This window comes from Drosophila navojoa, chromosome X, assembly GCF_054131105.1.
Source record: "Drosophila navojoa isolate 15081-1374.11 chromosome X, UAZ_NAV_1.0, whole genome shotgun sequence".
In the NCBI taxonomy this organism is placed as follows: domain Eukaryota; kingdom Metazoa; phylum Arthropoda; class Insecta; order Diptera; family Drosophilidae; genus Drosophila; species Drosophila navojoa.
Genome location: NC_142895.1, coordinates 20,211,227 through 20,355,405, shown reverse-complemented (window position 1 = coordinate 20,355,405; position 144,179 = coordinate 20,211,227). Strand labels below are relative to the sequence as shown.

General features: G+C 38.8%; 9 protein-coding genes across 12 annotated transcripts; 4 read left to right on the top strand and 5 right to left on the bottom strand.

Moving 5' to 3' along the window:
* Positions 1-22,868: 22,868 nt before the first annotated feature.
* On the top strand, positions 22,869-25,730 carry Tango2 (transport and golgi organization 2). Of its 2 annotated transcripts, none has more exons than XM_089263755.1 (4): positions 22,869-23,590; positions 23,664-23,786; positions 23,935-24,157; positions 24,746-25,730. In XM_089263755.1, exons 1-4 carry the CDS (start codon positions 23,449-23,451, stop codon positions 25,197-25,199), a joined length of 942 nt encoding a protein of 313 aa, XP_089119881.1. In that variant the 5' UTR covers positions 22,869-23,448; the 3' UTR covers positions 25,200-25,730. The 2 variants fall into 2 exon arrangements, with proteins under 2 accessions (XP_089119881.1, XP_030245632.1); XM_030389772.2 differs by having other exon boundaries at positions 23,029-23,590; positions 24,028-24,157.
* Positions 25,731-26,043: 313 nt separating this feature from the next.
* Positions 26,044-32,313, bottom strand: LOC115564924 (RRP12-like protein). Its single transcript, XM_030389773.2, has 10 exons — positions 32,049-32,313; positions 31,440-31,981; positions 30,456-31,378; positions 29,152-30,036; positions 28,952-29,086; positions 27,751-28,183; positions 27,420-27,682; positions 27,162-27,355; positions 26,570-27,095; positions 26,044-26,487 (listed from the first exon to the last, which is right to left on the bottom strand). Exons 1-10 carry the CDS (start codon positions 32,188-32,190, stop codon positions 26,343-26,345), a joined length of 4,188 nt encoding a protein of 1,395 aa, XP_030245633.1. The 5' UTR covers positions 32,191-32,313; the 3' UTR covers positions 26,044-26,342.
* Positions 32,314-32,430: 117 nt separating this feature from the next.
* LOC115564925 (DGAT1/2-independent enzyme synthesizing storage lipids) lies at positions 32,431-39,767 on the top strand. Of its 2 annotated transcripts, XM_089263753.1 has the most exons (5): positions 32,431-33,246; positions 34,490-34,628; positions 38,575-39,241; positions 39,322-39,461; positions 39,507-39,766. In XM_089263753.1, exons 1-5 carry the CDS (start codon positions 33,201-33,203, stop codon positions 39,514-39,516), a joined length of 1,002 nt encoding a protein of 333 aa, XP_089119879.1. In that variant the 5' UTR covers positions 32,431-33,200; the 3' UTR covers positions 39,517-39,766. The 2 variants fall into 2 exon arrangements, with proteins under 2 accessions (XP_089119879.1, XP_089119880.1); XM_089263754.1 differs by having other exon boundaries at positions 39,322-39,767.
* Positions 39,768-41,413: 1,646 nt separating this feature from the next.
* Positions 41,414-44,656, bottom strand: GCS1 (mannosyl-oligosaccharide glucosidase). Its single transcript, XM_030390300.2, has 2 exons — positions 42,842-44,656; positions 41,414-42,755 (listed from the first exon to the last, which is right to left on the bottom strand). Exons 1-2 carry the CDS (start codon positions 44,529-44,531, stop codon positions 41,857-41,859), a joined length of 2,589 nt encoding a protein of 862 aa, XP_030246160.1. The 5' UTR covers positions 44,532-44,656; the 3' UTR covers positions 41,414-41,856.
* A 406-nt stretch (positions 44,657-45,062) lies between these two features.
* Positions 45,063-45,687, top strand: LOC115565243 (INO80 complex subunit C). Its single transcript, XM_030390299.2, has 2 exons — positions 45,063-45,289; positions 45,356-45,687. Exons 1-2 carry the CDS (start codon positions 45,151-45,153, stop codon positions 45,553-45,555), a joined length of 339 nt encoding a protein of 112 aa, XP_030246159.1. The 5' UTR covers positions 45,063-45,150; the 3' UTR covers positions 45,556-45,687.
* Positions 45,688-46,250: 563 nt separating this feature from the next.
* On the bottom strand, positions 46,251-50,276 carry LOC115565245 (kelch domain-containing protein 3). Of its 2 annotated transcripts, none has more exons than XM_030390301.2 (2): positions 49,989-50,276; positions 46,251-48,128 (listed from the first exon to the last, which is right to left on the bottom strand). In XM_030390301.2, the coding sequence occupies exon 2, from the start codon at positions 48,105-48,107 to the stop codon at positions 46,803-46,805; it is 1,305 nt and encodes a 434-aa protein (XP_030246161.1). In that variant the 5' UTR covers positions 48,108-48,128; positions 49,989-50,276; the 3' UTR covers positions 46,251-46,802. The 2 variants fall into 2 exon arrangements, with proteins under 2 accessions (XP_030246161.1, XP_089119080.1); XM_089262954.1 differs by having other exon boundaries at positions 50,133-50,270.
* Positions 50,277-58,011: 7,735 nt separating this feature from the next.
* On the top strand, positions 58,012-59,959 carry Ypel (Yippee-like). The gene has a single exon (XM_089262955.1). It carries the CDS (start codon positions 58,257-58,259, stop codon positions 58,599-58,601), a length of 345 nt encoding a protein of 114 aa, XP_089119081.1. The 5' UTR covers positions 58,012-58,256; the 3' UTR covers positions 58,602-59,959.
* Positions 59,960-63,344: 3,385 nt separating this feature from the next.
* Positions 63,345-64,204, bottom strand: COX4L (Cytochrome c oxidase subunit 4-like). The gene is made up of 2 exons (XM_018110398.3): positions 64,062-64,204; positions 63,345-63,993 (listed from the first exon to the last, which is right to left on the bottom strand). The coding sequence occupies exon 2, from the start codon at positions 63,984-63,986 to the stop codon at positions 63,387-63,389; it is 600 nt and encodes a 199-aa protein (XP_017965887.1). The 5' UTR covers positions 63,987-63,993; positions 64,062-64,204; the 3' UTR covers positions 63,345-63,386.
* Positions 64,205-88,533: 24,329 nt separating this feature from the next.
* Positions 88,534-143,553, bottom strand: LOC108658780 (uncharacterized). The gene is made up of 4 exons (XM_089263628.1): positions 142,813-143,553; positions 98,436-98,578; positions 95,278-96,616; positions 88,534-91,490 (listed from the first exon to the last, which is right to left on the bottom strand). The coding sequence occupies exons 1-4, from the start codon at positions 143,150-143,152 to the stop codon at positions 89,743-89,745; spliced, it is 3,570 nt and encodes a 1,189-aa protein (XP_089119754.1). The 5' UTR covers positions 143,153-143,553; the 3' UTR covers positions 88,534-89,742.
* Between the last annotated feature and the right edge of the window lie 626 nt (positions 143,554-144,179).

Below are 144,179 nucleotides of genomic sequence, written 5' to 3'. Positions count from 1 at the left end.
TAATTGAAAATAATTTCAAGCAGCGCGCACAATAACACCAAGAAAAAAAAATAAATAAAATAAAGCTTTTGCCGTTTAAACGCAGACGGGAGCGCCGCAGCGTCGAGCGTCGAGCGTCGTGTTGCGAGCACTTACGCTGAGATCGATGAACTAAAATCCTAAAGAACGACAAGCCGTAATGATGCCTGGCCCATTGCTTGGTGTCGAATGCCGACGCTGCCGTCGTCACAGTCGCCGCTGCCGCCGCCGCCGCCACCGCTGCTGCTGCTGCTGCGTCGCAGAGATCGCCGTGAGAGCGCGAGCAACAAGTGCGAGAGCAGCAGCAGCAGCAGCAGCAGCAACAACAGCAAGTGTATGCGTGGCCGCGCGCCGCTCGTGCTTGAGACGAGAACGATGACGACAACGGGTTTAATTGATTTCAATGTATTTGTGAGCGGAACGCGCGCGCGCATCGGCGCTCACACTGATTCGCATTCGGATTCGGACTCCGACTGTGATTTGGATTCGGATTGCAAGCACAAATTAATAAAATAATAATAATAATCATAAGTAAATAGTAAAAAGGCAAGCGATATATATGTATATACATACATTTACATATATCGATATTGATTTTACGCAATTTCAAAAAATATTCAACAGGCTTAAATTCAACTGTGAGATCCTTTGACATGCCCCATATTCGATATACAAAAGTACACACATATACAAACACACTTATGTACACACATACATACATACACACACGTAGGCACACATGTTTGCTTCCCGTGTAAACTGTGCGTAGAGCTTTAAATTTGACTGTTCACAGTGTGAGCACGCTTCACGCCTCTGAGCAGCACGACAAAAGCCCAAAAGCCAACACCAAGCACAAAGAAAGAAAGAAAGAGAAAAAGACTTCGAGCGGCGCATCTGTTAACAGTAACACAACTACAGTTATGGCGTTGACTTCTTATTGGTCCGTCTCGTTGGGCGCGCAAGAAATGCACGAGAAACGAAAGAAACACAATGAAAGCTTTAACTCTTGGCTAGCCGACAGCTAAATACCCTGTAGAGACTTGGAATATGTTAATTGGTTTTATATAATAAATATTTATTTGTATTATATTGTACATACATATGTATGTATATATACCATATACATACGGATCAATTAGTGCTGAGCTATCCAACAGCATCATCATACCCACAACAGCTAGGGTATCCGAATTCGTTAAAAGAACTTTCGCTTGGGCTCCAATTGATCGAGGGCTCTTTGGGGCTCGACAATGCACGCCGAAATATGTATCATTTCGTTCGGCACAAATAATAAGAGCAAACAGAAACAGGAAAATAGCGCGTAACTAAATAAATACAACACATGTAAATTATAATCAGCTAACAGTAGCTGTCGCCGCAGTCACCGCCGCAGCAGCAGCAGCAGCCGCAGCCGCGCATCTCAATCATTATCACAATCAACGTTCACTGTCCCTGTCGTCATTATTATCGTGATAATGAGACCGTTTTTGGGGGGCACCATTCAAAATGAGTGTAGAGTGTTAAAAAATGAAAAAATGTAAAAAAAAAAGAAAGAAAGAAAATAAATGCGCGCGTCACAAGCATCAACGGACAGCGCCACCGACGGACGTTAGACGAAGTTTTTTTATTTATTATTATTTGAAATTGTAACGCATACGCCACGTTAGCCGACAATGAATTAGCTTATTTGAACAATTAATTGTTGACACTAAAAACGACTAGCTGAGCTAGTAGTATACTCGTTTACCAAGTGTTAAGGGAGTATATTGGTATTTTATATCAGCTTTAATGGGACGTATTTCGACATTTTCAATAGAGCTAGACGTCGACTATGCCAAGGGAATAAAGCCAACATTTCGTGCGAATAGTGAAAAAATATTATAGGATTATACATGTTACATAAAAACTTCAAGCTAAGATCAATTTTTACACAATATTGAATATACATATATTGCATGAATTATCATATTTAGAAACTTTTTGGAATACCATTTATTTCGAACTGAGTAAATTAGCATTATCATTATCATTACACCTATTTTTTTTAAAGATTAATATAAAATATACTTATATATAACATGATTTCCCTTTTATTATTTTTGAATAATTTTCCTTAAATTCCTTTTTCAAATTTAATGGAAAAAATTGTAATTCTTATCTCAATTCCCAACTTTCCAAACTCAGTTGGAATACATACTTTAATATTTTCAACTTTATTGCAATAAAATTGTGTTTATTCACTAGCAGAGTATTATATATAACTGATTATATGTAGCATTCAAATCAATGGGTTCAGAGTATTAAACCTAATTTTGGTTATTAGGGCTGCTTAACTTCATTATTGTAACGATATTAAACCAAAAACAGCAACTAAATTGAAAAATGGAAAAATTCCAAAACAAATGAAACATCGTATAAATAATTATAGACGCCAATGTTCTTGGGGGGTTAATTCAGTGTTTTATTGTTTTTGTAGTTGTTGTTATATATTTTTTTTTATATTATTATTTGCGCTCTTTTTTTTTTTTTTTTTTTTTTGCTTGCAGTTTACAAAAGTACAATAAACCGTGTTAATAAGTACAGGTTTTAACCTTGAACCCATCTCAGATTTTCGCTGTTTAATCCTCAGTCGTTGTACTAGTTAGATTGGATCGCCGCGTATTTGCCAAGTAGGGTATAATATAATACATTCATGGGTAAGTACAATGACAACAACAGCAACAGCAAGCATACAATCAAAAGTACACGAAAATCCGACAACTGTAATCATCAGCGCTGATCATCTGTCATAAAAAATGTTATAAATTATACATACATATGAGATCGGTAATAGCCCATAGGAAGTGGACATGGGCAAGGGACATGGACATAGCCATAGGCTAGAGCAGGAGATCGCTTTTGATATGCAAAAAGAACTTGAAGTTAGCCGATCCTCAAATGCATCAATCATTAAACAGCACTGAATAGTGTTGGAAACCGTCCTTAGAAAATATCAAAAAATTAAAAAAAAAAGCTACAAATATCTAAAGAGTTATCCAAGTTGACAATATTTGAAGATCAAGTACATATATTTATATATCTTTCTAAAATTTTCGGAGGTAGTCGCTTTCTGATCTGATCTGACAGCAATAGAACTGGGAACAGAAATCTAAGAGACATTAAATATGAAGTGGAATGGACTGGAATGGAATGTACAACTTATCAAAGAGAATTTCATATATTTAGTGAACAGCGACAGTTGTCGGAAAACTAATATACTCTCTACATTTTCTGCATGAGTATAAAAACGTAAGATAAAATAGATTTATATATAGCACATACATATGTATAATATAGCGATATATCAACTTTGGCATATCATTGAACTGTGTATGCACTCTACATACCCTAAGTTGTTTTCATGTTGTTTCTCTCTGATTTCTTTTGCGTTTTAAACCCGTTCGATCTAAGCCACACACACACTTAATGTTCATTTTGGCCCTATTTTCATTCAGCCTTAATGCCACAAAGTATTTCACAGCCAAAATGTGTGTGCTGAACAGTTGTGCTGTATATAAGTTGGATACATATACATACATATATACATACATACATACATTTGTCTGTGCATACAACGAGTTTAAAATCTTAATAATGTTAAATGCCCCATCACGATTTCGTACGATTCATTTTAAATTTCGATTAACGTACGCATCGTGGACTTTATACGGTATGACATCTGCATATGTACAGCTTCGCTTCGGGCTCCCAAAACGATGCGATGCGATGCGATACGACAGACGCTAATACTAAATACAAATATGAACCCAAAACCAATATCATAACCCAAAATAAATCAAACAGTAGAAGATACGAACCGCAAGTCATAAGAATGTGGAAAACATTTTGTCCACTGTTTTTTCTCTCATTCTTCTTCTTCTTCTTTTTGTCGGAAATCAAAATTAAAATTGAAATAAAGAATTTACAACAAGGAGTGGGTCCCGTTCACAGTTATAATATAGTCAATATGTGGTTTATATGATGTGTATATATTCGTACGTAAAAAAAAATCATTATTTAATAATTAAATATTTTACGGCAAAACGTAACAATTAAAATATATGAATAAAAAAATATATATATTTCATTTATAAATTTTATATTTTTATGAATATGAAAATGAACTAATTTTGTTTCATGAATTTTATTTAATCATAAGAAAATTATTATTTGTAAATAATAAAATTTAAATTAATGTTGACTAGCTTTAGTAAATTCTCCAAAGATATTCACAAATTCGATTTAACATTTAATCAACCCATTTGTATAGGCCAAAGGGTATATTTGCAAAAAATGATAAATATTGTGCCATAAAATGTATTCAAAGAGAACGGAGAAAAAAATCAATGCATTTGATGTAAATATTTTTGTTTGAACAACAACAACAATAAAAGCAACAATAAATTCAAAGCTAACAAAGGAAAAATTAAAGAATTTTAATTATATATATATACAATACATATATATGTAGATCTGTCTATTTGAACAATATGTGTATAGGTATTTGATTTTTTGTTATTGAATCGGTTTTATGGATCTACATTTTGGATTCTATTTTTTTTTTTTTTTTTTTTTACATTTTTGCGCAATTATTGATCATAAAATGTCTGATAGATATCTATATAGCTAACTTTCTTTTTTGTGCTGTTTTGCTTCAACTTTGACTACCAAAAGATTATATTAATTTGCTTTAATTTGTTGTAATTTCTGCTCCGCTCGGCGATACAATTATAGCCGCACTATAGCACTAGGGCGTGCAATTAAAGGCAGCATGACTTCAAGATACTCAGCACTCAGCTGAGATAGACATTTGTGATTACAAATATTATATGTTTAGGCTATGACCAAAATTAAATTAAAAAAAAAAAAAAAAAGATCTCATAGATGAGTATAAAATCTTCAATACTAGGACCTTGAAACTTGAAGTATGGAAGTATACAGAGAACATAGAGCAAAAGAAGTATGGAAGTATGGAGCTGTGGAACTAAAAACTAGACGACTAAAACATTATAACTATCATATAGAACATAGGGACTGTGGAACCTTAAAACTGCAAAGCTGAGGAACATTAGACGTACGGAACTTCACAAATCTTGCGCTGAGGTACAATGGAACACTAAAACTATGGAGCCTTGAACCTGTAGAGCTATAGATCTGCAGAACTATAGAGCTATAGAGTCTAGAACTAAGAAACTATTGAACTGTAAAACTGTGGAACTATGGAGCTATGAAACTATACAACTAGAGATCTATGGAGAGCTATGGAGCACTGAAACACTTGCCCGACCAGTTCTATTGCTGTTTGTATAATCAATGATGGATACCCCCCAATTATTATAGAGTGCAGGGTATGCTTACGTACGTAAGCGAGACAAAGAAAACGGCCGCCAATGCCGTCGCCGTCGTCTCCGCCCCCGCCCCCGCCTCCGCCGGCGCTGCCACTGTCGGCTCAGTCATCTGTCAAACGCATGAACAGACACAGACGACGACTATTAAGACAAGAGCAATAACAGAGCGCAGATAACAGGGACGTTTGCGCGTCGACGCAAGCAGAACTGTTGCGTTGCGGTTACATATATGTGTGTCGCGCACGCGCACCCTGGCTGTCTGTTAACTGGCGGCTAGACATTGCAAATTAAATTTGGTAATTGATGGCTATTCCGTTTATCTATTTTACTCTCGTCAATTTGCAAGCCAGCCGCCTGCCTAATCGACAAATTTCACTGACCACCATTGCCATTGGCTTCATTATCGTCTACATGAGAATTTAAGATCGACTGTTCAAATATTGCCATCGTTTTGATGCGACTATATACCGACTTGTTTAACACCTGTGGATATGACCTTTAATGTTGACCAAAGTACAATTGCACTTCGTTTCTTTGCCAATGTATATACATATGTACGACTCGGTAGAGCTGAAATACTTAAGGTTCATCAACTTATCTCATAGTTTAGTGCATGTATGGGACTGACAAAAAGGGGGCGTGACGGTGTCAATAAAGCACAGTGTCTTAATCAGCACAACGAGCTGAGTTGATCCGCATGCTTATCTGATTTCTTAAACAAAACAAAAAGGGACAGACTTTAAAGTTCAAATATACATACATATATTTTTGTGTACTATACGCCGGACGAGCTTATCATGTTTTCCTTTTTATCGATAAGAATCGATTAGTTGATTTGAGACGTATTTTGGTTATTTCGGATTTTGTTTACCTCCCTTACTCGACAAATTTACATTTGAAATACAGAGCCAATAGACAATTCTGTCAGTCATTATCACGAGCTGTAAATTTGATTAGCTATTTAACAATTAATTTGCTATAGTAAAACTCAAGCTGCGTAAAGTGCGCAGTAGGCGTACGCGCTTATATGCATGTGTCTGTGTGTGTGTCTGAAACGTAGAATGATTGAGCAAGTCGTAGGGTATCCTCTAGTCGGCGCACTGCTACTTGTTTTCTTTTCGAGGTTATGCATCTGATAAACCATCGCCAGCTACCACAAACGTCAGCACAGACGGTGCCTTACCCCCAACAGCCAAGCAATCTAATAATCTTATTTTAACACACTAGTCAGGATGGGCCGGTAAATGCGATTATAAACTATGATAAGCTGGCCAGAAAAAAATATATATAATATAATATATATATTGTATTTAATGTCAGACTTAAGTATACCCTGCATTTACCTACTGTTAAGCATAAATTAAAAAATATGCAATCAATACTATAGATTCGCCTAGGCATAATCAGAAAAGGTTTATAATTCTTAATATATGACTAAGGAAAACATATTTCTAGCACTTGAAAATCAGTTCAACATAATTTTAATCAGTCTATGCTATACTCGCCCACGGTATACAACAAAGGAATGCCGTACTTATTCTAATTTCGAGTATTTCATACATATGCATGTAGTACAATCTCAACGACCATGCGGTTATACATACAATGAAACGTGTGTGTGCTTAGGGCGATTATGCTATGATTCTGGTTGGGTCTACTTCCGGGCTAGCATATGACAGGCGTTCACGTTGCCGTCACTTGCATCACGTGTTTCTGATGTGGATTCTAAAAAGACTTGAACTAAGTAAGTTCGCATGCTGGAGCTGATAAGCCAGAACTTGATCGAAATTACCTTCAAGTCGAGAGAAAAAGATTTTGCACAATCCACAAAAAAAAAACTTGTCCATATGCTTTATTTTAATATGTATAGGAAAATGTCAAAGTTCAAGTGATGGGAATGGAAATGGGAATACTCTAAATCAAGGAATTACCCTGGGTTTATAAACTATTAATAGATTGACTTTAAGCCTCCAAGCTTCATAGACAAAAGTTTTGTCTAGCGCGCATCTAGAGTCGTACTGCTCTGATTACATATACCTACTATGTATGTATTTGCTAATGTTAATCAAAAGTCAATAACCAACAAGAAAAACACACACACACACATTCCAGGGTATGCCCAATCGCTAAACCAAACGAAATCGAACCGGTTTTAACTACAAAGATCGACTTGTCGAATTCTTGTTGTAGTTTTTCTAAATAATTTGCCTTTATCAATTCATGTAGTCGGAGCGAGAGATTATTATTATTATGCTGTCCGCCTTGAGGCACAAATTTCATGTTTGTATAAGTGTGTCTAGCGCTGCCCAGGCACGCGTGTGTGTGATGTAAGTGTGACTGCGTGTAAATAGTTGTATTTCTCTATGGCATTGATATCAGGCGTGTAACGTTTGGCGTACGCCGAACTTGTAAAAGCTGTGACGAAAACGAAAATAGTTCGTAACAAGTGAGTAGCATACTGACTGCATAATACCCGATCATGACACAAAAGCTAAGGCTAACTGATGAAAGAAACGTTATATTTAGAAATTAAAATATGCTATATGCTCTCTGGAGCATATTGTTTTAATAGGCTTCGATTTACCAAGCGAGTACATCAACTTCCAGAGAGTGTGTAGAGAATATAGTATTTATAGAAAGACTATTTCAACACTTTTATGCGAAGGCAATATAATAATCATAGCCTTCAGGCATTACAGGTAAAATCTAGTAATTATTTTTATATTCTATTCTATTCTCTTTGAAACACAATTAGAGACAAAGAGATGCCCAGTTAAATGTATATACTCTTTTTACTCCATGAACGAGTATAACAAATGTCGACAAATGTGTTAGAGCAAAAAATAATCAAGAAATCTGATAAGATTTTATACAGAAACCGTCGCCACATTCCGCGTGGCTCACTAATGGAGGCACAGTCAACAAGCTAACAAAGTATAAACGTATCTCAATCCCAATGATATCCAATGAATTAAATTGAAAAGAATAAAGCTGAAAAGCATTTGAAATATTTCAATATTTTCAAAGTTATATACATATAGTTTAATTAACATATTATATGATGAACATTAATATCTATACTAAGTTCATAAGTTCAGATGTTGTTGACATTTTGAGATTTTGTTTACTTTTAAGGGGTGTACGGAGTTGTGGCGGTAGAGTTGAAATTTGGAATGCATATGGTGGATATATGTATGTATCTATGCCTACAAACTGTATCCTCTACAGATTTACAGCCCAATCGCGAATTGGTAAATAGATCTAGCACTACTTAGGCTGTGAATGAGTATTTTGAAGCCGATAACAACCGATTGCAAGGTTCTTTTACTTGTTTTCAGCTCATACTTTGTATGCAGACGCGCACTACCAACTAGATCTTATTTGTTTGTCTTGGTAAAATTAATATATTTGAGAATAATTTTGTATTGTTATTATTTTTTTTTATATAGAGGAAGCTCAGGAGAGTTGAATGACATTTTGCGCTGCAATGTAATTAGTAAGTACATACATACATACATATAAAACATAATTTAGCCAGCTATAAATAATGTTATCTTCATTTGGCTAGCAGCATTTGTACTATATGACTAACACAAGTCTCAATTAAATTGTGATTAAACGAATTTCTAGACGGGCTGTTGTATAAAAGTATTTACAAGACATTAAACGTATTTATTTGGATTTTTTTTTTTTCAATTATTTTTTTTTTATATACATATTTATTAATAGCCTAAAACCTAGACTGATTAGAAAAACTAAATATTCAAATCGAGTAGGCTTCGACGCATAGAAACAAATTGAATTCTTTATACGCTTTTACTATATACTATATGTATGTTTCTGTGTCTGTATAAGTTCGTATATATGTATGTATGTATGTATTCGAACATTGTTTAAATTTCGCGATATATTGTGAAATTCACTAGACGGTAAATGGCAAATGACAATTGTGTATAAGTACTTATGTATGTGTTTATGTACACATGTGTGTGTGTGTGTGTGTGTGTACATCTACGTGTGCATGTATGCAAATATATGTATCCCGTATCTTTATGAGTTGGGCGTGAGCTGTGTGAGCCAGTTGGACTCGAGCGAACGTCGACGTCGTCGACGACGACGACGACGACCAACAGCGACTGAAATTGATAAGATTTTGTTTACATTTCAGTAATGAGGAGTGAGTAAAGTACTTTTTGTGCTCTCCACGTTCGATCGCAGATCTCATCACGAAATAGAAGTGTGATGGGATTGGGATGCAATGGGATAGAATGAGATGGGATGGGAATGGGATGGGATGGGAGATAACTATAACAATGACGTACATAGCGAATCGGAATCAAACTGTCAAACGATGCGCGCGCCACTGAGACAAATGTGCCAAAAGACAATAACAAATATGTTTAACTACTACTACAGACTTTGCTAACATTTTAATTGTTGTTGTTGTTGTTGTTGTTGTCTTGTTGCTGCTGATTGCCATTGTTGTTGTTCTTAATTTATTATTACATTTGTTTCTGTTTTCTTCTCTTTTGCTTTTTTGTTTTTTGTTTTCTTTCGTCACGTGACGGTCGCATGCGCTGCCATTCGTCGGTATCGCTCTTTATGCTACTATCTACATACATACATACATATGTATGTATGTATATTGTAAAAGGCAAAGGGGTATATTGGCTTGAGCTCTCGAGCTCATATAAAAGTTCATGCTCTCAACTGGCATGGTGAGGCCTAACAGAAAGCATCTTGAATACATCAACATATGAATATTAATATAATATTTATGTTTTATCAAAGAGAATTTAAAGAATTAAAGCCTGCTTTATACCCTGGGTATTTACGAGTCGTTTATCGCACAACAGCAAGTGCACTTTGGGCCAGACTTGAATTGGCATCAATCAATCAATCAATCAAGCCAAATAAATATGAACAAGTTCGATTCAATTGCATACTGCAAGACAATCAATAATACTGAATACAAACATATTTGATTTCATTCGATATACACACACATACAAATATTCCTGAATTGTAGATCTTTTTTATTTGCCATAAAAATAGAAGTTTGACTGAGAAAATAAGATTTATGGTAAATTCTATACGTTTCAAATATTTTATGATTTCTTTTTTTACTGTCTATCATTACTATTATTTTCACTTAATTTTTATTTGTCTTTAATTTATTTATTATTTATTGTTTATTTATTTTATTTTATTTTTTCTTTTATTCTATTTTTTAAATTATTTTTAGTAGTATTATTAGTGTTATTATTTTTTATAAATGATAAATTATTAAATTATTTATTATTTTTTATTTATTATTTATTATTTCTTTTTTTACTGTCTATCATTACTATTATTTTCACTTAATTTTTATTTATCTTTAATTTATTTATTATTTATTGTTTATTTATTTTATTTTATTTTTTCTTTTATTCTATTTTTAAAATTATTTTTAGTAGTTTTATTAGTGTTATTATTTTTTATAAATGATAAATTATTAAATTATTTATTATTTTTACATAGAATATTAAGCACATAACAGTTCTTATAGAATCCCATAAAATTCGATTATATAATTTTTATTATTTCTTTTACTATTAATTTTGTACTATTTATTTTTTATTTTTATTTATTTTTTACTCAACTTTTTTTTATTTATTTCCATTTTTTTATAATGAGTAGTAATTTGATTAATTTTTTACATTATTTATTTATTTTTTATTTATGTATTTTATGGATCAACTAATAAAGAAGCAATTTTTGAACATGTTTTTAAGAGACACAGAGAAATAAAATAGGGTATTTATAGGGATGCTCGTTAATCATTTAAAATTCCAATGTTACAACAACAACAAAAAAAAAAACAAATTTGAATTAGTAGAAGATTTGCAGCCAATTAAACTACAGCTCGGGTTCTTTGCAGAGAGTTTAAGGGCATTATTGTTATTTTAAGATCTCTCTATATATTTATATATATGTATTTATATATATTTAAGTTGAACTACTTGCACAAATATAACATATTTATACGTGCGCTTTTATAGTTCCCAATTCTATATGATTTGAAAGAATTTGATTTAAGGCGTCCATTCGACTGCTGTTTGAGTGAATGAAAAATTAGCAACAATGTTTTGCAACCTTGAGAGCGCGTTTCATTATTATTGCCATTTGCTTTTGTTATTGTTAATTTTTTGTGGCGCTTGCGCATAAAAAAATAGCAACAACAACAACTGTTTGTGTGTGTTTGAATTGTAAACAAATATAAGAAAAGCATATAGAACGCAAAAAAAAAAAAAAAAAAAAAAAAAAACGACGCAAAAAATTATTGTAAAGGCGAGAGCAACAGAGACAATGAGAGCAGAGAGAGAGAGGACGACAGAGAGTGAGAGTAAACGAACGATAGAGATAGCGAGAGCAGAGAGAATGCGTGTATAAGGAATGAGACAGAGAGAGAGAGAGACGGGTGGGATCGAGAAGAGAGAGAGAGAGAGAGTACGAGAGATCGGCAATGAGATTTACCTTTTGGCTGCTGTAGCTTTGACTTATTTTTCTTGTTTTTTTTTTTTATTTTGTATTTGCCAACAAATTAGATGGCCATTAAAATTTAATTTGCACCTCTTTCTGTGACATTTCTGCGGGTTGAGTCATCAAAATAAAATACGAACAGGTGCCAAATGCTAGCACTAAACTGATAATGCCATGTGCCGATTATAATAGGGTAATCATGGGGTAATCATAGCTCATAATGTTGCTCATTATGAATACGATTGGCCCGAAGAGAAGTGAAAAACAAAAAGCAGCAAATAGAATACGTGCCATCTATTAAAATTATATAAAATCTCAAGTTTATTAATTTAATCAAATGTTTTTAATTTACATGTTTTTCATTTTCATATTTATTTTTTTTTAGAGCGCGCTCTCTTTCTATCTCTCTTTCGATGCCAGCAAAAAAAAAAAAATATATAGAAATACTTTAAATGGAAATGCTCGACTTGGAGTTACCCTAAACTAGACTTAAATTAGCGCAATTTAATATCGATTTTAATAAATAAAAAAATAGTAAATCAAACATTTGTTACACACGCTGCAATGTGCTAAAATCTATATACAAAGCGAATCAGATTAACATCTAAACTCGGATACACTTCGAGCGCCCCGCCCAGCATATACCTTATTGTCTCGGCCACGCCCACTTCTGTCAGTTACACACATTTTGACAACAAAAAAAAAGAAGAAGAAAAAAAAAAACACATTATACCCACAATTGCTATTTGCCAGCGATTGAGGGTATCTAAAAATTTAGCTAAGGGGGCGTGCTTTGATTATTTGCTAGATGAATGGAATACAACAACAACAACACCAACAACAATAGCAACAACGACAGAAATTGGTTCGTTTAGCACGTCAATATTAAAGAAAGGAACAAACATGCATGCGCGTGTTTATCAATATGATCCCATACATAGGTAATATTGGTATACACGTATGTACATATACATACATATATGCACTTGTATGTGGGCATAATAAATGTCCATTAATCACTTTTACCGATTTTCGGCTAGATGATACACACCCACATTAAACGTCACGTGATCTCTTTTTTTTTTTTTTTTTTTTTTTTTTGCTGCTCGACATTCAAAATCTGACAACCAAACAATCAAAGGTGCTCTACGTGGTGAAGTGACCGACTAGGCGATACCCTTAACAATAATATGATATGCATATATTACAATTTTCTATTCATTGTATGCATATATATATTCGTTGTATACTTTATTTTTGATGACTAAAGCAGTTCAGAAATATGGAGTGATAGGGAATGAGTCAAATGCGATAAAAGCTATCGATTATTATAATGCTCTAACTTTGGGTTTACCTAAAAATTGTAAAATTTCAGCTCTTTGTGTACTTTAATAAAAGCTGAAAAATCAATTCGATAACTAAAACAGTTAAGAAATATAAAAATAATTAGATAATTCAAATGCGATCAAAGATATCGATTATTATAATTTTCCAAATTTGGGATTACCTAAGTATAACCTTTAGTAAAAGCTAAGAAAATCATTTGATGACTAAAGTAGTTCAGAGATATAATATGGCAAAGTACGGAATGATTAAATGATTTAAAACCGATAAAACTTATCGATTACCTGCAACAAATCTAATTGGCAATCGTTATCTAGAGATGTAAGCAGCAAAAATCAATTTAAATTTATGGAGTATACTGAAATCAATCCACCTCTAAAAAGCAAACGAGTGTACCGCTCTAGATATAACTCGATTACCACGATCGAGAATATATTAAATGATTTACTTTATGGCATCAGACATTTCGCTACATGACTTGCACATTTCATGATAACAAATTATGATCAATGATATAGCAAACTCTTTGGGGCGCAAACAGTTGTATATTTCATTGGATATAACCAATTCATGAAGCCGTTACCTAATCGAAAGCATAGAATGAAATAGTTATTAACCTGTTTTCAGAGAACCATCACGAAGACCAAAGGAAAAGAAAACTTTACCAATATCTAAATAGCTGGCAGATATCCAAATATCTATTTCCAGATAGCCTAAATAACGGTTAGTGAGAGCGCGTCTCAGTTTGTCATTTGTCGTTTGTCATCTATTTGCACAACTTGAGTCTACCATGTGGATGGATGCGTAACTTTTGGGGCAGGGCTCGATTTACTATTTATTGAAGGCTGGGCTGAATGCCGAGTCTCAGCTCGATTTGTTGCCTTCTATTTTTTTGTTTTTTTGTTTCGTTTCACTTGTCAATTTGTAGCTAGGCGTTAAAATTTCTCTACAATTGTCTAAAACTAAGTGGGGAATACTTGAAAGGCTGAAACCTTTGCTGCAGTTAAATGGTAATCATTTTCAAAAGGTTTCATGACAAAAAAAAAAAATATATATATATGTATATAAATAAATATATATAAATATGAAAAAATATCTATAATTAAAATATTACCATATATTACAAACTACATAGAATCTAAATTCCAGTTTAGTTCTAGATGGCATTTTCGGGAATCCCAAAAAAGTCAATCCATCAAATAACTTATGTAACCTAAGCTTATTTAATTCCGTCAAAAAATCACAAACAAATCAAATGTTTATTAATTCCAATCATTAATTATAATTTGAATTTGAATTTTTAAAATAATAATATTGTAATTTTTTCATGACACAAATTCATAAGACTATCTAGAATACCTTTAATACGCATTGGTGAAAGTAAAATGAGTATATTAGCTTCATACATTCTCCGTCCGTCTATCTTGCTCTATGGCTTACCTGTTCTAGTTTTCGTTGCAGGGTGTTTAATATTGTGTATTAACAAGTCTTTAACTCTGGATGGTATCTTATGTTATTTGCCCTCACTCAGCAGCCAAATATTTTGTACATATGTGTTTTTTATTTATTCATTCTTTTTGTGCACAATAATTTAATATAGAGACTTCGCGCCTAAATTCAAATCGTTTTTGTTTGATTAATAAAATAATAAATGAATTTTAAAAAATTAACACCACCGTGTCGATTGCTCACAATTGACGTCAAACTGCTTACAACTTCCGTTGCGAGGTCTATAGCCTTAGACGATGCAAGAGACGTACGTGTGTATATAGAAACGGTTCTAGGCTGCGCTAGCAATAACAAAAGATGCAAACTGTTATGTCTTAAAATGAAATATAGAAAAACTATATCTATAAATGATATTGAGAATTCGAAATTCCTTTCTTAAATTGGGCATAGAAAAATTCTCAGAGCCATCATCGAAAGGCAGAAAAACTCTTACGATTTAGTTCAAGCTGTATATTGGCAGATCAAAATTAGATATTAAACCGGCTGTATGGGGAGTCACAAACCGGCATCGATCGCTCGTTTAGCTGCCTGTTTACGTTTTACACTGACGGCATTTCCGGGGCATCCAATCCGTACACCACTCCGACAATAACAGCCATTTGGCTTTTGTAATAGACACGGATAAAAAGTGGTGCAGCGAGAGGGACAGACGGACGGACGGAGAGAGAGAGAGAGAGAGAGAGAGAGAGAGAGAGAGAGAGAGAGAGAGAAAGACAGAGAGGGGGGCAGATAGAGAGACAAACGGGTGCACTCGCCGTTGTCTGACGCCGATTAATTTCCAAGAAACATTTTGCAGTGTTGCGTTTTGACCTTAGACAGTTGCCTGTCGTATTGCTGTTGTTGTTGTTGCCTATGGCATATAATAATCGGGCAATGTAATGGAATATAATAATCGGGCAATGTAATGGAATTTATCGCTCATGTGAAATGACGACAACAAATAGTATTATTTTCGAACGATCACGCAACAATTTAGCCACTAACTCCAAAGTAAGACAATTAAGAGTGATCAACTCGCCCTACCCCCTCTTCCACCCTACCAACTAACCGAAGCTCCACAACGAGCTGAACGGAGGCAACCTTTAGACCTTTTTAGTTTAAAATGAGAATAGCCAAAGGAACGAAATGCTTATCCAAAACAATAATAGATTATTCTATGAAAATTATGTTAAATAATATTAAAAAAAATTCAGATTAAAACAAAAATCAAAAATTAATTTGCTTAGAATCTTGTTATTTATGCAACTAAATTTTTGCATATTCTAATATTATTTCCAACTGTCATTAGGTTTACGTTAAACATAGTTTAAATTTAGAAAGTATGAGGAAGAAGAAATTGTTAATAAAAAGGCTTTCATTCCTTTAGGTGAACGTAGCGTAAAAGCTAATGCTATAAAGTTAAAATTCCGCTTCAACTTATTGTTAAAGCCAACGTTAATGTTAAAGTTAGAGTTAACATTGAAGTTAACATTAAAGACAATGTTAAAAAATTATGTAAACGCTAAATGTAAAGTTAAAATTTATGATTTATAAAGTCAAATGGCATCAACTAAATAATGATACATACATATTATTTTCTATTATATAAAATATTATATATATTTATAAAAATTTTATTAAATATTGCTTAATTCACCCTAGCTCACTATTGTACTTTAAGAATATGATGATTTTTGTACAGAATTAAAGTAAAACAGTGCAAAGAAATCCTGAACCTATTCCTGCAACATTGAAAGCTTAGAGTGGCAATTCCCATATCAAATCTAATGGTATACCAAAGAAATTTCGAATAGCTGAAAACATTTAATATCATTCCTTTTTTTTTTTTTTTTTTTTTCTTGCAAAACTATCTAGACTGTCAGAGCTCTGACCAGCCATAGTTCTAATTCATAACGAATGATATGCAAATAAAATTGCAATTTATTAAATCTTATTCAGCTTTACATTTGCCGAGTCATTCCACTCGGATTCTGTGAATACCCAAGTTAACACTAATATCTGTCTTGGACCGCTACTTAATTGGCTTGTTTTGTTTTCTGTTTCATTCATATTTTATTTCCCCTCTTGAGTCACTCCATCGCTGGCAATACATATGTACATATATACGAATACGAACACACTAAATTCGCATCACTACATACATACATACATTACATTTTATTGTCTATATTGTATTTACTTGCCTTCCTCAGAGCTGTATATATTTTAGCCCAGTTTATTGAGATTAAAAACAAGTTAAATACTCTACATAGAGTGTCAAATATACATACATACATATATGTTTTATACATATATTTCCACTTGCATTTCATCTGTCTGAAATCTCTGATATTGACTCATAAAACCCAGACGTAGACGCTCACAAAACGAGACACAAAGCTAATGAATACATATAAAAACGCGAAAAAAAGAGACGTAGAGTATTTAATTAATTTAAGGCGAGCACTAGGTAAAACCCAATAGAAAAAAAAGATCAAAAACAACCACAATAAGCACTAATCATTTTGTTTTGACGCTGATTTTACTCTTAGAAGAGTACAGAAATACAACAACAACAACAATAGCAACAATGGCAACAATAACACTTGCATGTGGAAAGACGAAACGAATATCTAATAATGAATGCACTGTCGTCTGAACTATTCGCGCGCCACAACAACGATTTGATTGAGGTGGGCTCGCCAAAAAAAATAAAAAATAAAAAACAAAAAAAAAAAAAGATGCTTTTATACATATACACACATATGATAATACATACATCCTATATACTATATACAAGTGCCATATAATCATATGTGGAAGCTAAAGAACAACAGGTGACAAAGCGACACTTGAGCATCGCCGACTGCATAATACTCTGCTGAGAGCTAATTAATCTATTGATGTACAAATATAATGCATGATTGGAATATCAGCTCTTCGAAGGGGTCAGGGCTTCTCAATGTCATAGTCTAGAGTAGAGTACTCTTTCGTACCTCTGTTATTTTAGTCTGTAAAAATGATCATTAGCTCTTTTGATGAGTATACTTATATAGGGATTTCTCTAGTTATGTGAAAAAAGTTTCATTTACAGAAAAAGGGCCAAAATTTCTATACCCTCTTATAATATAAATAAACTGAATATTAAAATAAAAATATTAATAGAAATTTATATAAATTATAATACATGAGTACATACAGCACAAGTATTAAGTATTAATTAAACAATAATAATAATCATAAGCAACAATAATCATATTTCCAAGTCAAACTTTTTCACAAATAAACAAATTTACAGAGTATAGCCTAGTCGATTTGATTTTTTTCTGGATTTTCTTTACTTCAAGCTGTTGCTGCGACTTTAGAGCTTGCAGCTTTGCATACCAATATAACCTGAAAAGCACAGTCGCGACAACGCCCCTCGATCATTAACTAATCTAGCGAGCAGAAAATTGCATTAATATAGCCAGAAATGGGGGTGGGGCGTGGAGCATGGAACGTGGGGCTATTGGCGGCAAGCAGATGACAGACTATGAAGGCGAACTTGTCGTCGTCAATTGCTGACTAGCTCAAATCACGAGACTTGTCAGAGACAAAGACAGAGGCAGACAAACACAGAGAGAGAAAGAGAGAGAGCGAGGGAGAAGGAGCGTGAGTTACAGACAGTGTAAACGTCATGCAGAAATAAAGAGAAAATATCGAGTATGTCTTAAGTGATATATACTTAAATGCTTAACCAGTTGTAATAGGGTTTTTCTATGAATAACAGCTCCGCAAATCTCACGCTATAATCGTGAACATGTCCAGAAAATTCCCCCGCAGGGCGGAAACAAGAAAGCATTCCTGTTAAGGATTTCAGCATATGCTCAAGAAATGCTTCAGCATTAAAGATATGTATATGTATATATGTACATATGATATACCCAAAAACTCAGATCGAAGCATTTTTGATCTCAATGATCTACGAAACTGGTTAACTGCTAGCTAAGCAAATTTTGTAATTCGACTTTTTTGGTAGTTTGCACAGCTGTAAAATTCTAGAAATTTCTATTTAAAAATTTTGATGACTATGGGCTTAACAACGTGCAAGATAGGCTAAATCAAGCCGCTCCATAAGTGTGTGAAGAAAAAGCAAGACCAATTTTATAAACATATGAAGGACTACTCCAGTATCGATTTTGACTAAAATAATAAACAACAAAAATAAAATGTTTATGTTTAAGTAAGAGGAGAGAAGTGCTTGAAAGTGACAGACAGAAGGGTTCTATAATAATATTTATGTACAGTCGAGTCTTGATGAATAATAAAAATTAAAAGATAAATTGAAAAAAATTCTATCTGTTGAAAAAAATTAGTTATTGAAAATTCTTGAAAGTTTAAATTTCTGATACCCATAGCCATTTTGAATTATCGGAACTCGACACATACATAAACATATATATTAAGTCGTACATCACATCATTTAAGAGCCCGCTCTAGTATTGCTGGGCATTCCAATGTAATCAGAATCACATCCTTCGCATTTTTTTGATTCACTTTAAGAATACATAATTATCTTATATTTCACATCAAAGTGGAATCCTCTCGTAGTAATGAGATTATCTCTGATTCAATTAAAATTGCTTTAGCAGCAGGATTACAGGTAATCGAGGCAATAATTGAAGTGGATTGAACACGTACCGTGGCTCAGGATGAATGTGGATTGAAGTGGGTGGCGGGAGTCCTATTCGATAAGCTGTCTTGTATTAGCTAATGTCGTTGTTGTCAAGGACTGCGACTGGAAGCGCATCAGGTGGTGGCTTCTGAGCCCGCCGGGCGCGACCTTGCAGACACGATTAAGTTCTATTAAATGAACATTGGCAAACATTGTCGAATAACACCTAGGAGCGGAATGTCCACAGACACAGGACACGGGACACTGGACACAGGACACTGACCGCCCGTACTAACATATAACGGTGTTCGAGCACAAAATACACACTCAAATTGACAGTCATCGTTAAGTGCCAGCACCAAAGGATCCTTATGAGCCGTTATTATTATGCTTTCTAATCAATACAGCGACAAGGGCCAACGACCATAATTGTTGCTGTACTATGTACAGAGGCATACCCTGTAATCACATGTAAGTCAAGCATATGCGCATCAAATGGTTGGCAAGCGAATATTGACATTTGAATATAGAGCCAAAATGAGATTTCAATTTTAACTATTAAAATTACAATTGAATGAGATGTGATATTTAAATGTTTGGACATGTTATATAAATGTTAAAATTTTATTAAAAGTTAGTTTTTCATTTATATATATATTTTTTTTATATTTTTTTATTTTTTAAATTTTATTTTGTATATATATATTATTTTTTACTTTCATATTTGTGTTAATTTTTAAATTATTAAATATATTTGCTAAATGTTTTATTTTTTTTTATGTTTAATGCATATTTATAAAATAAAAAAATATAATACTTGTTAATAATTTACTGTTTATTTTATATACTAAATTTATTGGTATTTTATTTATTTATTTATTTCTTATATTTTTCCACTTTCATAAAATTTGGTAATTACTATTTTATAAAATATATTTTTTGCTAAATGTGTGTAATTATAATTTTTGGTAATTACTATTTTATAAAATATATTTTTTGCTAAATGTGGGTAATTGTGCCTTTAACATATTTATTTGTAAGTATTTTATAGTTTTCTCTTAATTTTCTTTTCTATTGTCTCCGATCTATTAACAGACCTAAAATAAGCTAAAGCAATTAAGAATGTAGTATCGGGTGCTACTGACTGCCCAATACTCGTTCATAAACTAAAAATAGTTACTTTCCGATTTACCACGCCCCATGAAGAGTGCATATAATTATCTGGACATACAAAAAACTAATTTGAAATATAAAGAGTTTCCTATCGAGCCACGCCCCCAAGTAGGCGCGCTTGATTACCAAGTTAAGTTGCACAGGAAATCAATTGAAGTTTTAGCTCCAAAGCTTGGTAAGATATATTTTTACCGCGCCCCCAATATTCTTAATATATGTATGTATATTGAAATATGGGTTACTGGAAGAACAAAAATGCCAAGTAAAATGTTGTTATATATTTAATATATAATTTATTTTATTTACCAAATTATTTCATGCATTTGTCGGCCTGAAGAGTATATGTCATTATATTTGTGAACAGATCAATCTCTCACTTGTCTTGCTGCACGTGCAGGGTATTTTATGATCGAGCTCTTGTATGTATGTATAGTTGATTGTTGTTTTTGTGCTTGCCACGTGTGCCGCGTGGCCTACGCAAAAGCTACGCAAACAACCTTACCCAGCCGACAGAATCATAGATACATACATACATACATATGTATAGACATGCATAGACACATGTACATATATATATACATACATATGTATGTACATACATAGAAACCAATACTCTAACACACTCAATTTAGTCAACAACAGCGAACAACGTGCTGTCAACGTCGCCGTCGCCGTCGCACAGTGGGACGAATTTATTGATCAAACATCAGTTCTAAGGGAGTTTTGGTTAGGAAGTGAAACAAACGCATAATGGGACCATGATATTTGATTTGAGCTGAGTCTATCTTTGATTTTCTTGAATAAATATATAAAAAAAATGAAATTTGAATTCAATTGGAAGCTGAAAATTCTAAATTTCAGCTTTGATCTTGCAAAAGATTTTGCTGTAGACTTTTAGCTGTTAAATGCTTATTCACAATTTTTTTTAAATCTATTTATAATATATTCATCTTGAAAAATCGTACTTTTGTACCGACGTAAATTAACTAATTTAACTGATTTTAATTCTATAATTCTATATAAATATTGATGCGAACACATTGCTTTGACCCACTGTGCAACGCTGTCGATTGTATACAATCGTGTGGCCAATGCGATGAGGTTTCTTGGAGGCGCCCCCACATTGACATAATGTGAAAGAAGAAGACAGACAACTTACAGACAAATCAACAAGAAACAATTTTCATACTTAAAGTTGTTCAATTTTTATTTATTGTTTATTATTGTTTGTCCGTGTGTCGTTATCAAAATTCCAGCGCACAATTAAAGCATTCTTAAATGTGTGTATATACACACATGTGTATATCTATATTTATATATATATATAGTTATACTATATATAGGTTTGTATGTGGAATGTAAGTTAAAGGCACAGGTAAAAGTGAGGGCATAAAGAAAACAACAAAATGATGTCCCCAAATGTAGAAATAAGATAATATAACAACAACAAACCTGTTCCAGCGCGCACCGCGTACGTCGTGGTCGCCTGCATCGATGAACTGGTGCCCGAACCCGCGCCGCCGGCTCCACTGGTTTTTGTGAATTTTAAGAGCATTGTGTTGATCCGTGTTTGCTGCTGCTGATGTTGACGTTTTTGCTGTTGTTGTTGTTGTTGTTGTTGTTGTTGCTGGTGGTGCTGCTGCTCTTATTTCGTGTCCAAACAAACGCAGCAAGCACAAAACAGAAAAACAAAAACAAAAACGAAACAAAACAAAAAAAAAACTAGACACCAAAATGTAGCGTAATTTCACTTTATAGTTATTTATTTGTATATTTGTCTTTATGTATGTGTAACTGCGGCTGCTGCTGTTTGATCCAACAGGCTAACGGTAACTGTCAAAACGGAGACAAGGCCCAAAGTCCGAAAGAAGAAAACGTCAGCGACAGCGGGGTTTTGTCTATTTATTGCTATTTTTAGTAACAATTTTTTGTTTCCTCTCTTTCTCTCTATATTGACACAGGGACAACGACGAAGAAAATCGCGCCTGCCGTTTCGGTAGTTCGTTTAGGTGCCTCCTTTCGCTTCACTCTGCATTTATCAATTTTATCAATTATATTATTGTACACTGTTTCACAAACTGCTGCTGCTGCTTCTGTTCACGTTATTGTTATTGTTGTGCTGGGCTTTTTTCTATGCTTTGCTCATATGTTTATGCACGCGTTGCGCGTTTGTGTGTGTGCGTTGGTTTTTTTTAGGTATGTGTGTCGGAAATTTGTTTAAATTACGTTTTAATCTAGCTTGCGGTGCATGCATTTTATGCTTAAACTGTGCTACCTAGCATGCCAGTTTCCAGCGTATAAGTTTGGTAAATTAACACACGTTTTGCACTTGAAAAAAATAACATAAATACTTGAACGAATTCTAGTACGACGCTGGCCCATTTGCATTCAACTGGTTGAGCGGCGTTGCCGGATCTCAAATAGTCAACCATGTGCCAGGGCTGAGCAGTCAGACAAGCTATCGATAAGTTGCCCTGACACCGATAACGAACCGACTGGCTGTCAGATTTCCAGTAGTTGGCAATGCAAATTTAAAAAATAAAAATAAAACTAAAGAAAAACGAACAACATTGTATTGGAGACAACAACAAAATACAGGCGAATGTGATTTAATTACACAATCCAATGCATATTTATTAGCGAAATTGCTCAGTATAAAGCCGGATAAATTGTATGTGGTGCCATCGCTAAGTTTATACGGGGCAATTGCAATCGGGGAGCGTGGCACGGATAAGATAATTCCGAGTCAGCGATAATTTCCTGATAAACAAATAAACAACAAAGAGGGACTGACTTAATTCGCTTTCCAGCGCATTTATTATTAAGAACAAAAGCTAGTCAAATTTCGAGTGAGTGTCAAGCATGTGTGTCATATTCTTCTATGCCAATTCGCAGCCCAATGCCAATGGCTATAAACTCATCTTGGCCTCCAATCGCGACGAGTTCTTTGCCCGTGATACACAAACGGCAGCCAAATGGTCAAATGGCGATCACGTCTATGGCGGTGAGTGCCATCTACAAAGGGCAATCACACCTCATTGTTGTCACATATTATCAAATGTATCTATTTTTTGTAGGCATTGATCTGGAACCAGGACGTGAGGGCGGCACTTGGCTGGCTATTGGCGGCGGGAAGGGCGTCTTCAAAGTGGGGGCTCTGCTCAATTTAACTGGCGAGCCAAAGCCTCGCAATGCAGTCGGTAAACAAAACACACACACACACTCGCACTTATACACTCATACGCACACTCACACACACTCAAAGTTAAGCCAGTAACATTGGCTGCATTAATCCCATCCTTTATTCCTTCATAAATTTATAACCCACAAAATCTTTTTGTTTCGAAGCGCACAAAAACATTTTGCAACCGCATAATAATACCAAGAACAGCTGCCAAGAGCATAAAGAACGCCACACAAATAACGAACATTTCTTATTAGGACGCGGCATGATCGTAGCTGACTATGTGCGTCAAACGGATATTGAACACAATATTGTAAATTATAATCAAAGTCTGCTGGCGGACTGCACCAAGTATAGTGCATTTAATTTTGTCTCCATTGAGATTGGGTAAGTGCAAAGGCTTAATATATACGTACATACATACATACACATATGTATACATGCATACATGTGTTTGACTGGAGCTGCAGCAGGCTTTCAGACTGTCAACTTCGTATTTGATCGAGCGAGAGATCCGAGTTTTCTCATCAACTTCCACATACGCCATATTCTGCTTGCTCTCAGTGTTGTTGCTGGGGCCCTTTGCTCGCCTGCACTCCTAAGACACAGTGTGATCGAGCGAGAGATCCGATTTTTTTCATTAGCACCTACATACGCCACTTTAGCTTACTCTCTGTGCTCCCACTTGTTGGTCTCACTGTGCTGCTTCCGCACGAAGTTAAGGGGAGGCACATGCGCATGCACACACACTTACACGTCCTTCTAGTACTTATGTGACAGTGTGCGTTGGCATTGCAACCTGTTGACAGTCAAGTGCCGTTGTTTAGCGATAGTGCGAGCGAGTGAGGCAGCCGAGCAATTACGAAATTGAGTGGGATTAGTGCCAGCTGACTCTAATTAGACTTTACATACATATACATATATATATATATATATATATATATATATATATATACATATGTATTTTCTTTTTAGCTCTGACGGACAGCCGGCTCAAATCAAGCTGCTGAGCAACGTGCCGCCCACGCTGTTGCCCTTCGAGCAGGGGCAATGCTATGGATTTGGCAACAGTTTGCCCGAGTGCCCATTCGAAAAGGTGCAATACGGCCGCAAGCAATTCGAGCAGATTGTAAAGGAATTCGGCCAATCGGATGTGGAGACTCTGAGCGGCGAGCTGCTGCAGCTGCTTAAGAACAAACACAAATTCTGGCCGGATGCGGAACTGGAGAGACGTGCGCCCAGCTGGGGCGAAGGCCTGAGCGCGCTCAATGTGCACATCGCCGAGCACGGCTATGGGAGCCGTACCCATTCGCTCATCCTGGTCGATGCGAACAACAAGATGCATTTCATTGAGGAGACCATGCGTGGCCTCGATCCCAGCGCCGAGTGGGAGCACACACATATTGAAAAACAATTCGAAAGCTCTTAAGAAACGCGCATCACTCTAATTTTACTAAAAACATTCGAACGGGCAGGCTGTATACTTATAGACAAAATAGAAAACACCAAATAGTAACCTCATATGGAACTACATTACCTTACAAAATAGCGAAGAAATCGTTGACGCCTTAATCTGTCTGACTCCCAAATAAAATCAACTCATTCATGTTTGAAATAAACACGAATTTGCACTACAAATTTGTCTGAATATATCAAATGAAAGACTGTATCCAATATTAGATAAATACTAGTTCCCTAAGGCTCATAACTATAATTTACAACTAGTAAATCTAAACGTGCTCATTTGTGTATGTTTATACAATATAACTATAAAAAAAAAAAAAAAAACACATGCAAATAACTAAGTTATATCTTTACAATACGCTTCAGACAGATTGTATGTAGATAAAAACTATGCAGAATAGTGTTATTAGGTGACTTGCTACTACGTTTAATATACAAATAATTAAATGATTTGTGTCACCTGACATTCGGTTGCGTCACACGACTCAAAGGTCTATATATAGCTAGTCGAAATATGCGCTAAACTGGGATTCGAAGCCGAGTCCTTGCTAATCCGTCTCCTAAAATATATATACAATATATACTCAGTACTAAAACCAAGTAACTAACAAAAATAAGACTAATTTCAAAGTTGCCTTGCGATAGAAAATTACATTTCAAATCATTTTTGTATTAGATTTACTAAAAAAATATATATTTTAATAGTAAGCATACTCTCGTTAAAAAAAATATATATGTATATTGTGAAATCATACGATTCTTTATGAACAAGTTTACCTACATTATACATTAAGCGGATTCTCAAAAAATATAGAAAATAAAATATATATAGATTATAAAATCATATCTAGGAACGAGATTGCCTAAACACCTCACAGTTCTCATTTATAGGCCATGTGTACATAATAACGAAATAGTTGTAAATTATGAAATATTAACATTTGTATCATTCACATGATTAAGTGCTTCAGTATATAAACATTTATATATATATATGTATATGTTTGTATATGTGTTTGTGTTTTTATAAAGTTATATATAGCAAAATAACAGCGAATTATACAAGTTATTCGGTCTATCTTTATGATCCACTTCTATTGCCGTCTCTCTATTTGTAACTCTTGGAAACACGTCCGCGCTTGCCGCCGCCACCCCCAGTGCCGCGCATCGCCTGCCCAGTCGCCGATTCGCCCCCCTCGCCGCCAGCTCCACGCACGGTGCTCTTGAACTTACGCGAGTTCATTGCCCGTTTGCTGCAATCAACAAAATTTATTAGATTATTTACTTATTTATTGATTATGTCAATATTTGGGCCCCTGTTGTTGATGGACTCACCGTTTGTTCAGCGTATTCCGTGACAGCGGTATATAGGCATAGGGATCCAATTTGCCGCGCTGCTTCATATCGCCCTTGGCCTTTTTACTGCTGTACTCGCTGCCAGCCACTTTGCTGCGCCCCCCACCCGACTTGACGGACATGGCATCTGTGGCCGTGGCATTCAGCGTACGGTGTATGCCCTTGCGTGTGCTGGTGCTTGTCTTGCCGGAGCGCATGCTTAGTGCATCGCTGGCCTGTCTCTTGCGCTTGGCATTGGTTGGCTTGTGTAGATCCTCCTCATCACTGGAGTCCTCTTCCATGCCGCGCTTGGCGCCGCCGCCATTGCCCGCCTCATGGCCGCTATCAGCCGAGGAGTCATCGCCATCGCTGTCATCATCAATTCCATCGCTCTTCTGGCCACGCAACGCCTTGTCGCTGATGATCAGACGCCCATCTTCGGCGGTCTTAAAGCCGCCATTGGGCTGCTGCGGCTTCGCCTTGGACTGCTTGCCAGTTGCAGCAGCAGCTGCAGCAGAACCACTGGCTATGGATAAAAAGGGCAGCGCACATTAGAGAATATATCAAGTTAAGCTTAGATAACAAAACCTACTCAGCACATTGCCAATTGACTTGAGATCGGCCAAGTCGACGATTTCATCGGCTTCCTCGCGTATGTAAGTGCTGCGCGGTTGCTTTGACTTGGCCTTTGATTTAGCCGAGCGATTCTTGGCAGCTGCGCCGCCCTCTTCATCCTCCAAGTCCTCTGGCAGATCCGAGTCCGAATCAGCCAAAATGTCATCGATACTGCAAATAGATAACTGTTGCCTTAGCTACTCATGGTGGATTGGCAATCAGCCTCATGTCTTACGTATAGCTCTTTTGCTCAAGGCCGCCCACTAGCTCCTCATCCGAGCTCTCGGCCTGGGCTTCCTCGTTCTGCTTTTTACGTGTATCACGACGCATTTGTTTGCGTATCTTCTTGAGACGGCGATGGGTTATCTCATCGTCGCCAGGCACAAAGCGCGCCAGCTCCTCCGTGGTGAAGCGCTTGCACAGCTTCTTCAGGAAGTAGCCAATTTGTATGCGGCAATAGCGTTTCGTATCCTTGGTCATGGCGGAAAGGGAGCGCATCTGCAAGAGATCAGCAATTAGAGCGACTCTAGTCAAAGCCAAAGAGATATATGAGAGCCGTCACTCACAATCGTCTCCAAGTGATTTGATACGAGTGGTATGGGCATCACCTTAATGAATGTAATGAGAAAGGCGATGGCTGCCTCGGCCTGATTGCGCGACTTTTGCACTATGAACACGGAAACCTGCTGCAGCACAAACTCCAACGTGCTCACAGTTAGATGCTGGCCCTGCTGCTGCAGCACGGCACGGAAGGCCAGAATTGTATTGGTTATCAGGGATTCGTCGCCGGTGAAACCAGCCGTTAGGATGTCCACAAACTCATTGATCTTGCCAGCCTCCTGATACAGATTCGCAATCTGCTTGATGAGCTGCTCAGCCACCTGCTCCTTGCGTGTGGAGAACTCCTTGTAATTGAGCACCGCCTCCGGTATGGCCTTCATCACCAGCTGATCGTTGTATGCCAACTTGCTGCGACAGTCCAGCAGTGATTTCAGGCAACTATGCAGGGATATCAAATAGTTCGAATTATCAGAGTAGTACATTTAATGAGATGAAAAGAGAAGGTTGGTGTGAGGGGTTTGGTTAGCATAGAAACAGACAGACTGAGCGAAATGGGTATAGTTCTTGAATACAAATTAGGTATATAAATCAAATATGTGAATGTGCTCTGATGGACAGTGTACGACTAGAAGATACCTGAAACACAGCGCAGAGCTGCTAATACAGTCAGTCTAGGCATCTCTTATGGATGAAGACGGTCATTTTCTTTAATAACTTCTGTTTGACTAAACCGATTTTAATGAAACTTGCATTGCATATCAACTACATATTCTATTAAATCATTTCCAATTTAAAATTCATTCACATATTGGCCAACATTGCAACTGATCTATAATTCAAAGTATTATAAACTAAATGCAAAAGTTTCGAAATGCTAATTGCAAAGAACTTCGAAATATAATTCAATTGAATTTCGGTGCACTCTTTGTTCGATAACACTAAAGTGGAATTAGTTGTAGAATTTTTGAAATAAACTTGATCTGCGCGTGTAATATAGAGATCTACAGATGAAGTTTCAAATCACCAGCTCTTTTAAGTTCCGAGATCGCCGCATTCTTAGACAGACGGAAGAATATGACTATATTAACTCAGCTTTTCGTTCTAAACCATGCTTCATGAGGGGCTTCTATCAGACTGAATTCAGCGTAAAATCTATTCAGTTTTTCCCCATTGGTTTCATCAAATTACTGATGCATCATAACTTACTATAAACGCGACGCCTGACAAACGCTGCATGTGGTATTGAAAGCTTCGAGCAGAATCTGTTGCAATGAAATGCAATTTTTACGCGTGAATTTTTGGCATGAAGGCAACTCTGAGGTCATCAGTTCGCGCAGCAATCTAGAATGATATCAAAAGAGAATCAATACCCTGTAAATGATTGAATTGGGTATGCCACTACTCACTCGTATGTCTTGCGCTGCTGTTTCTTCATCTTCTGCTCGTCACGTGATACCAGTTTGGACTTGTCGTTGCGCAGCACGGGCGCCATATACTTCTCGAAGTAGGCCTCGATGCCGCGACACTTTTGGACCCGGACAATGGCCGCATTGATGTCAAAGTAGGAGTCGTATTCGAAGCTGGCTACTGCGCTGGCCGCCAGCAGGCTTTGGGCACTCTCGAAGAGCTGCGCTTGCACTTCGGCCGGAGCACGCGCGATATAGGCACGGATGACGGCCAGAGCACGTTTGCGCTGCTCCCCCTCGTAGCTGGTGTTGGGCTTCTGTGTGTAGATGTTGAAGAGACGCGGCAGAAAGTTGCGCGCATATTGGCCCATAATCGCATGGCATTCCGGACTCTGACTGTCATCCAAAAGCTCCAGCAAGGCATCGTAGATGGCCGCACGGAACTCTGTATTGTGCTCCAGGGCATCGCCCAGCGTTGGCGCCAGCTTGCGCAAATATTCCGGATCCCGTGGCTGGCGACAGAAGCCGGGTAGCAGACCCCACAGCTGACAGCATAGCAGCTCATAGATGTGTGCCTTGGTCACCGTCTGCCCCGACTGCAAATGCTTGCGCCAATGCGACTGACTATTCAGAGCCAGTGGCAGAATGTGCTCCATGAAAAATTGCAAGCTCGCCCCAGTGGCGCCCTCGCGCATCAGCGGTAATAGCCACGATCGGTCCAGGCACACGTCGCCGTTGGCATCGCTCAGTGGCAGAGCACGTAGAACCAGCTCCGGGCCCAGCGCCTTGATGGCACTGATCACCGTGTGCTCGATCTGCAGACGCAAGGCGCCGTTGCTATCATAACGTTTGCCAATCGTTGCCAGCGAGGGCATCAATTCGGATCTGGTCAGACAGAAAGAGCAATAGATATGTCAGCATGTGGGGAAACTCTGGTCGGGGCACTTGACTAGAATATACCCTGCCTCTCGAATTATGTAAAAATATAACGAAGAAGGAAATGATATCAAATGAACGTAAAATTATATACGAAATAGAGTATAATAACGGAGTAGCTATTGATTTTCTATTAATCAAACTTGATCTTCGCGGTATCTACAATGAAAAAATTCTCTATCTCTTATAAGTGTTGGGATCGCCGTGTTCATACATAAGGACAACAGGGCAGACGCAGCTAAATCGACTCAGTTCATTTGACATATGAAACCCTATAATCCTCTTCTCAATCTAATCAAATTTAAATGGGTTCATGGAATAAAAAGGAGGAGTTTACACGCTTCTAGGCTTTAGGTAATCTTACTCACCCAAAATGTTTGCCGCACGCCTCGAACACAATGGAGAATATGAGAATAACATATTTGGAGATCTCGCCAAAGGGTGAATTCAGCACCTTGTGCATGGCACCAATTATCTTGATCACAGACGGGCGATATTGATTGGCCAGCTCCTCTGTGGCACAGGCGCGTGCCACACAATCCTGCAGCATCTCCTTAATGCAATTGGAGACGCCTACCACGAGTTCGGTGCGCTCTGACAGCCAAAGATCCGTGGTGCAGATCTCGAAGAGACGCGGAAGCGCTTGCATGCACAAGTCCAGTTGCAGGGTGGCCAGATGCAAATGACCCTCCTTGAGCACTGTGATCCAGGCCAGCGTTTGGCGCACATCGCTGCGATCTGGCCGATATTCGTGTATGGCGGCCAGCAGCTTGGCGCACAATAACGCATTCAGGTTGGCGCTGCGCGACTGGAAGAGTGTGTGCAGAGCCTGAAAACAGTTGGTCCTCACAAGGATGTTGGCCGCTGTCATTATGGAGAGCAGATTCTCGCACACGCTGCGTATATCCTCGGTGCGGAAGCCAGCCAGCGTGTCCTTTAGCAGGGACAGCGTATGCAGTACTGTTGTCTGACTGTTGGCCAACACTTCGGGCTTGAACTGGGCCAAACAGAATTTCGTTACACGATTGCTAGCCGGATGATACTTGATCTTCGATGCCTGTGACTGTTCCTCTTTAGCATCAGCTCCCGGCTCGCCCTCAGCGGCAGTCGGTGGCAGCATGAAGCAGCTACCATGTATGATGGAGACGATGGCATGCTGGGCCGCTTTACGTATTTTCGGTTTCGAGTGGATGGTAAAGGCGAGCAGTGCATCGAAGTACTGAAACGTGGAGCTGTACGTCCATGTGGCAGTGTCCTGGGCACGCAACAGCACAGACATGCAGCCAATCAGCTGGAATGAAAATAATATTTATTAAATCATATTCAACGTTGGGCATTATACAGTGGCTTACATAGCGAATGACGGATTGATTGCTGGACTCAATGAAGCGCTGCAACAGCTGCTGCAGTGTTTCGGCTGTTTCAGAGAAACGTTTCCGCAGCACCGGCGCCGGCACTGATTTAATGCCCATGGATAGCAAAGCAACGCCGGCAATGATGTCGCGCTCCTCGGTGGCCGCCTCGATTTGGCTGATGAGGAGCAGAAAGTATTCAGTGGAAGATTCGTTGCCGCCACGTTCGCGTATTATTTCTGTCAATGCACTCAAAATGGCCAACATCTCCTTGTGCAGATCGGAGGAGGCACGAAAGCCGGTGAGTAGCTTCTTGAAGCTGACATTACTGCAGCTGCTGTAGTTGGAGGCAAAGGTCTGAAAGGTCTTGACGGTGCTTGGCTGTGTGCCGGTGCCCGACATTCCATCATCGTCCTCCAGTGTAAAAGACTTCAGGCTACCGGCAACATCATTTACCGTTGTTGTCTCCGCATTGTAGGCTTGACGCTGTTCGTGCTTGTGCACGGCCTCCATGGTGAGTCCATTAGTTGAGCTCGCTGCAGCTGTATATTATCGTATCGCATATATCATTTATTTAATATCATGTGTGGCGCCTCGCAATTGACTTACCCAGATTTAAATTTGGTTGGAAAAAGCGCGACTTTGCTTTAAGACGGTGTTTCATTTGCTCAGGATTCGATACAGCCGATTGGCCTTTACTCCAGCTTTTGCCTTTACCATGGCGTTTCAATTTCGAACGAAATTTACCCATTTGCAGAGAATGTTAGTGCGACGCACTTCTCACAAAACTTTTATTTAAATTGCCAAACCGAACACGTGCAGCTCAACCAACACAGAGCAACATATTTTGTTAGTATCGTAATTTTGCTATCGATATTTTGTGGGTGGACTATCGTTTATCGCGACAGATCGACCAGATGAGCTAGCCGAACAGCTGGCCAGCTTGGGGGGCCTGAGCGTTGCCAGCTGTTTGTGCGTCAACTGTGCAACATCGATAGTGTCATCGATATGGGCCCAACACAACAATGTAAACAAATAGGTCTCGTGCAATACTTTGGGGCTCACTAGCTTATATTATTAAGTTAAAGAGGAGCTAACCGCAAGATACCCCGCAATACAAACACAATGTGGCAGACGCTGCTCGGCCTCAGTTGTCTATAAAGCAAGCGGACGGGCGAGCAGCAAAGTAAAACAATAATAGCTATAACGAAAGCAACGTAATAAGAACATTAATATCAACAATGAAGCAAGTTAATTTCATTAAGTATACATATGTAAATGTTTAACGGATCCGAACGCCAACGAGCCATCGAGCAGCAGTGATGAGTTACCAACGTTTAAATGAGCCCAACACAAGCAGTAGAAACAACACGAGCAATAATAATAAACCAAGCAACAAAAACAACAACAACAATCAAAACAACACCTGAGTTCGTAAGACAACCACATCAACAGCAAAATCAGAAACAATAACAACAACAACAAAGACAACCCACAACGACGTGAGCCGGTGAGAACGTGAACCCACCACACCGCGCACAGTCCCAATTCCAAAAAAGAAAAAAGAAGTAAGCAAGCCCAAACAAATAAAGAAAGCAAGTGAAAATTTGGGACAACATTTGCAAGTCGTTGGCCAACAAAACCTACAGCAACAACAACAGCAATCAGTAGAACAAAAATAACACAAATAAACAGAACAAAACTCCTCCGCCTTATCCATGAAACCTCAGCCATAAACAGCCGCCAACAAATACCTCAAAAATGGATATTTTTATCAATTTCATAAAGAATCCACAAACAATACTGTGTAAGTACTCAAATTTATCTAAATAACTAAATATGTATGTATGTATATATACTATAGCAAAGATATACATATCATATATACACGTACACACATATGTACATATATTATTCATTATATATGTATATGTGTATATAAATACATACATATTTATTGTCTTTCACTTTTGCATATTTAAAATTTTTTAAAATTTATTTTGCCATGTTTTTAATTATGTAAATTCGTTTCTTTGAGTGAACAAATTAAGCGAAAGTTCAGTTTGAATTTAAACTTTGTTCTTTGCTTAAATAAATGAATTACCAACTTTCCACTGCCAACAGCGGAATATACGTGGAATAAAAAACGTTTGGCAAATTTATAAATGGATATATTTGTAATTATTTTTGTATGTGATATTTATTGCCAAGTTTTAATATTTTTATTCGGTTTTATGCATACGATATTTATACCGAATCTAATATTATAATAATATATCATATCATATTATTTTTGTCATTTTCTGTATAATTAGCATACAAAATTTTAATTAAATAATATATACATAGATACATAAGGTCAAAATTTACATAATTCAATAACTTTATAAATAATTGGATCTATTCTATATATATTTAAATATTAAAAATATGTACACTTATTGCTTACTGAATGTTTAGAATTCGATATTAGGCAATTAAATCAAATCTATTAAAATAATTCAGTAAATGCAGAAAATATGCTTCAAAACTAATAAAAATATACGATTTTTTTTTCGATATTTTTAAATTAACCTTATCATTCAAATTAAATGAATAAAAATAGTTAGGAACTTGAGAAATTTTAGAATATACTATTATTTATGAAATAAAATACATATATAAATATGTAATATATTTTAATTAGGTCTTTACTCAATACAAATTTTTTTTAATGTATATCTATATCTATACATCTGTCTACATAAGATAATATATATTTAAATCGTATCTTTTTTTATATTTTTACTAAATGTTTCAAAAACCAATAGTTGTTCGTAAAATTCGATTGGTTTTTTGTAATTTTACCATCTCCAATACAATTAATTCTCTAAAATTAGCTTAGAAATTGTTTCAAAACCTAAAGCGAAAATCGTTGAATTCAATTGACAATTTTTCTATATTATACACACATATGATTGCTATATACACATATATATTTGCACCTATATATGGTTATACATTTATCTATATATATATTTGATAAATCTATACGCTTTATCAATCCACAGCTGCATACATTGATCTGGACTACTCGCTATGGCTATATCGTTTTCTAACGCCGCTGATGGTAACATTCCTACTGCCGCTCGTCTTCGTGGCGCTTATCTACATATCATTTTTGGTGCTGTTCATCTATAAGCTGCACAGGTAAGTGGACGAATCCCATAAAATGGCTGACGTGCCCATATGTACATATGTAGATACATGTCATGCCATTATATAGGCAATATTGTGTATAGCAATAATGCTGGCATTGCATTTTCTGATATCGAAATCGTGGAACGCTTCGCTTTGATTTTGCTTTGGTTTGCTTTCCTATCGAGTAACCCGTACACTCCAGCGCTTTGGCCCTCGATGCCCCCTAGAATGCTACTTGACGCTGACTATGCGCAATTTAGTATTTACGTAAAGCCCTCTAGAGCTCTCTCGCCGATAGCCATTTAAGCAATGTAAAAATAACAAAACTAAATAACTTCAAACCGGTTCGAATGCTAATTAACTAGAAGTCCAGTCTAGAGCTCGATACTGCTATTGATAGACCAAATAGATTGCAGTGTCATTAGGCTAGGGTTCGTTCCATTGAACCGTTCAATGAAACTCTCGCACACCTCCGTCAGATAATTACGCCGGAATATCTAATACACAGCTAGTATGAGCTCAGTTACCCAAACATAGTCCGACCATGCGTCACGGGCCGTCGTGCGATAAGCGCACAAACCTCAGACGATTGCTGTAGTATTTTCAAATACTCTTTATATCGAATGCATGTATATATTCCCATGGTATTGGATGAATTAGTGTAAAGTTATAGACTAGGGTGATTCTACATAAACGAAGCTATTCCATTTGTTAAGTTGTTCTATTCAAATTTCATATATGGATCATCTGGTATCTTAAAAAATTTTATCTTGTATTATATACATCTATAGCTTACGGTTTTTATCTTTTCTGTTATATATATCCCATATACATTAACAGATAAGAAACGGAACATGTTTTCAAGTTCATATAGCTAGATTTGTATAAGCAGTGTGTGGAACCAGAGTTCCATAGAAATATAAATTTCAAAAATGTTATTTTATTATAATCTATTTGTGTAAAATTGTTAGTTATATTATATTTTACTTATAGTATTATATAGTATATTTTATTCTGTTACCTTTACTTTATTTTTTATTATTTACTTCTCGTTTTTCGACAAGAGTATTTCCACTCCAGCATGCCCAAGATCGCCTCTCTTTCGTCATTTCCCATGATTTGTTTTTACGTTGTTGGTTAAAGATAACGGCGCTCCAGTTTATAGCACGCAACTAGCATGATATCAGTTCAATTGCCGCCCCATATGCCATATAAAACTAATCACATTGAATCACATTGGTGGTCGGGGACATTTTAGATCCATTCTAGTGGGTCTGATTGACTAAATTGACTAATAATTTCAACAAATTTTGTACTCATTCACGATAATAAAATGATTTTTATTGATATATACATTGGTTTTATGCAATAGATTCCTAATGTTTCGTCTCTCAGTGCATATGCAGTAGAAGCTATAGATCTCAAATTTGGAACATAGCCTCGAATTGTTATGTATTAAGTTTTGCAACTTTGGGTATCTCAGAAACCGTCGTAGTTGAAGTTTCAGAGAGCTGAAATGGGGAATGTATATGTACTTGGACAGCCGAAAATCTATAGGATATGGCGTCTATATCTACTCATATTGTGGGCAAAAATAAAAATTAATATATATGAGTGAATGGTTCATATCACTGACTTCAGCCATTTCAGCCTTTTTTCCCGTCATATTAGGCTCTTTAATAAGTCCGAGAGCAAGAGGATTAGCTTTATTATTTCTGAATTTTTTTAATGAATTTTTCATTTTAATTTCAAATTTAAGTGCTTTATAAAATGATATAATTTTCCTAAAAAAATTGCAAAAGTCAATGAAAAGGTCCCCTTTCCAGCTAGATTTAGCTTTTAATGCTAATGAAAAGGTGGCAGCACTGGTTCTAATAGATATGTATGGATTTGGTGTTATTTGGAGAAGATCACAATAGTGCCACGCCCATAAGCGATGCATACACAGAGAGATATCTTATCAGCCAAACTTTTGCTCCAACACTCGCTGGGGGTGGGCTGGAGGTCAACGTAAACAGGTGCAGAGACTCTGTTGCTGCGCCGGCGTTACTGCTGCTGCTGCTGCTGCTGCCTCTGCTGCTCCCGTTGAGATCAGAAGATCGTGCTGTACGCACGTAAATATTTCATTAAAAGAAAAGAAACAATTGTAGTCAGAAAAGACGATTTGTCCATTGATTAATTGAGATTTTGATAGTCGCTGGCAATGTGCGCTAGGCGCTGATAACACCTGAGCCAGCCAGCCTCTAATGACGATGATGTTGCGCTGCAGCTGCCTAAACTAAATTTAAATAATATTATCAATTTCGCCATTAATTAGCGCGTCGTGAAGTGCAAAGCAAACACAAAGCACAGAAAACACAAAATGCCATTGATATTAACTCCGTCGGCGACTAATAATGCTCATGCCCCCACGCTGATAAGCCCCAGCTCACGCACTCACGCACACATCGCTAGCATTTATAAATCCAACGAGCATTACAAGTGGAGACCTTAGCATTGGATCGTAAACCACACAAGCGTTAACCTTTAAAGTTAGCGGTAAAAATATTGAAATAAAATGTAAATAAAAAATGAAATATTTTCGATACGCTTAAAACATTTATTAGGCTGCATTCATGGGAATTTCGAAATATATATATATGTGTATATGATATGTCTATATATGAGGTAATATAGATTTGTACATTTTTATATATATTTATTTATAGCTTATCGAACATATATTGAAATAATTGTGTACAATTTCATTAAGCAATTCAATACATCGAACAACTTGAGAAATACTCAACTATAGATACCGTTTCTATCTAAATAGCCTATATTGTTATAATATTTTACTTATAGTATTTTTAGTATATTTTATTCTGTTACCTTTACTTTATTTTTTATTAATTACTTCTCGTTTTATCGAAAAGGGTATCTCAACTCCAGAATGCCCAAGATCGCCTCTCTTTCGTCATTTCCCATGATTTGTTTTTACGTTGTTGATAAAAGATAATACCGCTCCAGTTTATAGCACGCAACTAGCATGATATCAGTTCAATTGCCGCCCCATATGCCATATAAAACTAATCACATTGAATCACATTGGTGGTCGGGGACATTTTAGATCCATTCTAGTGGGTCTGATTGACTAAATTGACTAATAATTTCAACAAATTTTGTACTCATATGTCTACAAAGCATATATCGGCTGTCTATCATCTATATCTTATCTTAACTCAATAATCCATATCCCTATAGAAATAATGCCGCTAATCTATCTATCTATCATTATAGAACTCATATCTTCACAATATGTTTATCTAACTTATATATATGTATATATGCATATATATTCCTTGCCTATATCTATAGCGTATACCATATGAGTTGTCTACAGATCAGTAGATATATGTATATAGCTTTTTATATGCAAAGTTTCTTATTTAGTAACATCAACTAGATCTATCCATAGTTCTTTATAGACAAAGTTACTTTTTTCGGTTTATGAACTATAGCTCAGTAGAACTTATATCACTTGTGTATAGGTCTTTAATCCGGAGATTCTTCTTGCTGTAGATCAACCATATCTATCCACTACATACATATATCCCATTTGTCTATGTCTCTATATAACCAACTATATATCAGTTGAACTGATATCTGTAGCTCTATTATCCAAAGTTTCTGATTATAACCTATGTCTCTCTAGAACTTATATCGCTTATCCGTAGTTCATTATATCCGTTGTTTCTGATCTACATCAGCTTACAACTGATCTGATCTTATCTAGAGCTCCTACCTTTATTTACACCATTTCACAACTACTAATTATAATCGTACTATCTCCAGATATATTTAGCAATATCAACTCCATCTACATGTATAAGCAAAATTACTCAAGAGAATATATAATTTCCTCTATATTAGCTATCTCATTCACACATGGCTCTCCATCTCACTCCAATTGCAGGCAAGTCATAATGCGATCTGTGCAAACGGATCGAAATTTTTGGCGCGTCGGTCGGAAAATCGTGGCCGCCATCTGGGACGCGCATGCCCGGATCTATCATGGCTATGAGGTGATCGGGCTGGACAATGTGCCGCGGGAGGGCCCAGCACTGATCATCTACTATCATGGGGCGATACCCATCGATATGTACTATCTGAATTCCCGGATGCTGCTGCAGCGCGAGCGACTGATTTATACGGTCGGCGATCGGTTTCTGTTCAAGATACCCGGCTGGGGCACCATTTCGGAGGCATTCCAGATCAGTCCGGGCACGGTGCAGTCCTGCGTCAGCATACTGCGTGACGGCAATCTGCTGGCCATATCGCCCGGCGGCGTCTATGAGGCACAGTTCGGGGATCACTACTACGAGCTGCTGTGGCGCAATCGGCTCGGCTTCGCCAAGGTGGCCCAGGAGGCCAAGGTGCCGGTGATACCCTGCTTTACGCAAAACTTGCGCGAGGGCTTCCGACAGCTGGGCATCTTCCGGACGTTCTTCATGCGGCTGTACAATAAGGTGCGCATACCGGTCTATCCCATCTACGGTGGATTTCCCGTCAAGTTTCGCACATACCTGGGCAAGCCCATCGAGTACGACGAGAACCTAACGCCGCAGGAGCTGCAGATAAAGGTGAGCGGTGAAACTCAATTAGCTAATGAATGAATATATGAATATTATACGATAATACATGATGGTTTACCATATCGCAGGTGGCCACGGCCATTGAGGATCTAATCAATGAGCATCAACGTCTGCCTGGCAGCATACTGTGGGCTCTACTCGACCGACTGCCGGCCTTCAAGCGTTATCAAAAGAGTTCCGCCTGTGCGACCAGTACACACAAGTCCGACTAGGCCCAGCATACCAACTGTGTTAATGACAAAGGTCAAATAACCAATCTCTAGGAGGCATTGGCATCTATGCGCCGCCATAAGACTTTGTTCCATGTACTTCATTATGAAATGTATTTAACTAACGTATACTTCCGTTTAGTTGTTACGACAATTTGTATGTAATATGCTTCATCAGCAGCGGCAACAATTCGCCTTGTATAGATCGTAACATCTTATGCTACATAGAATATAGATATATATATATATATATATTTATATATGTGTATGCTATAATAATATTAATATGAGACACTGTAGGATTTGCTAGCCTTAACTTCATAGTCCCAACAAAAAAATGTCTCATTATTAATTTTTTTTTTTTTAGTTAATTAATCCTTGTAGCGTTTCTATCGGATAATTTTTTAAGTTACTGGTTTTACTTTGATAGCAAATGACAATTTAGGTATAAGCTAATTTAAACGCATGTTGTTGTTCAAATATTGAAGAGAAAACCCAAACTGTAAGCCCCATAGATCGTAAGCAAAATGTGTTACTTCGAATCGAACATTTTGGATATATATATATATATATATATATATATATATATATATATATATATATATATATATATATATATATATATATATATATATGGATTATACTACTATCAGGCAAATTGACATCCAAAATAACAAATATTGTAAATAAGCTAAAAATATATTAGTATAAAAAAAACTAAGCAAAAGTTTTGGTTTTTTAATTCAAATTCAACTTTTTATGGTTTTCAAGCATTTTGTAGTCTATGATAGTATTGGTTACTACTATATAGACAATCCCTTTGTTGATCAGCCAATGAAGACACGAGTTCAAGTCCAGCAACAATAAATACATATACGAAATTAAAGTATATAGAAGACTAAATAAATAAGTTTGCTTTCCGTTGGGTAATAGAGGTACTAGAGTTAGAGAGTTCAAAGAAGAATCGTTATATATGTCATCATGCTGCCATGCATCGGACCCACTTGGAGTTCCCTTATGCAGTAATAAATTTAGATATACATTAATAAATATGCATACATTTTATTGAAAGATTCTCTATGAAACTAAAGAGCTCTATAACATCTGCTCATGCAGAATATCTCTATATATAATCTATTTTATATATAATATAATTTATCAATATTCGCATACAATAATATATATTTGTTTTCACTTGCTTATATATCTACTCACATATCTTATACTCTTACATATCCTTTTTCACATATTTATTCCCACATATCTTCTCATAAATCAAATACCTAATAGATCTCTCAGAACATATTATATACATATATGCTCTCATTTATCATATAATATAACTTCTCACTATATTATAGATTTTCAAATATAATATCTCATTTTTCATGTCTTTCACAAATCCCATTTGCAATTTATATAGCCTCTTATGGGCTATACAAATATACTTTATTTTCTCTTATATCTTGCATCAAGTTCAGCAAAAATCTTGACTATCGAAAGAAATGAAACGAATTACTTGCATAAGTTTAGTTTTCTTTAATTTTTTAATTAAAATCCTGAATAATTTGCATAACTTAATTAATTATTGGCCTAGATTCAAATTTCGTTCCTAAAATAGCAAAACTAATTTGAAGCAGAAGAAATTCAACTTCGTATTTTGAACATACATATGTGAGATCTGACAACAAAGCGTTACTGAGAGAGATACCTCTCTTTCTCTTTCTCTCCGTCCACCCCTTTTTCTCTATCTCTCTCTCTCTCTCTCTCTCTCATCTATCTAAACATACTACTTACTAACTACCTGACTAGAGTTAAGATCAAACAGATCTCTGCATAAGTTGAACCAAAGCCTGGGCTAATTATTCACGAACCATTTTTGTTTCTTTGAATTTCTATGGGGTTTACAGCAACGCTAAATACATTTATTTATATTGGTTTATATTGTATATTGCAGTTTTTACTTGGCTTTATTTTTAGTAAATTCATCTATTAACGCTAATTTACGTAATTTGTCGGATTTGTAATTTGTACAGCTTAAAATAGGCGCAGTCAGCCGTAAGGGAACATTGAGCCTTGCTGACAGACAGAAGAACATTCAAGTTGATATATTAGATAAGTACGTACTACGTGGATATACAGATATACCCATGCATATAGATGTAGTACATACATATATATATGTATGTATGTATATAGTAAATCTTTGGAAAGGAAACAGTTTAGCTAAAAGCTAAAACAAAATTCGTAATGCACACGGAATAAGTTTGAAAATTTTGTTCTCTTCTCTTCTCTCTCTCTCTCTCTCTCTTCTCTCTCTCTCTCTCTCTCGTGTTTTGTTTTCGTGAGTGTATCACAGGAGGAACTCGTAGCAACCGCTAGATAATGGCCTCTTTAGTATTGCTCGGCCATGAGCAGGACGACGAGCGCGCTCCAGCCGGTGAACGGCTTGCAGCCCTTGCCCTCGCCTGTGCCATCGTCGTACTGCTCCCAGATGTAGCCGCTGCGCTGGTACTGCCGGAATATGTTCTTCACCAGATTCTCGCGCAATTCGCCGTAGATCGTGCGTGCCAGGTCGGCGTAGGGCCCGTCGATCTGGCCGTAATGCCGCAACGCCTTGACGGCCAAATAATTGATGTTGATCCAGATGGGACCGCGCCAATATGGCGGATCGTGTTCCGTATTCCGCTTCATATACATGGGCGAGTTCTTGGCCAGCGAACGCAGTCCATAGTTGGTCCAGAGCAGCTCCGGATCGCGCATATCTTTCAGCATCTTGCCCAGATAGGGCGAATCATGATCCAGTTGCTCCAGCAGCATGGGAAACAGACTCACATAGCCGAACATATTGTCGACGAACTTGTAGTCCGGCTGTTTGGAGACATAGCGACGCATCTCCTGCTGCATCGGTGGGGCACCACCACGTTGTCCCGCCGCTCGCTGTGGCGCCAACACCGGCGGACGTTTCAATGTCACCGAATCGGTGTGCAGGCCCCAGTCGGCATAGTGTTCACTGTACGGATCCAGATGCAGTCGATTGAGCCGTTCGTTGTCCGTCAGATACGACAGCGTCTCGTAGTACTTGACATCGTTCTTGCCCAGCAACGTGGACAGCTCGGCCATGACGCCGGCTGCGAGGGCTATCCAGCAGCGTAGATCCACGTGGCGCTCGCGCATGGTGGGGTGCGAGGCGCGCGGATAGTCGTCCAGGCCGGAGGACAAGCTCTTGGGATTCAGCTCGCGCACGGCGCTCGCATTGCGTCCCTGCCACAAATAGGTGCCCAGGATTTCACCTGCAAGGGGAGAGAAGTGAGTGAAATGGCCAATCCATAAAAGAAACAGAGAGTGAGTGAGGGAGAGGGACAGGGCAGAGATTTACCGCGCTGCGTGGTGTTGTACCAGTTGAACCAGGCCTGCAGCCTCGGATAGAGCCGCTCCAGGGTGGCGAACCGTCCCTTTTGGGACAACTGGGCCTTGTGCTGGGTGAGGAGCTTGTGCAGCGTGAGGAAGAACGTTGGCGGATTGGCATTGCTGTTGCGCTGCGTCACAAACTCTTCGGGCACCTTGGCCAGCGCCTCGACGCCCAGGATTTGCTCCCTGGGTATCCAGCCCTCCACATTGAGCAGATCGAACCAATGACAGATGATGTCCAACTCAATGTCAATGTCCCAGGCGCTGAGCAACAGGCCGTGGAAGCCCTCGTCCCAGAGGAAGCCGCGCGGAAAGAAGCTGCGCGACGGTACGGCCGTATACAGCGGCGCCTTCCAATACGGCACCGGATTCTGGGTGTGCACAGACTGCACCCGGCTGGCGCCATAGAAGTACCCAATGCCGCCGATCATATTGCTGAATGCGTTGCGTGCGAAGCGTATCATATCCGGCGCATAGCCCTTGGCGGCCAGCTGAAAGGTGGCCTCGAAGCGCTTGTCGAATTCGCCAATCTTCGCCTGCAGTGCGTCCGTGTAGGCGCGTCCCGTGGGCGGCTTCGGTATGGATTCGCCGAGGGCAAAGCCCGACGTCGACTGGTACGTAATGTCCAGCGTGAAGTCCACCTCGGCCGTAATCTGGATGGCAATCAGATTTGGTTCGGGATTCGTTGACGGCACGCCGTTCTGGGAGACAATCTCGCCGGGAAGGCCAATGAACCGATTGCCACGCTTGCTGGGAAAGGCGCGAAAGTGGGCGAATATGGTCTCCTTGAGCTTGCTCAGATTGGGCGCCACGGTGCTCAAATAGGACTTGTGCTGGATGCGCCCCTTGACCGCATGGAAGCGCACTTGAAACTCGCCCAGTCCCTGACTCTCGCCATAGACGCCCGGCTCCGGACTCTTCTCGTCGGAGACGTACTTGATGTGTCCATTGGTGCGCTCGTCCAGCGCCACATACCAGATGAGCGAGATGCTCCGGTCCCAGGCACGCGTCGTATTCCGCACCGAGATCCGGGCCGTCCAATCGCCGCCGTACTGCTTCTCGCCGGGAAACTTGACAAACGACGTCTTGATCTCAAAGGGCAGATCCTGTATCTCCTGCACCCCGAAGCTGCGCCCATCATGATGCGTCCAGCCATAGCCATCCAAATTGTCGCCCTGCTCGCACCAGTGCCTAATCCCACGGCCATCGGGTCCCAGATTGCTGGGAGTGTACCACATCAGGCCCATTACCAGGGAATGGGGATCGCGTGTCTTCATGCCGAAGTACGTATGCGGGCGATACGAGCCCCAGTATCGCTCCGGATCGTCCAGGCCGCTGGCCGAGACCATTTTGTGGTTGTCGAACGGCGTATTCACGCGCGTCTCCAGGTAGCCCAGGTAGCCAAAGTAGCTAGCCACGGCCAATGAGAGGCAGCCGACGAGTGTCTTCCACTTGTCCAGCATCAGTTTTGAGGACAAATTGAATTTGTAATTTCTGTTGCTGCTGCTGCTGCTGCGCTTGTGTTTGGCGCTCGCTGCGGCTGCCGCAGCCGCGGCCGCTGCTGCTGCGGATGATGTACCGGCGGCTGTTGCCTGATGATGGCCCGTAGCGCTTGACTTGGCTGTATTGTTGTTGTTGCCGCCTGCATTGCGCGCCATCCTTAAGTAGCGTTAACGTCAGTCGACCAAGGTGCAAAATTACAGTTGCTTTCGGTTCTCAAACACGTCTACAACAATAGTGGACAATCGGAATGAATGGCTGTTAGAAATGCGCTGTTCCGCTCAGGTTCCAAATTTGTTAGTTCACTTGATGATGTGCTGAATATGCAGACTCCAGTAAGCAAGTTAAATTAAATATGGGAGAAATACGTTCTTCAACTCAAACTAATTTGAAAGAAAATCACAGTAAATTACAGAGCCTGCTTAAAAACCTTATCTATTAAAGCAACTGTCAAGGCTTAGATGCCGAACTAGTTCATTTGACGATTTCAAAGTGCTGGCAAAGGCGAGCTAATTAAATTTATAGGAAATACTCATTAAAATCAAATTTATTTTTTAGTCAAACCAAAATAAAAATTTAAATACATTGTTCATAATTTCCAATATGTATACTTATGAACTAGAAGTCCCGAGAACATTATGAACCTTTTTAAATATGCCCCGACTATTGCAGTCGTTGTTAAGCACCTATCGATACATCGCATATTGCGGCATCGATACCTCAAACAACAACACAATATTGTTATTCTTCGTGCGTTTTTAGACAGAGTAAAAAATAATGGAAACAACTTCGGTGCAAAAGATCAAACGCTCGTTTAAGCGTCCATTTATATTTCCCAGAAACTGCGTTTATCGGCCGCTGCGACAGCTTCACAACATTGAACGGAATCAGAAGCTGCCGCCCGACCAGCCGACATGTAAATACGCAAAGTCTAAACGTTGATGGTCGAATTTGTTTTAATGTTTTCTGGTTCACTTCGCAGACTTCACGCTGAATGCACCGCCCTCGCTCATACCACCCAAGAAATACTCGGATATAAGTGGGCTGCCAGCGCCATATGTCGACCCCCACTCCAAACTGCGTTTCGCCAATGCCGAGGAGTACGGCTCAATGCAGCAATTGCCTTCGGACATCATAAACGGCTACCTGACATTGCGAGGCTTCACTAGCGCCGTCGGCTAGCAGCGGCAGTGATGCCAACTTTAGAGCTAAATGAAAAAAGCTAGTTTTACTTGATCGATAGGAGAGAAAAAAAAGCTAATTAATTGTAGTTTCTTAACTATGCAAATTAAATTAAGTATTGTCAATCATAGATTTATATGATGTTATTTTTTTTATGCCAATAAATTATTTAAGAGAAAATATAATGCACGTAAAGAAGGAATGTTGATTATTTGGAAATGTGAGAAAGTAAGCTCAATTAAATAAGACAGAGAGAGAGAGGGAGATGGCATAAGAGTTCAGTTGGGCCAGACAGACAGAAGGCATATGAGATCGTTTGAGTAAGACAGCGTGAGTGCATATAAGCGCAGCTGGCTAAGAAAGAGAGAGGTAGATGGCAAGTGAGCTCAGTTGGGTGAAACGAATAAAAGGAGATAGCATGAGCTCGTTTGAGTAGGACAGAGAGGTAGATAGCAGTTGAACGCGATAGCATATGAGTTCGTTTGAGTAAGACAGAGAAAGCATATGAGCTCAGAGCAAGATAGAGGGAGATATCGTCTGAGATCCGTGGAGTCAGACAGAGAGAGAGGCAGAGTACGATAATAAAGTGAGAAATAAAAGTATTATTGCTTTTATATCCTTCAATCTAAAAGTAAAATTTTTGGATATTTGCTCAGATCGAGATAATTTTAGCGATATTACATATAAATACGACATTTGCTCTTCTATTTTTTGTTTAATAATAATATGCGAAATTTATTTAAGGTAATTATGTATAAACATTTTACAAACTAAAGCTAACTGTTTCATTGTTTGTCCAAGCAAGTTTCTGAAACTTTGTTGGCTGACATATGTGAGTGTGTGTGCGTATGAGTCTGTGTGTCAGTGTATGTGTGTGTTTGTGTATGTGTATGTGTATGTGTGGTGTCATTTCGATATTTCGAGCACATTCGGAAGAGATCGGTTGGATTGCTCGACGACTACTGGGACTAGTGCAATCCGCCTTTCTGCAAGCGTTTTGTTCAGAAGCGCGTGTTCTTTTTTTTTTTTTTTAAGTTAAGCTAATTATGTAGTTCTCTCGCCCATTGCTCTCCGTGTGTCCAGGAAGCCTCGCAGCTGGCTGCAGCAACCCAAGTGTGCATACATACATATATATATATATATATTTATATGGATTTATATATATGTACATAATATTAACTATGTGCTCAGAGTGGTTTTGTGTTAGGGACGCACAACAGTCGTAACGGTAACAATAACAATAAATGCTAGCCGGCCTGGTTGATCGGACGCGTAATACTGTTCGGCTGTGTGAGCATGTTCAGGTCCGCACGGAAGCTGCGCGGCAGGCCCGAGATGTCCAATTGATGCTTCAGCACCACCATTGTGGCCAGCGTCTTCAGCGTGGGCTCAAAGTCTAGCACATGCAAATCACTGTAGTCAATCAATGTGGTTGCTGCTGCTGCTGCTGCTGCCGCTGCTGCCGCCGCTGCTGCCGCTGCTGCTGCTGCTGCTGCCGGCTGCGGTTGCTGCTGTTGCTCTTGTTGTGGCTGCTGCTGCTGCTGCTGCTGCTCTGTTGGCTGTGTCGAGTCATTGGCACGCGACACAGCCGTCGGGGCCTGCGGCATGGCGCAGCGCGGACTTGTGCCGCCAAAGAGGAACATGCGCGTGCCCACGACAATGGCGCACTGGCGTCGCCGGGCCGTCGGTGCCTGTCCGTTGGCGCGCACCAGATTCCACAATTTGGTGCGCGGATCAAAGGTGTACAGATCGTTAAAGTGCTGATCCAATAGTCCATTATAGCCGCCAAACACGAAGATCAGTTTATTGTGCACGAACATGCTGTGACTGCGTCGTCCCACGGGCACTTTGCCGGCGGTGAAGGGGCGGTGCCACACCTTTGTCTTCATGTCCAGATAGACAATCTCATGGCAGTAGGTCTCCTCCTGGCTGTGGTACGGGCTGTGCTTGTCGCCACGCCCACCAAAGATATACATGCGCTCCTCCTCGTAAGCAACGGCGGCATGAAAATCGCGATAGGTCGGCGGCACGCCGAACGTCTGCACATAGCGCCATTCCATTGTGTCCAGATTGAGCGCATGCACATCGCTGCTGAACTCATTGATCTCGTCCACAAATCCCCCGAATATATACATGCAATGGCCAATGACACAGGCCGAGTGGCCATCCCGGGCGCCCGGCAGACAACCGCTGACCGCCGGACGAGTCCAGCGCGCCGTCTTCGGATCGAAGCAATAGAGCACATTGCAGAGATGCTCATCGTTGCGGCCGCCCCAGATGTAGATGCGCTCCTTGTAGGCGACAACAGTGTGGCCATAGCGCTGGAACGGCACCAGCGGATACTTCAAGGGATCCCCATCCGAGTCGCATTGCTGCGGCACCAGAGTCCAGCGCAGCGAGTGCACGTTCAGCACGTGGACATCGATCGGCTCATTGAAGCGATAATCGTCGCCGGTGCAATAGCCCCCAAAGCTGTAGATGAAGTCCCCAACGCCAACGGCGGCATGATTCACCCGCTGCGGCCCGCCGTCCAGATGCACCGTCCACAGCATGCTACCACAATTCCGAGCTTACTGATAATGATAATAACAATGAATAACGGATTAGTAAAGCAACTGAAATTGGAAATTCAACAGTAAAATTGGCAAAAAAAAACAACTATTAATACAGATATGATGGACTCATACCAGGAAAACATATTGATATGCATACTATAAAGTCTTACCAGGAAATTTGAATTTCCACTTAAAAGATCTTGAAAAACCATATAAATATACATATATAGAATAGCGTCTTAAGTATATCAGAAAATGATTAATACAGATGTGGTAGAGTCGTACCAGGAAAACATATTGATACACATACCGTTAAAATCTTAGGCATACCAGAAAAACTTGTTTACATACCAAGAAACTAAACATTTATATATTTTACTTCATATTAAGGTAATATAAGCGTTTACATTCCATTGAACCTAAAAACACTTGTGTGGATACAACAAAAGTGAGTAAACTTAAAAAAAATATATATATACATATAGATCTATTTATTTAAAAAATAATACTTCAGTAAAATAAATTTTTAAGTTGTTTCCGGTTAATATACAAATATGTAGATCTATTTATTCCATAAGTAATACTTAAGTAAAATACATTTATTTTATTTAATAAGTAATACTTAATAAAATACATTTTCAAGTTCAATTGTTTTCTTTTTCTAGTCAGCAAAGAAATCAAATATTTTGAAGATATCTACAGGGATATCAGGGATAGAACTGTTGTACATATATTTATTGATATACATACATATGTATATCTACCTATTAAATGCACTCTGAAATCAATTTCGAGTTTGCAGATACGAGGTCAATTTACTGGGCAAATCAGAGAATTAAAATTACCTTCAACGCAAAAAAAAAAAAAAATAAATAAATTTATATAAATCTTACATTGAAAATATCTACTTGCTAATTGAAAGCCAATGAAGCGTAAGGCGTTATAAACTAATACTAATACACATTCAGCTAAGCTATTTGAAAATGCGAAGCTAAACCGATTATTGTTTTCGCAATCTAAATCCAGATTTGGCTGTTTTTAGCCTTCATGAGCTGGTTTTGGCTACATTCATATTGATTTTATATGACTTAACTGTCGATAATTTTGTTTAAACAAATAATAGGATTTGCAGAAATGCTAAATTTATAATTGTTTTTATTTTTATTATAATTTATTTTTAAAATTTAGCTGGTTTTTACAGCCCATAATCTGGCCGGCTATAAATCTAGCTATTTCTTTTTGTTTGGCCTCGACTTTTTTAGCCTTAAATCAGTTTGTTTTGGCTGCATTGAAGTGGTTTTTTTTCTAAGATGTGTTGAGATTTAATGGTTGATAACATAATAAAATTATTTGCTGAAATTGTAAAATTTATTAAATTTAGCTTGCTAAAACAGCCCACAATCGGGCCGGCTATAAATCTAGCTATTATTTTTTCTTAGCCTCGAGTTAACTTTTTTTTTGTTTCCTTAAATCAATTTGTTTTGGCTGCATTGACGATTTCAGGGTCCCGGAGCCTCAATTTAGCATGTAGATAAATGCGAATTGTATTTGTGGGTTATTCATGTACAACAATAATGCAAACTATGTGTGTATGTGCTTGTAGCAATTTACTGCAATCACCTCCATTTCAAATTGCATTTCAATAACAATTTGAAGTAGGAAAACACAAAAACAAAAAAAAAAAAAAAACAATTGATTTGTTGAAATTTCACAAACGATTTCTTGCACTTTGCCAATGTATTGCTGTCCTTTTCTGCAATTGGGCAATTACTTTCGATTGGCAATGCATATCAATATAACACCACAATGTACATAATTATTTATTATCTGGCCAAGGGACCTTGGGGCCTTGGGATTTGCACATTTATTAATGCTTACCTCACACACAATGTCTATTGCACTGGGCCAGCGCCGCCTGTCAACCGTTTTGAAACAATTTTTTGCCTTGCAAGCACACACACACGCGCACAGACACTAAACAAAATGGTAACAATTATGAACAATTCCGTTTTTATTATTTACACGACAGAGACTTGAGAGTTAGGCGCGTGCTACTATGTATAAACTGTGCGAGAATTGTGTGTGCTTTTCTTTTTGTGCAGCACCAGTAGCAACTTCTTTTTGGGTATTTCCGATACTGCTTATCGATAGTATCGATATTTTGTGGCATGTGTGGTGTGTGTCGGATGTGTAGTGTGGCCAGAGTGCTGGAAATAATTGAGGTCTGTTAAAAATTCCCCACACAATCACAAACACACCAGCGCCCCCACAGCAGAAAAGCACGCAAAATGAGCGAACGCAAACAAATATTGTATTCGGTTCAATAAATTCATAGAAATTTTAATAATGCAAAAGTGTTGCATTAGTATTATGCAAACGGTGTAAAGAACCACAATCAAGTGTCATTTACTCAGTGGGTCGTTGTTGCTCCGATTTGTTTGTGTGCGTGCGTGTGTGTATGTTTGTGCTTGACTGTTTGGTGTGTGTGCGTGTGTGTATGCGCGCGTGTCTGTGTATGGCACAAAACAATAAACACACACAAGAAAACTGCAACTGCAACAGAACCGTAAGTTCCCAACGCTTTTGCGTGCCCAAAAATTTGACATTTGTTGCTGTTTTTTCTCGTTTCTTTTTTTTTTTGTTTGTATAATTGTCCGAACTTGTTTCCCCTTTTATATTATCCGTCTATTTACATATGTAGTATATACAAATATATGTATATGTATATGAATATACATCGCCAACAATCAAAATACACATGTATGTATGTACATAGATAGGTATGTGTTTAGCGAAAGACCAAATTATTATGTATTCACATGCATTAGCTTTGTTGTGCTCTCTTCTACTTCCCATAGGCACAGAGAGAGGGCAACACACACACATAGGCGCTGCAGTAAAAACAACAACAAAACATCCATGTAAGCACTGCAACGCAGTTAGCTGCGTATGCAAAAAAAAAAAGCCCAAACAAGAACTCTGTGTTGCCATCAGCATTTTATTGTATATTCATGTCTCCTTACATACACATAAAGGAAGCTATGAGTGTATATGTAGATAATGAGTGCATGTACATATGTATGTTGTTTGTGTATATAGGGTTTTAGAGAGGGAGAGGGGCACTGCTGCTGGTGCTAAACAAATTGCGTCTTTTAGCAACTCCGAAGTGCGATAAACATTGGCAAGTGCGAGCGAGAACTTCGTTATGAAAGTTCATTCATCTGATCTCTCTTTCGCGGCCATCCAGTTGGCTCCGCTGTTTTCTCTAGTCTCAGCTGTTCTTAAGAAGCCAAGGACCACTTCGGTGTCGCTGTGGTTTTGTTTGTTGTGTTTGAGTATTGAGCCATGCGAACTTATACACACATATACAGAGAGCAGCTGTGTATTGCGCATGTGTATGTCGAGGCGTCGGTAACGCCACCACAGACACACAGCTGTTTCTGCGCTGTATTTTTGTTTACGCTTTCTCCCTATCTCGCTTTACCTTAGCACTCGCTTGCTCTCGCGCACTGCTCGCTTGTTGGCATTTTTCGCCGACTGCGTCGCTGGCGTCGCAACGCAATAAATTTTGTGTTGTTATTTTCTTTTGCGGTCTGATAAGATTATTATTTTTGTTTCATCAGCTGTTGGATGTTTTCTGTTTTTTTTTTTTTTTTTTTTTTCATTTTCTGATAGTACCTTATGCTGTCTCTTTTACCCAAAAGCAGTGCGCATTTTTTTGCGTCTTTATTCATTTGTTTGTGTTGCTTTTTATTTTCGTATACTCATCATAAACAGTTATTCATATTTCTATTTGCTCCGTTGCCACTGACGATATTGACCTCAGCTAAAAAGAAAGACACCACGAAATCACAATCACAACAACACCATCAGCTGCTCAGTGAGCGCTATGTATGTGTGTGTGAGTGAGTGATGCGTGGGGTATTTTCGTGTGTTGTTGCTCCGTTGGGCTTTCCTCTTTGTGTATGTAAGATAGAGAGTGATAAAGCTGAGAATTACTCTGTCGTGGACAATATGTATTTGAAAAACATTATATTGTGGATTGAGCAATACAAAAATTAATTAGCGATTACATTGACATAGAGATCAATGTGGCTCAACTTGATCAAGATTGTATATACGAATGTATGTACATATGTACATACGTGTGTGGTCAAAGCTACCTGTTTATTTTGCCCTGCTTGCAGGGTATAAAAACACGACGCAAAAGTTCTATTGACGTGAAAGGCGCGCGAAATAATTAAAGAAAAAAAAAAAAAAATAGAATCACAACAGTTGAATTACAACAACAACAACAACGATAAGAAATGAATACCATGATTGGGGATGAGTGTTTGAAATTGTTGCTTTTCGTTTTGTGCACATACATACATACACATAACTGTAAATGCGTATTGTTAATTGAATAAGAATAAGAACATGCTGAATTAGTTTCTGAATCAGCTGCACTAAGCTGTAGATCGCCAGAGTCACTTGCAGCAGCAGCAACGGCCGGCGTACGTGAGAGATGGGGGGGATTGGCATAAAGTCATGCTAGACGGCGGTAACAGAAGCCAGCAGCAGTCAGCTCGACAACGCATACTGAGCCCGACAGCAACTGAGCAGAGAAAGATACAAATACAGACAGACACACACACACAAATGTACATAAATACATATATAAGCAACACGGCAACTGACACCGATGTTCTTACCGTTAGTCGGCATATTGTATAAAATTACAGTGAAGCTTATAACTATTGTGCCAGCTGAAGGCGTTTATATCTGTATATGAGTAGATCAGTATAGATAAATATTTATATTTGGGATGAGTTTAATGGAACCTGGATGGATTTAAAGATAGCTCTCGCTAAATATTGAAATCTAAAATTCATTGTATAGCTTATTCCATTATATTAGTATTAGTTTACTTTATACGAGGAAATTATTAAATGATATGATATGATAGATAGACTTGTATACATAAGTACATGCATTCAATAACTCTTTATTTGTTTATATGTATTTATAAACAAAATTGATTAATTGTTGCTTTGTTCAAGATATGTACATATATACATATATGAATGTGAATGTGTATGTGTACTTACCTTTATGACGGTGAGTGTGGCACGCATGCTCGATGGTGGCAATTCGTACGCCGCGGCTGTAGCTGTGTCATGGCTCTCCGGTTTTATGTGCCCACACTTAGGCACCGAACGACAACAACAGCTACAGCAATAACAACAACAACAACAGCAACAACAAGAAAATCAGGCAGCGCAATAACAAGAATATTGGGTTAACATTTCTAACGGTAATTGGTGCTCAGTGCATATAGACTTTTGCATTCACCTTGCACATTCACATACGCATGCACACATGCATACATACATACATATAGCGGGACATGCGTTATTATTATTGTGAGCTAAGTTGACTGTGTTCTCAGATTTAGTTTGATCAAGATTTTTGTTGATTGCATTTAATATGCGTATGCACACGTACATATGTATGTGTGCTTGTGGGTATGTGTGTACATAGTATATTATGCATATTTATTGCTGTTCTTATTTATCCATTTTGCAATTGAGGCGCTGCTTGTTGCGTTACTTTGCGCTGCACTCGTCACTGCCACCTGTATGCCGCTTTTGTTGCCTTTTCTTTTCTTCTTTGTTTGTTGCTGGGTTGCGCGGCTGCTGCTGCTGTTGCTGGCGCTGCTGCTGCTGCTGCTGCCATCGTCGCTGCTACCGACGACAGCCACCAACAGTGGAGCGCAGCAGCGGCGCTGCCCGTCAGTCGTTCGTTACATTTCGCATAGCGCGCTTTGCTTTTTGATTGCAAAATAAAAGTGAAGTGGCAAAACAGCAAAAAGCTAAAGACAAAAAAGTATATATATACGCATATGTATGTATATATGTGTGTATATAAAAAAAATAAACAAAAATTAATAGAAATCAAAACGTAAGCGAGTTGGTGCCAAAGAACTCTCTCAGCTTCCTTTTCACATTCACACTGGTTCATTGTTTGGTTCACTGAACTCACTCAATTTTTCGGCTGCTTATTGTTTTTTTTTTTTCTCTTTTTTTTTTGCGTGTCTTGTGTGTGTGTGTGTGTGAGTGCTGCGTGCGTATTAATTTGTTTTTGTCTGTGCGGTGTTTCGTTTGTTTTGAAAAAAACAACAGAAAATTGTGGCGTTTGATTAAAGTTTTAGGCGCCAAAAGTTGTCACAATTTTGTTAATTTCATTTGCTAATTAATATTGAAAGTCTGCTCCTTGCTCCCGGCTTCCCATGCGCGCTCTCTCTCTCTTTCACTCTCGTTCCCTGCTTCACTTGTAGAGCGGGCAACGCTTTGTTGTCTGGCCCTATGCACTGCGCCAGCCAGAAACCTCGGCCAAGTGCATTTCCCTGTTGCCCCCTGTCTCTCCCTCGGGCGCTGTGTTGGCACTGTTGCTTCTTTGTTCACGCCGCGTACTCTCACACCCTCTCTTCTTCTTTCTGACACTCTCCCTCTCTCACTCTCACTCACTCAGTCATGCAGTGGCCCGTTCACTCCTGTTTCCTTTGTCTTAGTCGTCGACATTCGCGTCAGCAGCCAATTTGCATTAGAGATTGAACAGAAACCCCAACGATGAAGATGACGACGTTGTTGTTGTTGTCGAGGGCTTGGCAACAACAAATAAAAAGCAACAAGGGTGCTAATTATGGAAAATAGAGCGCTTGCATACATTCATATGTATATCTCTTTACATATGTATGTATATATATAAATATATGAAAATATTAAAAAATTTATATATTTAAGTACCTACTCTCAACAGCGGGATAGACGAATGAAGAATTGAGCTTTGAGTGTTGTCTAACCACAGACCTGTATATAAGGAATGTCCCAAGACTCTTTATAGAAGTTAGTGTTGAGAAAAAAAGGATTTTTCATATGTGTATGTATATATGTATACAAATATATCCATATATGAAAATTGTGTGTTAGTTATCAATGAAATATATTTATATATTATTAATCTATTATTTATATATTATTCATATACATATATAAATATTGTTCATATCAGCTATTATCAATATTGTACCTGCTCTGACAACTGTGTTCATTATAGTAGAAACGCAGTTGCTTTAAATGCAAATGCTTGAAATATAAATGAAACAAAGATAAGAGTTTATAGGTTTTTTTTTTTTTTTTTTTTTTTTTTTTTTTTTTTTTTTTAAATTTTTTTACGTTATTTTTATTTCGCTGAGAAAATGAGTTTGGCTAAAAATTGCATTAAAAATTTGTAGAAAGATCTGTTGAAAAATGTTTTCAAACATTTGAACATTTCATTAATATTATAAGGCATATTAACTATATCACTATATAACTACATATATATATATGTATGTATATGTATAACCGGCTTTGATTTGGTTTTTATAAATTAGTCTCTATTACAAATAATATATTAAAAATACTGATTAATATAAAAATAAAAATATAATTCAAAATAAAATTGAATTTACATATAAAAGCACTAAAAATTATTTCGAAAAGAACTCAATAACTTTGATTGATATTATATTAGGTAGTTGCATATATCGTGGCCTTACTGTACACATATCGATCACATTAACTGAATCAACTATTCAGTGACAAAAGCCAGCCCAAGGGGTGAATGCGAATAGAGTTTACGCTCCGGTTATCTGTGTGTGTGTGTGCATGTGTGTGAGGGGGGGGGGGGGGGGGGGGCTGCGGGGGTCTAGACGAAGGCATGAATCATTTGGGTGTCATTTGGAGAGAACAGCTGTTAACTGTTAATGTTGGGAAGTAGACTCTAATGGCTCTTGGGCTTCTATACGGCCGGAGCACTATATGATGATAAATCATTTATTAGCCAAAAGATGCTAATGGCCAAATCGACTGCAGTTCATCATAATTATTGACTTGTAGCTTGTGCTTTCCCCGCCCCTCTCTCTCTCTCTATCTTTCTGTTTTGCTGAAGTGAAATGCAGTCGCCTTGTTGCTCTTACCATTTAGGACTATGGGCATATACATATGTATATATACGTGTGTGTGTGTGTCTATGTATGCGTGTGTTTTGCCCGGCTATTAGGCCATATTTGTAGTTTGGCTGAAATATGGCTGTGGCCAGAGACTTGCAAATGGAAATCAATAATGGAAATGCACCGACCCCTATTGTGATTTTTCCCTCGCACTATCTCTCTGTCTCTCTCGCTCTTTGTATTTCTCTCTGTCCCTTTCTCGCCCTCACTGCTCGCTCTTTGTTGCTGCTACAAATTGCTCTCATATTATATATCTCGTCTAAATGCAAACAAGGAAACGTAATTACTGTGGGGTATGGTTGACTAGCAGATACGCTAGTGCCTGCTCGCTCTCTCTATTACAAGTATTGAGGTACTTGAGAATACTTGAGAATATGTACTTTAGTTTAAATAGCTTTCCCATGGATAGCTATTGAATACACCTAAACTCTACTTCCGCAATAGATAAAGGATTTGTATTCACTCATATATATAGATTTAATGAATTATACCTAAAATTTTTATGAAACATTGAAAATTTTTGCCTTACGTAAATTTCTTATGATTATAGACTTTATTATAGCCCATTTTTCAACTGTTTACAGGGTAAAAAAAGAAAGAAAATGGAAAATTAATATTCATTTGGCTTTGTCTTTTTGTCTTTGGCAGACTATCTGATACAGCAACATACACAAATATATATACATATATGCATATACGTGTAAATTTGTCTACGTGCACTCATACATATGCGCTAGCATATAAACGCTAAGGAGGAACGCACGTGGAACCCGAACATTTGCAGTCAGAGCATACATAGGTCACAGCCAGAGCGATCAGATAGCAGACACTGAGGGAAGCCATCTCAATTGTATTGCTGCAGCTGCTGGTTCTGCTTATGTGTGACCCGAGACCCGGTGACAAGCGCTGGACATAATCGTTCAATGACAGCAGCCACAATTGCTGCCACCGCCACCGCCACCGCCACCGCCATCTCTACTGCCTCTGACTCTGACTCTGATTCTGCTTCAGTCTCTGCCTTTGTCTCTGCCGCTGTCGCTGTCGCTGTCTCTGCCGCGGCGCTCTACGCTGCAAGCAACGGGAGCAGTTAACGCCCCACAGCAGCAGCAGGAGAAGACTCGGCTTAATCCGGTCCCCCAGAAGGTGAGCTGAACATGAAATAATTGAGGCCAAAAGAAAGTACAGAAAAAAAAATGCAAAGTTAACGAGTCAGAAATTCCTGGGGGATTATCTGAAAGTTAAGCTTTAACTGCAAGTTAAGCTGATTCTGGCTCAGAACAAGTCGAAAATTCCCAGAGTTAGGGGCTAATGAAAGTTAAGCTTTAAGCTCGGTTAATATGTCTGAAATTTTCTGCTGCAGAGTTTCATGAAAGTTTAGCTTTGCTTTTTATAAATTTGCTTTACAAGGTGTAAAGAATAAGCCGAAAATTTACAAGTTAAAGATGCCTTAGCTGAGCTCTTTTAATAATTTAATCACTTTCTGTACAGCTTTTTTTTTGCCCTCAGTTATTATAGTTTTCTCTTATATGAAAGCTTAACTAATGTTATTTATATATTACAGCGCGTCTTTATGCAGTCAAGAGCTCAACGCTGTGACTGAGAACAGTTCAAGCAACGATCAGGATTACTTATCGACGCTCAACCAGCTAAAAAAGCCAAGCCAAACCACACGCCCAACAGATAAAGTAACAGCAATAGCAACAGTAGCCGTAACAGCAGCAGCAACAGCAATAGTAGCCGTAACAGCAGCATCAGCAGCAACTGTAACAGCAGCAGCAGCAGCAGCAACTGTAACAGCAGCAGCAACAGCAACTGTAACAGCAGCAACTGTAACAGCAGCAGCAGCAGCAGCAGTAGCCGTAACAGCAGCAGCAACAGCAACTGTAACAACAGCAGCAGCAACTGTAACAGCAGCAGCAACAACAACTGTAACAGCAGCAGCAACAGCAACTGTAACAGCAGCAGCAGCAGCAACTGTAACAGCAGCAGCAACAGCAACTGTAACAGCAGCAGCAACAGCAACTGTAACAGCAGCAGCAACAACAACTGTAACAGCAGCAGCAACAGCAACTGTAACAGCAGCAGCGACAGCAACTGTAATCAGAGCAACAATGGTGAAAACATTTCAGGCCTATTTACCGTCCACAAATCGGACCTACTCATGTGTTCATTGCCGTGCACATCTGGCATCGCACGACGAGCTCATCTCAAAGTCGTTTCAGGGTAGCCAGGGACCGGCATACCTATTCAATTCGGTGGTAAATGTGGCCTGCGGCCAGACGGAGGAGCGTGTCCTGCTCACCGGACTGCATGCGGTCGCTGATATCTACTGTGAGTGCTGCAAGACGCCGCTTGGCTGGAAATATGAGCATGCGTACGAGTCCAGCCAGAAGTACAAGGAGGGTAAATTCATTATTGAATTGGCCCACATGATCAAGGAGAATGGCTGGGATTGAAGGGAGCGAAGCGGACGTCGTGCGTAAAGCATTTTTGGTGGGCTGGCAGTCCGGGCGGCTTTGGGTAACGTTTTAAATCCGGCAATAGCAACGACAGCAACGATACGTTGTTGGCAGATGGCAGAAAATGGCTTGGAGCCAAAGTTGGAGCAAGCGAGTGCAACGGCAAGAGCAAACGAATGGGAGAGTGGTATGGGGAGGGGGGGAGGGGGGAGGGGTAAGCGTGAGAGATATGGATAGATAGCGCCGACGATCAGTCGAGCTGATGAGTGTTAGGGTACCATAATATATAAATATACTATTATATAGTACATAACTCGTCGTATCTTATAGAACAAAACCAACAGAAATGCATACTCCCACACATACACAGCCACAGCCACACACATCCATCCACACGCACACACACAGACTGACAGACTGACACACACTCACACATTGACTCAATGAAAGTTCCAGTTATGGAGCTTCGCGAAGAGATCTCTGCGCTGGACGCAACAGTAACAGCAAATTCAATTGGCGCCATCTGTCGGCGAGCGCGTCCAACTATTATTCGTATTTCGTATTTGGTTTTGTTGCCAGTTTTTTGTTGCTTCTCAATTTGTTTATCAATATTCAATAAGTGCAAAAAAGTTATGAAAACAATTTGGTTTTTATTGTTTTTTTTTTTCTTAACGGTTTTCCGTTGTTTATATATTTGTTTTTCTTCATTCGTTCTACTGTTTGAGTTTTGTGCACAAAACAAGGAACACAAAAAACTTGCACTGCCAATAAACGGGAATATATGTATGAGGAAAAATGCTTTAGCAACAAATGCAAAAAAAACCACTTCACTCAAAAGGAAAGAGCAACAAATCTGATGCATTCAAATCCACCCACCCAGACACACACACACACACACACACATACACAAAGACACACCTACAACAGACACACACACACACAAACATTTATAATTACACCTTTTCAATGTAGTAGTTATTTAAAAGAAATATTTAAAGAAAACAAATCAAATTATTTAGCTTGCGAATCTGCATAAACTATTTATATAAAAAATAAAAAAAAAAATGTAAAAAAGCGCAAGGAAATGCAAAGAGAATGAAAAAATTACAAAATAAAATAAAATAAACAGCAAATTGTGAATGCCAATAAAGAAAAAATTAAATATATATATATATATGTATATGCGTATGCAAAGAATAGCAGCCAGAGGGCGCCACATAAGTGTATTATGTTTTTAATCGCCAGATGGCGCCACATATAAATGTATTAAGTGTGATGATTCGCAACATTTTTGAAATAATTAGCAATAAAAACAGAGAACAAAAAAGAAAAAAAATTAAATAATTTTAAAACTATATTCGGAAAGTCTAAAATTTTAAATTCAAGAAAAAAGCTGAATATGCACAACAAATTTATGAAATATGTGAAAGAAATAATATAAAATACATTATTTACATACATACATACATACATACATACATATATGTATACAAACTGAAAACAAAAATCAAAGAAAAACGTAAACATCAGCAGCAGTGAAATTCTTAAATTAAAATAAATTAATATGCAAAATAACTGCCAAGAACTATTCGAGTTAATGATGTTCTCTAAGTAGTCATAACTAAATCAATATATATATATATATATATATATATATATATATATATATATATATATATATATATATATATATGTATATGTATACTATGTATGAGAATATATATATATTTTGTGGTAGCCATAAAAATAAAAAACAAAATAATAAAAGCGAAACGAAATCAATTTATTCATTTCACTTACGTGAATGAGTATAAGAACGATAAGCGAAATCATACAATAAATGGAAATCTCTTAAAAAATTAAAAAAACAAAAAATTCAAAGTTGCCTCAAAACTATAAATTAAAGAATGTCTGGGTATTATAATATAAATAATTTGGGTAATCAAAATCAAGTCAATGTGAACATTTAGTACAGAAAAGGAATTTAAATTTTATTAAATTTATTCAACTATGTGGAATTATAATTTTACATTTTACGAATATCGGAAAATATGCGTCCTCAACAATATTTGTTGGAATTATGGTTTTATACACACATGTCCTTAATGTATTATTATTTCTGTACATCATTAGCTGTTTTCTATAATTGTGTTGTCTCATTTGAGTTTCTATAAATTGATAGCTCAAAATCATCAGCTCACATATAACTGTTAACCGTTAAAGTCCTCAAGCTCAGTTCGCGAAATCACATCTCGTTCTCTCTTTCCCGCAAAAAACTTCGGTTCTTGAGTTGAGCTTTCGTGTGCCGCTCGCTCTCTTAACGAGCTGAGTCAGTTGGTGAGCAATTTGCTCAAAGAGACAATGCAATTGCTCTTCACAGTCACATGCATATGCACACACTCATGCTATTGGTGTGCTTAGCGAACACAGCGTAAGCATGCTTACTGCTTCATTCCACTCAACCAAACGGTTGGGGAACAGTCAGAGCAAAACAACAAAAACGGTTTTCAACCGATCGCGAACAAAGTTGCTAATGAGCCGATGCAGTCGGCAGTTCTTTTAGCTTTTTTACAAAGTGTGAAAGAGAGACACTTATTCGCAGACATTGAGAAGCGGTTAACAGTGATGTGCGTGCTATGGCCTTAACATAAAAATGTTCACTGTCAGCTGAATTAACTTTGAGTCCTTCAAGCAAAATTGGTCTTTTTTTCTCTTATTAAAAAAAAAAAAAAAAAACAAAAGAAAATAAGGAAAAGAAAAACGAAATTACATTATCAAATTGTACTTATTAAGCAAAATTGTATCATTTATGAGCACCAACAATAATCATCAGATTTAGATGATAAAAATCTAGTTCTTGATCTTATTTCCGTATTTAGAACATGAATGAATTTGCATGCACTAGAATTCTCATGCAAAACGTGATATATGTAGATAATTGATGTACTATTGATGTAAACATATAAGAGAGATTATATTTAGCAAACGCTACGGAATGTACATATGTATGTATGTATGTATAATGATCTGACATACATACACACATACATATACATACATATATACATGCATACAAACTAACATGAACATGAAACCACCTTGATACGTGCACTATAACCAGTGTAGAATTATGCATATTCATAGTACAGTGGACATCCAATAAAACGAACGAACGAATGCACGTCACATCACAATCATACCAGGATTATAATGTTTGAAAGTTGTGTTAACTGCATGACAGACGCTTAGTTTGCAAATGGAAAATTAAAAAACAAAAAAACAAATGTATGTATATACTATATATATATATATATAAATTATTTAAAAAGTATATATATACATATATATCAATTGATGTATTCGAAATGCAAGATTGAAATAAAGCGCATTTTAGCTTGTCTCAATTTTACTGTGTCAAGAAATCTGGGCCAGACCCATGAAGGGTTAAGATTGAAAAGCGAAATGATTCTATTGGGTCGCTTACCAAGTTATTTGAACATGATGTTTGCTATATAGTTTCCATATTTATAAACTGCAATTTTATTTTTTCGATAGGGCTAAAAATGCAGTTTTTGGTTTTTTATTTTCGGTAGTGCTAGCTCTACTATATTAGCTGTATATAATGGTCTATTTTGATTTTTGTCGCCATAGCTAATTAATTTTTGTATTTAACTAAATTTATTGCAGGCAAATCGGAGCTTACGTTGAAGAGATATAAACTTTAAATATTCAGAAATTTCTTAAGCACGAAAATTGGACGCTGTCTTCAAAAACTTTTGTGATTACATTTAGAGGTAGATTCGGATCATATGCCTTTGGATACAATCAAGGTATAGGCAAAGGTATAGGTATAGACCGTCTATTTCAAGAAATAATTTCAACATATAAAGCTACAATTGATCAAGAAGAAAAGACGATCATATACTCTATCTACAGGACTTGGAGATGAATAAACTTAAGATCGCTATGCCTGTGGATAAGAGAGTATTTCTATATATTCTATATTCAATCAGAACTTCTTCTGTGTAAGAACAAGACAAATCGAGCACCCGTTCTTTCTTATTCAACTTAAGATCGCTATGTCTATAGATACCGTTAAGGCACTATATATAAAGTCAAAATTGATGGCAATACTGAGCAATGGAGAAAAGAAACGAGAAACGACTCTATGTAAAAGATTTGCCGATAATCGAAGTGTAGATCTATGTATGTATGCCTATTCCTACCATCAAAGCGCAAGTATACTTGCTTATAGATTGCTTACTTCAACAAATAATTTCAAATTGATCAAGAGTCGATCAGTGACTCTATTGACAGGAACTGAAGATGATGGAACTTAAGATCGTTATGTCCATGGATAAGAGAGCACTTCCATATGTTGTGTATTACTTATAAAGTGTTACTTCTGTGCAAGACGATATTATAATTGATCAAGAAGAAGACAGACAAGTGGAGCTGCGACTTTATCCACATCTACTTAAGATCTCTGAAGAAGAAAAACCAAATGAATTTTTGGAATGTTCGTCATGAAATTTAATATGCACTCAACTAAAATGAACAGTTATTTAAGGTATGTGCGAAGCTCAATATGTGTCTCTGTGACTCTGACTATTACTGTGTCCGCCTGTGTGTGTGTGTGTGTATATATATAGGGGTGTATATGTGTATGTGAGTGGTTCTGGTAATGTTACTATTGAGCAGCATTTCATTCAAGGTGTGTGTGTGTGTTAGTGTATGTGTTCGTATTGTTGTTGTTGTTGTTTTGTTGTTGTTGTCTTACAATCACTTCCACTTGTTCTGGCTGTAATCCCATTTGGAGGAGAGCCCTGTTATGGGATTCATTTGCAGCTGTATGATGCGGCGCAGCTGCGCCTGCCGATGCTCATCATCGTAGGTGATGGGCAATTCATCATAGATGGCCACATTGGAGACCAGCGAGATGAGCAGGGCAAACGATATGGCCCACAGGGTGATGCCGATGGCCAGCTTCCATTCGGGCATAAAGTACTGGAACTCCGCATAGGTCTGGCAAAAGCTATGACGATACAGTGACTTCTTCTCCTCCAGCGACAGCTTCTTCCAGTCGCCCAGCTCCTTTTCGCGCATGGCGCAAATCTCCGGCGTTACCTCGCGATAGCGTATGGCCGGAAACGGAAAGTCCGAGCAGTCAATGTAGTTGGGGCTGCCATTGACGCCATAGCCCACAACCTCGCGTGTGCCGCTCATCACCCGGGTGCCATCGTGGTGGGTGAAGCGCCGCATCAGCCGCAGATCCGTGCCGTGGGCACGATGGGCGCCGCCAACCGATTTGGCTGCTCTGGCGATGATGGCAACGGCAGCTCCGGGCAAGCGGCAGCCGGCGCAACGCAGCGAGTTCATCATGGACGTCCTGCGAGAAGAGGAAGAGCGCGCTGTTGGTCCCTGTGCACTGCGGTTTGGGGCATTCGGCGAACTCACCTCGAATATGGAGCTATTTGTTGTTGTGGAATTTGTTTGTTGGGAAATTTAATTTTACTTTTTGTTTTACTGGAGTATTGTTTTGTTTTTCTAGAGAAATGTTGCCTGTGCTCCAGGCAAATAAATCTTACTGACTGTCGGAAATCTGGTTCGTACACGCCTTTTCCGGAGCAATTGACAGCTAGCCGGGGTTCGTCGACTTTCCATGCAGCAGGCTGTGCGAAGGGGGAGGGTGTAGACGAGGGGGAGAGAGAGGGGTGACGCTTCTCTTCTATTTAATCAAAGTCGGCCAGGGGGGGGGGGAGGGAACGTAGGTCAAGATGGAAAACAAAAAGAACATTCAAGCACACACACACACACACACACACATGTGCATGTGGAGAATTTTACAGTTTTGCATTGGGATTGGCTTTGGCGTCAAGTCAAGTGGCAGCGGGGCACTGAAATGAAATCAAATGAAAAGAATAGGCAGCTAATCCTTTCGACAGCCAGACCCAAGTGGCTGCAAAATGAAACCATAAAGAATGGCTCGAAGCCGGCGGCCAAGAAGACGTGCAGGGAAAGGGAGAGGAAAAATAAAAATGAAAAGAAAATAGAAATAAAAACAAGTTGCAGTCGAGCATTACCGACTGCCGTATACCCATTCAAGATATGCACGATATAAATATAGTATTATATGAGGTAGTCTAAATTTTGTGGAAAACTGTTTTCACGCCCCCAATGGCTGGAGATATACCCGCCTTTGAATAACTTCTGTCATTTCGTCTATATATACCAAATATTATTAGGGTATCTGAGATGTCGGAAAGTGCATTTTCAGATTTGCCACGCCCCTGGTGGGTGTATTGTCATCTCATAATACTAGGGTATGCACGATTCGCAATCCTCAGTCTCGAGACCAGCAAAAGAGTTTGCCTTCATGCGAATGGGTGGGATAGACGAACAGACGGGCATCGCACAAAACCAATATACCCATCGCACTTTCGTCAATCGGTATAAAAACGAAACGAATTGAAAAAAATTACATGTGAGGGACACTCACAGACACGTGAAGGTGCACCGCAGCAACATCTCTTTCAGCTCCCCACCCCCTTCAGCCCCTCCTCTACCTCTCTCTCTGCTTTGCAGCAGTTGTCAATGCTTCGTCCAATTCTGACGTAGGTCAATTTAATTTGAGCAGATTGTAGAGCTGAAATGACTGTATCTAACCCAACCCACAACCCACAACGCCCAACGCTCAACTGCCCCAAGTCAGCAAAAAAAAAAATTCATCCATTCATCCATTCATTTTGTTTCCTCCTTGTTTTGTCCTTTTTTTTTGATACCCTTACTGGGTGCTTCTGTATTCAATGCAGGGGCAAAATCATCTGGAAATCTTTTCACCTTACTCTTCCCCTTATTCTCAAATAGAAGTGTGTTATAAGCTAAGAAATCCAAGCAAGGACTAATTTGACTTCTGCTATAATGCCATAAAAATTTGCTATAAAATTTCTATTGTATTCACTCAGTCAATCTATAGAAGAAGTACTGCTGCTTCAATTAAACTTTATAGAGAGTTCAGTGGATTCATTAAGTATACAAAAATGTTAGCGGTGCTGGGGGAGAGAGAAGGAGAAAGAGAGTGTGTGAGAGAGAGAGAGAGAGAGAGAGATATTATATTCAGGCCATAAGTTTTACCTCATGAGTTATATCACCAACATTTGTGAAATAAAAATAATAATTTTTTTTTTTAATATCCAATGTGAAAAATTTCTTCAAAAAGATTTTAAATTAAAATAAAAAAATTATTTAATAAAAATTATACTTATAATATATGTATATTTGCTTGCATAATCTTGGGAGGAAATATTTAAAATATTTTGAAATATTATTTCTAATTTACTATAATAAATTATTAATAATAATATAAAATATATGTTTACATTTTCACTTCTAAACATTTTTTTTAATTAAAAAAAAAAAAAATTCTGTTCACTAAAAAATATTTTAATACTAATATATACGTATTTGTTTTTTTTTCATTTATAGCCTGAATCCATTTAAATTTTAGTAAAATATAACATGCAGAAGAGGGCGTGGCACAGCGCATAGAATAGGCACATTCGCGATCAGAGCGTTGATTTAGCCATGTCCGTCCGTCTCCCTCTTTTTTGGGGTGGGGAATTAGGGGAAGTAAACAATAATATTTATTTTAAATAATAATAAATAAAATAAATTTAAATATGAATAAATTTATTTTTAAAAATATTACCTTCGGGAATATGTTTTAGATTATTCATTAATACATATTTATTTAATTATTATTTAAAAAAATCGGAAATAATTTATTAACAATATTTAATGGCTTGTGCTTAATAAATCTGAAATAATTTGTTAAGCCTTGGGCAGGATAATTCGCTGGCAACTATGGCGTATGAGTGATGACTGAATGTTTCCGATTCGTCTCCTGCTGCTCCTGCTGCTGCTGTTGCTGCTTTTGTCAGCTCGTCTGTGCATTGTTTGATGTCGTGTTTGGTTTTGTAAGCATTTAATTAATGCCGAAGCGACAAATAAAGCGCTTAAATGGCCTGCTCAGCGCGTTCCGCTCGCAGCCAATGGCCAAATCCCATTAACACATGGGTAGCGCACGGCAAAACAGGCCAATCATATTTTTCGGCCATGTCCAGCCAGGGGCGGGGGCAGTGGTGCGGGTGGTGCGGATGGAGTAGATGGAAGTGGAGCACCATTGTATAGTGCAGTCAAGGCCTGGCTGTCAACACTTCAAAGTCTAATGGGAGTCAACGCACACACACACAAGCACACACAGAGTGAGTGAGAGTGGGAGAGAGAGAGAGTCGAGCACAGTTTAGTGCAGTTAGTTGACAGTCGACTGGCAGTGAGCCGTGCCCAGTTAGAAGTCGTTGCTGTCACATGCAATTCGCCATCATTCACATGCTCAACGACGACGACGACACACACACACACACACACATAGTCGTACCCCCCTCCCTCCTCGGCATACCCGACACACTTTTCACTCAATCACTTACTGCCCTTGTGCATATTGGTCCTGTGTGCAGTTGCTAGCTTTTAAGAGCTTTGTGTCTGCTGCATAGCAAATGGGTACATTGGTTCGATCGAGATTGTAGATATACACATACATATACATATATATATATATACTTATGTACATACAGATAGAAGTATTTAAATGATATTTTCATTTGCCAATTGAAGGGCCAATAAGAGAGAGCGGGACAGCACTATGTTTAACTATAAATAGATATACATATATCGATGCTATACCATATCGATAGCTGTAAGGCTGTCGATAGTTGCCTAGAGAGATGATCATAAATAGCTTAAGCAGAAGAAGAACGAGAGCATAAAAAATATATAGAAGAAACCGGCTATATACACGGAAGAAGAAGCTATAACCATGTAAGTTTCTTAATACAAAATTGTCTATATACCAGAATTTTCGTCGCTATAAACGTACAGGCGCTATAAGTAGAGTCGTTAGAGCCGGATTCTACTGTAATTAAATAACTAAATAAATCTACATACATATAAAAGTAATACATACATATGTTCCTTATCTATTCATAGAATTACAATTTTTCTTTCTTTAGGCAGAAGAAACCAAGTCAAATTATCGATTCATACCGATAGTAAAAATGGCATGAGCTATCGAAAAAATATGAAAAGCTCTCACTGCGTACAGTAAATACGAGTACAGTCGAGCCTCGTTAATTTGCATTCGCTCCCCTTAAAAAAGTTCGTGCTCGATAATTCTCGATGATTTAAATTCCTGCATATATCGAATAAAACTGAACCCCTTGCCATTTCGAATTATCGGAACTCGACTGTATATATGCATATACCTGCATTAAAAAATAGTAGTAACTGTAGTAGTGATGCTGCTCTACCCAATAACTGGACACCGTATCGAACGAGGGTATACGCGAGTATATGCTCCAAATCTCATAGCGCCGAAATGGATTGCGCTCAGATGGACAGTCTCTTTGAGAAAAAAGTATGGGTACTCCAAAAAAATAACCCCTTCCCCTTCTCTATTCAGCTTAACCCATTTGAGTTTAGTTGCAGCAATTGAAAAATATTTGTACATCTTCAACGCGAATATCCTGGAATTTCTCAACTCCCAGACTGTATAGAATCTGCATACTGCATCTGGAGGCCACTTATTTCCACTACACCGAGTGATATATTAACCAATTCGCTTGGCATTAGTCAAAGGCATTTTGTAAGCGATTCAGGATCAGACAGCAAACGTATCCAAGGCAGCAAACATAATGCAACTGTTATGATGCCGACTAAAACTTACTTCAAATCTCTGTGTGTGTGTGTATGTGTGTGTGTGTTGGAGAAAAGCATCCAAGTGCCATAAAGCGACAAATCCATCAACGGCTCGAAAATGAAATGATGCGAAGCGTGAGCAATTCGTCTCGCATGAGCTCAACACGAATTGATGCGAGGGCAGCTATATAACAAAGTGAAAGAGCTAAGGAAGGACTAAATAATATAATCATAAATATATATATACAGTAGAGTTCAGTTATAAGGTCTCAGCTTAGAGAGTTTGTCTGGTCCTTAGACTAACATATCATTATACGAAGGTTCCTTGAGCGGACTCTACTGATTCTATCGAGTTTCTTTCTTTTGGTACATAGAGTTGTCTTTGATTTAGTTATAGAAAGTATAGTAGTATATACATAAATATTTATATATATATTTGTAATGATAATATCTGACTTTCGGCAACTACCCCAAAGATATGGCATACATATATAATATTTTTCAGGGCAACACTCCCATTTCGTATATCTCCTTTCCCACTTTTCCGAACTACACTCCAATAACGTAGAGCTTCCCACTTGCCTGGTCAATACTCCACTATCGTATATCTGATTTCTCACAATCTCCGTGGCTGCCCTCGCATGCGTCAAAGTGTGTCAATTGAATTGCGAGTGCGACGCTGACTCTGGGGTCGTATTCCTCGTCTGCGGTCTCTCAGCATTGGGCCTGCGGTCTGCCAATGTGATGTGAGTAAAGCATTTTCCACATTACAGTTCACTATGTGGACGCGTTTGTCGTAAAAACTCTGCCTGGGTGCTAAAAAACAAAAACAAAACCAAAACGAAAAACGAACAAAAATGAACGGGAATATTACAACGTGGCAAGGGACTTCAAATCTCAGCATGTACATGCGTGGCGTAATAATAATAAAAAATAAGAGATATACTATTAAAAGTACAAATGTTGACAATAACAAGACAAAGACAAAACGTAGACGGTAGTGGGAGTATACGGCTAGCAGATACCCTTGCCCCTGTAGCGCAACTAAGAGTTGCTGTTTGGGGTGTACTAGGCTTTGTACTTGTATAAAGTATAAATTGATAAAGGTTATATAATAAAAAATCGAAACGAATTAAAAAAAAAATAACAAAAAAAAAAAAAAGAAAAAACAGCATTTTTTCTGCGGTGTGAAAATCATTCGAGTTTCTGTATATCCACTAATATAATTTTGATTTTGTTATAATTATCAATTTTTCGAGATATTCGAAAAATTTAGTTTGTGCGTCTTTTGTTAAATTATTTCTCCGAATATTTATTCAATTATTTATCGAGTATTTGGAGTCGCTGAAGAAAAACTAGAACAAGAATAAATAAAGGTTTGAAAAATGCTTCCAATTTGTTATATTTGCCGAAAAACAAGTATCTATATTTTATATTGGGAAACTTTTTCGTTTTGAAGGACTGGGCGTGGCTTACAAAATTTGTAAATTATGAAATCCATAGTCCTAGATTTATGGATTTAAAATACAGCAGCTCAAACAGTATTTAAATTAGGCAAAAGAAATGCAGTCAAATTATCGATTGTTATCGATAATAAAAATGGCATGAGCTATCGAAACCCATCGAAACATTAAATACGTGTACAGTCGAGTCTCGTTAATTTGTAATCCGTTAAGTAAAAACCGCTATAAATTGAAAAACTCCTCTCCCTTGGCTAGATAAACTCTAGATAAGACCAGCCCGTCATCTGGATCAACAATATATATACTTAATATATACTTAATACTTTTGCCATTATACCGTGATTATCCACACTCAATGAGTGCAGGGTATAAAACGTCCTCATATTTTCCGAACAAACATCGTCTGTATAGTTATATACATATATATATTTATATTTATATTTGTATTACATTTAGCTATGATCCACTTCTTATTTGGTGTTTTGTGCTTTATCATTCGTATGTATTTAGACACTCAACTATCCTTGTTCAATTTAATTCAATTGAACTATTTTTGTCGATGCAACAATCAATAATTTTAATTAACTTTTCTTTTTATTTTTTTTTTGTGTAATAATTAATGCAGCTGAATATTTGTCAGCTGTGAAGATTAATTGGCAACTGCATTAAACTGTTCGCATATGAAACATTCAATTAAGCTCGCACAATGAAATATTATCAAATTATGCGCAAATGAACTGAACTGGAAAGTTCTTAAGTGAAATTTATGAATTAGGCAGCTCCACTTAAATACATATATTTTGTTGCATATCCAAGAGATCATATGTATAAAAGTACAAATTTTTTAAACCTGAAAATATTTAAATGCTGAAAGTGGAATTCATACGTTCATTTCAGCAATTTCAATTTTTTTTTTTAAATTTATTTTTTTATTCCTTTGTTTTTAGTTATTTTCGCCATTTATTTTTATGGTTCGATGTTGGCTTTTATTGTGCAATATTTTGTAAATTTAAATTGAGCGTAAACTTCGTTGGCTAACGGCATATTATTTGCCAATTCACACACACACACACACCTGCACACACGCACACACACACTCGGAGAGACTATGGCCCGCACATAAATTTTTCATAGTTATTTTCCACGCGCTGTCAGCGCCGAGTCCAGAGTTCAGTTTGTGTGGAGATTTGAGCTATGTTCGGCCATAAGCCGTTTATGCTCTTGATTTATTACGGAGCAACAAATCAACAAGCCAAATGATTCACAAACTCTACCCGAATGCACCCCCTCAAAAAAAAAAAAAAAAAAAAAAAAAAAAAAACCCATCAGCTATGAGCACACACACACACACATACATATATCCGTAAATATACTTTAAACACGTTGCAGTCGGGCGTTACTGACTGTAGAATACTCATTCATGAACCAAATGCAGGCAAATCTAAACAATTTTCCAATTAAATACCGATTTGCCGTATCTAGCTGTAAAATTGTAGGTGTTACTATTTGCCACGCCCCCTATAGGCGTAATTATATCAGCCATATCTCTTTGAACTTGTGCTCTCAAGGTACATAGTTTCATAACCCCCAAACAGTTCAGTTACTATAATATCTGCGACACCAGAATATGCATTTGTCGATGTGCCATGCCCCCAGTGGGCGTATCGGGTAAATCTTGAGAACAAACAATTAGAATTCGATATATCAATAGCAGCAAAATGGCTTGCATTCATAGGGACACACGGACGAATGGAGAGATGAGCATTGTACAAAACCAATATACTCACTTCACAGACATGAATGAATACTCATTCAGTGTTTATATAGCCCCAATATATATGTATGTGTATATAGAAATTTATATTGAATGTGCATTTTTAATGCTCTACAAAAAAAAAAAAAAATGGAGTTTGGGTTGGCCTTCACAGCGTGCAGTGGGCAGAGGGGGTGGCCGAGTGGGATGGGGGCGTGGTTGGGGATTTCACAATTGATAGTGCATTTAAATTGGCTGCTAGCCGCTCTACGTAGATAGATCTCCATTCACACCCACCCCCTCCCCCCGCATTGAACCCAGCAACAACATTTTCAACTTATATTATTGAAGTTAGCCTGGGGCGTGGTGGGGCGACTGAGAAAGGCGTGCGCTATAGAGAAGTGCGTGGGGAGTTATGGAGGTTGTCGATGCTGTTGTTGTTGTTGTTGTTGTTGGTGCCTGCACCTCCAGTCCCAACCCCATTGACACAGTCGTCGTAGCGAAAAGTGATGATGACATGGGCCAAATGGAACTTTCATGTATGTATTATTACGTCTTTTACTTGGGCTGTTTGTTTTCTTCTTCTGCTTCTTCTTCTCCTACTTCTTTTTTTTCGACTGTCGTTACATTTTTGTTAGGTATTATTGTAAATACCCTCGCACCGAGGGGAGCTGAAACAAAAACTAAAGCATTTAAAAATGTAAGCCAAAATAAGTGGAAATATATACACATATATGCACATATATGTACATATGTATATGTTGCATACATTCCAAGCAGAGTGCATTTCCGCACTGAGTGTTTCACTTTACTACGAAAAACTCTCACTTGTGTAGAAATATTTAGTGCTGCAGAATTGTAGGGTATTTGAATGGCATTATACTTGTACTTATAGGGAAAACTTGCAATTTCATTTAGTTTTTATTGCATCGTTAATTATAACTATTCATAGCTTTCGAGAGAGAAAACTTTTAGTTGGGGGTATTCCCTCACATAAGCACAGCTCTGCATTATTCATCTGAAACTTTCAGCTGCCATAGAGCCCATCATCATATGCAGTCGTATATTGAAATCGTCGTACTCAGTCCGGTAGTGCTCAAACGAAAATAGGAAATCTGCACCGGTTAAGGCGGCCAGAATTTGGGTGAACTCATAGAAACCGGAGTACGGGGACAGGGGGGGATTGGGGGAATAGGGTAATGGCATGCTCATATTTGAATTTAAATGGGTTGTGCGTAATATTTACGTCTTTTATGTGGCGTACTAGCAAAAAGCTGACGAGGACGCAGCTGCTTTTCTTTTCGCTGCTACCTTCATGACTTGTTGTTTTTGCTTATTTATTTTTTCATCTGCTTTCGCTTCAGCACAGGGAATGGAACTTATTATATATGGACTTTTATTTGGTATTGTTTGTTTTTATGTATTTATTTTATACCATTTGATAGGGTATTGGTAGGGTTAGGATGGAGAATTTTGTGACGGAGGGAGAGAGACATAGAGATAGAAACAGAAAAAGAGAAATAAGGAAAGAAAAATGTGAAACAGAAAAACAGACAGAGAGAGAGAGAGAGAGAGGGAGAGAGAGAGAGAGGGAGGGAGAGAGAGAGAGAGGGAGAGAGATGGAGAGGAAGCAAGATGGAGACAAAGAAATATAGCGAAAGTGAGACAGACAGATAGAATACGGAATCATACAGAATCATACAGGCAGGTCGAGGGAGAGAGAGAGAGAGAAAGAGGGAGAGAGAGATAGAGGGAAAAAGAAAGAGAGACATACCAAAAATTCAGGAGAGAGAAAAAATAGAGAAAACAGGAAGAGAAAAGGTCAGAGAGAAAGAGAGAGAGAGAGAGATTAAGTTGGCGAGTGGAAGAAAGCTAGGTTGAGAGAGAGTGTGAGGGAGAGAGACAGAGAAAGAGAAAGAGAGAGAAACACATACACACACAGAGAGTGAGAACCAGAAAGTGAGAGAGAGAGAGAGAGAAAGAGAGAGAGAGAGAAAGAGAGATAGACAGGGAGCCAGGTAGACAGAGTTTGGGAAACAGAGAGGTGGACACCAATGTGGGATAGGGAAAAATGGAAACAGAGAGCGTTAAGGACAGAAAGAGGCGAGGAGGATAATGGAGCACACAGAGAAAGAAGCACGGACGAAGATTGGGAGGAGTGTGTGAGCAAAGAGCGAGGAACAAGCACTTAGAGTGAGAGAGAAATATTGAGAGAGAGAGAGAAAGGGAGAAAGATGTACATAATACATTCATAATAAATAGCCAAATAAATATACAAAGGGATATTTAGACTCCAATCGGTATAAGAAGAAGAACCTTTACCTGATTCATTATCTACATAATCAATTCCAATTCTTGGAAGGGATGAATGAATGTAGCGCATACAGAGTTCGACTTGGGCCAGATTGTGCGCCCTGTTTTCATAGATGAGCAGCTGCCAAAGGAGAAAATACAAACAAGTGAACAACTGCATAAATGACTATGGCTCCTGGGCTCCTGGGCTGCTCCACTGCTCCACTGCTCGACGACTGCTTGACTGCTCGGCCAGACTGCCATAAAGTTAACTCGATTAATTAGCGTTAAAATAGCACGCAACGGATTGAGGATGTAATGAATAAGCGTGCCATAAAACGAGCTCTTGTCGTCATCCACCCATTTCACTCACTGTTCGCAGTTCGCAGTTCGCAGCTCTCAGTTCTCAGTTCTCAGTTCTCGGCGCTGTTTTGTGAAGTGCAAAAAAACTTTTCAGTTTTTATGTGGAGCCTTTTGAATGGGAGCACTGCCTGCCTGCCTGGCCTGGCCTGCCTGACCCGGCTGCCTGTCGGTATTTAATTGAAATGCCATTGCGTATACGCAGCTACAACAAAAAATACCTGCCTTTAACTGGCCAGAGCGCGAGCCATTAAAGTGCGAACACATAAAACGCCAGCAAATACTTACCTACTCGTAATTGCAATTAGCATAAAAGTAATGAAAGCACCAGACGTCCAATTGGCGACAGCACTCGAATCGCAGGTGTCGCAAATGTCAATACGCAATCGATATGCCCAGCCATCGCTATAAGAGGTCGACAATGAACTGGCCTATATATGCAGACGATGAAAAGTTGATAGAAAAGTTGATTATTGTGCTCTTGATGAGGTGGTAAGCAAGAGGAAGTGAAAGAAAAATGTCGAGCAATGAGTTAATAAATTATGATAGTAGTAGTATGTCCAAGTCTCATTATAGGCATAATCTGACTGCTGTAACATATTTAAGTATACCCTGAACCTATTGAAAATGGGAAATCAGGGTATAATGGTTTTGTAAAAAGTATGTAACAGGCAGAAGGAATCATCGCAAACTCCATAAATTGTGTATATATAATTGGTAATGTTCATTAAAAATGGAAGTTATTCTAATTTTCGCAGCTTAAAGCCTCTGCATGTCTAAAGAGCATTCCTATGAGCGTGTGTATAGAACATACAAAATCTGTCATGAATTATGATTAATATGCTTACCAGACCTAGACAGGACTCAGTTGCCTTAGGGTATATTCTAGTCGGGCACTCCTTACTAATGAGCTCTACACTTGATTTCAGTTAGTATAGCGAAATTCGAGCACACTCTACTAGAAACCATTAACTTGTTTTAGTTAGCATTAAGAAGTTCCTGTTGAGCCTCTTTAGACTTTATTCGAATTTAGCACTTCCTACTACAACTCTCTAAAGTTTAAATGTATGTAAGCGGCGGAAAGAGGCGTGGCAGACGTATACGTATTCTTGATCAGTTTGACGAGTTGAGTCTATTAAGGCCTGTGTGACTGTCTGTCTGTTTGTCTGAGAGGGGAATGTTTGCTTGTCTATCCCTCCATCTGTACGTATGTATGAACCTATCGACTTACACATTTCAAATGAACTGGACACTTCAAATAACATGATCAAAAATCGATAACTATTCCTCTTTTATTTTTCGTCATCGATTAGAGCCTCTATTAAAATATGATGTTTAGGTTTTTTCCTATTTTAGGTTGTGTATGATATTCTAGTTCAATGTCTTCCAGTCGAGCTTTGCCTCTAAGAAAACTCCACTCTATTCTAGTTAATGGTATGAAATCGGAGTTAAAGTTTTCTTAGGGTATCTCCAGGTCAAACACTTGCCGGTTTCAGTTGATATACTGATACAATTATGGCACCTTAGCTCGGCCACCTTAAGGTATCTCCAAGTCAGGCAGTCTCTGCAGTGGAAGCTCTTGTTGGTATTTTGAAACTCGGAATTTCGCTTGGCATAACTAGCTCAGCTATCGCGTCAAAATCTCACTCCGACACGCCATCAAATATCTCTCTCAGTGACAGCGGATACACTACTCCGGTATCAGTGTCCGGACTTGGCTTAATGCCTTCTTGGCCATCCACAACAGCTCAATAAGCGACACAAAGAGGAAACAGAGCAAGTAGAGGAAGCTGCGTGAGTAGAGGAAACAGATGAAGAAAGTCGTATCATTTGTTTTCGGCCATTGTTATTTTTTTTTTTTTGGTTTTTTTTTTTCGGTTTTTGTTTGTTTGACTAATTTGATTAAAAAGCACTTGGCGATAGGCCCAAGCCAAGTACATTTCATTAGACGCCATTCTGTCAAATTCACGCCCAGACAATGCGAAACTTCGGGCCGAGCATAATTTTCATCCACATCATCGTCGCCGCTGTGCGTGACAGTTGCCAAATCAAGTCCCGAAAACCAAATACCTACCATTAATTTTGGTCACACTCAACAACAACAATAGCAACAACAACAACAACAATGACAACAACAACGACAAGAACTTGCCTTGGGCAACGAAGCAATTACATTTAATTATCAGCGGGCTATGCAAATTTTTTTTCCTGTGGTCTTAAATAAGAACAAGTAAGAAGACTCTAATCGAGACTGCTCGACTAGGAGATACCCTGAACCCTCCAAGCTGATATTCTTATCATTCTGCACTTCTTTTATGCACGCATACATACATACACATGCATCCACCCTCACGCGCCTGTGCTCTTCTAACTGCGCAGTAAGCAGCGACTGCGCTTGGGCTGCGCTGCAGTGTGGGCAATAGTATGAGAATTTATTTGATGAATAACTTTTTTTGTAGACATGCAATCTTAATGAAATTTTCAGAGCGTAATCATATGGTCAAAATGTGTGTACATTCTAAAGCACAAGTCTCTAGTACTTGAAATACGTTTTTTACGAATTGGGGGCGAAGGGGGCGTGGTATCCAAAAACTGTTGATTACAAAATGTTTGTATTCATCATATATATATACACAGTAAATCTGAAGTCTCTATGTCTATTAGTACTCCCATGAGGATCAAAAAACAAAATCAATTTTTCGATTATTCTCGATAAAAAAGTTATCGGATGAGTTATCGAAAAAATAAAGCAAACTCGTACTGCGTATGGTATACACGAGTATGCACAAAAAATTTCAGCTCTCTAGCTCTTATATCTTCTGAGATCTCGGCGTTCATACGGACGGACGGACGGACGGACGGACGGACGGACGGACGGACGGACGGACGGACGGACGGACGGACGGACGGACGGACAGACGGACAGGGCTATATCGACTCAGCTCGTCGTGCTGATCAAGAATATATATACTTTATGGGGTCTGCGATGATTCCTTCTGCCTGTTACATACTTTTACACAAAAACATTATACCCTGATTTCCCATTTTCAATGGGTTCAGGGTATAAAAATAATGTGCCATGAAAAATTGCACAGCGCCAGAGACAGTTGCTGCCTGCTAAAGTGGCTCAGATAATGGCCAACAAACGTTAACGAGATGTACTATGAAAATAAAAAGAATAACATGGAATGGAGCATCTAGCCAAAGAAGTGAAGAGTGTCGTGGGGGCGAGACTGACCGTCTAGCAAATACTGATCCAATTAACACTCTTCTTCTGCTTTCATCTTAAGTCTCGTTCTGTCAGAATTCATTCGGCTGAACCAGGAATACTTTCTCTTAACTGTTTTTACAGTTGTATAGAAACAATATACCATTATTTTCCACTTTAGCAAGGGCTTGAGATAACTAAAGTGGAAAATAAGTACCATATAAATATATCATGAAAGTACCGTATAACTACCATTTATAGAGAGAACACTATATATATATCTATATTCAGGGTTGTCCATATTCCCGTTTCTGCGAAAGGATATATGGATAAAGGATATATGTATGCATGTATATGGTTGTCAAATGGATCCGTCGCATATGGACAGCCGTGTACATACTCTATAAAGTCAGGTGTTATACAGTTAGCTCCTATGTACATATACATATGTGTATAATACTATCGAACTCCACTGACTGTTGAACAAAATGCTGTAAATAAATATTTCAATAATCAAGGTACAACTTTAAGAGAATTTATAACTAAATTAATAATGCATATTATTGGAAAGTTTATAACAGTAGTCGTTATTGGTGAGCTAACAAATAACTGTGTGTGTGTGTGTGTTTTTTTAGATGTAACAGTTTGTGAAAGTTGTTTGAATAGTTAAAGTTTGATAACAATTTGAATCGATTTCATTGGAATGAAAAAATATCTATGGATGCAACAAATTACAGTTGCTTGTGCTCTATTGAGCTATGTTGCTGCCCTTGAAGCTCCGAAAAAGAAGATAAAGAGTGACCCGCAGGCAAAGTGATAGAGGCACTGCATGATAGATTGAGTGATAGACTGATTGATAGACTGATAGACAAATAGACAAACAGCCAGTTAGACTGATAGATTGATAGACTGAATGATAGAGAGACTGACAGATAGACGGACAAATTGACAAAAATGCAGATCGAAAGACTGATAGATAGACTGACTAGTAGACAAATTCGATGGCAGAAAACAATTCAAAACAAACTTACAGATTGACTGATAGAATTGATAGACTAACTGACGGAATGACAAACCGAATGGTAGACAAACAGAATTACAGACAGATAGGCAGACAGACAGACTGATAGACAGACTGATTGATAGACAGACTGACTGATAGAGATACACACTGACGTCATTCCAGTCTGAGAGAGTGACAGACAGACTGAGAGATAGACTGAAAGACAAAGTGACAGACAGACTGGCAGACAGACTGACGGACAGATTGACAGGCAGATAGACTGATAGACATACAGACTGACGCCATTCTAGTCGGAGAGATTGACAGACATACTGACAGGCTGAAAGACGAAGTGACAGACTATTAGACAGGCTAACAGACTAGCAGACAGACTGAAAAGCAGACTGATACTCAGACAGGCTGATTGCCTGATAAACTGACAGATAGATTGACTGACAGATTGTCATATAGACATACAGACTTATTGATGGAGAGACTGATAGGCAGGCAGACTCACAGACTGATAGATTGACAGATAGACTGACAGACAAAATGGCAGACTGATAGACAGGCAATGGACAGACAGATTGATGACTGATATACAGATTGACAGGCAGACTGACAGACAGATTTAGAGACATATTGATAGATAAACTGGCAGAAGATTGACTGAGTTTGATAGATTTACAGATAGACTGACTGATAGATAGACTGACAGAAAGATTGACTGACAGACTGATGGACAGAACATACCGATAGACACATTGAGAGACTAAGAGACTGACAAACAGACTGACAGAACGACTGATCGATAGACAGATAGACTGACTGACAGACTGACTGACTGACAGACTGGGTGATAGACTGACTGGGTGATAGACTGACTGATAGACAAATAGATAGACTGACTGACTGAGTGATGGACTGACTGATAGGCTGATCGATAGAAAGACAGACAGACTGACTGACTGATTGACTGACTGACTGACTGATAGACTGACTGATAGACTGACCGAGAGACTGATACAGCGACTGACCTCTATAGAGACAGAAGGACTGACAGACTAACTGACAGAACGACTGCTCGATAGACAGCCAGGTAGACTGGCAGAAAGACTGACTGACAGATAGACTGACAGACAGACAGATAGATGGCCAGACTGAGTGATGGACTGACTGATAGACTGACCGATAGACAGATAGACAGATAGACAGACTGACTGGTAGATTGACAGACTGATAGACTGCCAGATTGAGTGATAGACAGACAGATAGACCGATCGATAGACAGATAGACTGACTGATAGATACAGCCTGATGATAAAGATCTCTATCAACAGAGCTATAGAGTTTGTTCAATTACGAATACAAAGACGCACATTATTTAGAGACTCGTTCTGCGCTGCTGTCCCACATTGAGGATAAAAAGAGCAAGTTGAGCTTGTTATGTTGAGTGTTTGCCACTGTAGCTACTTATACGTACGTATATATAGATTACAATACACTGAGTTGAAAGTCTCTGGCATTTCGTCTGCTCGAGCGGTGCTCGGGTCATGTTTGCTGCTGTCATGTGTCATGTGCCGCTGACCAGTGAATGCCTGGGCGGAGTGGAGCCTGGGCCACTGCGAGTAGCTGTCTCGTCGCAATTACAGGAACTTTATCAAAAGCAAATTAAAATGGGTGACATTGGCGTTGGCTGTGGCGCCTGCGGCATCTTGAGCCCTCGGGCGGAGGCTGCAGGGTGCGAAGGCAGGACAAGAGCAATGCGAGAAGCAAAGAAGAAGAAGAAGAGGAAGAAGAGCAGCAAGCAAACAACCTAATTAACTTGTCAAAAAATTTGGTTGCGTACCGGAAAAACCGGCAAAGGCAAACAAAAAGCCAAAGGGACCGAAGGGAATGGAACATGGGACATGGGGCACGGCACGGCACGGCGTAGCGCAGCTCCTTTTGCTTGTGCAGCATGCCCCAGCTTAAGTTCTATTAAAATTTCAATTACAAATTTTTTCCATTTGCCCACTGCTTTGGCTGTTGTTGTTGTTGTTGTTGTTGTTGTTCTACTAGCTTTGTTTCGGCCCAATACTTATGTGCTTTAATTGTTGTTTTTATAATTATTATAATTATGATTGTTAGATACAGCACACCCGCGGGCCGCTTGCTAATGGCGGACTTCAGGGGGCGCCCTGCCAAAAAGCTGAGTTGATTGCCAGCTCCGGCTCATGCTGTTGCAACTCGCAGCCACGCGGGGACTTTAACTATGCTGTAAGGATTGGAGTTTTTGCTTGCAAATTAAAGACATTTCTGCTTGCGTAATCAGCACTAAGAGTAAACATAGTCAGGTATTTCTGCATAGACTTGACTGTAGAAAAGGAGCATAAGCCGGGTCCAGGGTATATACCAGTCGGGCATTCCCCGGATAGAGCCTGCTTACTTCTCTTTATTTATACAACACTTTTTTCTGTAGTACCTTTATACAACACTTTTTTCTTTCAGTTTATAAAAATAGACATTTTGAAAGCGCCTTTCTTCTAGTTCTCTTCGTGCCACATCTATTTTTATACCCTGAACCCTCTGAAAAGGGGTATACAAAGTGAAAAGGTCTTGTTAATATGTTTATTATAGACCAAGGAGTGGCAGAGCCCATTGAACACATTATTGAACAGTCGTTAAATTTGGAATGTGAGTGTCACGCCCTAAATGGGCGTATTTATACACGCCATTTTAGCTCGAATATAAATACCGAATTTCAACTTCCTAGCTCTACAACTATCATAGTTTTTCAGCTACCGGAATACGAACTTTCCGATACGCCACGCCCCTAGTGGGCAGATCGGGAACATCTTGATCATTTCAAATGCGATGTTATGCACGAATATAATTTGCAAATTTCTGAAGCATCAAGATATGGTTTCCATTCCTACGGACAGACGGACGGACAGCAAGACGGACTCTGTGCGCTTTTATGAATGAGTAATATATATAAATATCAGGAAAATAGCAATATAATAATTTCAAATATTGTTTCAAAGTAATTTCCGTTAGTTATCATATAAATCTTAGTCATAATGATTTCCCATTTTCAATGGGTTCAGGGTACAAAAACATTTCATTTCATTTAATTTTATTTAGAACTCACATATATTTTGGGAATTTTTTATTTTTAATTACAAATTTTTACTCCTTACATTGAGGGAGTTTTTTTTATCTATAGTTAAAAATTTAATCTCGCATATGAAATAAATAATTCATTTGAATATGCTTCACAGGTCGAGCACCGAAAATAATATTACATTAATAAATATAATTTATCTAATTATTTATTTATTATTATTATTTATTAAATAATGAGCCTAAGTTAAACTAAGTGTGACAAACTGCTTTTTCATTTCATATTCAAAGTCGTTAACGAGAGAAAATGGTAAGGAAATGCCTATAAACAGGCCATATATGCATATAGATACATATGTATTGTGTTTATTGTATGTATGTATAGATATTTGATTTATATTTTCAATTTAGAAAACTTGTTTAATTGATTTTTAAGCCGCGCCTGCTGCAGTTGCAATTGCAAAATTTTCAATTAATTATAATTTGCGGCGTGGACTTAAAAGTTGGCTACGGGAATCGCTGGCGTATACGTGATGCACAAATGAATGTGCATGTGAATTGCGTCTGGTCGTGCGGCTGACAGGGGGCGACTATGCCCTCAGCTCCAACTGTCACCTGGCTACCACATGTACGTCAGTTAAGCACACCTATGTGCGTCTGTGTGTGTGTGTGTGTGTGTGTGTAAGCAACTGCACTTGGCACCCGACTGAAGGCAGCACACGGTGGCAAGGGGCAGGGCGGCAAGGGGCTGCCGTTGATGGCTGCTGAGTGTGCGCCGCCAGCGATTTTTCTTGAGCAGCAACGGAAAATGTTGGCAAAGACATGTGTGCCCTGTGCTGACTGTGACGGTAATGCAACGCGCCACGCCCCACGCCCTGCGCCCTGCGCCCCAGCCCGATGAGCAGAGGCGTTGGCATTGCCGAGGTGTCTGCATCGCACAAGTTTGCGTGTGGAGTGTCTGAGTGTCTGATGGTCTCTCTCTCTCTCTCTTCCTCTCTTTCTGTATGTGTGTGTGCGTGTTGTCGTTGTCGTCTGGCAATGTCTCCATTTGGCGTTTGCCCCGTACTACGTGCCTATTTAAATTTGCAGCGCTGATGCTGCACTTGAGGCTGCTCTATCTGTGCAGTTGGCCATATTAGCTAGCCAATGGGGTTTGCATGGTTGGCGGGGAGATCGAGCGAGTGCAAAGCCAGACAGTCAGCAGTAATTGCTTTGTCAGCTTCATATATTATTCTATTAGTTACATTTATTTCACATAATTCTATAGCTCAGACAAATTTTCTCTTCATTTGTTGTGAGATGCAATTGAAAAGTTTTGGCATCTGCTACTATTACTATCTGGTTTTAAATCTCAGATTTAATAATCTTAAGCGTTAATATTCATTGCAAAATTATTATTATTTATTTTCTTTTTTTTTTATAAGCAAATTTATTCTGTTCGATTATCGGAAAGATAAATACACAAAAAAAAAATCCACAAATACACAAAACAGTTTTTGTAATTTGCAAAATGAAAAAATATCTTGTGTTATATAAATTTATGAGTAAATTTATTAAAATTATATATAAATTTGTTTTATTTTTTAATTTTTTTTTATTCTTAATTACAGTAAAAACAGAAAATATATACAATCCAATTGGAATATTTGTTTTTGCTAAATTATTCTTTTTGGCCCATGGTAAATTGCAGCTAAGGATTCAAGTCTTGTCTTATATATGGTGATAAAATAATGTTTGTAAAAAGTTGCTTTTTCTTAAAAAAAAAAAAGTTAAATTTCTCATTTGTAGCTAATTGGAGTTCCTGCAAAATTTTATTTGATTTTTATTAAAGTAACTACAAATTTGAGATTTTTTGGCTTATTTATAATATATATGTATAATATATAATTTTTGATAATTATGTTACTATATACTATATAAATATTTTCCTCATAGGAAAGCCGATTTTTCAATCTACAAATTAAGCATTTAAATTTTTTAATTTCAATTATTATTTTATTTTTTTTTAGGCGTTTAAAGTTGGAAAAAAAAATAATATTAATATTACTAAACAGTGAGTAACATTAATATTCGTTTTGTCTACATACATACATAAATATTTACATTTTATATTGCATTATAATTAATATACATGAAATTCCCTTCATATTGTATTCAACAGTAAAAAAAATTGCCAACAACTTGACTCGATATCATTTGGAGTGCAAAAATGCCAAATGCTGAGTGCCTCGATAGGAACAGCTCCTTAACAGGTCCTTAAACGATCTCTCTCAAACGAATACAAAATAAAATACCTGAAATTACAGTTTAAGTATTTATGACTCAACTTAAGAATATATAAATAATTCCAAGCCATAATATAATATATTATATTTATATTAATGTGAACTATACATATAGCTAAAAAATAATAATAATTTTTTGAGAATTTTTTAAATATATAAAATACGTTGAATATTATTGTGGTAATTATTATTTGTTGCAATAATAGATTGTCTGCTGCTTATATATAAAAAAAAAAAAAATAAAAATATCTAAATCAAAACATTGATAAATACATATACCGAGGAGAATTTCTCAGACTTTGCATTCGCAAGTGCTGCTAATTTATTTTGCACAGCTGTACATACTTTATATATGAATTACTTTAATATCGTGTATATACTTAAGTTTAACTCGTCGATAGCTCCCTTGAATTCTATAGAACTCCCACTATATGAGCTGCAACCGTTTATGCCTTACCTCTGAGTGCCTGAGCAGCATTGCACCTGGGCGTACTCAGAGCGAATCGTCGAGTCCGATGATGGAGCTGATTGTCGCCTCAGAGAGCGATGCCTTTTATTAAAGATTCTTATGCCATAACTCAAATCAATTGCCATCGTCTCCCATGGCGCCGTCCTGCACTCGATCGAATTTCTCACTCCCCACTCCCCACAGGAGATGGCATAGTCAGTGCTCAAACAGCAGAGTATAGAGCAGTTGAGTACATTTGTATCTGGCATTTCTTGAGCTGACGCCACACGGGTTTGGTGGCATTCTTTTTAAGTTGGTTGTAAATTGAATTGAAATTATTTGGCAAATGGCAGCGTAGCATGCAAAAGCGAGCGTTGCAGCACTTTATGCAAATCCAGTGACAGATTTTCACGCCCCTCTGGCGGCAGTGGCAGCGGCAGCGGCAGCGGCAGGAGGCGCAGCGAGAAGAAACTGTAATTGAAAAGTAGTGCAGCATTGAAGGCAGCATTGAAGGCAGCTTCCATCATCGTGAAGATATTGTTACACGCATTTGAAGCTGAGTGGAGTACATCAATTTGCTACGGGGCGCTACGGGGCATTTGGCGGCACTTTGTCTACCGTTTGTGCGTCATTTGCAGCGCAGTTCGGTGCTGCAAACGATGCCATTGGCACCGTCAACGGCACCGGGACCAGCATCGACATTGGCATCGGCATCACTTATAAGCGTTTAAGTGAATGCGAATGCGAATGCGAGAACGCACACAGCCACTCGAGCATCATGCAAATGACATTGGCATTGCCAATGGAATTGCCCAGCCCAACCCAACCCAACCCAAACCGAATTCCAACCAGAATCCGAATAAGAATCGACATCGGAATCGGAATCGGAATCTGAATCAGACCTGGCTGCCAGCTTGCAAGTTCTCAGAGCCATTTGTTTGCCATTGATGTGCACATTATGGAGCTTAATATTTAATGCAAGTGCAAATCGAGTGAAGGCTTCGTTTCTTAACTGATGGCAAAACCTTTGGCTGGGGTAAATGTACTACTTGTGACTGTATGTCTGGAATATTATGTGATTTACGCGTTAAATGAATTAAAGAATTTTTTAAAATTATTTCTCTTAAAAATATTAATTATATTTTTCAATATTTATAATAGATCTAGTTAGCGTCAAATCTGGAGTGACTTGACGACTTTAATTGTGAACTAAGGGAGAGTATTGAGGAATTTACGAACATCCCCGAACTAATACAATGACACTTCGTTCCAGACGATGTCAATTGATATGATATATATATGATATATTATATGAGAATCGAATTCTCGGTTCAACAATCCGCTCAATAATCTCGCTCAACGAATCACTCGGATTCGAGCTCCGGCATATATGTATATCATATACTAGAGGTAGAATCACTCTCTGAGTCAGGTACACAGAGATAAAGTCCCAGTTCATAAGCCTCAGCATAAGCCGCTGTAATTTAAGCTTCTCATTGCTTAATGGGAATTAAAAACGTTTCGCAATTCATGATCATATTCCAGTATGGATAGAGATTATATATTACATAAAAACAACTGCAGCAATCCCCAAAAAATACCTCCAGCCATTCAATCTTACTTATTATCATTATCATCTTTGTCATTATCATCATTTGTCATATGCTCTTTCACGTAGGCAGAAGAGTATATTGGCTTGATGCACTGCGAATGTGAGCTGAGGTAGGCTTGGGTCATATGAAACCCCTTATTAAGCAGGCAAACCAAGAGATTAACCAAGTATTATATAGATGTGGGTTGATGGTGACAAAACTGAAAAAATATATAACATAATACATAAAGGTTTATCTCCTAAAATGTTAGATGTATGTATATCTACTAAGATCCTAGAACATACATGTACTTATGTACATATATGTATATCGGAGCTTGTGCAGGATAACCTCTTTTCATGTTCATCGATCCATACAGCCACGCTCTAGAACGAGTCCCCGGTGTTACTTCTTAGCAACGACTTCTATTTGGCTCTTTGGCTAAAACACAAGAGGCTCACATGCCGTCTCTTTCTGTCTCACTCTGTTGAAGTGCCAATTTGAGTATACTAAGGAATATACATAGTATACTTACCAACTTGAGTGTTAGCTCGCAAACAACTCTAGTAATATGACGCTGCGTTATTAGGCAATGCACTTTACAAATACATACACATATGTATATTCCGCATACAACATATACATGCTCGTCTGTATGTATATGTATATACATTCATATAAATTTATTCATACGTACATACATATATATTATTCGTCCCTTGAGCATGTCTATATTGGGAACGAGTATCATGCCATCAATGCTCTTCTTCTTCTTCTTCTTCTTTTTTTATCTCCATCGCAAGAGAAACTTCAAAAAGTTGTGCGTAAATAATAAGTTTTGCTTTATTGAATTTCATTCCATTAAAATGTTACCACATAAGTAGTTATGTGTGCGTGTGTGTGTGTGTTGGTATCGTTGCTGCTCTTTAAAAGTTTGTTAGTTGTGATTGTTGTTGTTAGTTCGTTCTCTCTTTTTGCTGCATTGTTGTTGGTTACATGCACATATTGTATAATAACGCCTTAGTTGAATTTAAATACTTGGTGCTACATAAATTTAATTTCCATAAATTTATTGAATATCTGGCTTACTGCTTTAAGGCCAGATTGCAACTTTTCAGCTGTACTTAAATTTTGGCAAAGCATATTTCAAGAAAACCTCAAATTTGCCAACCTGCAACTATTGGCATTAAATTAGATTATATTAAGGCATTTTAGACCAAAAACACAGTCACAAACAGGCCTGCCTATGATTGTAAAATATTTGTAGTGTTTGTGTTCATTTGCGGTTCGAATAAACCAAATTGATATATTGCAAATTATAATTTCTAGCATACGTATACACTAATGTTTATTACATTCTGAATATTTATTCAATCGATTTTTTAAATGCACTCCAATTAATGTATATTCAACATTAATATTTGTTCTATATATATTGCAGGTATTGTTTAAATATTAAGTGTAAAATCATATTTGTTTTCAATTATGCAGAATTTATATTTTTTCTCCAATTTAAATTATATTTTCTGAGAGTATATTTACAGCGAAAGAAGTTAACCAAGTCAATCAATAAAGTTCTGCATATGTTAAACTTAAAAAAAAAAAATAGATTACATAGCTCGCAAATCACTGTTAACCGCTTCTCATGGTCTGTTAGTTAACCAAGTCAAATGTAAAAGTGTTGCATATGTTAAACTGTTAAAATGAATAGATAACATAGCTCGCAAATCACTGTTAACCGCTTCTCATTGTCTGCATTCACTTCAACTCTGCAAAAAAATTCAGAGAGCAGCCGATTGCAACCGATCATTCGCGACTTTCTTCGCGATCGGTTAATTACCGTTTTTGTTGTTGTTTCGCTCTCGCTGTTTGACCCAATCGTTTACTTGAATGAAATGAAGTGAAATGACTCTTTGTGTATGTATTGGTATGCATGCTAAAGCTGTGCTCGCTAAGCACACTAACAGCGCACGCAAATTAAATGTGCGCATGTATATGTGAGTGTGAAGACCAATCGCATTGACTTTTTCAGTTATTTGCTCACTCATTAGCTCAGAAGTTACTGTGTCTCGTTGTGCGTGCGCCAATCGTATTCTCAACGATGTTTGTTACAAGAGCGTCATACGCATAGTTCCACTCGAGGAGCTCAACAGAAAAGCAAAACGAAATGGAATCAAAGTCTTTTGCTTTGAGCTAGAGCGAGTGAGTATGATATTTTTTGTATGACTTTGCTAGCAGGGTGTGCAATATAAGAGGGTTAACGGTTAAAGCGGTTAACAATTCAAAATATGTTTAAGGTATGATCTAGTCTGATTGATAAACTTTTATACATCAGACACTAATCATTAAGAAGTTAAAATTCAATCAGAAAAATGTATATATTTTATATTCATATGTCTTTTCTCATTCAACTAAAAACTTACCGCATCCAGAACTGAACTTTGTTTATTGAAACTAAAGTACAAGTCGTGTCGTTCGTGATCCAGCCTACCTTAAAGCCTTATACCCATATATATAACATTTGTGTCTATTTTTATTGATTTAATTAGTTTTTATTTTAATTTGCATATCGGTTTTGTTTTTATTTGTGTTGTGTGTTGAAGCCAACTAAATAGATTTTACATTTTGAATGGTTTATTAAATAAGTAGCCTTTACTTGTTTGCTGCTTCTTTTTTTTTACCTTTTTTTTTGTGATTCTACAATACATATACTATGTACATTCAATACAACATTAGTGATTAAATATATGCCTTTCTTAAATTGTTTTTTTTTTTTTTTTAGTATATTTTATTTTTTTATTTTTTGAAATTTTTTTTTTCTTTTGATGTTTCTTTGCTTTTGAATTAATTTTGAAACCTATTTGATGCTGCGTGCACTGAAAAATGTTCGAACTGTTGAAACAAGTTTTAGTTGCTGGATAAAAAAGCAATTTTATTCACGCTACAATCAAAGCCAAATTACAAAATCAGATTAGTGTCGGGCATTATGAGTATTACATGTATATGTTTTCGCTCATTTTTTTCTCAATTTATTTTGTCAAACGAATAAATTGTGTTGCATACATTCAGGCTCTTTAAGTTTATATATATTATGACTACAGTTATTTCACTGTGTGTGTGTATGTGTGTGTGTGGGGTAATTGCGTCTCTACTGTGGAGATTCTTCTGGTAGTTTGTGTCAGTTACTATCATACACAAAAAAAAATCTTAGCTTATATATCCATTTTTTTTTTCAATATTTTTTTTTTATATTATTATTATTATTATTATTTTATTTTATTTATTTTTTAATTGCCTATAACGTTTGCCGTTTATGTTTAATATGCAAGAGTACTTATAAAAAAAATACAAATTAAAATTAACAAAAAAAAAGACAACCAATTACAGCTAGTGCTCTTTTCTCATAGCTCGAAACTTAAGACTTTGGTTCGAAAGCAACTACTCAAATTGATGTCTAGGCTTAGGTTTGGTAAGCAATGGATAACCGTTTGGAACCACGTCGAAACGTAACGTTGAAATACGTGCGAATTCGATTGTTATCGATTAATTGCGCCCGATTACCGATATCTTTATACACTGCTGCCGTTCTGTCGCATTCATCGGTCTGAATTGCTTCTGTTTTCTTCTTTGTCTTCTCTCTTCATTCCGTCCTTAATTCTAGATATCATCTTTTTAAATCCATTCTACCCGATTCCCTTCCTCCTCGTCCACTCTTAAATTTGATATGCTTGTACAAGAACTTAATTGAATTCGATTCCAATTCTATGCGCTTCGCTTGGGGTCGAACTAGTTGTCCATCATCTGTATTTCTTCTTTGTTTTTTGCTTATCGTCTTCTCCTTCTTCTTCTTAATCGTAATCGTGTTGCTGGAGCGGCTTAAGGCATTGGAAAGTGATTCTGCTCGAGCTCCTTGTGCTGCTCCCCGTTCAACTTGTGCGCGCCGACGCTCTCCAGCCGCCGATCCGTGATGGCCACAAAGGGCAGACGCTGCTTGCGGCTGAGCGAGGACGAGGAGAGCGAGGAGGAGGAGGCGGCCCCAATGCCATCGACCACGCGATGATAGACAAACGAGTTGAGTGGCGAAAACGGTGAAGCTGTCGCATTATGGGCATCCACGTGGCTGTTAGCACCGACCGGAGCTGCTGCAGGAGCAGGATGCCAGCTGCCTTGCCCGCGGCCCGACACATTCGCCACGAACTGGGCGCTGCGACTGCGCGGCGTGCCCAGGAAGCTGCCCGCGATGGCCGGGTACAGTGGTAGCTTGTACAGGGCCGGCTTCGAGGTGGACGTGTGCGGCGACGGCGACTTGGGCCCGGCCTTTGTTTCGATTTCCCTCTGCCAGAAATCAACGGCAGCCGACAGCTGATGCTCATCCAATTGCTTGTCCTCCTCGGGCAGCTGGTTAAGCTGCGACGCCGGGCTGCTGGACAGCGTGGCTGGAGTTGTGGTGGAGCTGCCGCTGCTGTGCTGCTGGGCAAAGATGTCCTCGTAGCGCTGCTGATAGCGACGTCGCTTCTGCTTCACGTACTCGTCGTCCACTCGTATGGGCGCCGACTCATGCGGGCCCGGCTGCAGCTGTGAGCCGCTCCAGATGCCCGGGAACGGTGTGGCCGTCGGTGGCGGCAGCGTGCCCTCGAGCAGGTTCAGCAGCTGCTTGTTGCGTCGGTTGTACTTCTTGATGTACGGCGGCAGATTGGCCTCCGCGCCATGATCCTGCTGCGCCTCCTCCAGCTCGGCAGCCGTCTCGTAATCGTCGTCCGCATCGTAGTCCCCATAGAGCTCCGGGTGAGCCTCGCGGTAGTGCTCGTCGTACACCTGGAACTGAACGCGCGCTAGATGCGGCCACTTGGCATAGTAGCGCTCCAGTTGCTCCAGCTCGGTGATCTGGTGGCCCAACTGCGGCTTTGGCGGCGGCAGCGGCGGCTGCGGCGTTGTCGGCGCCGTCGCTAGCTGAGCCGGGGCCTTGCGCTGATACGGATTCGGTAAACGTTGGCGTGCATGCTTATGATGATGGTGCTGATGATAATGATGCTTCAGATGATGATGATGGTTGGCCTGATGCTGCTGCTGCTGCTGATGGTGCTGCTTATGCATCTCAGTGCTTTTGATGCCGTTGCGCAGCACTGGACTGATGCGGCGATACCAATTGTCATTATCGCTGGCAATCAGACGCTCCATTTCGGTGTGATGTGTGCCCAGGGGCTGCAGCGGCTGCTCCTCCTGATGGTCGTAGTAGTTCACTTGGCCCTCATAAAACGGTTTCGGTGTGTTGCGCTGCGGCCGCACGCCCAGAGCAAAGATTGGCGATGCATGGGCGTGTGCCTCCTGTTCAGTTCGTTCGCGCTGCTTCTCCTGCTCCTGCTGCTGCTCCCGCTGCTGCTGCTTCTGCTGTTCCCGTTCGCTTTCCTTTTCCTGCTCTCGCTCCTGCTTTTCAGCCAGCTGCCGTTGCTGCTGCCACTTCTGCGCGTGCTGCTCCCGATCCTTGCGCTGCTTGGCCGACAGCGCGCTGCTGTGCTTCAGATAGTCCTTGTAGCGCTTCTTGTGGCTCTTGTGACCGTTCCGGCGACTGCTGCGCCGCAGCGCCTTGAAGCGCTCAAAGGCCGACGGCGACGCTGTCGTAGCATCTGCAATAGAGATTGAGAGTCATATTAGGCATGGACTGAATGCTGGAATTGAGAGTCTCGGCACGATGCGCTCGCTCGGAAGTAATAGATTTCTATTAGTCCCGGGGACAACAAATCGCCGTATTTGCAGATGCCTGCTGTTGTTGTTGTTGCTGTTGCTGCTGCTGCTGTTACTATTGCCGTTATTGTTGTTTTTGTGACGCTCATCTAAGACCACAAAATCCGTTGCCCATAAGACCACAATTCATTTCATTTGATTGTGCATAAAAGTGAGGCAGCAGCCTCGCCGCCGCAAAACCCAAGCAAGCATCACACAGCGAGGCGGGTAACGAAAGTTCGGGAGAAATTCAGTTGAATAATATTTATATGAATATTTAGTAAAGCAATCGGAATGAAAACAAAACAATTTTAATTAAAAACAAAAATTTGTTACTATCAAAAAAAAGGTCTATTATAAAAATATATATTTTTTCGTTAATCTCGGTATTATTTAAATAAAATGATAAGAAAATGTCTATATTACACAAAAAAAACTTTTTTTTATTTATTTGAAATCAATATAAAATAAAATTGTATATTTTTATTTTTTAGCAATTTTTTTTTTTTTTTTTAATTTTAATACGAGGTTTTTAATAAAAACCAAGTATATATTTTATTATTTTGGTTTAAATTATATTGAATATAATTTGAAAATATATAAATGATAAATTTTACAATGAAACTAATAGTTAAGAAATATATATGTACATATATTTTTTTAAATATACTTCAAAAATATATAGTTGTAAAAAATAATAAATACAAAATATAATACAAATTAAAAAAAAAAAAATAATTGAAGGTAAGAAAAAATATATATTTCTAAAATGTAATTAGGCTCAATTTTAATTTTTTTAAATTTTAAATAATTACAATAAAATAATTTAAAAATATTTAAATGTTATTCCTTTTATTGTAATTATTTGAATATATATATATTTTTTTTTTTATAGTTTTTTTGTTAAATATATGAATTATATTATTTAAATAAATAAAAATAAACATGCATATATCGACTAAGACTAGATAAAAAATTTCTATAGTCTATAGAGAGCCAAATACTCAAAAAAATTTAACGAATTTAGGCGTAGGGAATGACTTAGTATAATCATGTAGAGTAAGGTTAATCACCAATATCAGCATCATGATGGCTGTTGCTACTTATTATTCATCTTTTTATTATCTAAGCATCTATTTAAATTATTTTACTTTGGGCGATTCGAAAGTTTGAACAAAGTTTATGAAATTTTGTATGTCTCAAGTCTCCAGTTAACCCGAAATTGAATATATCATGAAAAATCGAACGGCCCTCAGAGGCAGAGGCGCCGGCCAAGCACACATCTAACGGAACGACTGGAGACTGGCTTAAGATGCGGCCAGGCACAGGACCTCTGGCAGTCTAGGCACGTATCAGGGGCGACTCCTCCACTACAATGAATGCAGTGCGAAGTTCATTTTTATTTTACTTTCCTCTCTTTTTTGTTGTTGTTTAGTTTGCGGGTCAGCGCGGGATATATGTATGTGGAGGGGAAACCCTCGAGACATGCTCTACATTGAGCAACGGCTCGATGCAGAGCTATACAATATTTGCCGTTTTGTTGGCTTTATTGCTTCAGGCAGGTAAAAAGAAAAAAAAAGAGAAGAAAATAAGTGAGCTGGGGCTGCTTGACTCGAAGATATCCTGGCTTGGTGGAACAAAAAGCAGAAATCAACTCTAGAGAACCTTAGATTTTTGATATAGATTTCAATAAAATTAGAATGGAGCTGTTGAACTAGAAGATATCGAAGAAAAGAAGTTTGCTCAAGGAAATTTTGTGAGAAATGGGAAAGAGCATGCAAAGGTTTGAGTAAAGCTTTAGGCTAAACTCTTAGCTAAATCTATGGAATATTTGTAATCTCTATTAAGATTTCAATTGATATCGAGATTGATGCATTCAAACGAATGGACAGAGAGAGTCAAGACTATTCGGCTATAATTTCTTACAAAAGAGTCATGGCCACCTGGCCTCCACCTCATATAGTCCGGGACTCTAATAAAAACAATACTCCCGCTATGCTCAGCTCCCAGTAGGTTCCCAGTATCAAAACGAAAGCTCGCAAAATAAAACTGTTGTAATAAAGTGGCAGCCCTGGGGTGCTTGGATGCTTGCTTCGTCGGACGGCAAAGTTTAGTCCGTTTGATTTCTGGCTGAATTTGCATAAGTTCGGCAAGGCACATAAACTAATTAAGGCAACATCCGAACACACTCACACACACACACACACACATACAAACGCACATTCGAGCATTCACATTTGCACCCATATTAAAGAGACTTTTCGTTTGGCAAATGCGGTCGGAAATTTTGGTGTGCAACGTCTCAATCCTCTAGGGGGTTTAGCTGCATTCAATTGGGGTTTGCCTAACATATTTTCAATTTACGGTCGACAGCTAAAGCACAAGCGCCAGCTTAGTGCACTGCAGTCCCGTCCAGATGAGCAAATCAAAGTAAGTCCAGTCGGGAGTGAACGACTAGACGATGCCCTCATTGCTCGAACTTCGATTTGTATATGAGTCGAGGTATCGACGTTCCATGGAAAATGTATTTCTGAGTAACTTTTGCATATCCCTGATTTTAGGGAGGTAAACATATTCATAGATTCGTGTGGAAAAAATATAATTCTATATATACTAGGATAGTTTATATGCAATTCTGATACCAAAGTCTTTTAGATATATTAGCAGGCATTCTAATGTGGAATCGGCTACACCTCTTTCGGTTTGGTTGTTACATACCTAACTCCCAATCGGTTATAACCTGAAGTTCCTCATTCAATGAGGGTATTAGAGAGCAGAAACCATAAAGGGAAACCAATTCAAAGCATGTGAGCACTGGATGCCCAGCCACAGTTTTCAAACAGTGTCGGAAACACCACAGAAATTACGAAATTCATTTGAGTGTTCACATCTAATCGGCTACTGATGGAACACAATCGTCGAATAAATCAGTTAAATTCCTGGTTTACTTACAATTTAAAACAATTGTGTGAAAGTAAAACTAAGAATTAAATTGATTACAACATGAACTCTACCTGAACTGTCAATAGACTAAAATTGAAAGTAAAATCAAAATAGATCGAGTCACAATTTATATGCACGCGCTCTTCGTTTATTGCCCACTGTGCAGCTTCTTCACAGCGCTCAAGTCTCTCCCATCTGATTGTGTGTGGCATGCAGTGTCTCTTGTCATTTGGACTGACGCTTAGTCTGCATTCCCCTCTATCGCCACTGACTCTACCGATCCGTGTCCCGATTCCCATTTGTGTGTTTAGCCCGTGGCTTAGTGTGCATTTTTAGCTATATATATGTATATAATATTATTATATGTGTATATATTTCATTATTATTTGGCACTGCCCGACTATGAAATACCCTGTAGCAATATTCATATATAACTCAGACTGACAGAGGATCTGTAAAGGAGATTCGAATGGGAATTAGCTTATGTTCTTTTGAATAAGTATCAGCCACGCCACGCCCATTCTTAAGAGCTCAATTTCTTTATATATTGAACCTAGCTCAGTAACAGTAAAGTTTTATCTAGGTCTCAACTATTTTTGTATTTGCAAATTTAAAATTTATAATTTTTTGCCTTAATTTTTCTTGCAGGGTATCTGCTAGTCCATCAGCTCATTCTGTGGCTTTCGTATTTATTTTGGCTTGACTTTGAACAAGCTTTGCCACTCACAAAATGCCCAAATGACTTACCCGGATGATAACGCAATGTAGACTCCAATTCCAGTTGCGACGTCCTCTGCTCCCCCTGCGGCTCCTGCTCCTGCTGATGCTCCTGCTGCTGCTGTTCTTTCTTCTGCTGATGTTGCTGTTGCTTGGTTTCATTTATTATATGGCCCAAATAGCTGCTCAAGTAATTGGCCGGCGCTTTACCAGCACCGTCCTCAGTGCCACGCGAATGCTGCTCCCCGTCGTAGTAGTGCAGCTCGCCTACATCCTCGGCGTTTAGCTCAAAGTCGGCGGCATGAATGCGGCCTATGCCGTAACTCTTCTTCTCGTAGCTCCTGCTGCCGGGCCAGGACATGGCGCTGTGGCCATTGCCATGTCGCTTCGGCTTGCGGCCAATGGGCGCCAGCAGATCGTGCCGACTGGAGCTGCCAGAGGGTGCTGCCTGGGCTGTTGTTGTTGTTGTTGTTGTCGCCGGTGTGGTGCTGGTGCTGCTGGTGGTTGGGGTGGTGCTGGTGCTGGCGCTGGCGCTGGTGGAGGGCGTGGCTGTGGTGCTGGTCTCTGCCGGCGACATTATCATCTCCTTGGACACCGCTGATTCATCATTGTCAATTGCGGACTTAATGTTTTCCGCCAATACTTTATCATTACCAAAATTGTCCTCAATATCGCCGATTGCCATAATGTCCTCGCCGGCGACATCCTCCTCTGCGGCTAGCAACGTTGATTGGCCGGGCGCTTTATTAAATTTTCGTTCATTTAATATTTCAATAGAATCAAACAGCTGCTCCACAGCCGGCTGCTGCTGCTCACGTTGCCATTGCCTCTCCTGCTGCTCCTGCTGGCGGGCCGGTCCATTGGCATTTGCCTGCTGCTGCTGCTGCTGCTGCTGCTTCGTCTGCTGCTGTTGCTCCTTTTGGCTCTGTTGATTTTGCTGTTCGTGCATGTTCTTAAATTTTTTATACGCAAAACTTTTGCTGTCAAAGTTCGCGTTCGGCTTCCCATCCTCTGCATTGTCCTCGCCCGTGTCCTCATCCCCGTAGCCATTGCCATTGCTATACCCATAGCCATAGCCATAGCCATTCCCATTCCCATTCCGCTCGTTGTCGCTGTCGACTTCATCGTTCCTCTTGCCGTTGTTGTCCTTGGCACTGTCGTTGTCGTCACCGGAAGTGGATTTTGTAGCTGCTTCCTCTTCATTGGCAACTCTCTTCGCCGGCAAGCTCTCCTTATTGTTTTTCAATTTGTAGCTGTAGTGGTTTTTATTGTTGTTGTTGTTGTTATGGTATTTTTTCTTGACTGTCTTGCCATCTTTGGCTAGGTAAACAGTGAAATTCCTTGAAGTGGGCCTTTGAGATTCAAGTATCTGCAAAGAAACAAGAAGCGAACAATAAGAGTACGTAAAGACAATAAAAGCCATTCGCAATTCCCATTCTCACACCCAAAAAATGCAGCTAGCTGCATAGCTGTATATGCATATGACCAAATATATATACATATATACATGTATATCCTTCTCTCTATATACATATATGTATGCAAAGCAACGTTTCTGTTACTGCAGCTGAAAACAATAAAGCCAAAGTGGTTCCATCTAAAAGGCGCAGCATCTTATTCAGTAACTTAGACACATGTGCCACAATAAAAGGCAAGTTTTCCTGCAGCTCGCAGATTGTTCCAAAAGTTGTTGTATCTCTCACTCTCTCTCTCTCTCTGTCTCCCTCTTTGTCTGTCAGCTGTAAGCGACTGCAAAGCGCTGATTAGATGCGCAGTACGTGGCAGCCATGCAAGCGCAACTCGAAGATTACATTTATCCAAAACATTGCGGACAACTCTTCTACTTGGCAACTTTGCAATCTAGTTAGCTTGGCAGTTAAGGCACACGAAGAAAACAATTGAGTCCAGAGCTGCAGCAATCAGTAAATATCGCATTGTCAAATTAGATTAGAAACGGCCCAGAAGAAACCCAAAAGCATTTCCTGAAAAACAAAACCAGTGAGAACAAGTAAGGGCGAGCGGTCACCCCGACTACGAGACACTCTCGCTAATAAATGATCTAGACTTTGGGATAGACACTATAAATGCCTTTTATAGCATCAGCATCACACTCACTAGTCTTTATAGCTCGTCAGCTCTACCAACACCGCCATTTCAGTGCTCAAACAATCGTTTACAAATGCGAAACTTCTTCAAATTCAAATCTAAGTAACGGCTGACATTTTCTTCTATTACTGAAAGGATTTCAATATAACTTACATCATATGATCTACATGTGCTATAAAATATTGTACGAAATTAAATATTCAATCAAGATATTAAATAAATTAAATAACATAAGATATAAGTTAAAGGTAAATTTATATAAATTTATATGTGCTAAAGCTAAAACTGAATTAAATTTTTATAATTTTTCTTTACCCATTGAAAACGGAAAATAAGGGTACAATGTAACTAGAGATCTGAAATATTTATTATTGATACTATTTTAACGACTATTGATTTGTTTGAAATCTACAAAAATTATCTAGTTCTTATAGGCTTAGATACACAAACGGAGCGATTGAAAGACGGGCGGACGTGTTTATATCAAAACAGTTCGTCTTGCCAACCAAGAATAGATAGGTTAGAATAGAATAGAATTAGGTTATAGGTTATAAAACTGAATGCTTGGAATATTCGCACGAACTATGGAGTTGGCTCACATTTCAGGTTCTCTTTCACACATTAGCATTCGAATATCCCATAGTAAATCACCTTAAATCTATGTGCAAAAGGGCATTCAGCTTTGGACTTGCCGCAGTTGGCCAATGGCATTGATGATTTCCAGTTGACCCGGTTGGGCAAACGCTTTGGCTAGACAAACTGCATATTTAAAGCAATCATTCAGAAGAGTAATCGGACTTAGCCAGCACATTGTGCGACATTTCAATGCGTTGTCTCTTTTTCTTCTTCTATGGTTACCGTTTTTTTTTGTTTTTTTTTGTTATCTATACTTTTTTCCAATGCTATCTAACTGCATACAATATCTCTTTTTGTACTTTTTTGTATGTCATGTGTGCGAATGCAATGGAACTGACCTCATTTGAAATACTTACTGACTTACAGCACCCACGCAGCAGCTGAACACACATTATATTCACACACACACACACACTTATGTATATACACACTCTATCTATACTCACAATATCCGCTGCCTCGTACTCGTCAGCCTCGTCATCCGCAGGCTCAGCATATTGCATCTGGGCAGCCGCATCTTCACCAATGTCGGCATCATGTTGGTCAAATATGTCCTCCGGTATGCTGGCCTCAGCTTGCAAATTAAAATCTGTAATTAAGAAATTCAATTTTAATACAAATTTATATGAAATAGGTTTGTCGCTTAACGTTTGTTACTATTTAATAGGAAATTTAGAGTTAGTGAAGTAATGGAGAGTGATGGAATTTCTATATACTGCTTTTCTTTTTAAGTTTTTAATTATTAAAAAATATTTGAAAAATATTTAAAAAATAAGTTAATTAATTTCTGATAAGCTAAAACAATTGACCAAAAACTTCCATTCAAATTTTGTTGATATCTCTCTTAGTTCAGATTTGATCAGTACTCAAAGTTGTTCTGTTGTTGTGCTAATTGAGCTTTGCTGTGAGCCACTGTATGCTTCTGCACTCAAAGATTAATAACTTGAATAAGAACCAATTCACCACAGATAATTTCGTAGCTGCTTAGCCAAGTTACCCTTTAGCGCGTTACCATATCACAAGTTGGCAATTTGCACCGTGTTCGATATGCAGCTGCACACTGTGCTCAGAGATGTGACACCGCAATGCATTCCAAATATATATTATGTACTACACATACGTACATGCACACATATGTACATACATATCCGCTTGGGTTAGGATAGACATGGGTTTCTTTAAGCGTTTTACGTAAATAAAAGTAAGCTGCTTCAATTGACTTCCACTTTCGAGCGTAGTCGTTGTACCCATTGAAATATGAATGCATGTGTGTATTATACATGGTATATGTGTGTGTGTGTGTGTGTGTGTGTGTGTGTGTGTGTGTGTGTGTGTGTGTGTGTGTGCATATAAGTATTTGTCGAATATGCATGGCTGACCTGAATAAAGGGGGCTTACTCATAGTTGAATGGCTAAGAATTTAGCAAGCAGCCCAGCATTGTGCTGGCCCCAGTGTATGTGTGTGTGTAAGTGCTTTTTTTTTTTAAATAAATATACATGTATGTGTTTCTTTTATGCGCTGTCATTGACTGAATTGCCATTTGGGCAATCTATACACACAAACACACACACTCAGACTCACCCCAAGCTTCAAGATGACATAAAAATATATTCGGTATGTGTTTAATATAATACAATAGATCTCATCTGGATTATCTGTAATCGGTATCTTATCTGTCTCTGTATCTGGTATCTGTATCTGTATCTGTATCGTATCTGTATCTTTAATCTGTATCTGTACTGTATCTGTATGCTGTATCTGTATCTGTATCTGTATCTGTATCTGTATCTGTATCTGTATCTGTATCTGTATCTGTATCTGTATCTGTATCTGTATCTGTATCTGTATCTGTATCTGTATCTGTATCTGTATCTGTATCTGTATCTGTATCTGTATCTGTATCTGTATCTGTATCTGTATCTGTATCTGTATCTGTATCTGTATCTGTATCTGTAATCTGTATCTGTATTCTGTATCTGTATCTGTATCTGTATCTGTATCTGTATCTGTATCTGTATCTGTATCTGTATCTGTATCTGTATCTGTATCTGTATCTGTATCTGTATCTGTATCTGTATCTGTATCTGTATCTGTATCTGTATCTGTATCTGTATCTGTATCTGTATCTGTATCTGTATCTGTATCTGTATCTGTATCTGTATCTGTATCTGTATCTGTATCGGTATCTGTATCTGTATCTGTATCTGTATCTGTATCTGTATCTGTATCTGTATCTGTATCTGTATCTGTATCTGTATCTGTATCTGTATCTGTATCTGTATCTGCTCCAAGAGCTCTTGGCTAAAATGTAGTTATCCTGAGTTAAGCATTTCATTTTAGGATCACTGATGTTGTTTTTCTTTTATCTACTGCCAGCACAACAGCTGTGTTGATTATATGTTATTATATTATCATATGTGACACATGTGAAACACCTAAAGGCCTCGCCGCAATATGTCAAAAATTCCGCAACGTTTCAGCTGACTGATGCGCATGTTGGCTAACTCAATAAACTGCAAGTTTATCTCTGCTATTATGTGTCTATCTCTCTCTCTCTCTCTCTCTCTCTCTCTCTCTGCCTGTGTGTGTGTGTATTGGGAAAGTCATTTTAGATACCGTTTAAAAATTCTTGCCAATTACCTGCAGAGAAAGACAACAAAGCGAAATAAGTCAACAAACTCCAATCTCTGCATATAAATTGTGCTCAAATGCAAATTTATTAGTTTTTGTGCAAAATGTTTGACAAATTTCCTTAGGTGTGCGTGTGTGTGTTTACAAGCATAGAGTCAACAAACATAAGTGACTTATGTGACCTTTAGCCAAATCCATAAACTTCAATTTAGCTCCCATATAGGTAGCTCTAATTGAATAGTTGCCCCAAATTGAGGCAAATCGATAACATTTTGTGCGGTTCTTTGTTTTGAATTTATGGCACATTAGCGGTGTGAACTTTCTTCAAATGAGTGACCAGTTATATGTTAGAGCTGTATTGAGACTTTGTTCATATGGTTATGTGTTGAGTTGTTTTTTAGAAATTAGACTTAAAACGAAGCAGTTTCTAGTGGGGCCTTTGGCTTTCATATCTATATTAACGCAAAATTGTTGATGAAACTCGATAATTTGAATTTCTGTGTAAATCGTAAAAGAAGCTGATTCCCTTGCTCTAGACTGTAGATAGATATTATCTATTGTATATGTAAGGTTTCAGTTGACAAACGAACAATTTGTTGTTCATTAAAATTTGAAATTGATGAATCATTGATTGATTAACAGAACTAAGAATGCGATAAACAACTAAATCTTGGAGAAAACAACATTAGATTTGGCTTAATATCAACAAATACCCCAATAACAATATACATCATACATGTGTGTTAATCCAAATTTCTCTATACGTATATATATATCTGTTTATATAATATTCGCCACTATATTTAAACTGATTAAGCGAAAGATACTTTGGTTGAAATGCAAATAACCCATTTCGCTGGACTTTAAACATACAAAAACCTTTCTTAGATACCACAAGTCGCACTATTTTTGTTGGTTAACCCGAGAATATTGTGTGTGTGTGGTGCGGTGTGTTTATTTAGTAGTACATAAGTAAGACTCTGGTCGAGGTCAGTCGAGGACGTGCCGTGTGTTGACAGGCGGCAGAAATGATGAAAATCGTATGCAATGTGACTAATTAAATTCCTTTGACTGGAATTAAATTAAGCAAAGGCATACGGTGCCAGCGCGCTGTTGGGTCTACCCACGGGGAGCGCCAGCGATAAAGGTTGGCCAGAGAAATCTGTGAATAAAATCACGCACATGGTTTTAATGTCCCGACGCTCTGTGGCAGCCACGAGGCTCACTTGTCCTTCACTCACAGCCTTTGACTGCCCCCGCGCGGCACACGGGGCCCAGCGCCAGTCAAGCGTCGCTGCATTGAGGTTATCGTCGCCAGGGCACGCCGCCCATCCAATGCCCAGCTGTCAAGTGCTGGGTGGGTGGCATGGGTGGGTGGCTGTGGGATGTAGTCAGCCCCATCTGCTTGCTGCCATAATGAATAAATGTCGCATTAATTTTCACGCAACACTCTTTGGGGGTTGGCCGACGCGTCGAATTTTCCTGGCGCTTACCCGGCTCGCTAGGTGGGTAGCTGCTGTCGCATTTCACTGAGCACTGTGCACACTGAGCACACTGAGCGGCCCGGCACGTTCAGTGCTTGTTTTCCTTTAGCTCCAGAGGCAAACAACATACAAATCCATTGCACACAGCCTTGGCACACAATGCCCACTTTTTACACTGATTTTTCTCTATGAATGCATGACTGTCTGATTGTCCCTCTATCTCGCTCCATCTCCCTGACTGGCTGGCTGGCTGTCTGTCTTTCTGACTGACTGCCTGATTGTCTCTCTCTCTCTCTCTCTCTCTCTCTCTCTCTCTGTGTGTGTCCTTATATCTGCACATTTTATACAAAAGCTCTGCATATTTGAATGTTGTTGCCCTCTGGAGTTTAATTATTATGCTTGTAATGAGCGTGTTGCTTATTTAAGGCACTAAAGCACGGCCCGGCTAGGCCATGATTACAATTTGGGCTAATTACAGTGCCTACCTACTATCTATGCACTGCATTGGAGATTGCAGATTGACCAAGTGTCCACAGTCGGCCACCATTAATTAATCCATTATGGCCTGTTGATTTTTGGCGCCCCATCATCTCCCCGACTCCTCTTCTCTGCACTTTACTAAAATCATGTGTGCACTTATTGTGCAATCAGCTGTGCAATTTGTCTTCACTGCAATTTGTGGAATAGAGTGCGCAATACACTCCTCCATATATGTACGTACTGCTGCAGCTCTCACAACTAAACTCTGCCCAGAGACTAAAGTAAAGCCCTGTTAAGGCTTCGAAGTTTTAGTTCGTTCACTCTCTTGATGACTTGCTTCGCATGCCTGCAGTAGATCTCTCAACTATTTGCCCAACTATTTAGTTATGATCATAATAAATGACTATTGGTATTTACTAAAGGCAATCACTCCTCTACTATTCCGCAGCAGCAGCGGAAAAGCGGAAAGTGCGTGACTCATGGCCGTTGGACTGTTTTGTTTGTTGACTTTATTGACAAAACAGACTGCTTTGCTTTGTGACACTACAAAATACAATATATGTATTACGCATACGACCCGTAACGTGCCCGAATATGGTAAAGTCTTGCAAGAGCAAAATGCCAGCAAATTCAACATGCCTGACAAATTTAAATATTATGTCAGTGCGAGGTCAACGGAAGTCAGAAATATTCGAGTGAACAGAACATGGAATGAATTTCAAGAAATATCAAGGAATGGCATAGAGCAGCGGTGAGACAGAGAAAGAGAAAATACAGATAGAGAGAGAGAGAATACAAGTAAATAAAATACAGATAAGGAAACAGACAGAATAGACGGAGAAACAAAGAGAATAGATGGAGAGAGGAGGAAGTGAGAGAGAGAGAGAGAGAGAGAGAGGGAGAGAGAGAGAGGGAGGAAGAATAAAGGTAGACAGTCAGGAGAGCGAGAGAGAGAGAGAATAAGAGCGATAGTCCTAGAAGAAAACTGTGAGACAGAGGCAGACTGGACAGAGAAATGAGAAAGAAAGGGAGAGAGCTAGAGGTACAGGAAGAAGTAACAGAGAGAGAGAGAGAGAGAGAGAGAGAGAGAGAGAGAGAGAGAGAGAGAGAGAGAGAGAAAAGAGTTTAAAGAACGCAGCAGAGATATATTGAGTGAGAGAGAAAGAATACAAGCGAGAGAGAGATAGAGAGAATTAGGGATAAATAATCAGGAAGACAGATAGTTAATGAAATAGAGGGAAAGAAAGAGAGTGCTAGAGAGAGAGAGAGAGAGCAATACAAAGAAACAGACGGAGGTTGGGGCTGAACTGATATTGAGAGATACCGAAAGAGCCAGAGAGTGTGTGTGAAAGAGAGAGAGAATGTGAGTCACAGAGAGAGGCAAACGCAGAGCCTGATGATAAAGAGCACTTTGCTGCGCATTGAATGTTCCCTGAGCCGTAACAAAGAAAGTTAATAGGCTACGGCGGTTCGCATTGTTACGGTTGCGGACATTTTAATTGCACTTTAGCGGTTTTTGTGGTCGCCATTGTTGTCTCTCCGCCATGCACTAAATATATGTTTAAATGCCGAGCAAGCGGATGGGGCAAGCCACACACACACACACAGAACGCACTGTGAACTGGTCGAATGATTGATTGACTAGAAAGGCTTAAAATATATTACGCATTCTATTAATTAAAATCAACAGCGCTTTGAGTCTCATTCAACCAACTGAAGCCGTTCATTGATTGATTGATTAATTAATTTATTGTAATGCATATTACTGGTCAAAGTGAAGCACTGTAGCGCCACTACACGAATTAAATTTAATATTTGCATTTTTTTTTTAATTGTATAGAAATTTCCTTATGAACATAAAAAATAAATATGATTTTTTTATAATTTGCTAAAATTTTTAATTGACTCATTTGAAATTTATTTAAAATTTGATTGAATGAATAAAGCATCCAGAATTTTCCTAATCATGTTATCTAGAGGACTTCTGCGCTCTGCTTCCATTTCAAACTTTAAGCTGTGCTTATTAAACAGACAATTCTAAAAGAAAAAAATACAAATAAATATTTACGCTTATTTTGCATATGGTATTTCCTAGTTGTGACATGAAATTCTTTCAATTTTTTCGTTGTCACTTTTTGTTTTACTATATATGTGTGTGTGCGCGCTCGAGAAAATTTTCAGCCAACTTGTGAAAATTGTTTATTCGGTGCTGCTGTTTGCCAGCTGCAGGTAAAGTTTTATTTTGCTATGCGAAAATTTTGTGGCAAAAGCGAAAAAGCAAAAAATATGTTCAGAGTGTAAGCAAATGTATTTGCTTTTTAGCTCCGCTTGAATAGCTACACAAATATGTACACGTCGACCGAAGGTGAAGGTGTCAGAGCTCAAACTGACGTACCGCAAATTTATGGCGTGAATTAGGAATTATGCATATTCCATATATTTGAAAGGATGTGCAATCTTGTCTCTTGTCTCGCTTGACTTTTGCAGCTCTTTAAAGGCGGCAAAGTTTTTAGATTTAACTTTTGATAGCCTGTGAGGGTATCACAAATAACAAAGTCAATTGGTATGCATAGATATATGTTTTTCTGATGACAGTGACGGAGAAACGAACATGACTCAGCTCGATATTATGTACAGGGTATCGCCTAAATTCGGTATATGAGCATTAAAAATTCTATAAAATGCGCTTAATAAACCGAAAAGCAATTTTCGTTCTAGTTGCGCCGATGAAATGTGTTTTGTGTCACCTGTAGGCAGCTGGCATAAGGATATATACATATAAATGTGTGTATGTGTGTGTGTGTTTGCATGTATATGCAGATGAGCTACGAGAGACTGGGGCAAGGGCGACACAGGTCGTAAACAGTGCTTAAAGCAGCAACAGCAACAGCTACAGCTACAGCTACAGCAACAACAACAACGTGGCGGAAATATGTATGTAAGAGAGCAAAGTTATAAAGGAAAAAAAAGAAGGAAACGAACAGTAATGGAGAAGTTATCGCAAGGCATTCGCAAGGAAAACAAGCTACCTACCACCAAATATACAGCCCAAGTACACACACACACATACTCAATCACCTAACCACACACACACACACACACACACATGCACATGCTAGCAAGTTAATCATATAACGAAATATGGGCATGAGGCAGCACCAAAACGCAAAAAGTGCCTAAAAAGTTAGAGACTAACGAATGCTTGAGAAATCTTAAAAAAAAAAACTGTAAGAAAATTACAGTTGAACTTTACCGACTGCCGAATGCCCCTTCACGGCTGAAGCATTTTCCTATCTGCCACGCCCTCAAGTGGCATATATATAATATTTTTGTGTCAATCAAATAAGAATGTCACGAAGAGTTCTATAATTTAGCTGCCAAAATTTAAATTTCCTACCTCTTTAGCTGTAGATAATATAGTTTTACCCGTTTCGGCACGCCCCCAATGCACATGATATACTCCCCATATAGTTTTCAGCTTGTCTGCTTCAAGTCTCTAACTGCAACATCGAGCGGACACTCGGGCGAACATTATACAAAACCAATATACTCATTTCACTCTTTTGAATGAGTATAAAACATTATATAATATACGCATATAAATTCCACATATTTGCTACTAAAAAGTCAGTTGCCTACTAAAAACGCCTCTTGGTTAATATTAAATGCATCAAAGTTTGGAATTGGTGCCAACAGCCGGAAGGATGTGGGCTCCGAGCACATTACAACTAGAGTTTGGGGGCGCCTCTCAGGCGATGATAAATCACGTGCGCTGCTACGTGCTCATGTGGTCGCAGAGACTGTTAATACGACCAAACATAATTAAGATAAAAATCGAGTGAATTAAGTCCATTTAATAAATTAAATTTCTTAAATCGAAAGTGGAAATTTTAAAGCGAAGGTGCCTGGAGAGTTATTCACTTCTGCATGGAAGGACTTTAGCACTATGGTTATTATTGTAAGAGGCTTTTGAGGAAACTCTCATGTAGTTCACAGTAAGCCGAATGTAAGTAAAAAGAAAACTTGTTTCTGTTACTTTTAAGCCTGAAGTGGTATTGGTATTGGTATTGGTTTTTGCTTACAGATTCGGTTTCGATATGTTGAAAAGAAAGAAACTTTTGTGAAGGGTTTAGTCTAACTTATAAAGTTACTTATAAATATTTTTAAATTATAAGAAGTATTTTTTAGTATAAACTCAGCTGCTGATAAACATTACAATTTATTTGTGCTTATGTTTTGCTGCCAATATACACATATGTAATTAGTAACAGCAATGCTGTTACAGCATTGCTCGCAAATGACTGTTAACCGTTTCTCAATGTCTGTAAATATGTGTATCTCGCTCACACTCTGAGAAGATACTCAGAGAGCAGCCGATAGCATCGGTTCATTAGCGACTTCGTTCGCGATCGGTTAATAACCGTTGTTGTTGTTGCCGTTTCGCTCTTGGCGTTTGCTTTGTATCCTTTGTGTATGTATTGGTATGCCTGCAAAGGCAGCGTTCGCTAAGCACGTAAACAGCTTACGTGTGTGCATGTGCATGTGAATGTGTTGACTTTTGAGCTCTTTGCTCATTTACTGACTCCGTGAAGCCGACTCACTCAGTACGTAAGTGACGTTCATTGAGCGAACGCCAATCGCATCGCTTTCTAAGACGGTATTCGTTTTGAGAGCGTCACACGAATACATAATACAATTCTATTAACAGGGACTTTTTCTATTAGACTTTTCATCCCAACTATTTTATATATGTATACGTAAGTGTATTTCAGATGCGGACCACATTTCCTTAATATATTATTCCATTCGGTTAACATAATTTTACTCAGACCTCGAACCGTAATTTGAAGAGCTTTAAAGCTAGAGGCATCAAATTTGCTAGATTGAGAGTCATAATAAGGGAGAGAGAGCGAAAGAGAGGGAGAATATACTGGCGAAAATACCTTAATTTATATCATGCAGTCTGGGACTTTGCTACGCGCAGCCATATCGCCTATCATATTACATACACAAGTAAATGATTGTGTGTGTGTGTGTGTGTGTGTGATGGTTTTTTTTGTGAGTGTTTGCATGGAAGAAGAATTGCCCGGCAGCTGTGCAGCAGTATTCACTGTATTTCCTATTCAAATAAAAATGTTTGACTCAAATTTATATGTTTCATGCTTAATGCACTTTTTATCCGCCCACAAAATCTATCTAGCATATACTCGTATATATCGATCTATCTCACTCACACACATGCACAGATGTAGATGATGGGCATGAGATACAATCATTGTTTTTCTCACATTTGCTGCTACTTTTATGGCACATGTATTTTTATGAGCACATGCGTGTGTGTGTGTGTGTGTGTGTGTCTATGTGTATATATAAATAAATACATATGTACTTTAGTTGTATTATGCCTATGAAAAAACCTATAAATCTTGCTCGTTATGTTGCCAAACCTCAAGAAAGTGCCGAAAAAGCTGACAACAAATCGTTGAGATTACCCCACTGAGAGATATCCTGTAATCTCTTGTTGAGTAAACTTTAATTCGAGTTGGAAATATATATACAATATTATATCTTGCATATATTATTAAAACTTTCAAGAGTGCAGCTCGATTGCATAGAACGGGACTATATTTTATGTCTACAGGGTATGTGGCAAAGTAAACAAATAATATGATAAAAGTAATATATGTAGAGCCAAAAGCAGCAGCAGCAGCGGCGGCGGCGGCAGCGCTGTGCGTGCAGTTAAGTGACGGATCAGACAATGAGACAGAATCCAGCAAACCAGCAAACCAGCAGCCAGACTCCAGACTCCAGGCCAACCTGTTGTTTCAGCGCTTGTTTTTATGTATTTGATTTGCTTTTTATGTAAGGGATGAGAGAGAGAGAGAGACATGAGAGAGAGAGAGAGAGGGGAGAGAAAAAGCATTTAATGGTTTCCAATGTAATTTCCAGACACAGCTGGGCTGAGACAGCCTTCCTCTCTTCGGCTCGGTCGCTGTCTCGCTCATTCTCTGCCCCTGTCGCGCTCTGACTTAAGGTAAGCCGATTTCATTTCACTTAATTTAAGCATAACATTTACTTTTTTTGTGTCCCCAATAAGCAGATTTGCCAAAAAGGTATTCACATTAGCTCCCTTTCACGTTATCGCCCCGACATAAAATGCAATTTTCGGCATCAGCGCACAATTCGGGCAACAGGTGTTGGCCTGCACCCGTATAGTGTCTGTATGTGTGTGTGTGTGTGTGTGTACACACATGTACTATGTCATGCCAATATAATTAAATTAAATTATGACCAAAATCAATCAGGGTCCAGTAGTTGCCTGGCCTGGCCAAGAGCCAACTCAACTAATCGTGCCTTAATTATTCCATTAACTTTAGTCACTCTCACCTAAACTACTTCTAGCTTAGCCATGCATAACGTGATTCGTTCAACTTTGCCGTCTTTCGGTATTTTCGCAGTTAATTGCATTAATTTATGGCAAAGGCTCTGGCATCACAAACGAATTTTAATTTCATTTAATGCCTTTGTTGTGAACATAAAAAAATTTATTTTTTTAAATTATTATTATTATTTCTTTTTTTTTTTTTTTTAAATTTAATTGCAATTAAATTGACTACTTAAAATACTTAAAACCATATTTTTGAACAATAAATTCATATTTATGTAGTGCAATATGTGCCCATGTATAAATTTATATGCATCCCATATATATACATTTATTCGATTATCTCTATATCAAATGAATGTAAATTAAATGCAAACATATTTTTAGCTAGCTGCAATTAGAAAATAAATATGTTTATTGTTATAATTTTTTGTATTATTATTTTCTCATTAGAGTTTAAATTTTATATTAAATATTTAAATTTAAATTTTATGTTCAAACTAATTTAAAATTCATGCACTAGCAGTTAAAGCCTTCGGCTTGGAGTCTGTAGCTCGGCTCTGTGTGTGGACTAACAGAAGCCACTGTAAAAGCAAGCAGCACGCAGGCTGATCAACTTTTCAGATCTAACTACCTAAATTAGTAGTACAAGCAGTGATTGATTTGTACAAAGCTCAGCTTGAAGCTCTACTGTAATCTGTTCACTAAATCTATTAAGCTTGCGGTGCACTTCACTGGGCAAGTTGGCTTAAAGCTAGTTCGGCTGCCAGGGACTGCACTTGCTGGCTGCTGTCGCTGCGGGCTCAGTGCTCAGTTAAGTGTTAAGCATTTTTGTGCCTTGGCCCACTCGCATTATGGCCGGGCTAAGCTCACTCAAGCAGGGCTATAGCAAACTGGCCAATGATCGCCCACACACAGCCGCAGCTTACGTGGTTTACATGATGGTCTCTCTCCCTCTCTCGCTCTCTAACTGTGTGCCAGAAGAGCAATTAATTGAACTTGCGTAGGGCGGTCATAAAGTAAGAGCTGAACTAAGTACATATAAGCACTCACACACACACCCACAAAAGCACACACACACACACACACACGCATTGATACCGACTTGACAGCTGGGATGGGCAGCACTGGCAAAGACAATCAATTCAGTTGGCCAAAAACACAAAATGAGCTTCATGCCTGCAGCCTCGATTTAATTGCCAGCGCCTGCAAATTCGGACCATGATAATTTCAAACGTGCTCTAAACACCAGGAAATATATTGATTTTTCTTGAAAGCGAGAAATAAACAAGCAAGGCAACTCTAGTCGAGACTGCGCGACTACGCTGGACCCTGGACACATCGTACAAATGATATTTCATTTGGTCATAAATTACACATATAATAATAATAATAATAATAATAATATTTCAGATTCAAGGAATCTAGCTTTAAAGTTCTAGGAGATCTGAATTTATAACTGATTTTCGATAAGGGCTTTAATTGATACCAAAATACCGAATGTAGCTATCGATATTTGGAAACAAACATGATATGCAGGTGCTATAAACAGACCTATAAAGATCATTTTACGTCTGTACCGCTTCTACTTTTGGAGATTGACATGCTCAAACATACGAACAGGCGGATAGGATTAAATCTTCATTCGGATCAAGAATATATTTGCTTTAAGGAGTCTACCAAGTCTTCTTCAGCTTGTTACATGCTTTAAACGAAACCCCTATACCCTAATATCCCATTTTCAATGCAAAAATATTTCAATTGTAAAAATATTGCATAATCAATTAAGGAATACATTAAACTCATACGAAATTGCTGCACATATAACTTATCATGGTAGAGTAGACAAGAAAGTTTTAGCTACAAGAAGAAGTCTTCGAAGCAAAATGAATTTTCACTCTGTGTGTGAGAGAGTGTATGTGTGTGCGAGTGTGCTGGTGTGTGTGTGTGTGTGTGTTGCCTGTGATGAGATTAGATTGAAATGCCTTTGGGTTAGCGAGTAGTTTTGCATTGATTCACAAATGGCAGAGACGGTGTGACTGCTCTGGCGGGCAATTTCATTGTGATTGTTTGTGTAAGCGACGTTTTGTGCACCTTGATTGCGACACAAATACGTGGAACTGCTAGCGAAACCAGCGACGAAACGCTGACGGCTGCGAGCCAAACGGAATCAAACCGAGCTCGGCGTGGAGTGTGGAGTGTAGAGCGTGGAGCGTGGGGCGTGTGGGACGGTGTGTGAGGCGAGGTCTGTGGTCTGGTCACGCATCTAACATCCGGGCCAACTGACAGGCTGACTGGCTCAAAAGGCGCCTTAACCAATTGCTGTTGGCAAAAACACAAACGGTCTCGTTGCGGCCTGTTTTGGGCCATGCAGAGTCCTAGGCCCGGCACGGGCACCGTCTCGAAACAAAAACGTAAACGGAAACTCACGCACAAGCAATTTGTGTGGGCTGCAAACTTGAAAACGTTTTGTAAGCGCTCGTGTCTCGATTCTGTCTGCCCGACAGACGACTACGGCTCTGCCTCTCTCTATGTCTGTGTGTGTGTGTGTGTGTGAGTTTGTCATTTAACTGATTTGGGCAAACGTTGGAGGCAAACCCAACTTACCCAGCTCGTCCGCCCAGCCAGTTGTCAGTAACTGACTGAGTCAACACGAACAAATGGACATGCTGCACATATGTTGTGCCAATCTGTATATGTATGCGTGCCGGCGTGCCAGTGTGCGTGTGCTCTACATTTATGATTGCATTATGCCGAAAAACAGCTGAAGTTAAAGCCTCTGAGGCAACATTCACAACATCTACAGCTGCGTAAATTTGCATAATTCCACAATAAGCCCTAAGTTGTCTTCTCCAACTGCCTTCAACTTGCGACACAGTCAAAACTTTATAGAGCCAGCATCCGTTAGAAAACTTTGGATGTACACGACCATGTCGAGCATGTATGTATGTCTTTGCATATATGCATACATACATGCATGTACGTACACAGATGTAACTGCTTTCGGTAATGGGCCAACTAGACCAAGGACCTACACTGTGCAGTTGGGGGTAGGACAAAAATCTATTGATCTGGGGGTGAACGATCTTTGAATCAAGTCAAGTCTGTGGAGTCCAGGAATTGTATGTTGTTGGTGTGTAAATTTAAATATATTAAATGTATGCATATACCATATTATTATTCAATCTAGCGCTGTCCTCTTTTCTTCTCTGCTTGCTGCTGGCTGAACTTCTTTGCTCTAGCACCGTCTCTTTACCTAGTTTTTGCATGAATTTCACAACACTAGAAGATTACTCTTTGCAGCTGCACGCATTTTACAACACTAGCAGAATACCCTTTACAGTTGCATGAATTTCACAACAGTTGACGATTACCCTTTTACAGTTGCACGCATTTTACAACACTAGAAGATTATCCTATACAGTTGCATGCATTTCACAACACTTGACGATTAACTCTCTACCCCTTCACAACACTAGAAGATTACTCCGTACAGTGCCACGAATTGCACAACACTAGAAGACAACCCTATACGATTGCCATTGCTTCTTCTTTTTGCACATGTGCTCTATTTCAGTTTCCTCTCATTAAGTTGCATTACTCAAAGTTTGACTGCAGCTCAAGCTGAATCTCAAGTGTAACGAAACAGCTCTGAGGGAAGTCAGCTGAAATTTTAAATATGCATTAATAAGTTTCCTCAAATTATATACTATGTAATCTTATTCATTTGCAAGTTTTCTCTTTCCCTTTCGCTCAACCTTCGAACCTCTCATTCCCATTATAAATAGCATTAATGCAATTACCTTTAATTTCTCCTAGTTTGACTATCGATGAATCACAGTTCGCTAAAAAAAAAAAAAACAGAGAAAACACCGTGTGGTTGGCGGCTCAGGCCCATTGCGATTTTCTGCTTTGCATTCCTCTTGTGCTGGGAACGTTGTTCAAAGGAAGTTTTAGGTTCATTTGCATATCTTTTGCTTATCTATGCATGGAGTGCAACTGGCGCATGTTGCGACTCGTTGCACAGAGTTGAAAGCGACCTAATAGCTTCACCGGCAACACACGGCGCACAGTTGAGGCCCACAATGCGCTACATTACCAAAAATGTTTGCCACGGGGAGGCGGTGCTCTGACAGTGCTACCAACAGTGCTGCACCGTTCACAGTTCGCTGTTCGCTGCTGTTGTTGGTATCCAAATGCAGCGCCTTACACGTCAATTACCAACAAGTCGCAGGACATTAGCTGAGAGTGGACGACTTTGTGCTACCCTTGCTGCGCTACCCTATAAAGTAGGTAAGGTGTCTGCAAATATTCCGGATACAACTGCTGCTATGGTGGCAGCTCAGTCGTCTTCCTCTTCTTGCCAAAGTTGACTTAATTCTGTTTGCTTTGCATTGCCTAAGAGCTAAGCATGCCCTAGCCCAGCCAGGGTGCTTAAAGGACATGTGTTGTTCGAGTCTGGCTAAAACTTGCCTTTAAGGGGCGTGTCTGCACACGCCTATGTCGTTGTCAATGTCATTTGCTTTGGCATGCCAAGGCGTTGGCGCTGCCCCAGGTAGAAGAAGCAGCGCCTCGCTTAGATAAGCACAGCAGGGGGAGTGGCAGCAGCAGGAGCAGGAGAAGCAGCAACAGTCTGGCGCAGCCTTTGATGTGACTGTATCTCTGAGTGTGTCTGTGTGTATTTTATTTGTTTTTTACTGTCGCTTCGATTGGGCTTTAAAAATTTAAGAAACACTTTGTTTGTGCCGCGCATAATTAATATGTTGGAGAGCTGGCGTTAGACAGCTGGCAGACGCACCGCCTATAAAGACAGGCAGACAGAGAGACGGAGCGACAGATAGAGCGACAGCCTGCCATGGCCAGGGAGCAGCGCTGTAGCGCCAGCTGAAACCGCAAACATAAATAAATCACTTGGCTGTCAACGCTTTGGTATTTTACAAACTGTTGTCAACAGGGTGGCAGCAGCAGTCAGCAGCAGCAGCAGCAGCAGCCAACAGCAGCAGCAGCAGCAGCAGCAGCAGCCAGCAGCAGCAGCAGCCAGCAGCAGTAGCAGCCAGCAGCAGCAGCAGCCAGCAGCAGCAGCAGCCAGCAGCAGCCAGCAGCAGCAGCCAGCAGCAGCAGCAGCCAGCAGCAGCAGCAGCCAGCAGCAGCAGCAGCCAGCAGCAGCAGCAGCCAGCAGCAGCAGCAGCCAGCAGCAGCAGCAGCCAGCAGCAGCAGCAGCCAGCAGCAGCAGCAGCCAGCAGCAACAGCAGCAGCAGCAACAGCAACTGAGACCAAATCGATTTAATTAAATATTAATCTCTCATGCAGCGGCAGGCCATCATGCACAGACCTCACACACACACAAAAAAAACACACACACACATTGACACATGGTGCGTATGAGTTATGAGCGAGCGCTGCACTGGCGGACGAGACACGCGCTTCGAGCAAAGCAAATCAACGCTAAGCCCCTTCAATTCATCCGATTGATCCAGTGTCCCGTCTGATGCGCTTTGTGGCGCCACCTGTCGCCCAGGAAATGGCAACTGGAATTGTGGAGTTGTCGCTGTCGCTGTCGCTGTTGCTGTTGCTGTCATTGTTGTTGTTGTCGTTGTCGTTTGTTGTCAACGCAATATTTTACTTCATATTTTACCGTTTTACCATATTGATTATTAATTTCCATTTAGCTGGCAGTGAGTGTGGCTCGGGCTTGGACGTGACAACTGAATAATAATAACATAGCCCCCATAGTCCAAATCAAGGGCATGTAAATGACATTTGCCGACTGTCTGTGACAAGAGTTGGACCTTGTCAATGCCCCACGTGGAATGATCTGCAGTGGGAGCTCAGAATGGAGTGTGATGCTTCCAACGAGGGACTTGCAATGGAAATTGAAAAGAGCTAAGGCTTTAACTAGTGAGGGTATCTCTTAGTCGGGCATTTTAGAGTGCGAATGGAAGAGAATAGAGTGAATTTGCATTAAAAGTTAAGCTAAGCTGTGAGCTGCTGAGGGTATCTGCTAGTCAGGCACATTCAAATGGAATATGATACGCCTATGTAAGTAAAGATATCATCTAGTGACTTTCAAATGGAGAGTGATAAGGTCGGTGAGGGTATCTTCTAGTCAGGCATAACAGAAATTACTTAAGAATGGAATGTGATAAGCCTATGTCAGTGAAGGTATCTTCTAGTCAAGCACATTTAAATATGACTGAGAGTAGAAAGTGTTAGGCCTATGTAACACACTTAGAATGCAGGCTAAAACAGCTTAGACCTTAGTCAGTGAGGGTATCTTCTAGTCAGGCATTTCCAAGCACTTTTCCCTGCTTATATGTATCATAGCACGTGGATCAATAGGCGAATCGCTTGAAGCTTGAATTGTTTTTGTTACAAAAGTTTCTCAAAATAAATAATAGCAATGAATATTTGCCTTATAAAAGATTATTGATATTTTTCTTTATTTTATTGAGCTTTATTGGCTTTGAAAACTTTCAAAGAATCTTATAAAGCATATGCTACAAATCTATTTTTAGGTTTAGTTTCTCAACTAAAGACTGGAAATATTAGTTAAATTTAGAGGGTATCTAACTCATTTTATGTAGAAATTGAGCTCAATTTTAGAACTGACTAATGGAGCCAAAACAAGAATAGGCCTCAGTGTGCATCTGCTAGTCGGGCACTCGTGCCTGCTTATATCTGCGCACGTGGATCACTGAGCTTGAGCTGCTGTTGGTTTTACAATACAGTAATTTAGGCGTTTCTCTGGGCATAGCTGGGCCCCACACCTATTTTCGAGTCTGTCGCATAAATAATAACAATGGCTGGCGCAGCCTTGGGGCATTTCTCTGCTCTAATTCGGGGAGCTGCCATTATAAATTCAGCATTTTCAGGGTATATCGAGAGCCATAGCCCCGAACCGAGGGTCCAACGGCAGCACCTACAAATCCAATGTGAAGCGTGTTTTCACTTTGACAATTTCTTGTTGATGTTTCGCGTGTCGAGTCTAACAAAATGTTGTAAGGCACGCCACACGAATTTCGTATACAAATATATGAGCGTATACATATATTTACCTAGGCTGTACATGTATGTGTGTATGTATATACACACATCTATAATTTGGTGTTGTTTGTGTTGCAATACTTGGCTCGAGACATCATCGTCGGCGCAATGTCCTTGTTTTTGTTTTTACTTTTTTTTATGATTAATGAGCGTAATTTTGAAAATGAAGTTTCAAACATAATTTTTTTCGCTTTTCTGCTGCTTCTTCTTCTTCTTCTTTTTTGCTATTCATTCGAGGCAAGCGCTGGTTAACCTGTGCAAGCAACAGTCGCTCTACCTCCTTAGCGTCTTCGTTAAGTGTGCAAACAGTAATTATAAATATGAGACGATGTCTGTGCCACTGCGCATACACATACATAGCTGGCACACACTCACACACACCCATTGCCACACTCACGCACGCACACACACAGAGAATATGAGAACAGAGAACAAGAGCTGCCATAACGATAATTAGTTTTGTTTCCAATCTCAACAGCGCTGTTGTTGCTGGCGCCGAAGCCACTTCTATGAATTACACTTTGCAATGCGTTCCAGCTCCCTGCACGGGCGACAAAAACTACAAGAGAAGATTGCGAGTGTAAGTGAGAGAGAGAGTGAGAGAGAGTGAGAAATAGAAACCCAGTGAAACACAAGACAAAAGCAACAGCCACGTACAAACAACTTTCTGTTCCGACAGCCCAACATTTCGCTTAATTGTATTGAGCCCAGCTGCCTTTGCTATACACACAAACACACACACACACACACACACACACACACACACACACACACACATCTAAATGACTAGCAACGAAAAGGCAAAAACAGAAAACAGTCAAAATTTTACTGCTGCCATTTCTGCACACATCACACAAAATATGTCAAATTCATGCAGTTAATTAGTTCAATTTCATTTTGTGGCTTGGATTTTTAATAATGGAACACCCACACAGAGAGAGAGGGAGGGAGATGGAGGGAGAGAGAGAGCAACTTTTGTGCACATTTGCAAATGGAATGTATATATAGCGAATAGCTAGCGAATCAGATTAATTGCCCTTATAGAGCAGCGCAAATATAGGTTTGATGCCATTTTCGCATGCCGAAATGTGCATGAAATGTATGGAATTTGTCATGTGAAAATTTCATGAAAATATCAAGCTATTTTCATGGAGGTATTTAATGACATGTGACAATTATTCTTAAATTGCTATAATCAGATTGAATTTCATGCTAAATATGCCAAATAGTCAAAATATTTTAATATTCTTTCTATAACTGTTAAAATAGCTTTGGTTCCTTCTATGCGAGGGTTACAGCCTATATGAGTGTGAGTGTGTGAATGTGAATGTGAATACGTTTACAGTTATCCGCCTTTTTTCTGAGTCTTACTCTGCGAGCGTTAATCGTAGCACTCCCGAAACGAAGCTATTTAAAGAGCGTAACGTAAATAGCTCAAGGCGAATCGCTCCCACGAAGACGAAGACGGAAGTAACATGAAAGATCTTGCTTAGAGTGAGAGCGCGTGTTTCCATTTATCTCTTCAGCAGAGCTTTAACAGTTATTTGCGAGCTATAACTGAATATCAGCCCTTTAGGCATGATCATAGAGATATAGCAGGATTATAAGTATACCTTCGACGCCTCTAGGCAGTCAATAGATAACCTAGATTTATGGGTTGATAGGATGTACGAGACAAAGCATACATATTTAAACTCAGCAGAATAAAATGTAATACTAAACTGAATTCATATCTTCATAATGCTCTTGGCCGGAGAGAACTGCGTGTCTTCTCGCTAACTTTGCTTGTAATACCACTTCCTCCTCCAAGTCTCTCTTTATTGTTTTCCTGGCCTTTGCAAATAACTGCTTAGATATTAGATAAGCATGTATTCATTCCCTTTAACTTTGCTTATAATTCAACTTGCTCTAAGCTATTCATACTATATTTAAAAATATATATTTAATTCAAACTAACTTAAATTAAGTTCTTACTAAACTGTATCTCATAATACACACGTTAAACAACAATTACAAGTAAATAATAAATGAATATAATTATCAGTGTATTCCCACTTGCCAAAAGAAAAAAATGTATAGCATACTTTTTGGGGCGCACAATAGCAGCTGATATTAAAGCTGCCCTTTTCGCTAAGTGACACATCAATTAGGGTCAAGATTTTGTTACGTGTACGTCCATATTGATATCAGGCCATCGAGCTGTCCGGCTGCTTGGCCATTCTCCGCTTTGTGCTTGTCTAGGGGTCGTGCTTAGTGCGGCTTTGCTAGAGCTTGGCATGACTGGCACGTATGTATTGCATGCTACATACATGTATGTGTGTGTGTGTGTGTGTGTGAGTGGCTGGCCGAGAGAGACGTAATTTTTGGCGCGTCATAAGCATTAATATTTCACATGCCGGCAGTCGCAACAATTAGCCGAAAAGGACATAAATACAAAAATGCCAAAAAAAAAAAAAAAAACGAGAGAAGAAGAGAACCAAAATTGTGGTAAAACAAAATTGGCTAAGCGAACACACGGCAAACAGTGAAAGGTGAGTAGCTCGCATATGGCACATGTGCGACGACCGCACCGGGTATTCAGTCTGTGGAGTTTTCGCTCAAATGAACTTAATTGGCTCAGTTTTGCGTGCCGCTCTCAAGTTCAATTTTAATTGCCCCGCTGAGCTGCCAGCTGCACGGCCATTCAAATGGCCGAGTGAGTCATGCTTTAAACTAGGATTTATGGCAAATTGCGAAGCACGCCAGGGCCGCCAAAGGCGCTGAGATCGGATGGCCACAACAAAAGTGCAAAACTCTTTGCTTGTTTGTTTGTTTACCCATCCGACGCACTCAAAACTATAAATATTTTTTGCCCTATCTGTGTCCAATAGGGCCGCAATCTGCTGCTGGCTGACTTTCAATTTAATGGTTAGCCAAAAGCCAAGCATCAAGCAACAAGCTGCAGCAGCAGCAGCAGCAGCAGCTGCTTCGACGTTGGCTGACTACAAATTGCTACCACTCACCAATGAAAAATGGCCAAAAGCGGCGTCAAAATTGATCACAAATTGTTGGCTTATAAGATGAAAGCAAGAGCAACAGAAGCAAGAAAAGTCGCTGCTTTTCAGCTCTATTTCTATTTCGATTTATACTTTGGCATTTATTTAGCCAAGTCTGAGCGTTCATTCGATTCTCGCCCTATTGGCCTTGGATTCGCACATTATTCACGAATACCTGCTGGCAATACTTAATATATATGGGGAGTATATAATTGTTTATTGATTTTGTATAGAAGCCAAGCATAGGACATAAGGATTATATATACATACATATGTATATATTGATGGTAAAAATTCATTGAAGACTAGAATTGTTTATCTTATCAGAATTTCTTATTATTATTATATATTATACTTATAATTATTTTCCTAAAAGGTTCAATTCTTAGTTAAAATTGTTTAGAATTTATAAGATTTTTCCTATCAGAGTTAAATGCATTTGAATAGGCCCAGAAATATTGGAGAAATTTGACTTTCCATTCAAGCTCATCAATTACAAAAAAAAAAATAAATAAATAAATAAATAAAATGAAATAAAAAAGTAAATAAAAAAAAATAAATTAAAAAAAAACTAATTAAAAAAAATAAACAAATAAATAAATAATAATAAAAATAATAAAAAATAAAAATAATAAAATTTTAATAAAAAAAATATTTAATCTAAATTATGATGTTAAAATGCTGCAAACGACGTTTATTCAAGATTTTTTCTATTGCAGTCTCATATATAATAATACCCCATGAAGTACTTGAATAGGGCCAGAAATATTAGAGAATTTGTGTTTTCCATCAAAGTCTATCAAATATAGACAAAAATAATATTTCATAATAATAATACTTTATTGTATGTATAAGAAAATACTAAAAACAAAAATCAAACGACTATGCAAGATTTTTTCTTATCAGTCATTCATTTGAATGAATATGAAAGGCCAAAAAATATTAGAGAGTTTTCATTATCTGCAGGAGTCCGTTTATTATACAAAATAAAAATATTGAATAATATTTAATCATTAATAAAATCATTAATAAAATACTGTACATAACTGAACGATTATTCAAGAATTTTTTCCCCACCAGACTTTCATATTTTATATGCACCATCGTAAGGTACTTGAATATGCCTCAGATATGCTAGAGTTTTTTTTTTGTTCTCACTTTCTATCGAAGTCCATAATTTTGTACATGCATTGCATTTACCTAGCTTAAGGATTTTAGTTGATTTTGTAGCACACGTGTCACACGTGTCACACGACTGGCTTGGAGCCGGCAGATCCGGCGTATACTTAATATTTGTACCTAACCTGCCCCGCAAATGGCCGGCAGCAAATTTGACAGCTCATTTGCCTCATATATGTAAGCGTTAAGCCACAGAGCCCCACCATGCCGCCTCCGCATCTTGAGCTTGTGGGTGAGCCGATGGGGAGTGGGTGGGCGGTGCTCTCTCTCCTTTGCGGCGAACGACAAAAGCGCCGGGGCGTAACCATGAATACAAATGAGTCATTTACGGGCAAAAAGTAGTTGCTGCCAGCAAAAGCGAACGAAACGAAACGAAACGAAACGTAACGAGAAAAAAGAAAACAAACGCGTCAAACAACAACAACAGCAACAGCAACAACAATGAAACTAAAAAGACGCAGAAAACCGCAACAGCCGAGTATCGAAATCAGCATTGGGAGGTGTTGGCATTAGCATTTTCGAGTAGGCGTCACAGCTTTGATATGAATCTCGCTGCTTTCTGTATTATTATTTCTTCTTGGTGTTCGTTCAACTGGATTTCTTATGCAATCGGACTTAAGTACTTCGTCGAATCGAGACAAGAGTATGATAAACTGCAGAGGCGCTTGGCAAAGTCAAGTGCAACGCCAGCTCAGCTCTGCCATTATTGATTATCAGCCGGAGAACTGGGTGCGCCCCAGCGCACTGTCATTAATAATCCGTTGTCCACGAGATATTTTCCTTACGACGACAGTCGGACATCTTTGTGTGGCACATATATCTTGTTGGCTCTCTGCTAATAGCTGGCGCTGGCTAGGAGTTGCTGCCGCCTTCCAGCCGCGTCAAATGAATATTGCACTCATATTTGCACTCGAGCTAGCGTGGCGCAGGCTGCAACTAATTGGCCAACGTGGCGTCGTCTTCATACCCTGAGAGTCCAGCGTGAATGCCCATTCGTGGGTATATTGGTTTCTAATCAAAGGTATGCAACACTCGTAACTCCGTTGATTGTACCTAAAGTACCTAATGCATACTTGATTAGCCTTAAGAGCAGAGAGAATCTTCATATCATAGTCTCATTGAACAAGAATCTGATCGATCTATGATATCCTTTTCGTTTCAGTCTCTCTGCTAGCTTGACTGATTGATCAGGGTTGGCGTGATCTTAATAGATTTCGTTCTCTATGGCTTTATATGTACTCGGTAGATACAAGAGCTGTTCACTCCTAAAGAGCTAATATCTAATTATATCATTATAATCATTTCCGTTGCTATCTATATAAAGGCTAAGCTCCTTGAGCACGTTTTTAGAGTTATAGAAACAAGTTGGAATTCACGTTTTGTGATTTTATTATGATCGAAATTCAAGCTGAATTGCAGAAACCCTTATAGTATGACTGAGATTTTACATATAGAACGAAATATATATGTATATATTAATTTACAAATTAACTTTCTGCTTTTGGGCTACTTAATCTAAAGAGAATATAATCAACTTTACATATATACATATATCGTCTACTAGCAACATATATAACAGTTAAGCTTAAGGAATCAGTAAAAAAAAACAATGAAGTTACTTAGGTGAAGACACAATCTAAGTCCAAGTCTTTGAGCTGCAGTTGGGATGAGATTTTTAGCTCTAGGTACTACATTTCATACAACTTTAATACAATTTAAATACAAATTCAATTTAGGTTTTTGGAAATTAGGTTTTTCTATTTTTAAATAATTTTTAAAGAAAAATATATAAAGACTTCTTTCTTCTTCTATAGCTCCCGCTTCATCCAGGCTTTCTTTTCCGCAAGGAGCATAAATAAATTCCTCTTCAATCTCAGACACGCTTTGCCCACTGTACTTGGGCCGCAAGCTGCCTGAACGAACTTGAATCTTGAAGCAAAATGAAAAATATCTTTAACCAAAGAAGAATGTTCCAGGAATGCTGAAGTATATACATATATATATATGTACATGTATTTAATGCATGCTAGCTTAGGGTAACTGCGAGTCAGGCACACCCGCCCCGAGTTGTTCCTTTTGTTGTTGCGGCGAAATGCCATGCATTATTTTTATGGCATCGTAAAAATTTAAATTAATTTTTTTTTTTTGCCTTTTAAGTTCGCGTTTTGTGTGCATTTGTATGCAGCTGTTGTGTGTGTGTGTCTATGTATGTATGTGCAGTTAGAGTTTGTTTCATTTGAAATTTTCACATTTCGCTCATATGAAAGCATGTGCCACACCTCTATCACCGCCCGTCCAGCGTCTTTTTTGCGCTATAATTTTTTTATTGCTGCCACGCCTCGCGGAGCGCCCGGCCTTTGCTTTTGACTGCGCTGCAATTTAGCCAGTGGTACATTGAGTTGTTGTTGTTGTTGTTTTTTTTTTCACATCGATTTCAATTCATTTACCGTTGCCTGGCGCCCCTGCCGCGTATAACGCGCTTTGTTGTTGCTGCACTTGCTGTTGCTATAGTTGTTGCTGTAGCGGTTGTAGTTGTTGTTGTTGTTTTGGCTTTTTGAAAGTTGTTTTTTGTTTTTTTTTTTTTCCTAGCTAGCTTTGGCCACACCTGCCATTTGGTGGCACCCTAAAAGTGCACTGCTGCACACCTTTGACGCGGGCTAGATGCCCAACACGTGACTTTGTACAACCTGCTGCCAGGTGCCTGCCGCCTCCTGCCAAGCGCCTGCCGCCTCCTGCCAGGTGCCTGCTGCCAGCTGCCTAAAAGCTTACAACACTAAACAACGTTATATTTTTTTGTTGTACGCTGAAGCCATTGCAAATGGGAATTTAGGGTATAATGGGGGCTCTCTGGGAACGAATGCAGCTGGCAGGAGAGGTCTATATATACATGAGGTCATACAAACAGTTAAGTTAATAAGGAAGAGCTAGAGGTTTATAGCTGTCTCATTTAATTACCAATAATTGATGTACAGATTATGCAAAGCTCAAATTCAAATTAAATAAGGAATATTCTGAATATTATATACAAAGAGTTTACTAGGAAATTGACGTAATTTTTAGTCGTATATTCCCCAAACATTTCACAGAGACCTAGACTGTATTAGCGTATGTGTTTGTGTGTGTGTGTGAAGTGCGATTAAAGTGCATTGTCTATACAGTTTATATCTGCCGAGAGGGAGAGAGAGAGACAGAAAGAGAAAGGAGGAGAGAACATGCTCGCAGCGAAATTTAATTGCTTCAAATCGAAGTTAATTTAATGTATAATAGATAAAAATCTTCAAATGTATATATAAAAAAATAATAAATAAATAAATAGAAGTTATTATGTATGAATAGAGATATAAAAGCAAAAAAATAAACTCTACTGAGACATAAATTAAAATTAAATAGAGAAAAATAGATAACGAACTAATAAAAGAATAAAAAGGTACGAATACTACTCTTAAAGAATAGAATAAGAATAAGAATACTACTAATAATAGAACTAATAAATAATAAGAAGAATAAGAATAATAATAATAAATAATAAGAATAAGAATAAGAAGAAGAAGAAGAAATAATAATAATAATATATAAATAAAAATAAAATAAAAAAGATAAGATATGTATAAATATATGGATATGCAGCTATAGATATATATAGAAATAGTTAAAAATAATAAAAATATAAATAGTATATAATAATCTACAGAGATTAGATTTATTATTAAGAATAAGTATAGAGCGAGAGGGTAGGATATCTAGATATAGAGATATCTAGATCTCTAGAGAGCTAGAGAGAGAGATAGATCTAGAGAGAGATAGAGAGAGAGAGAGAGATCTATAAGATAGAGCTATATGAGAGTATATCTCTCTTATCTATATATATAGATATTATATCTATATATATATATATATATATATATCGATATATACTATATATATATATATATACTATTATATATGACTAACAAAATTTATACGACAAAGAGATAATAATCATAATTAATGTTAAGAAAATATTATATGTAGATGAAGATTCTAAAATAATAGATCCTTCCTAAATTTGCCTTCATTACTAGATGTGTACATATAAAATTCTGGGCCTGCTCCTAAAAGAGACAGCTAAATAGATAATGATAATAAGGGTTTAGAAATGCTTTCACCACAATATATCTAGCTATTTATAGTTTATAGTTCATATTCATAAAATTTTATAGTTAACAATTTATTTCGCCTTTAAAAGCAGAATCACGACCTAAATGTATGACCAAAGCTTAACCACATATTAAATAAATACATATGTACATATATACATATATGAGAAGAGTAAAAAGTTCGAATAAAACATTTTCTATATTCAATGTGATGCTGGAGTCAATAGTTCTGCTTCATCCCACGTTTTTCTCGAACACACTTGTGGGTTGCATCATAGTGTCCGACCTAGGTGCTCTCAGCTTGTCGCCTTTATCAAAAATCCCGATATTTTTTGCGTCAGCTTAAAAATGTTTTCCTGTGCTCGCACAGAGAAGCCGCAAGAAAAGCCGAGTTGAAAAAGGTAAAAGCATAAAGTTTCAGCTTAATCCGAGCCTTGAGCTCGAACCAAATATCTTATCTTTGGGCCAGCATTTGCCGACTTTTTGCGTTTGGCTGATGGCCGAAAATTAAAGTGAGCTTAAAGTGACGGCAGTAAGTGTGTATAAGTGTGTGTGTGTGTGTGTGTGGGCAAAGGATCAGGGCTCTCTGACGGCTGCCAATGTGCAACATTGGGCACACCAATAGAGCGTGACGTTTACGCAATCGCCCCCATTGACTTGGCTCCTTCAGCGCCGCAGCGAGTACGGCTCGGCCGTCGCGTCGGAAGGCATAAATATGCATGCCGGCGCGCCTGTCATTATGCAGCAAGCGATTCGTACATGCGGCAACTTTGCGCTGCTCCAGCTGCTGCTTTTACTCCAGCTCCAGCTCCTGCTGCTCCTGCTGCTGCTGCTGCCTCAATTAGAGCACGAGAGCTTCAAGGCGCCGCCGTCTTTTGGCTTAAGTATGCACAAAGCGAGCTTTGCTGTGCGCGCCGTAAGTAACCTACTTTAAGTTCCTTTCGGCAGCCAGCGATTTATTCGAGGCAAACTGCTTGCTGTCCGCCCAGCTTTGGCTTCTGGCCTGGCTGACTCGTTGGCTCTCTGCCTAGCTGGCTGGCTGGCTGGCTGGCTGGCTGGCTGGCTGGCTGGCTGGCTCGTTCGCTTTTCGTTTTCATTTTTAATTTTTGCAATGGGGCAGTGCAACACAAATTAGGCACAACAACAACAATCACGTTGCGCAGTCGCGTGCCATGGATGCTCTAATTTACTACACGTATTTGTAGACTTTTCACTCGCTTTCATGTTTTGTACATTTACCTCTTCACTAAGGAGAAGAAAAACGGGGGAAAAAAAAAACAGCTGAAAAATGAAGAGAAAATTTGCAGCAACAAATTTTGCAGCAATAAAATTTGCATGTCAAGCGAAACTGTACATGCGAACGAGCTGAGCGCCGAGCGCGGCTGAACGACTGCCACATACTCTGCAATCAGCAGAGGAAGGGCAAAGCATGTAAGCATAATATTAGACTATATCATTCGATTGCACTATGATTGCCTAATCTCTGTCAATATTGCATGATTATCCTTTGATGATTATCCTTTCCGCACTCCTTGTCCCCACATGTCTCACTTCAAACTGCATTATTCATTTGGCATTCTGTAATTTCCAAACTGGGCCAGCGAATATAATTGTTGTAATTGCTGTCTTCTAGGCCCGATTTCCATGGAATCAATTTGAAAAATTGCCATGCAAACAGCTGCCCCAATCGAGGGCAAAGCCCCGGCTAGCATGCCCAGGCACCGCATATACCCTTAGCAGTGCAGTGTAGCGCTGTGTTTAACGTGTCGGCGCTCGACATCCGAAAGTCTGCTTACAATTATGCCATGTAACTTTAAGTAGGCTATAAATATATGTGTATAAATCTACATGTGTGTATGTATGTGTGTGTGTTTGTGTTTGTGGACTAGCATGCATGAGAGTGGCGTGCTGTGAAATGTATGTCAGCCGTGCGCATAATTACAGGTGAAATGCATGTACAAACACGTAGCCATACGTGGGGCTAGCCAGGTTTCTAAGCCTAATAATATGCCACCCAGCGCATGGCACTCTAACAACACACACACACACATACTGCCTGCCTGTGTGTGTGTGTGAGTATGCCATTATATAGTTGCCCAACAGTCGACTTTAATTGCATGTGGAGAGATGCGAAATTGAACGCCTAATCATTTGAGCTTTGCTACATGTGCTGCGATTAGTTTTTAATGCGCCTCAATTGCCATTGAATGGGCCACTAATCCGTCTAACTTGGCTGACAGACTCGCCAACTAAAGCGAGTCGCTAGTGCCAGTTACAGTTGCGCTCGAGGGGGGCCCTTTAATATTCACGTGCAGCTCATATCACCCACTTATGCATAATAAATAGTTGAGCTGAAAACTTTTGATTGACACTAATTGATTGGGCTGGCAGCTGACATGCGCCAGGCGATAGTTATGGCTCATCAGCCAGCCAGTCAGCTAGGGAGTGCACTGGCTCACCTGAGTATGACTTCAGTTAAAGATTAAAAATAGCCCCTTATAACTGTTTAATTAAATCCACAAATGCAGCTCAAACCCGAATTAAATTGCATTCAGTTTTAACAAGGCATTTAACAGCTTTTATAGCGAATGCGATTTACTTATGTCATGTTCAGGTAAGGGATTATGAACTGCAAATAAATATTATCTAACTGTATATCTGTCTATCTATCTATTTATCTTTCTATCGATATATCTATCTATCTATATGTATATCTTTCTATATGGTTACCTATCTATCCACCCACCCATCATCCATCTATCTCATCTATCTTTTCACTCTATCTCCATCTATCTATCTATCTATCTATCTATCTATCTATCTATCTATCTATCTTTATATCTATCTATCTATATGTCTGTCTATCCATATATCTATCTATCTATTTATATGCATAGATATTCATAGATATCCTTATGGTTATGTATCTATCCACCTACTCATGGTCCATTTATTTATTTATCATCTATCTATGTATGTATTCATCCATCTATCCATCGATTCATCTGCCCATCTATCCATTTATTCACCTATTTATATATCTATCCATCAATCTATCTGTCTGTCGTCTCTCTATCTATCTTTCAATTTATCCATCCATCTACATATGTATCTACCTATCCATCCATCTATATGTTTATCCGTCTATCTATATATATCTCTATATACATATGTCTATCCATCTATCTATCTATTTATATCTATCTATCTTTCGAATCATCTATCTATCTAACTATGTATCTATCATTTTCCAATACTTAACCATTTTCAAACTTGACTTCGACTTTGGATCCATCAACTTTTCAACCATTCAGACACCTCCTAGTAGACCACATAGACTTATTTAATGATAGATGCCTTCATTGTAGGGACTCAGACGTGTCAGCCTTGAGTGTTTCGACGAAAATCTCTTCCATGTATGCTGTGCCTACTCAAACAGTTGAAACTTTAAAGAAAGTCTGCAGACACACGCACACTCACACACACACATATTAAAGCATATTCAAGTTTGTTGAGCTCATGCAACTTGCTTCATAAGTGGTAAATCTGCCTCATCAAAGTTCAACCAAAGTTCTTGAGTTGGGCCAGAGACAGAGACAGCCGAGATTGCCGAGAGATTGTCGAGCCGAGAATGAATCCAGCCGCATTTATTGCACAGCACAATGCCAAAGCGTCAAAGCGAACTCACATGAAAGGTGTTTGCTTTTAGCTTAATTCGATTATATTGTAATATGGCTGCAATTTTGGTATTCAAACAGACTTTAAACATTTCAGGTTTGGGCCTAGCGCAGCCTGAGCCAAGCCATATCGATTAATATCGATTATTAGAGATGAGATGGGTAGTGCACTTGCAAATATACTCCTGTTGTGACTGGGTCTATGCAGAATAGACCCTTTGACTTAGGGTACCTTAGCACATTTGCACCTGTTATTTACATGTCAAGTCCTGATCCGCCTTTAATTCAAGCATTTATTGCTACAATCTGATCGCATCTTAACTGATTTCAACGTGGTGTTTATCCCATGGCCCAGAGCCCATTAGGCCACTTGCCGTTCATATTTGTGCGCTTCCAATAGATATTACTTTCATTATTGTTTTTACATAAATTACTGACTGAACAACGCCCCCGCTGCGCCCCCGCTGCGCCCCCGCTGCCAATTGGAGTGGCCTACGCACATATTTATGCGCTTGTTTGCTTGCGTTTTATATTGACTCAAGGGACTAGAAGCAAAAACTCCGTAGACGGTGGCAAGGCCCGAGACTGGCCCGAGGCCACAGCAAAGGTGTCCGGCCGGCCGGTTAGCGGCCTTTCAGGTGCGGCCAGCGCACACTGTAGCCGATGTCCGATGTCCGGTGTCCGGTGTCCGATGGCAATAGTCATGTGTTAAACGTTAACTACTGCTGCAGGCGCTGTCCGGGGCAGTGGCCAAGGCAAATATGCAGGCTGCCCACAGTCATAAATTTGTCTGGCCCATTTGCCTCATGCTGGAAATTAATTCATTATCGATTTTCGTTTGGCTTCTTCTGCTACTGCTACTGCTCCTGCTCCTGCTGCTCCTGCTCCTGCTGCTGCTGCTGATGTTGACCGGCTTAACTGCGGCAATTAAAAACAGGCAGCAGCAGTAAAATGGATGGCAATACAAACGATGCCTTCAAGAAGCATTATGAATGGATCATTTACAAAGTCAACACAATTAAAATACACGCCCCGAAAAACCGGAGACGGCTCCGAGCACCGAGAACTGAGAGCTCTGAATGCTAATGCTAATCTGAAACCCTTTTCAGCATATGACAGGCGCTAGACTGAGTCGAGCGACCGTAGCAGGGCGTGGCGGGGCGTTGCGGGGCAAATATTAAAAGTGATATATTAATAGAGTCCGAGTCGGGTCACAGCGACCCACACTCAAATGGGCCAATACGATTGATGTTCTTGTCTTTACCATAGTCCAAATATGCAGTCGACACTGGGGCAAGGCTGTGGGCGTGGGGCGTGGGGCGAGGGGTAAGAGGCATTGCGAAGCTGCGCTAAGCTATGGCTTTATCATGCTATGCTGGGTCCATCAACTTTTTATCAATTTTCCAACAATAAAAATATGTTGCTTATGAAATATTCACGGAGCCGTGTTCTGCTACCTTTTTGGGGCCACTCAATCTGAACAGAAATTAATTAATTTTAGTTTTTCAGCTAGTGGGAAGAGAGAGTTCGAGTAGGTTGAGCAGAGTAGAGTTGCGCAACTAATAAAAGTCAAAGAGGATGGATTTGATAGACTTCAAGTCGAGATTCGCTTCGGCAGGTCTGGGCAGTATATCGTATCGGAGACTTCTTCTGGTTCTTGCAAATTCATGAGCAGCTCTATTTATACAGTACTAGGCAAGCTGTTTGAGTGAGAATATTTCTTATAAGTTCTTATTTCTTGCTCGATGTCCCTGATTCTCATATATCGAGGCACCCTCACTAATCTTCCTTGGCTTCCACCTTGGCAAACTTGTAAACTTTTTAAGTATTTATGAAATAATTTCAATTGATGTTTGTCCATTATTGAATTGCTCTTCTTTTATTATTCTATTATCCCGGGAGAAATTCTGATATTCTAATTAAATTGAACTTTCTAGTCCAGAGATAAATTATTTAAGGCTGAAGACATTCAAAACGATTCTATTAAGTAATACGCTTAAATACACACTTATATACCGAGGAGTGAGGACTCTTTCGCTAATGTCAAATAGACCCGAAAGTATGCAACAAAAATGTTGCTTAACTCAACCTACATATACCCAAATGGGTAGAATTAACAGATTAACAAGCTCACAAAGGGGAGGCTTAATATAAGTTAAATGTTAAAAAGTTAATGAAAGAAACAAATGATGTGTGACCTTTGATGGTATTTAACTTAATCTACCTTTACATTTAGAGAAAAAAAATATATATTGGAAAAAAATTATTTAGAGCTACAAAGTATATATTCCTTAATAGTTTTGTATACACAAATGATGGAAAAGGATTATTATTTACAAATATTTATATTTATTTTAAATAATATAGAAGTAATCTATTTTTTTTTTTTCTTTGAGTAGATCCACCTTTCACCTTTCTTTTCACAAGTGCCGTTGCTGCCTTAGCTTAAATATTCAGACTACAATTAATTTTTAAAGTGCTCGGCTCGATTTATTGCCAATATCAATTCAGCCAGCCAGATGCAGAATCTTGCTGGTTATTTTATTTACTTTTTGCTTAAAGCTTTTAATTAGCATATACATGCGCGCCTGTAATTAAATTGTTCGCCCTCTGATTAATTGTCAACCTGCCCTCAGCTGAAAATATACGCCAATTTTTTACACACTTTGCAAGCCAGCGATGATGCAGCTTTTATTTGCTTGATAGTTTTCTTTTTTATTTTTTAAATTAAAGTCATAGTCTTTTTAATTTTGAAATTAAAGTCATTAATCTTGTTGAAAAAATTGATTAATTTGAAAAAATTCCACACATTTTTGCTTCTTATATATTGCACTTTTGTTTTGCAGCCTTCTGAAATTCGCTTCATCAAGAGCTCCATCAAGAGCTATATCGATTATACACAGATAACAAACGTCTATAAATATTCCCATCTTGTCAACAGAAACATTAGATACAATCTGAAACCCCTGTCAACAACTACTAATACTACGTATAATTCAAAATTTGCATTTGTTTTTGTTTATTCAACTTCCTTTGATGGCAATTTGATGAAAATGCTGGTCCCTTGGCCTCTTGATTTAAAGGGTTTATCGAATCATATTTAAATCCCTTTTAATACGCAAATTTTTACAAGTCTCATTAAATGAAAATCTCGACAAAGCATAATTCTATATAATGCGACAACAAATGCTGTCGCTGACTGCGCATTATCGAAATTATCGAGTTATCGATAAATATTAAATCTCTTTGATTTCAAAACTCCTTAAATGCAAACCCTGAAAGCTAAAAATCTATGTGAGGCGACATTAAATATTGGTCTGGCGATATAATTATCGGCAATTATCGGCTCGTCATTGTAGATGTATATTATACATACACATGAGCCAGGTCAAAGGGATTATTTCTATAGAATTTATTATTTCCCGAGGCCAGGCCATTTGCCTCTTCATTTCCACTCCCCTGGCAAAAACTTTATAATACTCAGTTCGATGTCTCATACCATTCGCATAATATCGATAAGAATCGATCCGTTGCGGATTCAAATTCTGGCAAATGAATTCGCTGAATATTGAATAAATATGTATTATAAATAAGATTACATAAAAGAGCCCCGGGGCGCTCTGGCGAAGAAGCCAAACTGGTTCAGCTGACGTTGGGCAGTTCAGCGCAGTGCTTCGAGTGTTGCCTAATCAGAATCCCCCGAGTTGGCTAAGTGGAAAGCCATGCTCTCGTCTATTTTGTGATGATAATGTGGATGGACAGACGGACGGGGCTCTACTAGATATAAATATCCCATCTGCTGCTCGAATTTATTTTAATTGACACTTTAACTGTTTTGTCGCTCTAATTTGACAGAATTATTCCTGTTTGCAGCCCACTGTGGCGGCCCGAGTCGAAAAGAGCTGAGCTGAACTGAACTTTCGTGCAAACTGCTAACCTTTTATTTAATTTGATATGGCCTAAAGTTCAAAGGTGAGCCGTTATTCTGTCTCTCTGGGTGTGTGTGTGTGTGTGTGTGTGTGTGTGTGTGCTTGTGCGTGGAGGGGAGGATTATCATTTATGTAAATGGACTCGGCTCGCTCTGAAGCGGTCTGGCAACTGTCGCATTCACAGAAGGACAATGTATTAACATTGCGGTTGTCATTAGGATAAATTTGTTTAAATTTGCTTTGTGGTTTTCGATTGCTGTTGTTTGTCGATGGGGCCGGTGTGAACTCAACAGTCCCATAAATAATGCAGAGCGATTTTCCATTATGAGTAATTATGTGTACATTTGCCGAGCTCTGCTCTGCTCTGCGCTGCTCTGCTCTGCTCTACTGTTGCCCGTTGGGTCACGGGTCATGGCACTCCAATTGATGGGTAATCCCCATTCCTCGTTCCTGATTCCTGATTCAAGGCTGCCAGCTCGAGGAGCTGCCCCATTTGCTCAAGCTCTGGCCGCAATCATCTGCCGGCTCTCAGCCGGTTCTGTATGCTGATTGTCTGCCTAATCGGTTGGCAGGGTATTCCATAGTCGCCCAATGGCCAGCGGCCGGCAGCACTCGGAACGGAATGGAATGGAATGGAATAGTGGGCCGCCCATAGGCAGTCAAGCGGCGGAGACTATTTGGTATTTTATGAACTTTCCGCTACGTTTTGTTTATGTTTGTTCCTTTGCATGGCAACACAGCCAGGGCAGGGGGCGGGGCGGGCAGAGCGCGCGACTTCTGCCAGCAGGACTACATTTTCCACATTGAACTTCAAGGTTAATTTATTTTATTGTGCCTCGCAACGTTATGCCCAGTTGCGCGATTGGTTTTCTGTTTCTGCTCCTGCTCCTGTTTCTGTTTCTGTTTCTGTTTCTGTTGCTGTATTTTGCTTGAGCTTTTGTTTCGCCTCATGCCGTGTCCTTTTGCTTTTTATGTCATTTGATTTTTGAGTTTTTTCGCCTGATTATTTGCTCGTTTGCCGAACTTTTTGCAGCACCCCTCCCCGCCGCCGAAAGAAAAAGCCGACCTAGCCACATACTTTGGCATTGGCCATAAAAATGAGCCAAAAACAAAAACAAACTCACTAAATGTTGCCACTTTATCACTTCATTGGGTTTCGATAATGACGTCGAATTGTAAGAGCACAGTTCAAGGCTTAATATAGCACTGAGAAAATGATATAGTATCGATTTGGGAATCGATAATACAGTTTTTATATGGCCAAACGGGCTCTAATGGCTTTTTGCGAGTCGTTTGCGTCATCAACTATGTATTTATCATAGGTCAATGAGCTGTTTACCCTCAGTACGAAACTTCTGAAATATATATACATAAATTTTTGTAAATGTTTAACTGCTTCTTCAACTCTTTCCTATAATCGGTAAAATGCATTTTTTACACTGAGCTCTATGATATAAGTTGGAATTCAACTTGATAACATAACATAACATAAAATAAAATAATATAACATAATATAACATAACATAACATAACATAACATAACATAACATAACATAACATAACATAACATAACATAACATAACATAACATAACATAACATAACATAACAAAACATAACATAACATAACATAAAATAATATAACATAATATAACATAACATAACATAAGATAACATAACAAAACATAACATAACATAACATAACATAACATAACATAACATAACATAACATAACATAACATAACATAACATAACATAACAAAAATGCTTTGTATGATCTACCGTCTGACCTCTTAGACTGTCTTAGATTCTGTTATATTCCAAACAACTCTTTACGCCACTTGACCACAAAAAACTCTTGCTGATTCATCTAAATTTAGTCTAATTCAATTCCATTTAAATATGCGACCAGCGTTGCCCCATCATATGAAGTCAGCTCAACATTTGTTTTCAATTTGTCCGGCATGCGACATTCGGAGAGCCAAGTTACGCGAGCTCTCATATGCCCACTTAATATGCCGAAATTTCGTTATGGAATTCCTTACCTTTTGGTCTCGACTGCACTGCCCGACTCGATCCGACCCGACCCCGCCCGTACTCAATTTGGCTATGCTCAGGGCTCTGGGCTCTGGGCTCTGCTGAGCTGAGCTGCAAGTTATGTCCCCCGAGTTGCCAGCGTACATCAAAATGTTGTGCTCAGCCAAAGTTGAAGCATAACAAAAAAAAGAAAAACTAATACATATATATGTATATATAAAGAAAAGGAAGAAGAAGAAGAAACTCTGGCATTAAATTTGCCCAGGGTGCAGCTAGAATACAGCCAATGTCAGCAATGGATGCCATTCGTGATTTTTGCAAGTTTCGTTTTCATTGCAAACTGTTAGAGTTTTTCTTTTTCGTTTTCTTTTTTTTTCGGGAATGTTTTCACGAGCTATATGCAAAGCATTTTCTTTTCTGGAGAGCAAACTGCTTGCACTGCAGTAGATTTGGCTGTTTGACTATTTGTTGTTGCTATTGGCGGCGCGACATGCAAACCACAAATTATAGCCCAGCAAGTCGAGTCAAGTGCGTGGCTGGCTCTGGCAATGCTGATGGCTGAGGATGTCGTCCCGTAGCGACAGGCAGTCGTCCCATCCTTCCATCCTTCCATCGTTCCGTCCGGCGCCTGTGTTGCCACACTTTCAGTAATGTGACACTTTACGCCACGCAATGTGCCGCCGGCAGACCGAAGCGACGCGACGCAACACGACGATGCGGGCTGCCAAGGGAACCGCTCAATCCGCTTTACCTACCAGAAAAGTGCCAAGCAGTGCACTTGGAGGCAGAGTTGCTAAATCGTTGCGCTTTTGATAAAAGCCGAGCCGGAACCTTCCTAACGACTCGTCGAGAATGGATAACAGCACTTGATGACCTATCAATGGCTTGGCGCATGTGAAATTTGTGAGCTTGTGCAAACTGCAGCGAGTTTTCCTTGGTCAAAGGGTATTTGATAGTTCACATGACTTTCTCTAAATCTAATAGGGCTAATGTGCACCACTTCTCCCTCTCTCTCTCGCTCTCTCTCTCTCCCTCTCTCTCTCTCTCTCCTATCAATGTGGGCTGCAAACAATTTATATTAATCATACGCAATGTGGTGCCAAATTGTTTCGCCTTTTGCCAGTGCTTTCAAGACTGCATTGTATTCAGCTGCAGCTGTCTCTCTCTCTCTCTCTCTCTTCGTCTGCACTGGCTGGCAAGTCATTGCTTGCAACCTGGCCACGCTTCGGGCACTGCGAGCGCAATAAAAGTGATGGCCGCCCCAGTCGGTGCTAAGTCAAGGATGCGGACATCCTTAATGGTTCGACTGGGGCCGGGCTTTGGAAGCAGACCAGACTTGGTCACGCTACTTTTCGCACTTGCCCTTTGTTTTCACTATCCTGTCTCTGTCTCCGGCTCTCCCATTGTCTTCGTCTCCGTCTCCGTCTGCGTCTCTGTTCGTTCTGTAAAAACGTGCAAATGTTGGCGAATAAAAATAAATTTTCCGCTCAGCTGCCGCCTGTAATTTGCACCGCACAGACGGCACTCGCTGACAAGGGCATCTGCATTAAATAGCCGTCGATGGCAGCTCTTTGATTTACGCCCCGGCCATGCCCACAGGCATGCGATTTGCCCAGAACGCATTTGCTAATTAAATGACAGGCTATTGCCATGCGGACTCAATGCGATGAATAATTACAAAGCAACAAAGCAGCTGCACATTCAAGTGTGTCCAACCAAATGCATACATGCAAACTGAATGCATGTATGCCTGTGTGTGTGTGTGTTTACTTAATCAATTGTATATTTGCATAACTTGTCTACTTAAACGTAACCCAAGCCGAGCTGAGCGGATCAGCTCAGATTACACACGAGTTGAGCTTTTGTCAAAGCCAAAACTATTGCAGCTAGGCGCAAGAGATTTGCGATCCCATTCAATTATAGTGCAGCAAAATGATATAGTGCTTAATATTCACCCCGAGGACATAGTTGAAAATGAATTAGCCATTGGAAAACTAAGCCTTATTAGTATGCTTACAATAGCACCTAAGTAACAGTGTCATGCCAAAGATTAATTATATATTATCAGCGGCACACTGTTCCATTATAGCATTAGTCTCCTTTGCTGTGAGCCTATGACAAATGCCATTAAATTAATGCTGAATGCATTCAGCAAGCCGTGGCTTATCCTGAAGAGCAACCAGAGCTCTCAGCTCTCTCTTATCTGAATAACTATGCATACATATTATTTAATATGTTTGTGGAAGACATTTGTATAACATTCTAGTGCTCCAGTCGAGTCTCGTTTGTACCCCGCTAAATCGAAAAAAACTTGCATTCCCTTAATTAAAAGTCATTCCCGATAATTTAAATTTCGAATTATCGGGACTCTACTGTATATGAAGCTTAAAAATGTCTCTAGCTTTTGGCGCTCTTCGGCTTAATGTATTTATAAGGGCGGGATGAAAATTCAGGTGGATAGCCAGACACAGTTTTCACCGCTTTTGGAAGAAAGAGACGAGCAGATAGGGACATGTTTGTTTCCTTTGCTCCAATTATATGGCATAGCTTTGACTACAATGTAAGGCTGAATAATATTTTATTTAATTAGCTTCTTAATCAAATTGAGAGTGGGCAAAGTTAATTTGATGCGAGAACAATTAAACAGCATAAAACAAGTAAACAGAAAGAAAAAGAGATACAGAGAGAGATAGAGAGAGATTTAAAGCTTCAGGAATCAAAATTTCGAATGTGCATTCACAATAATAGATAAAGATATATCGACATATCTAAGGTAAAGCACAACTTGAAAGAGCTTATTCTATGGCAGATGCGTCGCTCAGTCGCGTTTATGTTAATCTGATCAATTTATATTCTAATTATCTGCTTTTACAGCTGCGCTCAGTAACGAATTCCCACAGCACTGCGTGTGAGCTCTCATAATGTGCTCTTCCAGAATGGCAGCTTCCAGTCGCTTCTATTCGTCCAGTGACACTCTCCGAGTGTCTAGCTAGCCATCTCGCTCCCACTCAGCAACAGCCGGCACTACGCTCAGCAGCAGCTGTAGTTGTATCTCTCTCTCGCTGTCACTCGCTCTCTCCTCTTTGAGCCAAGACGCAAACTCACTCGGATAACATTTGTACAACAACTACAAGCAAGCTCTCAAGCCTCACACCAATACAAGTGCAAGAGCAGCAGCCAATCAGAATAAGCGAACTTGGAGATGGGACTTTTCTATTCATTTCACGACATTAGTGCAAGGCATATATATTCAGCTGTACAAATTCAATTCAAATACCAAATATACGTAATGTATATGTACAGTTAGGAACATTAATTGGCCAGAATGACGAAGCAAAGCAAAGCAGATAAACCTTGATCCAGTTTTGTCCGCTCTTAAATTCCATAAGTACTGCTATTAAAGACTGTGTTCGGGATTTTTATGGGCAGTCTGTCTGCCAGTTCGTTTGTTCGTTTGTTCATTTGCCTGTTTATCTGGATGTCTGCCTGTCTGTCTCATTTTTAATGCCATTATATGCCTAATTGGTTCAATCAAATTGTCTTACAAGTTAATTAGGTATTCGGCAGATGCTGCCAACCTGAGAAGTAATCTTAATAATCATGTAGATAATTACGCCCGCCTCGTTTTCAGACAGGCTAAGCACACACACACACAGACAGACACACACACACACATACGCAGGCAGACACACATTGTATGTTTATATGTGTAGAATAATAGAGTAGCTTAATTGAGGGTAGCAGCGCGCATAGACCCGAAAAGCGCTTGATTATTTAAGTAGATAACTGTGTTTTTCCTAATTCGATTTGGAAATAAAACTCTCATAAACTGTCCCCGGAGGCATTTTGTTGAGTGATTAATTTTTAATGTAAATACTTTAAGAGGCACACTTGAAATTACAGCGTGGGCCTCTGCCGCCGCTGCTGCTGCTGCTGCCGCTGCTGCTGCTGTTGCTGCTTGGCTAATGCCAAGTTGGACATAAACAATTGACAGTGGCTGCCAAAAATCTATTTACTATGTTGCCCGGACACACTTTAGTGAGCGCCGACAATGAAACACGCTTTTATTTACTTTTGATTATCTGCTTAAGGTCGACAATAAAAATACGAAAACAGTTGCAGCAAAGCAAACAGAGATACTGGGGACAAATGCTCCGATCTAGGCAGAGGGGGCGGACGACAGTGCGTTGGCGGTTGAGGCAGCAAACAAAGCGCCAAAAGAAACCAGCACAAGAGAGCGCAGGAAGCGGCAACAGCACAAACAACAATATGGCCAGCATTTAGCTTATGGCCAGGTTACAATACATACGTATATGTGTGTGTGTGTGTGTGTGTTCGAGGGCTGCACGCAAAGTAATCACTGTGTTTTTAGCAGCAATAAGACTATTGTAGGGAAATGTCTTCAATGGCATAACTTCCATGTGCTCCTCCTGAGTCAGGAGAAGATTCATTCACATGAATCCTTTGAAAATCAAAGACCAATTAAAGAGACAGCCAATAGTCAAGTTAGACTTTTAATATTGGAAAAACAAGTTAGATTTAGCAGAATATATACAATAGATAGGATATCTATCAGTCTGGCATGCCCTGCACTCACACCACTGTTTATTTGAGCTCTGATTGGTGTTGACGGAGTATGAAAGTTAGATAACTTTTTAACAGCCCTCGATGGGACAGTTTTGGTTACCCTCGCTGATGCCTTGTTGTTTGTATACAACACATATGTGTGGGAGTGTGTCTGTGTGTGTGTGTGTGCGTGTGTGTGTGTTTGTTGTTATGCCTTTGTGTATAGGTGAAGGTGTCAACAAGGCCTGTCGCGGATTATGAATAAGCAAAGTGGCCAGACGCACACGAGAGCAACAGCAGACGCACACAAGCACACACACATACTCACACACGCACATGGCCACACACCCAACTGAGTGTAACTGTAAACAAACAATGCACGCACCCTCTATGCCCTCTATGCATACGATCCCATATCCGATCCACATGGCGATTGTTTGCCCACCAAATTATTTATGTGAAACATTCGTCACTTTAGCCAAATCAATTGAAACAAAAGACGATATATCTATATATACACGTATCTATTCATTGAATATATCAAACAAATATGTACTTGTAGTTGTACTTATATGTCAGTTAAAGCTACATTGCTTTAATGCGGTCATTAATTAAGGAAAATGTGTTTAAAATGTTAATATAGATAGAGTGAATAACATTACAAAGGCATATATATATATATGTATTTATGCCTGGACATAATATCCCCTTGATATCCCCATGATGAGCAGGAAATACTATAAGAATCATATATTAATATGCAAGATTTTAATGAGAATTAAGAATATATATATGTATATTATTGAAGCATATTCATTTTTGTGATTTTTATTTTCGTTCTCACGAGGGATCTGATGCTTCACAGGCTTTATAGACCCTTCCGTGCTTAAGGCCCTATGATGATCTTTATGCCATTGGGGATTATCAATAAATATTGTCTATTTAACTCATTGATTGTGTAGAATTTAATTTGTGTAGTAGGCCAATGTGAATTAGAGGTGCATTATACTCAACTATCGATACTTAACAATACTGTTATCGATACTTCGCCATAAGGCCAGCCTACAGATTCGTTCAGATGAAAAAGTCTAAGGCTTTATACCTTTCACATTTCTTGGTCAATTTAAGCTGGGAAATATTTCTGGTATATGAAAACCAGACACGTCAAGCCCCTATCATATTGTTTAGGGTATGCAAATAGGTTTATTGCAGGGCGTGTAAATATTTCATCAAATTTATAGGCAAATAAATATTTTGCATATAGGAGAGTTTGTTACTTTATTTAAATAAATATTATATATAAGCAAATAAATATTTGGCATATACGAGAATTTATTTTATTTAAAAAATTTTTAAATTTTATTAACTATTTATACCAAACAAATCTTCGCATATTTATATAAGAAACATAGAGCATTATTAAGTTAGATATGATGCAGCGCTGAAGCAGTTCCAATTTAATAAAAATAAAGACTTTACTTGAATTAAAAACAGCGAAAATAAAACGGCAAACAAATGAGTGTTATTTATATGTATAAATATGTATATATATAAAATATATGCACATGAAAAATAAATAAAATTATGAATTAAATAAAAATGGAATTAATGATATGTTTATTCGAATGAGCCGAATAAAATAATTGCATTCGCTGTAAATTAAATAGAGAGGGGAAAACACACACACACACACACACTCACACATACATATCAAATTGGGCTCAGCGGTAATTGGTGCAGTGTGTAACGGTTGTTGGGGCTGATGTTATTTGGTTATTGTCATCATGCCACAAGTGACAGCCACTCAAATGTTGCACTGACAGCTGCAAGTGCAATTATAGTATTATTATCAATTTTGCATAATATGAAAGTGTTCAACTGTTCAGCCCCTCCCTCCCCCCTCTCTCGCTGTTTAGAGTGCTTTCAGTTTTAATTGCTTTTATACAAACAGAGTCCACTAACTAAGTGCGTGTGCTCGTATTATGGTGAGTGGCGTCCGAGTGGGTGGGTGGGTGTGGCAGTCGGCGGAATAGTTGAATTGCTAAACATATTGACAGGCAAAATATGTGTAGCATATACAAATGGGCTGAGCTGGCCGCTCACTCGGCAAACGGTGCGTATGAATAATGCCAATGCCAATTGTTTAAACACACGCACACACACACACATATCTGTGCTGAGTGCCGCTGTGTAAGTGTATGTGTGTGAACATTTCACAGTTACACGTGTTAGCCTATATAAATACAGTTTCTATCTTTTGCCCAAACCAATTTAGATTTGACATTTTTGCTGGAGCCAGTTGCTCCAGTTTAATAGCCAAGCACAAACACACACACACGCATGTCGTGTGTATCCAAACACAAATACATTAGAGCAACATCTAGTCATATTTAAATTACAATTGGTCAGAGAACAATCGCCTGCTGTTTCAAATGCAAACATTCAGACAGCATATACGGGCTAAGCCAAGTGCGCTTAAACGAAACATATATATATAATAAAAATATATATATATAATAAAAATATTTACAAAACCTGAATGACTTCTATTTAGTCAACTGTCCGGCCTAGCATGCTACAGTTATATTTAAGGGCATAGATGTGCAATAGTAGAGCAGCGCTCCATCTGCCTGGGATCATCTAGCTGATCTTTAAGTCTATTCAGATTGGACAGATGTTCGCTTTAATTGTCAAGGAGTTTGTGGTGCAGTTGGGCAGTAATATGAATTTATTCCAAATTTTATGTTGTCAAACAGTCCTAGATTTAACTGGGCGTGTCCTAAATCAAATATAAATCTAGGAACATAATAAAATAAAAATAAAAATAATTATATACTTATATATACAGTATCTAACATTAATATTCGTTTATTGTCCCAACGGCCAACATGTAGAATTAGTTGAAATAAAAAAAATTGTTAATGGTATATTGTAGATTAAAAAAAAAATTACCTTCCTAAAAAGTTTTTTATTAAAGTAGTAAATATAAATTAACTAACAAAAATTATTCATGGGCCGAAGAAAATATACATATATTTTCATACATGTATAAAAGCTCTCAGAAAACTTTGTTTTTTTTGGTTTGTTGCTATATTAAATATAAATATAAGAAAATATTATATAAAAGTAAAAAGTAATAGAATATTTTATTATATTATACATATATACACAGTAAATAAAGTATTCGTTTTTTTTTTTAACTTTTTTGTGTGGCTTATGCATAATCTTTGTTAGTTACGTTAAATATACTATTTCGATATATACCCCATCGGTAAGGTTATTTTTTAAACGACAATTTAGTATTTAAATTTGTTTTTAATAAAAATAAGTCTTATATGTTTTATAGGAAGTTGAATATGAGCAACTCTGTATATAAGCAAGAAAAACAAGAATTTGCTTTTGACACTTTTTTTTAGACACTTAATACATATATTAAATTCATATGTAATTTAAGTCTAATACGATTTCTTGGGGCTCAAGAACTAATGAGAGAGAGAAGGTGAGAGAGAGAGGGAGAGGGAGACACAATGTGGTTCGATTACAAGGTTACAAGTGAGCGTCTAAGCCCTATAACTACTTCTTTTCTTAAGCTAGAATATTTATAAAATTTACATTAAAAAATTATTGTTTATATTAAATTGCCTAAACGGCAGTAGAACACTTGTTTATTGATACAGGCGAGTCTCGATAGTTTGTACTTCGCTAAATTGAAAATCGCAATCAATTGATAAAAATTATATTCCCCTTGAAAAATTCATTCTCGATTATGTAATTTCTGTGTAAATAAAAAAAAGCAAAATATATCCCCTTGCCATTTCGAATCATAGGAATTTTACTGTATTTCAGTATATAATGATATTGGTATTATCGTGCGAGGATAGGCACGAATGTTTGGCAAAAAGTTCAATTCAGTCTTCAGCTTCACTGAATAGAAAAGAATGTTGATTGAGTTGAGTATGTATAGAAATTATTTCTAAATATATTAATGTAAATAAATAAAATAAAAAATTTAACATAATTAATTATAATGACATTTCTTTCATATATATTTTAAATACACTTGTTCAGTTGCACAATTAGTTGCCACAGATTGCTGTTGCACTTGAGAAGTTGACAATTATTACCTCTTACACTTTCACTTTGCGCTACTAAAGTATTGAGTGGGCGTGGTGGTGGGGGGGGGGGGGGGGAGGGGCAGGTATTTTATAGAATTCAACAGTTTGTCTCGGCGATCCACTTACCATTCACATAGGCAGAGAAATCCAAGCGCTGCTGCTGCTGCTGCTGCTGCTTCGTCTGCTGCTGCACATTTGTTGCTGTCGCAGAGCGCTCGTGGGTGTCGGAGTCCTGCTCGCTGCTGGCGTCACGTTTCATCAGTGTGAGTGACGGCGCCGCTGAGTGGATATGACGATGGCCGCTGGCGGCGTTCGCGGCAACGGAAATCGCATCATTTCCGGTCGTCTTGTCGGGCTGAGCCGGTGCCGCGAATAGCACCAGCTGCAGCAGCAGCAGCGGCAGCAGCGACGCCGCCGCCGTCGGCTGCAGCGGCGTCCGCCGTTTGGGCATTGTGTGAGCGGGCATGGTGCAACCGCTGCCACTTCCGTCTTCTGGCTGCCGGCTCCGAATCGAGTTGAGCTGAGTTGAGTTGAGTTCTTTAAGTAATTGCAGGACAAGTGCAAGGAGCGAAGCGGCAGGCGGAAACGGAAATAACGCGGCAGCAGCCAAGAGCGACGATGACTGCGATTTAATGTATGTTGTTGTTGCTGCTGTTATTGGGCTCGTATTATTGTCAAACACACACGCGTACGCACACGCACACGCACACTCGCTTACACACACTCACGCACTTGACTTTGGAATCCCCGAGCGGCCATCAGGCGAAAACTTCGACCACAACAAACGGCGCAAACAAAAACAAAAAACAAAAAAAAAAAACGGAATTCGCAATTCGAAATTCACAAAGAGCGTTCTCAAGCACTTGATATGCTTGTGGATATAGATATGTGTGTGTGTGTGTGTATTTGGACACAGTGCCGACGGTTGGCCAAATTCAGAATCAAAATCAAAACTGCGGATCGCAATCGACGCGTTTCGCACGCCGGCGTTAACGGCCAAATTTGAGCAGCGTTTGCAGCGTTTCACAATACCAGACGCGACGTGTTGTTGCGCGGCCAACGTGCGAGGCGCTATTGAGGCAGCCAACGTGCTGGCCGCACGCAGCAAGCCAAGCCAAGCCAAGCGAAGCCAAGCGAAGCGAAGCCACGGCACGAGTCGTCCTGCCGCTTCGGGCGGGCAGCCGAACGAACGTCAGCCGTTTAGTGAATGGAAGCGTCCTCGGCGTTCTGCTGGCCCGTTCGGCGCCTGCGCCTGCACCAATTCAAGCCAGACAATCCGATATGGATATCAGCGGAACAAATGTCCAGCCGCCAGACATCGATGTGGCTGTGGCTGTGTATGTGACGACGTTGTAGTTCATTTGCTTGCTACGTGCTGAATTCGTCAGCGAGGCGCTGCAGCCATTTGGCCATTTGGCCATTTGGCCATTTCACTGAACTTTTTTTGCGCGACCCAACCGCAACAGTTAACGGTTAACAGTTGCCAACTCCAA

Coding starts and splice junctions, on each gene's coding strand:
- LOC115564925 (XM_089263753.1), top strand. CDS start 33,201: ATGGATATTTTTATCAATTTCATAAAGAATCCACAAACAATACTGT. Junction 33,247..34,489: donor GAATCCACAAACAATACTGT/GTAAGTACTCAA, acceptor ATCAATCCACAG/CTGCATACATTGATCTGGAC. Junction 39,242..39,321: donor CGCAGGAGCTGCAGATAAAG/GTGAGCGGTGAA, acceptor ACCATATCGCAG/GTGGCCACGGCCATTGAGGA.
- LOC115564924 (XM_030389773.2), bottom strand. CDS start 32,190: ATGGGTAAATTTCGTTCGAAATTGAAACGCCATGGTAAAGGCAAAAGC. Junction 27,356..27,419: donor CTTGAGCAAAAGAGCTATAC/GTAAGACATGAG, acceptor ATCTATTTGCAG/TATCGATGACATTTTGGCTG. Junction 27,096..27,161: donor GTCAATTGGCAATGTGCTGA/GTAGGTTTTGTT, acceptor TTTTATCCATAG/CCAGTGGTTCTGCTGCAGCT.
- LOC115565243 (XM_030390299.2), top strand. CDS start 45,151: ATGGAAACAACTTCGGTGCAAAAGATCAAACGCTCGTTTAAGCGTCCA. Junction 45,290..45,355: donor GCCGCCCGACCAGCCGACAT/GTAAATACGCAA, acceptor TTCACTTCGCAG/ACTTCACGCTGAATGCACCG.
- Tango2 (XM_089263755.1), top strand. CDS start 23,449: ATGTGTGTCATATTCTTCTATGCCAATTCGCAGCCCAATGCCAATGGC. Junction 23,591..23,663: donor TGGCGATCACGTCTATGGCG/GTGAGTGCCATC, acceptor TATTTTTTGTAG/GCATTGATCTGGAACCAGGA. Junction 24,158..24,745: donor TTTGTCTCCATTGAGATTGG/GTAAGTGCAAAG, acceptor TTTTCTTTTTAG/CTCTGACGGACAGCCGGCTC.
- LOC115565245 (XM_030390301.2), bottom strand. CDS start 48,107: ATGCTGTGGACGGTGCATCTGGACGGCGGGCCGCAGCGGGTGAATCAT.
- Ypel (XM_089262955.1), top strand. CDS start 58,257: ATGGTGAAAACATTTCAGGCCTATTTACCGTCCACAAATCGGACCTAC.
- COX4L (XM_018110398.3), bottom strand. CDS start 63,986: ATGATGAACTCGCTGCGTTGCGCCGGCTGCCGCTTGCCCGGAGCTGCC.
- LOC108658780 (XM_089263628.1), bottom strand. CDS start 143,152: ATGCCCGCTCACACAATGCCCAAACGGCGGACGCCGCTGCAGCCGACG. Junction 98,579..142,812: donor TTTCTCTGCCTATGTGAATG/GTAAGTGGATCG, acceptor TCTTAATTACAG/ATTTTAATTTGCAAGCTGAG. Junction 91,491..95,277: donor TACATTGCGTTATCATCCGG/GTAAGTCATTTG, acceptor TCTCTATTGCAG/ATGCTACGACAGCGTCGCCG.
- GCS1 (XM_030390300.2), bottom strand. CDS start 44,531: ATGGCGCGCAATGCAGGCGGCAACAACAACAATACAGCCAAGTCAAGC. Junction 42,756..42,841: donor GTACAACACCACGCAGCGCG/GTAAATCTCTGC, acceptor CTCCCCTTGCAG/GTGAAATCCTGGGCACCTAT.